This window comes from Chelonia mydas, chromosome 27, assembly GCF_015237465.2.
Source record: "Chelonia mydas isolate rCheMyd1 chromosome 27, rCheMyd1.pri.v2, whole genome shotgun sequence".
Lineage (NCBI taxonomy): Eukaryota > Metazoa > Chordata > Testudines > Cheloniidae > Chelonia > Chelonia mydas.
This window is the reverse complement of record NC_057860.1, coordinates 10,650,947-10,788,807: the sequence shown is the minus strand read 5'-3', so window position 1 is coordinate 10,788,807 and position 137,861 is coordinate 10,650,947. Positions and strand designations below refer to the sequence as shown.

General features: G+C 56.1%; 6 protein-coding genes across 15 annotated transcripts; 2 read left to right on the top strand and 4 right to left on the bottom strand.

Annotated features, from left to right (window-relative positions):
• Nucleotides 1–27,150: 27,150 nt before the first annotated feature.
• Nucleotides 27,151–62,989, top strand: TBX21 (T-box transcription factor 21). The gene is made up of 6 exons (XM_037887118.2): nt 27,151–28,251; nt 57,022–57,176; nt 58,159–58,280; nt 58,998–59,156; nt 59,578–59,639; nt 60,779–62,989. The coding sequence occupies exons 1-6, from the start codon at nt 27,668–27,670 to the stop codon at nt 61,425–61,427; spliced, it is 1,731 nt and encodes a 576-aa protein (XP_037743046.1). The 5' UTR covers nt 27,151–27,667; the 3' UTR covers nt 61,428–62,989.
• A 569-nt stretch (nt 62,990–63,558) lies between these two features.
• On the bottom strand, nt 63,559–87,818 carry OSBPL7 (oxysterol binding protein like 7). 3 transcript variants are annotated; one of them, XR_006287663.1, is made up of 24 exons: nt 87,576–87,818; nt 79,356–79,530; nt 78,660–78,782; nt 77,986–78,039; nt 77,538–77,651; nt 77,236–77,358; nt 76,911–77,037; nt 76,610–76,713; nt 76,011–76,103; nt 75,480–75,609; nt 74,923–75,047; nt 74,160–74,267; nt 73,682–73,813; nt 72,380–72,461; nt 71,504–71,826; nt 70,929–71,066; nt 70,463–70,526; nt 69,937–70,015; nt 69,696–69,840; nt 68,157–68,301; nt 67,295–67,421; nt 66,984–67,106; nt 66,360–66,519; nt 63,559–66,326 (listed from the first exon to the last, which is right to left on the bottom strand). XR_006287663.1 is itself a non-coding variant. In XM_037887091.2 (23 exons), exons 2-23 carry the CDS (start codon nt 79,452–79,454, stop codon nt 66,411–66,413), a joined length of 2,667 nt encoding a protein of 888 aa, XP_037743019.1. In that variant the 5' UTR covers nt 79,455–79,530; nt 87,576–87,817; the 3' UTR covers nt 63,559–66,410. The 3 variants fall into 3 exon arrangements, 2 of the variants coding, with proteins under 2 accessions (XP_037743019.1, XP_037743020.1); XM_037887091.2 differs by having other exon boundaries at nt 63,559–66,519; nt 87,576–87,817; XM_037887092.2 differs by having other exon boundaries at nt 63,559–66,519; nt 71,504–71,823; nt 87,576–87,817.
• Nucleotides 87,819–91,383: 3,565 nt separating this feature from the next.
• MRPL10 (mitochondrial ribosomal protein L10) lies at nt 91,384–99,692 on the bottom strand. 2 transcript variants are annotated; one of them, XM_037887042.2, is made up of 5 exons: nt 99,577–99,692; nt 97,242–97,408; nt 95,946–96,110; nt 94,756–94,900; nt 91,384–94,348 (listed from the first exon to the last, which is right to left on the bottom strand). In XM_037887042.2, exons 1-5 carry the CDS (start codon nt 99,617–99,619, stop codon nt 94,200–94,202), a joined length of 669 nt encoding a protein of 222 aa, XP_037742970.1. In that variant the 5' UTR covers nt 99,620–99,692; the 3' UTR covers nt 91,384–94,199. The 2 variants fall into 2 exon arrangements, with proteins under 2 accessions (XP_037742970.1, XP_037742969.1); XM_037887041.1 differs by having other exon boundaries at nt 91,384–93,567.
• Nucleotides 99,693–100,169: 477 nt separating this feature from the next.
• Nucleotides 100,170–111,614, top strand: LRRC46 (leucine rich repeat containing 46). Its single transcript, XM_007062025.4, has 9 exons — nt 100,170–100,175; nt 100,207–100,264; nt 100,521–100,623; nt 101,102–101,210; nt 102,877–102,923; nt 103,446–103,555; nt 105,164–105,233; nt 106,433–106,605; nt 106,977–111,614. Exons 1-9 carry the CDS (start codon nt 100,170–100,172, stop codon nt 107,351–107,353), a joined length of 1,053 nt encoding a protein of 350 aa, XP_007062087.4. The 3' UTR covers nt 107,354–111,614.
• Nucleotides 107,439–114,106, bottom strand: SCRN2 (secernin 2). Of its 7 annotated transcripts, none has more exons than XM_037887064.2 (10): nt 113,863–114,106; nt 112,937–113,054; nt 112,373–112,551; nt 112,032–112,213; nt 111,533–111,732; nt 110,695–110,910; nt 110,200–110,365; nt 109,337–109,517; nt 108,819–108,988; nt 107,439–108,150 (listed from the first exon to the last, which is right to left on the bottom strand). In XM_037887064.2, exons 3-9 carry the CDS (start codon nt 112,544–112,546, stop codon nt 108,830–108,832), a joined length of 1,278 nt encoding a protein of 425 aa, XP_037742992.1. In that variant the 5' UTR covers nt 112,547–112,551; nt 112,937–113,054; nt 113,863–114,106; the 3' UTR covers nt 107,439–108,150; nt 108,819–108,829. The 7 variants fall into 7 exon arrangements, with proteins under 7 accessions (XP_037742992.1, XP_043392853.1, XP_043392856.1 ...); XM_043536918.1 differs by having other exon boundaries at nt 107,439–108,089; nt 113,863–114,057; XM_043536921.1 differs by having other exon boundaries at nt 108,823–108,988; nt 113,863–114,057.
• A 3,714-nt stretch (nt 114,107–117,820) lies between these two features.
• On the bottom strand, nt 117,821–133,893 carry SP6 (Sp6 transcription factor). The gene is made up of 2 exons (XM_037887146.2): nt 133,673–133,893; nt 117,821–125,911 (listed from the first exon to the last, which is right to left on the bottom strand). Exon 2 carries the CDS (start codon nt 125,872–125,874, stop codon nt 124,762–124,764), a length of 1,113 nt encoding a protein of 370 aa, XP_037743074.1. The 5' UTR covers nt 125,875–125,911; nt 133,673–133,893; the 3' UTR covers nt 117,821–124,761.
• Between the last annotated feature and the right edge of the window lie 3,968 nt (nt 133,894–137,861).

Genomic DNA, 137,861 nt, shown 5'->3' with positions numbered 1-137,861 from the left:
CAAGCTGTGTGAAATCACACAGCTGCCGGCCTAGTAAGAAATCCCCACAGGCTGTCAGCTGAGCCATTGGCCACTCGGTCACCAATGTGAAAATCACAAAGTACTTTGGACCATGGCACAGAAACTGAGGGGGCAGCGTGGTCCAGTGGATAGGATCCTGCTCAAGAGACCTGCGTTCTATTCCTAGCTGTACTGCAGGCTGACTTTGGGCAAGTCATGTCACCACCCTGCCTCAGTTTCCCATCCATTTTACAGTCTGCTCCATTTAAACTCTAGGCTCTTTGCAGCAGGGACGGTCTCTCCCTCTGTGTCTGTGCAGCGCCTGGCACAGTGGGGCCCTGATCTCGGGCTGCTGTTATAATTGTAGACTGGCACACCAGACTGATCCAAATTGTTTAGTTGTAACCACAGTACCTGTCCTTTTCCACCCAAGGATCTCAGAGTGCTTTTGCAAGCAAGACTGAAGCGTCACAAGCCTCCTCTTTGAGGTAGGGAAGCAAAAATGTTCCACGGGTAGATGGGGAAACTGAGGCAGAGAGCGGGGCTGGAAAGTGACGTGCCTGAGGGAGTTGATGGTAGGGCTGGGAATAGAGTTCCAGGATTCCCAGCCTCTTGCTTTAACTCCTCTCCTAAGCCTCCTTCCCCCAGGGTTTTATCCAGCTGGGACTCAGGGAACCTGGAGCTCAGCTCAGCCCTGTGACTGTCCAGGCGGATGCTGTGTGTGGGGCCTTGGGCCCCGATCCTTCCTGGGACGCTGGGAAGGGAAACGCTGATCGCCCCCAGGGGCGAATATCCGGCCTCAAAGAGGGCATCATACAGACCTTTCCTCCCCACTCTGCCTCCCTCCCTCCCTTCTCCCCTCCCATCCATCCTTTCTCTTCCTCTACCATCCCCTCTCAAGCCTTCTCCAATGAGCCCTCTCACTTGGCCTCTCCCTCCCCTCCGCTCCCCTTCTCCAGTCCTTCCTTTCCCACTTCTCCCTTCCTCCACTTGTTCCTTCTCTCTGCACTTTCACCCCCCCTCCCCAAGCTGGGCAGGCACACAGCCAGACGATTGATAGTGTGTGTGTGTGTGGGTGTCACGGACTCACAGATCGTGCCCACTCTTGGCCCCGTGCAGTCCGTGGGGGTGCACCTTTCAGTGAGACAGCCCTTCTCCCTGGGGTCCACTCTCTCTCGGGGTTAAGCCTTTCCACCTCCTGGAGCCGCTCCTCTCTGAGCCTTAGCACACCTGTTTCTCGCCGTGGGCCCCCTCAGGGAGTCCACTTGCTCTGGACCGCCAGGGCCTCCACCTCCCAAAGGGGATGATGCCACCCTGTTCTCTAGACCGGAGTGACTCTCAGCCAGCGTAACACAGGAGGGTTTATTGAGCGTTGAACCCAGCACAGGAAACTCTCAGGACCTCAGGCCTGGCCTCCCCCAGCACAGCACATCCAAGTCTCCCCTGCATCCAGGTGGGCTCTGCCTGCTCCCTTCCTCCAGCCCAGAGCCCCCCTGCTTCCCAGCTGGGCATCTGAGATCACCGGCCCCAAGCCCCGCCTCTGTCCATTGTCTTCTCTCCAGGTAAACAGGGTCTCCTGCCCTCCTCTCCTCTCATTGTCCTCCCACTGGCCAGAACCGGCTGGGGCTCCTGAACTGGTCACCGGGTCACCAGTTGCTGGGGTCTCCATTCTCCAGGCCAGTGGTTGGGGTCCCAAGTTCCCTCACTGGTCCTGTGTAAGAACAAACTCCCTCTCCCATCACCTCGTTAAACCCGTAGCACCTAGGGAAACTGAGTCCCACCCCCTCTGCATGCAAACCATAGGAAAACCAAGAAAATCCCTTATAGGAAACAAGGAAAAAGAAGAAACTCCCCCACTTTGCCACAGGGGGGTCCACCGTAAAGGCTTTGGTGATATGCAGCGGGGTTCAGGGCAGGGTATAGAAATGCTGGCAGAAATCTAGGGGGGGCACGTGGCCCCCCATGCATCACTTCTGTATACGGCCCCCCCCTTCGTTTTGGCGTCTCTCTCTTTACCTCCACTGCCATGCCGTCTGGCAGTCCTTTCTCTCCCTGCCTTCCTCCTTCTCTCTTTCCCCCCCCCCCACCCTCCTCCCACTCCCTGTCACTCCATCTTTCTCTCCCTCTTCCGCCCCTCCCACTCTGGTCCCCAGGCCCCTGGCGGATCAGCAGATGACAGGAGCTCTGACCCTTGCTTTTTGTCAGAAGATGTAACACATGTTGTGTTTACCAGCTTGCCTTGGCGGTCAGCACCCATCACTTCCGCGCCTTTTAATCCTTCTGATGAAGGAGGAACCCTCCTGGCCATCCGCCCAGAGACTTGGCTTTCCAGAGTTACGCTAAGCTGGGCAGACAGGGACTGGAGACACCCCAGGAGCGCTGGGAAGGGGAAAGCTTGTTTTCAGAGAAAATCTGGTTCCCTCTGAAACAAATTGCGTCGTACAGGAATCAGACAGGAGGTCAGGGAGAGGCGGGTTTGGGGGGGGTGGGTGTGAAACGGACTCTTCGCCTCTCTTCCTGCCTCTCCACTGGCCTCCTGCTCCCTCTCCTGCCTGGCTGCTTCTCGGGGCGTCTTAGAGCATGGACGGTGCTGCGCCTTGTGCACGTGTGTCAAAGAGGGCTGGCGATGGGGCGGTGCCAGGGGATTTTAGTGCACCGATGCAGCTGTATAACCGGGCCAGGGCATATCTGCCCCGACCCAGCCCAGTCTAGCTAAGGCCCTAGGATCAGCCGCTCTGTGCTTCGAGGTGCTGTCTCGGCTCCCGAAGGCGGGCTCTGAAGTAGTAGCCACCCTGGGTAGCAGGCCCTGAAGGCAGGATGCATGGCGGGCCAGCGGGGAGGGGGAGCACAGGAATGGGGACTGGACAGGTTTTCCCAGATGTGTAATAGCTTCTGGAAGCCCAGAATGAAATCTGACTAGCCAGGGAGTGTGGGATAAGGGAAGGAAAGACACCGCCCCCCCGCCTCCTTCCAGGGAAGCTGGTTAACTCAGCAGCCTTCCTCCCCCCATCCCCAGAGTTGGAACTGAATGGCGAATTGGTCACACATGCTCTTCATGCCATAACTCAGGGCTGGATCCCTTCCAAGCACGTCACCCCCTCACCCCCTATGCTTAAGAGATGGGGGGGGCACAGCTGGATCCTATCTAATTTCCATTCCTCCCCCCCCCCGACACACACACATACAAACACATGCCCACTGCATTCTAACCCAACCGCAGTCTCTGGCTCATGGAAACACAATGGCTGGGAAACCCTGCAGGGTGGGAAGCATCTTCTGCCACAGAGCGTGCACCACCGTTCCCACTGGTTCTCTCTCTCACACGCCCCTCTGCCCGGTTCCTGCCACGTGCTGCCATAGACGGATAAAACCATTTTTTACACTGGTGCACAAAGTGTGCTAGGGACTCAGTCCAATGTTAACTGTCCCATCTGGATTAACTGCACCAGCTGAAGAACCAGTTGTTGACAACCATCATTGGGGCTCATCAATTTCTTAGCAGACCGGGGACCTAAGTCAGAGACCATCTTCTGTTAGGCAGACCTGTTTTGATGATCCCATCTCTGGTCACTTAAGGCAGGTTCCAATCGGTGTCCCTATCTATTTATTACAGTGTCCTCAGCGCTTTGCAGATACAGGATTTATTTATTCCCCGTCCCCCAACCAACCTCTACAAATCTCCCTGGTGGCCTGTCATAGCTCACTTTCTTGTGCTCGTGATTTTTCACATCTCCGCTTTTGAATTTCATGTCCAGTTTCCCCCCAGTTTAAGTTTTCATGTGGCAAAAAGTGGGGTGTGAACACATGGCTCCCGTTCACACCTGAAAGAACCCGAGACTGGGCATTGCACCCTCACTGGGCATGAAACATTGTACGTACAACCAAACAAGGCATGAAAACGGGACAAACATCAGCCCATTAGGGGTGAAAAAGTGTGGGCCCTCCTGATCAGTGGGGAAGAGATTTCTGATAGTAGATGGTTCTTTACCCTAGCTGCAAAAGGCTTAACGAGGTCAAATGGTTGGAAACTGAAGCTAGACAAATTTTGACTTGAAATAAGGCACAATTTGTTAACAGGGAGGGAAATTAGCCATTGGAACAACTTGCCTACGGACGTGATGAATTCTTCATTGCTTGCGTCAAGTCTGGGAGGCAGAAGTTATGGGCTTGAGGCAGGAGTTTCTGGCCGTATGATGCAGGAAGTCAGAGGAGCTGGTCAGAATGGGCCCTTCAGATCTATGGGTCATGGCTGAACGGACACTGGAGAAACATCTGACGCTGAAGAATGAGAAGCACAAATAGGGGGCAGGAGCGGTCCTGCTTTTGGGGGGTGGTCGTTCCAAAAGCATCCCGAAACCTTGAAAGAGACCTGGGCTGGCTTCCTGAAGCTCTGAAAGCTGCCTGGAAGTGCGCCGGAAGTGCACCAGCAAGAGACTCATTCCTCTGCGGGTTTCAGAGCAGCAGCCGGGTTAGTCTGTATCCGCAGAAAGAACAGGAGGACTTGTGGCACCTTAGAGCCTAACCAATTTATTTGAGCATAAGCTTTCGTGAGCTACAGAATGCATCCGATGAAGTGAGCTGTAGCTCACGAAAGCTTATGCTCAAATAAATTGGTTAGTTTCTAAGGTGCCACAAGTCCTCCTTTTCTTTTTGCATTCCTCTGAGGCTGAGCCAAAAGCCCACAGAAGTGAAGGGAAAGACTTTGGTTAACGTCACCGAGGGCCTGATTCTCCTCTCGCTGGTGCAAATCGGGAGTAGGCCCCGGGAGGCTGATGGAGTTACATCACTGTGAGTGACCAACTGGCCCAGACTTTAACATGTGGCATGTAGCAGTTGGATTGATCCATGCTTGTCTTCCCCTCCTAGCTTCTGGCAGTCAGAGGCTTAGGGTTGCCCTGAGCATGAGGTTGCATTCAAACCATGAGATCAGCTTAAAAATCCAGGCGATTTCAAAAATGGTGGGTTATTTTTATTTGCCTTTTGGATTTTGAGCTTTTAGGAGATCTCATTTCCAAGCTTTTCTCCCCAACCATGAAGGTGAGGAACTTCTTTTATTTAAAGAAAAAAGGGAGGGGGATTCTCATACTCACATGACTCCAGGAGCTGGGACTGTAAGAAAACCGTAAGTGATGCGAGAATCGTGATAACAGTCACAAGAGTTGCTTTTCCCAGTGTCAGGTGGCACTGCCTTGCAGCCACAGAGGAAATAAGGCTCCTAGATTGATTTCCGTGGAAGCTATGGCCCTAGATACCTTTGAAGATCTGGGCCTAAAAGTCTTGTTTCCGCTTGTTAACAACTCCGACTGCACTGCAAAGAAGCTGCAGGGAGTGGCATTGACTATTCAGTAGGAGGCGCTCTTCCATCTGAACCACGTCTGAACCCAATGCCCTTGCCTAGTAACGGAGCTTTTCCATTGTCCTTTTGGAGATGATGCTTTCCAGGTGAGATCTTGGGCCTGGCTATTTGGGGTCATGCGAGATGGCACATTTTGCAAAGATTTCTTCTGCTCTGTGGCCCTGTCCACATTCCACATGGGAGAGCTGCAAGCTGCCTCCCAAAAATCTTCCCTTGCCGTTCCAAGCAGGGCTGGGATTCTTCTTCACTTCCTGTCCTAAACTGCTGTGGCATGTGGCTTGGCACTGTCAAACAGCTGCAGCCCTCGGCGCTTTGATGCTTAAAGTGCCTTAGGAATGCCTAAGCTAGAGGGAGAGCTATAGCCAGTTGGCAAAGCTCTTAGAGATCCTCTGGTATGAAAGGCGCTGTGTGATGACAAGATAATTTAACCTCCCCGTGGCCATCTAGGAACTCATCCTTGTCACTGTGCTGGCAGCTGTGGGGGTAGAATCAGATTCTCGAGCTCCTAGAAGCCAAGATTGTGGCTGCTTCGACTAAAGGAGAATCTCCACTAGCTGCCGGCAGTAGAAGGTCCGACACAGTGAGGTGATTCTGGTTTCATCCAGTAGAGGGCAGCCGTGATGCACAGCCCTTAGCCAGCTGATGGTGCTGGATTCTTTGTAAGATGGGCTCGCTGCAGAACCAGAGAACGGGTCTCGACAAAGGCCAGGGGTGCTCATGCTAGAATCAAGTGGCAGCTTGTGCCCAGCCGAATGCCCACTGTGAGGGGGGATTGATATAGTTGTGGGGGGGGGTGCAAATTGAGAAATCCAGGCCCAGGGGCATTTGCGCGTCGGGGCGGGGGGGGGGGGGGGAATGCATTACAGAGGAACGGTGAGTGCCCTGACACTGGAGTTGGTGGAGCCGAGCCTGGAAGGGGTTAACCCTCTGGAATGCTGCCCCCCCTCACCCCCCCAGGGCTGATCAGTGAGGCTGTTTTTGGATGGCACCAGCTGAAATATGTTAATAGCTTTTCTTCCTGTTCCTCTCCATTTACACTGCAAGCTGTCGCCCTGCCGGGTAACCAGAGCCCGCTTCCTTCCCGAAGATTAAGGAACCCTCTCTGCTCTGCTCATTCCCCTCTCTCACTGGGACACTGACAGGAGCTAAACCCCTGCCCCTAGGGGTGGCCAGGTTAGAGCCAGGGAGTGATCTTCTCAGGGCAGGGTCTTTCCAGGCCCTGTCCTGGCCCAGGGTCCCCTCTGCTGCTGCACCAGTGAGATGGGCCCAGGAAACCCCAGTCTCGCCCGCTTGGGTGAGAGGGCAGGGCTGCTGTGGAATGCACAGGGTTAATTTCAAGGGGTTTAGCCCCGAGTCCCAGGTAGTCCAGTGATTGCAGGGAGCTGAAAGCGTGTGTGTATGTGGGGGAATAGTGCATTGAATGTTGGGGAGACGAGGTGGGCAAGGTAATATCTTTTATGGGACCAATTTCTGTTGGGGTGAGAGCCAAGCGTTCTCTTCTTCAGGGCTGGGAAAGGTCCTCTGAGGGTCACAGCTGGGACCGACCCGGCTCCAACTACACTACCTACAGTAACTGAATACGGGGGTCGCTTTGTTTCTCCGGATACAAGTATCCGCGTGTGCGCGCACAAGGCTGCGTCTGGGCAAAACGTGCGTGTAATGTAGTTGTCACGCAGAGCAAATGACACACTAGCCAGTGACAACTGAAGAGCAGATCGACCGTCCGCAAATCACACTGATCATAAAATGAGCACACAGCCTAGAGTCTCATAGAGAGAAACAGGGCATGTTTATTACTCATAACTATTTGTTTAACCTTTCTTTCATCACCTCCCCATTTATCATAGAGATGTAGGCTGCTGTCCGCACTAAGGAAAGACCGGGTGGGCCGCAGGTACAGACTGTACGGTGTTTTGCTTTGCAGTAGACACCGTATTTGCCCTCTTGGTTTGTTTTTCTCCCCGAGAATCGAAACCCTCCATCCGAACGTTGGAGGAGCTGCAATCAATGTTCCCTCTAATTTTTGACAAGCCGTGTGCGCAAAAAATTGCTTCTGTGCAAATTTTTGTGCTTCTGTGCAAATTATTGTGTGCGCGGTGTTTCGGAGGTTAGGGGGTTAGGATCTGTGTGCGCGCACACATGCGCCCAGCTTAGAGGGAACAGTGGTTGCAATGTGGAGCTGGGTCTGAATGTCCCAACTCTAGCCTAGCTTTAGAATGAGCTAAACGGAACCCATCCGTCCACTGATGTGAACGACCCCCAAAAATCTGGGGGGTGTCTCTCTAAGGCCTGGCTTGGGTTTTGATCCAGTCTAAAGGCGAACTCTCCCTGCATTTGAGTTCCATAGCAGAAGTACAGTGAAAGAGGTTCTTCTGATGCTCCTTCCAGTGCAGATGAAAGCTGCAGGCGCTCGGGGATCACCCCATGAATTGTGGTCCTCATGAGATGAGGGTGACTAATCTCAATTCCAAACCAGCCTGGTCTAGTGAATCATCTCTTCTACTGGATGCTATCACAGGCAGAGCGGCTCAAAATTTTCTCATCAAAGCATTTTTTTGTGTGTGGGGGGGAGAAGGGGGTGAAAAATGGCTTTTTGACTAAACAAGAAAATGTCCAGTGGAGTTTTTTGCTTTTATTGAATTTGTTTGTGGGGCGGCGGGGCGGAAAGGGAGTGGTCATGGGAAAAAATAAACACATTTCCCCCCCCCCCTTTTTTGTCCCCTTCCCCTCTCTGCATTTCTCTGTGTTGTCCATGGAAATGAAAAGAGGAGAAAAGAGGGAAAAAAATGAAAATGGAACCTTTTCCATTGCTTGCTTTTTCTGTTTTTAAAAAAAACCCAAACAAATACAGGGTTTTTGAAATGGCATGAAAACGTTTCATTTTTTCTGAGAGACAAGGTGGGTGAGGTCCTCTCTTGTTTTCGACCAACTTCTGTTGGTGAGAGAGACAAGGTTCAAACTTGCTTCCTTTGATGTTTTTTATGGAGAATACTGTGTTTTTTTTTTAATTCACTTTAGTCGGGGGTCCCTTGGGCTGTGAGCCTGTGAGATTTCCCAAGCTATCATGCCATTAGGTCTCCTAAGCGGTTATCCCATGAGATCTCCCAAGGTAGGAAGGGCCAGACTTTGGAGGGGAGAGCTCTAGGGAAAGCCCGTATGGAATTGGTCACTTGATAGGTGGCATTTTAACCATGGCACTGGAGGTGCCGTCTTTTGGATGTGAATATCCCAGGTTCTTAGCCGATCACACCACTTAAAGATCTCTTGGCGCTTATTAATGCTGGTCGTCTGGCCAGATTTCCAACATAGAATCCTGCCCCCTTGTGCTGGCATTAACCTCGCTTCAAAAAAAGACGTGAGAACCCGTTTATTATTAACCCAGCTGATCACCAAAGCAGGAGATGAATCTAATAGGACAAGGAGCTGGCCGGGGCCTCTTACATCTCACCCCAATGAGAAGGGAGGGTTGGCAGGTAGAGGCTGCCTGGACCAAGGCCAAAGGTCTGATCAGACAGAGGGTTAACCCTCCGAGCTGCTGGGGCCAGCTCTGACCAGAGACCCAGAAAGCGAATGAAGATTCGTACATTTCAGAGCCTTATATCCACGGCCCTTCGTGATCGAATGTGAAGGCTCCTGTCTGAAGGGATGAGAGAGGCCAGGGCCCAGGGCTCGGTGCTCCCGGGGGGGCCAGGCAGGAGGTGGCATTCACAGACACCCAGAGTGAGTCAACATGTCAGCCCCAGAACTGAATAATTTGCCATTTCCTAACGTTATAATTAACTGGCAACTCTTCCCGAGCGGGGTGGAGGGGGAAGTTCTCCGGCAGAACAGCTGCCTGCTTTCAGGATATATCGCGCTGCATCGACAATGCCTCTTCGCAGGCAGAGCTGTGAGTCCACGGGGGACCAGGGCAAGGGAAAATGACTCGAACACACGATACCGGCAGAGCAGAGGCGGGGTGGGATGGGGTGCGGGGGGCGGGGGGGTGACAGCTAATGTCTGATGGTCTCCTCTTCATGCCACCACCACCAACCACACACACTCTCCCTTGGCTTTGCTTCTTAACTAACGCTAAGGGGGCTGCTTGCCAGCTCTGCAGCCCTGGGATGCTCTTCAGGAACAGGGCTTGCACTACCTGAAATAGCCCTTTGCCCCCAGTGAGTTCCATGGCTGCAGGCCACCTCTTTCCCTATACCGCACATGGGGCCCTTTGTACAGCCAGCTCTGCCGTGCAGAGAGATCACCCTTTGCTCCCCCCGGTCAGCCTTACGCCCTCCACTCTCAGCAGCCCAGGGAGAGTCAGGCTTGAATGTCTCTGCGTTGAGACCCATAGCACCGGGGCCAGCTGTGACCGTCATTTTGTTTTAACGTGGATTGTTCGTATTGCAGTAGCACCGAAAGGCCCCCGTCGAGATCAGGGCCCCATTGTGCTAGGCGACCAGTAAGAGGCAGTCCCCTGTCGCAAAGAGCTTACGAGCAAAGTAGGCAAGCCTGACAAAGGGTGGGAGTGGAAACTGAGGCACAGAGGGGGGAAAGTGACTCACCCAAGGTCCAACAGCAGGTCAGTGGAGGAGAAGGATGGCCCAGTGGTTAGGGCTCTACCTAAGTCTTGGGAGACCTGCCTTCAATTCTGTGCTTCAATTCCTGTGTAACCTTGGGCAAGTCACTTAGCCTCTCTATGCCTCAGTTTCCCTCACCTGTAAAATGGGGGTAATGGTGCTGACTCAACAGCTGTATTAACATCTTTGGGTGGAAGCTGCTATGTACTTGCCCAAGCCCAGTGCGTTCTAGCCTGGTAAGTTGCATTCCTGATAGTTAGCCAGCTTGTTCTTTTGGGCAGGGACTGTCGCTAATGAAGGTCAGGGTGGTACCTAGCACAATGGAGATCCCTGGCTCGGGCCTGTGGATGCAATGATCATTCCCTCCAGTAGATGAGCTACTCGGGGTGATGAATCAAAGGCAAGAATGTGCTGGGAGAGGCCCCACTGGGAAGCTTCAAGAAGGAAGAAGGTCGGAAGGAAAAAGCAGCTTGCAAGAGCCTTATATAACTCAGTTTTCAGAGTAACAGCCGTGTTAGTCTGTATTCGTAAAAAGAAAAGGAGTACTTGTGGCACCTTAGAGACTAACCAGTTTATTTGAGCATGAGCTTTCGTGAGCTACAGCTCACTTCATCGGATGCATAGCATATCTTCTGCAGTTTCCACGATATGCTATGCATCCGATGAAGTGAGCTGTAGCTCACGAAAGCTCATGCTCAAATAAACTGGTTAGTCTCTAAGGTGCCACAAGTCCTCCTTTTCTTTTTATATAACTCAGTGTGACTGCGAGGGGTGAGATCCTTGGCTTGGGTCAATCGGCACTTTGGTGGAACCAGGCTGATTTATACCAGCTAGGGACCAGGCCTAGTGACTGCTTGATCTGTGCCCCCCACTCCCCTGCTGCACCCCAAGAGTATGCCAGGGACAACCAAGGCCAGTCCGTGAGTTGTCCCTGGTCTCACTGTCACAATAGCCTTGCAGGATAACTTCCTGTCCGTTCTAGGAGCTCTAAGGTGACCCTGTTGGGCCAGGTGACTTAGCCTCCATGGGTGTGTCCACACTGCAGTTAGACACCTGGGCTGTTTAATTGCGATGTAGATGGTTGGGCTTGGTTTGGAGCCCAGGTTCTAGGACCCTGCCCAGTAGGAGGGCCGCAGAGCTCGGTGCCTTAACGTCTCCATCGCAATTAAACAGACCCTAACTCTCGAGCCTGAGTCAGCGGGCACAAGCCAGCCGCGGGTGTCTAACTGAAATGTAGACACACCCCGAGTGCTCTGACAGTCGTTCCCCTTGCTGAGAAAGGACCAGTGGTGAGATTTCATTGTCATTGACTACTTTGTGCGTCTGTGTCTCCCAACCAATCAGCCACCGTCACCTGAATTGCCACACAGGTGTGTGTCATTGGGCCTCAGAGCTTCAGATCAGCTCTGTGAAGGCAGAGGAGCTGGAAGCCTGGATTTAACAGGTTTCAGAGTAGAAGCCGTGTTAGTCTGTATCTGCGAAAAGAACAGGACAGTCTGTGCTATCCATTTGTAAGGCCTTCCTACACCTCTAAAAGCGTTGCACACTCATGATGTCGTTTGTTGCTTCATACTTTACACAGCACCTCGAGACAATAGGCAAGGGTTTCTTAGGTGCAGGATCCTTTCTCACTTCCTGCCCTAAACTGTTGTGTATTGTTGCTGTGTGCTGTTAAAACAGCTGCTGCCTTCCATCCCAGAGCTGGCTGCATTTCAGTGACATGAGGAAAGTGATTCAGGTCTGTAAAGCTAACAGGTCCATATCCTCAGCTGGTGTAAACTGGCGTAGCGGCCACTGACTTTCCTGGCCCTGATTGACCCCAGCTGCGGATCTGGCCCTATAATTGTGAATGTGTTTATGCACAACCACAATCCTGTTGTGTGCAATGCACGCACAGTGGCTGATAGGGCTCTGTGTTTGGGTGTCTCTGGGCATGGCTGGTGTCCGTTTGTGTGTGTAATGACTGGGCAGTTATTTTCAGCTGGCTCTGTTGGTTCTTTCCCCGGGACCTTGCCAGGTGGCAGGGGCCCAACTCTGCCAGGCTGCAGTTTGCTGTCATGCCTCCCTGACCTTCTACGTCAGGGCTGGCTGCATAGCAAAAGTGAGATGCAAATTTTTCCGATGGGGTATTTTTATTCCTGAGACCTAATTTAGACCTTTTTTATTTTATTTTATTTTATTCTTCTTTTAATAATGAAAAAAGGAACAAAGTGATTTATTAAGAAACAGCCCCACTGGTTTATCCTCTACTTGAATCTCCCAGTCCTGCATATTCCTGCCTCAGACCTGAACCGCGGCCAGACTTCAGGCTGCCCTTCATATCAGGATTCCTTTTGTAAATGGATTTGAATGGGGTTATTGTTAATAACAACAGGATCTGCACAGACCCTCTACTGGTGGAAACCAGCAGTTGTTGGAGTTATGCTGATTTACACCAGTTGCACGTCTGGCCCCAGCTGCCTGCCCATCTAGGCTCGTGCTTGCTCAGTTCTTGAGCTGGTTGAAAAAACACTGATGGGAGACTTTTCCATCGGAGAATGCCATTTTGCTGAAATCAAAAGGTCTTGTAGGAATGTGTCAGTTTCGATGAAATTTTCAACAGGGAAAAGAATCCGTCTGACTTTCTCATTTCAATAATGTCCAGATGTTTAATTTTGACTTTCTCCTTTTGATTTGTGCCATTTTGACTTTTATGCTATATTAAAATATTATTTTAATATTAAATTAGGTGCCATATGATATGTTTAATAGGGTACTTTTCATATTTTACAGTAGAATGTTTCAACAGTATTGAACCAATGTTTTTACCTTAATGAACTTAAAGATTCCAATAGTCCTGAATCAGAAATTCTGGAACTTTCATTCTGCAGGAAATTCCTAGCTTTTGATTTTTTGTTTCCCAATGTGATATAATTTTTTTTTTCAAATTGTTGGAATATCTCACAGAACAGAAATTCCTGTTTCCAGCCAGCTCTGCTCATTTTGCGATGCAAAGAAACTTCTCTCCAGCTGCACTTCACTGGATTTATTTACACTCTTCTCTTGACAGCTATACAGGCCTTGATTCTGGTCTCGCTCACGCTGATGTAAATCAGGAGCATCTCCACTGAACCCATGGGCCAGACCCTATGGTGCTAGGCATTGTACAAACACAGAACAAAAATATGGTCTCTGCCCCAAAGAGCTTACGATCTAAGTATAGGCCAAGAGACGGAGACAGACAGACAGAATCATAGAATATCAGGGTTGGAAGGGACCTCAGGAGGTCATCTAGTCCAACCCCCGGCTCAACGCAGAACCAATCTCCAATTTTTGCCCCCAACCCTAAATGGCCCCCTCAAGGATTGAACTCACAACCCTGGGTTTAGCAGGCCAATGCTCAAACCACTGAGCTATCCCTCCCCCCAAGAGGTGGGGGAGAGCACAAGGAATCATTGAGACAATATTGGTATATGCCTCAGTTTTCCCCATCTGTCAAATGGGGATAATGTTACAATCCTCCTTTGTCAAGCACTTTGAGCTCTGCTTATGAAAAGCGCTACATAAGAGCTGGACATTATTATGCTGATGCTACACAGTGGTCTCATTACACCAGCTGCCTAACCACTGTCAAGTTTTTTGTAGGCAGCACGGCAAAGGAGAGGTTAATAAACGATTGACAGATGTTCTAAGCATGGACGTGGGTTGTGTGTCTTAGAGAAGGTTATCAGCATAGACGGGTTAAAGACGGTTATGCCGCGTGGTAAGAAGCAATCTGTTGGAGTCTCTTAACAATTGATTAGCCGATTATTGACACATCGATAAATCATTTATTAACCCTTTATAGACTGTTTGCAAATGGGACTTCACTGCAAAGCATGTGTGGCCTGAAACTAAAATGTTGGCTGTGTGTTCATCTTTATCGCTGGCATGATATGTATAGGGGACCAGATCCCCAGATCACTGCTCTTGCTAGGAGTTTTGCTTGAATAAAATCTTCAGAAACTGGCATGAATCTCAGCTGGCAGGATTGGGCCCCACGTAGGGTGACCGTACATCCTGTTTTGGCCAGGACAGTCCCCTTTTCTAAGCCCTGTCCTGGCCGTTGCAACATTTTTGGCAAAACTGGGCATTTTCCCCCGTTCGCTCTTGCCAACTGATCGTCTGTTGGCAAGAGCGAACGGGCCAAATGCCCGGTTTTGCCAAAAAAGTGGGGTGGGACCCCTAGCGGGGCGCGGAGGAACACGCGGGGGGAGGGTGCGAGTGGCAACGCCAGCCCTGCGCGGGAGGGAGGGCTCAGCAGAGTGGCTCAGGCTGAACTGGCCCCACACGGGTGGGCGGCAGGGGGTCTTGGCCCGGCCCTGCACGTGGGGGGTAGAGAGGGGCCTCAGGCCAGCCCTGTGTGGGCGGGCGGCAGGGGGGACTCGAGCCGGTCCCATGCTTGCAAGGTAGAAGGGGGCCTCGGGCCAGCCCCATGTGGTGTCCTGTTTTCCCTTTGGGAAACTATGGTCATCCTAGCCCATGGTATCTGCACAGGCTCCTCTAGGCCAGGTTCTCAACTGGCGTCAGTCGGCGTAGCTCCTTCAGAGCAGTTAGGCCACCGCAGAGCAACACGGATTGACACCAGCTGATCCAGAATGAAATAATACAGTTTCTCAACCAGCCGTTGGATGTATAGGGGCGGCTACTAGCTCTTGGCAGGGGGTTGGGAATAGGCTGTCTGCATGAAATTCATCCCTAGGCAAAAGGCTTCTGCACCATTTAAGTCTCATTTCAGCCTTCAAAATAGGGCAGGGGTGAGTCTGACCCCTCCTTCCCCCAAAAACTACACATGCCGATCTGGAAGCCCCGTACTGGGGGTACACCAGCACAGCACCTTCCCCCCGCCAAAGATCTGTACGAATAGTAACTTGCTTCTGCAACTGACAAAGGCGGGTAAGAATTGTTATCCCCAATTTTCCAGTGGGGAAACTGAGGCACGGCTGAATTGAAGTGACTTATCCGGGGACAGTGTCAGGTTCCTGGCTGGCTGATTCCCAGCCCCGGGATCACCTCCAGCTGAAAGGCAGCCAAAGCTGAGTTGAAAGGTGAGCTCTGGTTAACAGGACACCACAGTGCTGTGGAAGGCAGGAAGGATACTGTATCCACAGGCCCAGTGTAAACAGTCCAGGTGGAATGTGGATAAGAACCCACTTCAGAAAACTCATCACTGATCAGGAGATCAGGGCTATAGCGGCTTGCAAGATGGCCGTCCCCAGCCGCTGAGCGCTGACTCAGAACAAACGGAGCTGCCGAGCGGCACCACCTAACACCCTTGGACAGCCCCACCCCGGCTGGGGTCTCCCTCCGCGCTGAACAAGACAGCATAGCCGCAGGGTTCGGCAGCTCTCCTGGCGGGGAGGGTGAAGCTACTTCGCCAATGCGCTTCCTGATCTGGAAGCGTGACAGGGCAAGAGAGAGAGACAGAAAATGCAAAAGTCCCACGACCACAATCATATCCTGCCCGGATCCCTTGGCATGAGCCGTTTCCTCCTGCCCGCTGCACCTCAGAGGGTGCCTGTGTGCCACAGAGCACAGGAAACCGGACGCGCTTGGGACGGGGCAGCTGAGATGCAACATGCCTTTGCTGCTCTCTCACCGTTCCCCAGTTTTGCCGCTGGTTTGCTGGGTGATCGTTGGCAAGTCCTGGCCCCTCTGTGTGCCTCGGTTTCCCCATCTCTACAATAGTGACAATGATACTGACCTCTCTGGTAAAACACTGAGATCCACACTTCCAGAAAAGGGCTCATTTTTGGCCTGAAGCCATCCTGAGACAGAGAATTCCTTCGCCGCCCTAGAAGATCCTCTTTCGGGGCTCTGAAAAGGGGCCAATTCAGTTCTCTTCTCCTCGGGATGTTGATTCCCTAAGTCTGCCAGCTCAGAACAGTGCTTTGTTCCCCTCCGACGCCAATCTGAGCCCTCGAATCGCTGCGTGCAGCCGTGTCTCACGATGGTCGAAGAAGCCTACACTCAGCTGTCTGGTTTTAACAACTCTCGGCAATGACCTGAAATTTCCTCTGGGGGCTTTTATGGGCATCATGAGATCGTAAAAGTCATGCAATAAATCTAAAGCAGAACATCCTCTTCACTCCAGCCAGTTTCACCCTTAACGATCTTGGCTGGTTTTTCTTGGTTGGGACATGCTGGATTTCTTTACTGATTTATTTAAGTTGCTGGTGTGGTGGTGAAATGGGAGGGACAGGTTCCCCTCCCCATCGAATTCATCTCTAATTCTGCCCTTTCCTATGGGACCAAATCCCATTATATTGCAGGCGGGGCTATAATGTTCATTCTTCAGGTCCTGGAGAAGACTGAATACCTAAGATGTCCATGGAGCTGTCGACCTGGTATGGAACGGGGACATCCATTCCATGACTCTGTCCTTAGCATGCATCTTATCTGTCTTGCCGGTCTAGCTACCCTTATTATTATTTTTTACCAATAACATTCGTTTCTGGCCCTTTTCCTTGCAAAGAGCCAACAGAAACCAATGTCCAGGTGTGATTTATTCTTCCCTGCTGGGAATCTGGTCAGAGATGTTAGAGAGGGAAAAGATCCTCTGATTCAGACCTGTCCCCTGGTAGGGGGCAGGAGATATGTGGAGCAATACAGGATTGTTCCCTGTGCTGACTGTTTACCAGGGTCTTGTCCAGTCAAGCTTTAGGCAGCCCAAGTGCTGGGGCATTCCTTACCTTTCATTTATGTTTGTATCAATGAGGTTTGCAGAAAGAAGAATACTGATACAGAGGGGGAGAAATCGCAGAGTTGCAAGCGTAGGTACAGGGTTATGCATATAGCTACAGACTTATACACACATCTGCAGGCTTCTACCCTTAGATCCAGACTTATATATAAATACTGGGCCTTTTACAGACATGCACAGGCTTATACCTGTAGATACAGACAGATCCGGACATATGCAGACACCTACAAGCCTATCAGAACCGTGACATTTTGATGTCTCTCTTTAGGGGCACTAAAAAAGAAAAGGAGTACTTGTGGCACCTTAGAGACTAACCAATTTATTTGAGCATAAGCTTTCGTGAGCTACAGCTCGCTTCAGCACCACTGATTCCAACGGCCCCCGTTTTGGACCGCTCACCCTTCCCTGGACTGTGATGCCACACAGGGCTTTCCAAGACCGCCTGAGTCAGAATGTGGATGCGAGAGGACTTCGAAAAGGCGGCTTTTCAAACGGTAAGCCCCTCTCAACTTTATCTGGAATGAGCCGAGCACCTGCTCTGCTGTAACAAAACCCTGCGAGCCTGGACTGTGTGTTTGTGCTGGCTGGGTGGCTTTGAGCATGGGACGAAGACGTGCCGGAGGACCTGGGATCTGAGCGGATCTTCTGTTCTTTTAGAAGGTGGGTCTGAATCAAACCCTGCACAGTGGAGAGGAATGGATGGTGTCGTGGTTAGGGAACCATTCTTGGGCTCTGGGGTCAATTCCTGGCTGTGCCGCAGGTTCCCTGGGAAACCCTTAACCTCTCTGGGCCTCGTCTATAAAATGGGGATACTTGATTTCCTTTATCTGACTCGTCCATTGAGACGGTAATCTCTTCGGGACAAGGGCTGTCTTGGGACTCCTGCAGCGCTTCGTGCAATTGTGCCATTAGCTGCTTTAAGACAAGGGCTAAGAAGCGGTCCCAGTTTGGATCTGGGTCATCTCTGATTGTGAAAGCCCCACTGAGGAGTAGAGAGGCCCTTAGAGCGTCAGGATCCTCCTGGAATTGCCAGGATTTGTGATACAGCGAGTGTCTAGAGGCTTCAGCTGAGATCAGGCCTGTCTTGCACTAGGTGGCTGTACAAACATGTGGTGGGATGCCTTCTACTGCTATAACTTCCCATGCAGGAGTAGCTAACCTGGTATAAAGCACTTTTTATGCTGGTACAACTGCGTCCACACTAGTGAGGATTGCACCGCTTCAGTTTTAGCCAAAGTGATAAAACGTGTGTGTAGACAAGGCCCTAAAATAACTTGAACTCCAAAGAATGGAGGAAGGAAACAGAGGGGAAGTGATTTGCCCAAGGTCCTACAGCAGGTCAGAGCTAGGAATAACGCCCAGGTCCCCTGGGCCCCAGTGTAGTGCCTTGTCCACTGGCCCGTGCTGCCTGGGTTGACAATGGGAGCAGCAGGGAAGCTGGTGAGCCTGATAATTGTCTGTCTTCCTCTGCTTCCTGGCCAGGAGGGCTGATCTCACAGCAGGAGGGGGCGTGTGCCTGTGAATTTATCCTCGCTGGGGATGGTAAATCAGGAATGAATTAGCACGTGGTGACGTCAGAGGAACACATGCGGCTGCAATTCTTTCTTGTCTCCTTTTAATGAGTTGTTCGGGTGGTTTTTTCCCCCTTTTCTCTTTTAACAAAAGTTTTCCTGACACAAGAATTGGCTGGAAAGTTTTTGGGAAGAACTTTGACGAGAGATTGATTTGTTTCTGGGCCTCCACTGCTTCTGATGTGCAGCATTGCTGTGGGCTGGTAACAAGGCGTCCACCCCAGAGGTGGCCGAAGTGTATAGTTTGTAAAGCAGCTGGGGATCCTCGTGGACACCGTTTTCTCAGGGGGAGTGGGGAGCCACACACGAGGCTTGGATTAAGGTGCATAGGGATGCAATATCTTTGCACCTCAGCGTGTGTTCTTGTGTGTCCTCCCTGGGTGTGTCGCCAGGCTGCAGGTGACACAGAGCATAGGACATCTGGATCCAGGATATTGGATTTCCAGAGCCTCCCCAGTCTGGCTGCCCACATTGTAAAATCCTTGAATAAAACAGCTGTTTAAATGTTCCTAATATCAATTCTTTGCTCTTCTAATTCGTGGGGGATTACAGTGCTGGGAGGAGCTGGCAGGGAGCCGGAAGAGGAGCTAGGGCGATTTTGCATATAGATTTAAACAGGGGGAAGGGAAGCCTTTCTAAACAATTAAACTTCTGAAAAGACTGAAATGGCTGCTAAGCTGCATCTGATGGGGCAATACACAACCCTCTATAGAGACGGCAGCCAGGCCCATCAGTCTGGGCTACTCAGTACCATCACGGAGGGTGTCGCTCCCATCCACCCAGACACATTCCCCCCCAGCCCCCTGGGGCTCCCCGAGCCTTGCACATCCTTAACTCCCCATTTCCTCTGTCTCAAGAGAGGTTGACTCTTGGGAGCTCCCCTGGGCCTGGTCCACACTGGGGGAAGGGAGCTGTGCAGATCCACTGCCTTGTTCCCAGGGTGGTCTCTCCCTGTTCAGCTGATGCAGGGAGATGGTTTGAGTGTCACTTCCCCAACAAATCCAGTGGGCAGCGAAGCGCAGCGCCAGGGGATTTGGGTGCACGGCAGATCTGGGGACATGGCAGGGCGAGGGGATTTTGGGACACAGCAGCTTAGAGAGGGGTGTGTGCATATATTATTTATTTGTATTTCAGTAGTTTCTAGCCCTAGAGGCACGTCTACACTGCAATCAAAGACCCGCGGCAGGGCGGCAGCTGGCTCGGGTCCGCTGACTTAGACTGGCGGGACTAAACATTGCAGTGTAGACATACCCTAGGAGTCCTAGTCACGGACCCAGAGCCCATTGTGCTCGGAGTTGTACAAACACAGAACAAATAGCCCCTGATGCCCGTTGATATGAAGAACTGTCTCTCAGTCACGTCCAGCTTCTGTTGAATAGCACCGCACTCCAATGAAGTCAAGGACACTTGCTTGTGGAGTAGGGGGCAGAGTATGGGATTCAGAATCTGGCCTGATGGAAGCTCAGAGCCTCTGAAAATCAGGCCTCAGATAGCCAGAGATGGGAGCTGCCCCCTGTGGTTATTCCAGTGGATAAACAGGGTTGTTTTTGAGACCACCAGTGATGTGGACGCACATATTAGGAAGAAGGCCAAGGGGAGCAGCCTCCTCTCCCTTTGAGATTCAGGGTGGGAAGGAGAAGTCAGTGCCCATCAAAGGGTTCCCTAATCTCGAATCCTCTGGGCTGGAGGAGTGGAGGGAGAGAAGCACATTGCTCCTTTTGCTCCTTAATCTTCCGCAGTCTGGATGTCGTATGGGACGCTAAGCTGGGTATGATGGGAAGTCCCAGCGGGAATGGGGGTGAAATCTGGTTACGTCAATATAGACAGCATGATTGGAACTGGGGCCTGCAGCACCGAACATGCCAGGCCCTGCCGTTCCAGCTAGAGATCACGGGAAAGGGTATTGTAATTGCTGATGAGGGGACATGACCACACACCGTGGCAGGGGCAGAAGAGACAGTGGGAGAATGTTTCTTGGAAAGATGGATACCCCAGACCAGAGTCTCTCGCTGATGAGTGCTGGATGAAGCAAACCAGCAGTCAGTGCTACTAAACTGGATTCTCTTCTGCCTCCATCGTCTCTCACCCTGGTGTTCTCAAGTGTGCATTGCAGGTGCTCTTCCCAGCTTTCTTCAGTTAGCGTTAGATGCAGGCTCTTATTAGCACTAAGTGCTGACAAGAGCTGGGGAAAAAATTCACACACTTTTTTTCTGGTGAAAAATGCAGATTCTGCAACACTGAAACCTTTCTCGAACACGCGTCAATTTCACCAAATTTTTCATTTAGGGAAAAAAAAAAACTTTTTTAAAAAAAAATTCTGAATCTAAAGGGCCGTTTTCAAACTAAAACATTTTCCTTTGGGGGTTTGAAAGGACTTTTCATTTCAAAATGGACTTTCTTTTTTTTTTTTTTTAATCAGAAACATTTTAAAATCCTCTCAAAGCAATCAAAACGAAATCTGTTTCAGCTTTTCAATTCCCTGGAAATTTGGAAATCTTTCAGTCCAACCCAAAATTCATAGATTCATAGATATCAAGGTCAGAAGGGACCATCATGATCATCTAGTCTGACCTCCTGCACAATGCAGGCCACAGAATCTCACCCACCCACTCCTGTGATAAACCTCTCACCTATGTCTGAGCTATTGAAGTCCTCAAATCATGGTTCAAAGACTTCAAGGGGCAGAGAATCCTCCAGCAAGTGACCCATGCCCCATGCTACAGAGGAAGGCAAAAAAACCCCAGGGCCTCTTCCAGTCTGCCCTGGAGAAAAATTCCTTCCCGACCCCAACTGTGGCGTTCAGTCCAACCCAAAATTCTTTTACCAGAAGCTGGGAATGGGCGACAGGGGATGGATCACTTGATGATCACCTGTTCTGTTCATTCCCTCTAGGGCACCCACCGGGCACTGGCCACTGTCGGAAGACAGGACACTGGGCTAGATGGACCCTTGGTATGACCCAGGAGGGCTGTTCTTCCGTTGTTGACAATTTCAGAATTGCCAGTGAACTGGAAAAGCCATTTGTTGCTCAGACCCGGAGCTGAGAACTTCTGAAAATCTGGCAGTGACTGTGGATGCTCCTTACCGAGCTCTGGCAAATGTGCTGCTGGGGTCCTGATCCAAAGCCCAACAGAGAGACAGCCATTGACTTCAAGCCCTAAGCCTGTGGGCTACTAATTTTCTTGTCTAAACTTTTTGGAGTGGCTGTCGCAATATTTCCACCGCTGATGAAGAGAACAGACTTCCAGCCTGGAGGGGGTTCGCAAGAAGGAGAGCAATTGCTGTTTATGTTATAGTTGGGGAAAGGGAAAAAAACATAGGAGTGACGAATATCTGGTGTTCTGTTTCTATTCAGTGTGATCTCCAAGGTGAGTTAAATTCAGAGTTCTAATGAGAAGAAAGAATGTGACAGGCTGAGATGTGGAAATAAATAGCTTGGTGAGAACCCTCCTGATCAGTGTATTTTTGGGGCTGTTATCCCACAGTCAGATCAGTGATCCCTGGCCATCGTCCCCTGCATACTCTGTTCCCGCTGGGAATGGAAAATATTGACAGACACTTCTCTGGGATAGCTGCCAAGGAAGAAGAGCTCCGTGTAGCTTGAAAGCTTGTCTCTTTCACCAGCCCGATGTTGGTCCACCTTGTCTCGCTAATATTCCGGGTCTCAATATGGCCACAACAATAATGGTCACTGTAGGGAAAGATACAGGGATTTCCTTTACAGGTGGTACAGCTCTGCCACTGGGAAACATTATATTGAAGGAGGACTTGTGACACCTTAGAGACAAATTTATTTGAGCATAAGCTTTCGTGAGCTACAGCTCACTTCATCGGATGCATCCGATGCTCAAATAAATTGGTTAGTCTCTAAGGTGCCACAAGTCCTCCTTTTCTTTTTGCGAATACAGACTAACACGGCTGCTACTCTGAAACCTGTCTTTATATTGAAGGACAGTCTCTTGATTGCAAACTTATTTGGGGTGGACGTGGCCTGGCACGGGGAGGAATGGATAGGGTGGGCATGGTTGGCACTGGGATGAGTGTAGGAGGTGGGCATGGACTGGGGTGAAAGATTTGGAGGGCAGAGGGGGGATGCCCCTGAGGCAGCACTGGATTTTTCAGGTTTCTTGAGCTAAAAAAAAACACCCACCACAGCAGAGAAGAAAACCTGAACATATAAAAGTGTTAAAAGCAACATCCTCTCTGCATGGCCTGCAGCTGCACTTAATGGATCCCAGTACGCGTGGCACATAGCTTGGACGGGCACTCCAGGACCCTCTGCCTGGGAGATAAACAAAAACTAAACATCTTGTTGACCTCAGACATTTCTCCCAGGATGCTCCCCCCCAGCCTCACCCCTCCTTTCATGTCAGCGCAAACTTCCCACCCGAGCACATTCGCTTTAGCCTGAAATGAGTTTGACTTTCTGTCCGGAAGCGGGGGGCTCCTCTGGCTTTCAGCACTTTCTTTGAAGCCCTGTGCCTCTCATTCCCACTGTCATTCAAATGTCCTTCAGTGGAGTCGCTCCTGTGTAAATGAGAACCGAATCAGGCCCACGGATTTGTGGGGAGCTGATTTGTCTGCCCCTGGTGTTAAATCTCACCGTGGTTTTTTTTCAACACTAGCAGAAGTTTGTTTTTTTTCCTTCTACCTTCCAAATGAACATTTTGAAAAGGTGCTGTCAAGGAATTTTAGGCTCGACATTTCAGGCTTGCTGCAGTTACAAACCCTGGATATAAATAGAAAATGCGTCCAGTTCTGATTTTTTATTTTTTGATTCTGAAAATGCTTCAGAGTTTGATTTTTGAAATTTCACTAAGAATGGGGGTGCATGTTTTTTGCTGCTTCACTTGACGCATTTCCCTGCGGTGTCACTGTTATGTTGATGTTAATGTTTAGACCTTTCTGCTAGTGGGGGGTAGGTGTCGTGAGGAATAATAATAATGGATTAATAATTAGCGTCGAGCGGTACATAGCATAACGCTTTACAACTGGAAGGTGAAAGTGATAAAAAAAATTCAAGTGACTAGACGAGGTTCAATATCCAAATTGAGGGAAATGTACAAGTCAAATGGTGGAAAGGAAATTTTATTTGTACAATTATTTCAGTTGCAATATTTGAAAGTACCGAGGGGCTAAAATTTGCTTTTTGATTGTACGAGGTTTATGTTCAAAGTGTCTTTTTAATAGCCCTGTTCTATCTCTCTATCTATCTATCTATCTAACCCCATACGCACCCCAATATCTATCTATCTATCTATCCTTGTATGGCTTTCATCACAGGAGTGATGAAGTGAGCTGTAGCTCATGAAAGCTTATGCTCAAATAAATTGGTTAGTCTCTAAGGTGCCACAAGGCCTCCTTTTCTTTTTGCGGATACAGACTAACACAGCTTCTACTCTGAAACCTATCACAGGAGTACTGGATGCCCTGAACCCTGACTCACCGATTAACCCTTTGTTCCTCAAACCAGCAGTATCAATTAAATCAATGGGACTGTCCCTGTGATTCCACCCACACAAATCTTCCCACCCAGGTAGACCAAGCTCATACCCTTATGCATCCCCTTATTCATACAGGTAGTCCTAGCTCAAGGACTGCAGGATCATGGCCCCAAACCACAGATTTATGGGGGGGAAAAGCAGAAACAAAAATAAAAGAACTGAAAATATTGTAAAACAAAAAGAAAAGGAGGACTTGTGGCACCTTAGCGACTAACAAATTTATTTGAGCATAAGCTTTCGTGAGCTACAGCTCACTTCATCGGATGCATTCCATATTTCTGTAGCTCACGAAAGCTTAGGCTCAAATAAATGTGCTCGTCTTTAAGGTGCCACAAGTCCTCCTGTTCTTTTTGCGGATACAGAGTAACCCGGCTGCTGCTCTGAAATTGTAAAACAAGCAATTCTCCCCCTGCCTATGCTTTTTAAAGCAAGTTCTTTTTCTATCCTGGCATTTTTTACCCCCTCCTTGGAAAAATCCTATTTAAAGATCGTGCAAAGTAACAAAACTTTTATTGGATGCAAATTACCCTGCAACTCTAGAGCATGGTCCCACAAACACTACAAATGTGTTGTCAGTAGCTTTATTCATGCCAATAAGCCCGCTGAAGTCAGTGAAGTGTGTTGATTTACTTGCATGCGTAAAATGGGCCTATTACGCTGACCGATGTTGTCTCATTGTACTCCCTCGTGGGTCTGTATCCACCTGTTGTCTCTTGTCTAATACTTCGATTGTAAGTTCGTCGGAGCAGGGACAATCTTTTTGCTTTGTGTTTGTACAGCGCCTGGCACCACACGGTCCAGATCCATAACTGGGGTTCCTTGGCAGTATGACAAAACAAATATATAATACATGTTTTCAGTGTCTTAAGTTTGGATCCCAGGTCTCTAAAATCCCTGGAAAATCCAACACCCTCCCTCACCTCTTTATCATGACCATCATCTTTATTACAGGGGGTATTACTATTTAATGAGATTTATTTTTGCTGTTCTCTTGATGCAGGGCTTAGATTGAGCTGTTTCATTTGCAAAGGGTGAAACTGACCACGGGTTCAGTTGAACAAGTTGGGACTCTGAATACTGCTCCATCCACATGGCTGAGTTGTCTCCATTGCCCACATCCCCCATTTCCTCTTTCCCCTGGACTCCCCTCAATGATGGTTCCTCCAGGGAACCTGGATTCTCTGACTCCAGTTCCACTGACCATGATAACAGGGCTAGTATTTGGCCATACAACATCCTGGCACCTCTTTGAAGATGCTATCTTCTTCCCCAGAATCTATCTTTCACTTAAAAAAAAAAAAGTCTCAAGCTGTCATAGTTGCAAAGGAAACCTCAGCTGTGACCCATGAGTAACCGCTGCCAAAACATCCATGCAAGCCTGCAGAGAGCCAGGGCCAGTAGCTTGGAGAGAGGCTAACACCCCCATTCATCTCAAGGAGGAGTTAACTGGGGTGATCATTTCAATGTTAGCAGTGTTATCTATTTCGTGGAAAAGGAGAGGGAGGGTCACAGAACAGCCCAATCTGCTGGGTGGGATTTTGAGGTCTCAAGCGGTGATGTTTGGGGATACGCCCCACTCAGGAAGGAACCCTTGGGGGGAGGGAGAGCTCAGTGGTTTGAGCATTGGCCTGCTAAACCCAGGGTAGTGAGTTCAACCCTTGAGGGGGCCATTTAGGGATGGGGGGCAAAAATTGGGGGTTGGTTGTGCTTTGAGCAGGGGGTTGGACTAGGTGAAGCTCCTGAGGTCCCTTCCAACCCTGAGATTCTGTGATTCCATGAACCAAACGCAACAAGCCAAAAGTGCTACCCCATCATATTTCAAACCTCTACGGTGAGCAGTGTCTCATTTTGATGACTTGTGGGTGCAGTTTATTTTTGGGGAGGAGCTTGGAAGACACTTTTCCCCTCCCCCCAGCTCAGCCCCACAGACTGGGTGGTGATTATCCTAGGGGAACAATTGGGTCCTGATCCTGCAATCAGATTCATACAAATGTGGGGTCTGTGAAGCAGCTAGAGCTCGGCACAGGTGCTCTGCACCCTGAAATAAGCAAACAAGGCCCTGATCCGACAAATATTTCTGCAGTTGCTTAACTTTGCGCACAGAGGCGGAGCCACTGACATCAACCTGCCGGCATAAAGTAAAGCGTGGGCGTAAGTGTTTGCAGGGTTGGAGCCATGGGCTGGGATTTCCAAAATGAGGTGCCCAATTCCAATGAGATTTGGGGGCCTACCTCTGTTAGACTGTCTGCACTACAGACAGCATAGCTATGTTAGGCAAGATATCTCACTGGCTGAGCTTGCAAAGGGCTTCCAATCAACAGGAAGGCATTTCTCTGTCCGTCTGTGACATGCTAACTTTTGAATGCTGCAGCCAATCATTTGCAAAATTTCAGAGGATGTTCTAAGCATTAATGGGCAGGAGCTTTTGGGGGTGGGGAGATCGGAAAACCAAAAGAGGGAAAATGGGGGGAGCAAACTGATGATTATAAACGTCTGGGACGTGCCCATCTCACTCTGAAGCAAGTGAAATAACAACGGCTAAACAGCAAGGCCCTGATTACAGAATCAAACCCAAACCTGGTGCAACTGCAGTGGACTGACCCCTTACTAAGTGACAGTCTGACCCTGCAACCATGAGCGTGATTCCTCTGGCTTCGTGGGGACCAGAGGCTGCTCACGACAATCAGCTGCCCTGGGCAAAACTCCACCTCCCCCACAGGCTTAAGGCCGCAGATTGGCCCCAGCCGCCCACTCCTCATGATGGAGGGGTGGACGGGCCAAATTTTAGTGATCGGCCTAGCTGCCCTGCCATGATGGGGGAGGGGGGAGGCAGCTGGGCCAAATCTGCAGCCTTAGGTAGCTGCCTAGTTGATGCCCAAGACAAGGTGGGAGAACCTCACTGACGTCCTGGGACCATCCCAGCTACAACAATGCTGCCTAGGGAGGTGGTGAACCTCCTTCCAAAGCCCTGGCTGGGATGATTTAGTTGGGGATTGGTCCTGCTTTGCGGGGGGCGGGGGGGTTGGACTAGATCACCTCCTGAGGTCCCTTCCAACACCCTGATCGTCTGTGCTACTTCAAGTGAAGCACATGCATCCGTGCTGGCAGGATCGGGGCCCTAAGTTCCCCTTTTATAGACTATCAGGGTCCCCAATCCCCAACTCCCCAGATGGCCCCCCCCAAAGGATTGAACTCAGAACCCTGGGTTTAGCAGGCCAATGCTCAAACCACTGAGCTATCCCTGCCCCCCCCCGGGCTGGGCAGTGTCCTTTTCTCCCCCCCACAACCCCCCATGGGAGGTGCCTGTAGCTTTAAAGAGGGAAGGGAACGAATCTCTGGCACCCCCTCCCCCTCCAAGGGGGGCGTGGCCAGCAGGCAGTAGGAGGCGGAGCCTCGCAGCCCCAGTGGCTCGGCTGCTTTTTATAAGAGGGAGCTTTGAGCGGCTCTCGGAGGCAGAGGATGGGGCAGGTGGAGTGACAGAGCGGGGCAGACCAGGCAGCTCCCAGGAGTGGGGGGAAATCCCCCCCTTCGCGTAGCCCTTGGAAAGAGGGGAGGTGTGAGGGGGGCCCTCCCCCCGCCCCCTGGAAGCGAGCGGGTCCTGCCTGGGATCTTTAGTTAGGAGGATTTTGTGCAAACCGATCTGGGGGCGGGAGGGGGGGGGGGGGTTTCCTTCTGCCTTTGCTCCTGGCGTGTCCGGCCCGGCGATGGAGCCCCGGGGCTGCGTGTGAAGCCGACTCAGCCGCCGCTGAAGTGGGGCTGGGACCTGCGGGGCGAGCGCTGCAAAGATTTTTTTTTTGGAGGGGGGGTCTCTCTTTTTTTTTTTTCCCTCCCCCTCTTTGCACAACCCTGATGAGTTGCTGAGGGAGGGGAGGGGGCTGATCTCCCCCCCCACCCACCCACCCACGCGCACACCTACCTCCCCTGCCAACTCCCACCCCGCCTCGCTTGGCAAGTCGATGGGAGCCCTGGACCCAGCCTCCGGAGCCAGCAGCCCCGCGCTCACCATGCTGAATGGGACCGAGAGCCAAAGTTTTGCCAAGGAGCCGCTGGATCTGCAGGGGCCCAAGGAGCCGGGCGAGCTGAAGATGGGCTTGCAGGAGCGGTTCTACTTCCCCGACGCCCCGGCTCCGGAGGGCTGCCCGCTGAGCCTGCCCTACAGCGCCCCGACGGTCCCCGGGGGCTTCGGGGTGAGCAGCCCGGCCGCCGCCCGGGCGGCCCCCGGCCGCTTCCTGAGCCCGGCCCTGAACAGCTGCGCCGCCTACGGACCCCAGCCGCCGCCCGCCGCCGCCCAGCCGGGCAGCCACGGCTTCGCGCTGCCTCCCGGCGAGCTCTACCCGGGCGGCGGCGAGCTCTACCCGGGCCCGGCGGCGGGGGAAGGCTGCTACCCGGGCGCGGTGCAGCACGTGTTCCCGCGGGGCCCGCTCTACCCGGTGCCGGGCTACCAGCTCTCCGGCAAGGTCCAGGTGGTGCTCAACAACTACCCGCTCTGGGCCAAGTTCCACAAGCACCAGACCGAGATGATCATCACCAAGCAGGGCAGGTGAGGCCGGGGCTGGGCCCCTCCGGACTGTGTGTGTGTGTGGGGGGGGGGGACTGGGCTTGGTACAGACGGAGGGGGGACGGGTACCCCCCTACAAGGGCGGGGGGGGGAGTCTGATGAAGTAGTGGTGGTGGGGAGATTGGGACTCCCCCAAATCTAGTGGGGGGGGGAAGACCTGGAGCCCCCGCATCGCCGCCCCCTAACGCGATCCCATTTCTAGCTCCCCCCCATCCAAGTCCTAAAACTTCCCTGAAGAGAGCCAGAACTCCCCCATCCCCGCCGTGCGCCCCGCGCCGACCTGCCCGAGTGGGACAGCGGGCCAAGGGGGTGTAGGGCGCGGGTCCCGGGGCGGGGGTCTGGCTCGCTGGGGGTCTGCAAAAGACGAGTGCCGGGAGTTGTCTTCGGCGCTGTCGGCTCTTTGACACCGGCCGGGTCGGTAAATCCTTCTGGGTGACGGAAATGCCAAAGCGGTCCGGCGGCCAGGGCGTAAGGCGCCCCCGGCAGGGGCAGCAGCAGGGCCCCCGGGCCGGATCTCAGCCCCTCCGGCGCAAAGCCGGGGTCTTGCGCTGTGTTTGTACAGCGCCGGGCAGGATGGCCTCCTGGGCTCGAAGTCTCATAGCTAGGAGAGGAACGCGAGTAATAAGCGAAGTGCCTGGGGGTTGCTCTGTGTTTTCACTGGTGTAACTGAGACCAAAATCTGGCCCTGACAAGGGTGTGTAGAATTACTTTGATCTTCCACACACAGGGGCTTTCTGTCCCTAATCTCTTGTCTTTCTGCCAGTGAGGGCTCCAAGCCAACTGCTGTCCGCCTGGCCATCTGAGCGGGTCTCCCGCCTCACATCCTGTATTTCTGCTTGGGTGCCCAGCAGGTCTCAGCCGCTGGTGCCCGCTGGACACTCTCGGGCCAGGTACTCTCAGGGTCTTTGGGGGCCTGGTGCCAAGTCTGCCCAAGAGTGGCTGGGCAGGTTCTGAACCTCTGGGCTGTGGCAGGCTCGCTCGGATAGTGTGCCAGCTAGTTCAACAAGCCGAGAGAAACCGTTTGAATCGGTGCCAGGGGGTCCCCAGGCAGTACGTCATGAGGGTCACGGGAATCCAGGGTTTTAGCGGACAGTAAAATCATGTCCTCCTTTCCCGGGCTTGTCAGCTCGAAATGGACCTTTAATGATCACGATGATGACAACCTAGGGCCCAATGCTCTGGTGGCATAACTCCACTGACTTCAGTGGCCTCAGGCTGGCAGGGAATCTGAACCCTGAAATGCCAGGAAGTGGCCTAATGAATGCCCGCCTTTGGCCCAGTCTCCAAGCCCTGGACAAACATCCCACCTCAGCAGCCCCCACCATGTCATAGGCTCCCCCACGCTGCAGACGGGGACGCTTTGCCCCATCTGCCGGCCTCTGAAGCCCAGGGGTAAGAGAGCCTCTGACTTCATGTAATACAGCCCTGCCATGAGTGCAGGGGACGGGACTAGACGGCCTCTGGAGGTCCCTTCCAGTCCTACTGTTCTGATTCAGCGGGTGTAGGGTCTGTAAGGTGTCAGGCTTGTTTCACCTCGGGCTGTCTGTGCTCACAATGCCATCGCAGATCAGTCTGCCTGTGTTACTTCTGCAGGGAAAAGGTGCTACAAAATCAGGGCCTAGTCCTGGAAGGTGTTCAGCGCACTCAGCTTGGGGCCTGGGAGCAGTGTTGCATTTGTTCTTTAAGCGGCAGTCTGCTTCTTAGCAGACAGTCCTATTTCAGTGTCAGTTTAACAGGCGGACACACACGCTGGACCAGATTTCCCCCCCCCCCCCACCCGCCCCCGGCTGGTGTCAATCGGCCGAGCTCCATCGACTACCCTCTGGCTGTGCCGATTTGCACCAGCGGGGGATCTGGCCCCTTCTTTTTAACCTAACCTGCCTCCCTTTTAGGTGCTTTCTCACGTCCTCTGCCGGGGTTAATGCATTTTATAAGATGCTTTATAATAACTTCTTAAAAGCTGGAGCTGCCCCTGCAAATCCGGGCAAAACAGAGCTTTGGAAATGGCTAAAACGCAGACCTGATTTGGTGGATTTGGCTGCTGCTGTAATGGGGCATCTCCTTTCCACCCAGGAGGTCTCTGCACCTATCAGCTTTTTCTTTCTTTCTTTGGCCCAGACAGATGGTGTCACTTTGATGCCGAAACCAACCTGCTTAATGTGTTGAAAGTCTAAACGTGTTAAGGCCGGTTCATTTCCCACGCAGGCTTCCAGGCCTACGATCCTGTGGAGCATGCCCTCTGCGAAGCACTCAGGGCGATTCAGTTACATACCATCACTATCAAGGGAAGGGGAAGGAAAAAAAAGAGAAATACCAACCCGATATATCCAAAAGCACCAGGAGCTAGAAAAACCCTGGCTAGTACTCTCTCAATTCCTTTCTCTGCCTGCAAACCCCAGTGACTCGGCTCCTCTGGAAATTTAAATTCAGATTGGGGGTGGAACATATTTGATAGGTTTTCAGCATCTGAGATTTTTTTTTTCCACTGCTGGGGTCATATAGAAACCTACTAAAATATCATCAGAAGAAATAGCTTCCTCTTTCCCCTGAACCCAGAAGTAAACCCCTTCCAAACGAGTTTTTAACTGCACATTGGATGCATTCACGTAGTTAATTCCACCCCTCTGAGCCTTTCACTAAATCGAGTAAGATGAGTTAAATTAATCTGTTGCTGTGGGGTGTTTAAACAAACGCTGCCCAGAGGTGGCTGCATTCCAAAGGGGCTTAAAATGATTCACATGTAGAGAGGGCCCAGTCCTGCTGCCCTGGCACTAGATTGGAGTCTTGTCATTGACTTCAGTGGGAGCAGGATTGCGGCACCTAGTCTGTGAAGCTGGTTGGTTTTGATAGTGCTTTGAGATCCTTCTTCTGTGACAGTGCTGTGTGAATGTGTAGACCAGGATTTTTGAAAGTGGCTAAAGATTTTGTGTGCCTCACTTGCAACCCCTGAAAGGGGGCTTCATTCTCTCGGAGCCGGGGTTGGCTCCGTGCTGACTGAAAGTCAGGCCCCTTTCATCTGGATACTGCCAAATTGAGATCCACCCAAAACTGGGCTGATTGCAATCTGAATAGCAAAGAATCAGGTTCCACTGGGGTTTTAGAGTGAAGGGAAGCCCATTACCTCCCCAGCGCTGTGAATTTTGGGGAGGAAGAGAGGGATCTGCTGCGTGTTCCATGACGGTCACTCAGCTAGGCTTGAATTTGTGGGGTTGCCCGTGGATCCAACCTGAGTGTCCCACGGGCTGCTCCTTGAAATCAGCTGTTGCCCAAATACAACCATGAAACAAGTCTGGCTGGGCATGGAGTGTGGCTGTCTTTTAATGCAGACTTCTGCCGAGGCAGGTCATGCCCTTACGAGAAAGAGCTACAGTATTCTGGGCTCATGGTCTGACGTTGACTAAGACCTCTGAGTTTAGGGTAACTCCTGGAGGGAGAGGGGGAGTGTGTGTGTGTATATATCTATCTGTGCTCACCCTGAATTGGGGTGCTTAACAGTTAGCTCCTTCCCTTTTGGAAGATGCTTAAATCCTCTCCGAATGGCCCACAGGAACTGTGTGTGTGTGTTGGAAGGTGAAAGCGCTGGAGCAGCTGCTCCCCACTGGCAGCAGGTGCTGTGGGAAATCATTTGGACCCATCTGTCTCTTGCTCACACACACGCTACAGTTCGAGGGGCTGATCTGGCATCTGCTGGAGCCATGGTTTCATTGGACATGGATCAGGCCCAGATGTTTAGATGCCTGTTGAAATCAGTGAGAGTTAGGTGCCTAAATACCTTTGAGGGAACCGGGCCTCTGTCCCAAACCCGGCTCCTTGGAGCGTCGCCACCGTGGGTTGACCCATCGCTGCAGTAATTTTCTTTTCAACAGGCGTCTGGGACAAATCTGGTGCCGGACCCATCCTTCCACAGGGCGTGAGACAGTCCCTGTTACTTCTACAGTGTGCTCTACTCCATGAGAACACGACTGCAATCTGACAGCCAAAGCTGGAGACCCCTTCCTTAGTTTTATTTGCTGTGGGCTTGTCTAACCTGGGAAAACTTGTGTTGACGTAACTGCCTGGAGGCAGGGGCACCAGTGCAGGGCCCCTAATGTGCTGGTGCAAAACTGCGCTCGCACTGGTACAGTTTACCAGGGCGGGTTGCACTGGAGTAAGCACCAACTTGCACGGATGCACGGGCCCGGTGCAAAGTAAATCCAAAGATAGACTGGCCCTGAGGCTAAACTCTCCTTGGAGTCGATGGACCTGATTCACTCCCCGGTGTAAAATGGGGCGCACACGCCACTGAAGTCTGCACTAGGCAAGCCCGGCTATGTTACTCTGCAAAGAGCTTTTCTTTCCCTTGTTGATATTAGCGGGCCGGGGTGGGGGGGGGAGGTGAGCAGCAGCGTCTGGTTTTGATGATCCCTCCCTGACTCTTCTGTCTCTTGCACGGCCGTGGTTATTGTGGCTCTGCGCCCTTTCATCAGCTCAGACTCGGCGGCAGGCTTTTCATTGGGAGACAAGTCAACTCAGGAAATCAGCAGCCCACCCGCCGCCCCTCCACGGCGGGGATTTTTTAACCAAAGGGAGCAAACGGGGCTGGGTTCTGTGGTGTGCTCAGGAGGTAGAAAAGGGGCTGGGGGGCGGGAGGTTGGGGTTCAGCAAACCCATTGACGATCAAACTTGGCTGTTGTGAAGCTGGTCCATTATGAGAGAAGTCCTCCTAGCACTGCGGTGGGGACAGTAGACTCATCCCCATTTTACAGACCGGGAAGTTCGTGCTGTCCCAACCAGACAGGGACTCAGCAGACCTAGGGTTAGAACCCTGGACTATCCCCTTCTAAAGCTCATTCCTTCAGCAGGCAAGGTGGCGGGAGGATGCTTTGCAGAGCGGGAAAATCAGAAAGTCAGCTGGTGCAAATTTTACACCCATTGACTGCTGCCCCCACGGGGAACCACACACACACACACCCTGCCACAAGGCTCTGTGGCTCTGTGTTTGTAAATAAGGCCTCGCATGGGAGTCCCACCTCAGCACCAGGCCACTGATTTCCACACACTTGCACCCGCCCCTCTATCCTAGACCCTTCCACCCAAATCACTAGGACATTCCTGTTAACAGGGCAGATTCAGAGGCAAGGCCTATGCGTGGGTGGCTTAGGTGCTCTTAGATTCCCTTAGACTGACTGACTGATATGCAAGGCAGGCTAGAGGACTCTGACTCCCTCTGGACAGACTTACTCACTTCTGAAGTTGGCCCGAAATATCCTTCCACCAGAGCACCTACAGAATCTTCCACTCGCACCCACTTACCTCCACGTTCCCTGTGTCACTGCTTCACGACTCATCACCACCCCGGATCCTTCCATCTCCTATCCTTAGCAGCGAGCCATGGCCCTCACCCCAGCCCACTCCTCCCACTTCTGTGTCAGAACCACACTCCTGTGGTCTCCACCTTGTGCTTAGCATAGCAGTATGATAGCGTGGTGCAAGGCTAGGGAATGTATGAGCAAGTAACAACGTATTGCAACCTAGACAGAGCCCTTCCCCACCCCCACCCCGCCTTTCAGGAATCATGTTTATTACAGAAGTAACAGCGATAAGCCACCTCCTTTCCTAAGCAAGCACTTTCAAAGTAAACCCAAACTTCCCAGTACAATTTAGCTTGACCTTTACTAAAAGCTATGCATCAGGTCCTCATCTGTATGTCAGGTCTGGCCTACAAATTAGATCAACTCAGCTAAGCCGCTCAGGGAGCTGGGTCTAGGTTGCAATACATTGTTACTTGCTCATACATTCCCTAGCCTTGTACCAAGCTGAGACAATTGAAGTGTCCATGTAGACAGCACTAGATCGATGGAAGAATGCTTCAGTTGACCTAGCTACTGCCTCTCGGGGAGGTGGATTACCCACACCGCTGGGGGAATCCCTCCCATCTCCTGTCGGCATAGGTCGTGTGCCGCTGTGGTGTTTTAAGTGTAGACAAGCCCTCAGAGTAGCCCCATCGCCCCCATGGTGTTGGGCTGTCAATTTTTAAGCAGAATTCCCTACCGAAGTCAAAGCAGGAATGTTCTGCTTAGAGAGACCCCATCAACTCAAACCAGTCCATTTAAATAAAATAATTTAAAAGTGGTTTCAGAGCCTACCCCTACCCTGGAGTCCCCCTACCGTCTCTTACAATCATGTTTTCTTGTGCATAGGTAGAGAGGGAGGGGGAGAGAGAGATTTTCTTTCCCCTGTAGTGTGTAAAGACTCACCAACAATCAGGGGAAATTGACTCTACAGGGGAAAACTATGAAATTGACTATAACAGAGGAAATGGTGAAACTGACAAGACACAGAGGGCTGTCAAATGCACAAAGTAAACAATGTGGAAAAACATATAGAAAAATGTGTTTTGGTTTTTTCCCCCTCTCTCCACTTCCTCTCATTAACCTCATCAACCTTAGGTGTTGCTTGTAACAATATTAGTTTGTTTTTAAATCTGATGTTAGAGAGACAAGGTGAGGGAGGGTAATATCTTTTATTGGACCAACTTCCACTGGTGGAAGAGACACACTTCTCAGCTCCACAGACACACAGCTCTTCTTCCGCTCTACGAATCTTGAAAGCTTGTCCTTCTCACCACCAGAAGTTGGTCTGATCAAAGATACTACCTCACCCACCTTGTCCAAGGATATTAGAGAGCCCACCACGGCGGCAACAACACTTGAAATCAAATGTGACATTTTAAAATTGATGAGGTGACAGCTTGTCTCAATTGAAATCAACGGCAGAACTCTCATTGACAGCAGTAAGGCCAGGATTTCACCCCTTCTGAAAACCAAGCTCTTTGGGGAAGGGACTGTGTGTGTTTGTATAGTGCCTAGCACAATGGAGCACAGATCTGTTTGACACCCCAAGGGCTGTCTAAACACAAAAGCAGTGTAGTTAAATTCATACAAGCCCCCTAGTGTGGATGCAGTTATACCAATAGAAAGGTGCTTTATACCAGTATAACAAGTCCCATATGGGATGCCAGGGGCCGGGGGGGAGGTCAGGGCATGTACTGGTATAACCTGGTCAATTAAAAAAACCAGCCCCGTAACTGACATAGTGGTATCAGTACAAAATCTGTGTAGTGCAGCCCCAAGGCATCACCTCGATGCTGAGACAATATGGCCCTGGCTTCCAAGAGGTGGCCAGTCCTTGCCGGTTGCTTAAGCCAGGGTTTTTTCTATAGATCAGTCCTCAGGCACATGCTAGAATGTAGGGTCTTAAAGCATTCCTCTTTCGATGTTCTACATGATATTTGCCACCAGAGATAAAACGGTCCCCTGCACAGTAACAGATTAAAATTCCAACCACATCAAAGTTCCCACGCGCCCGAAACTTGCTTAAATGTGAAATATATTTATTTATAAACGTTTCGGGGGCCGGTACTGCTGGGCAAGACTCTGAGCTGGCGTAAATTGACGGCGTCCATGCAGCTGTGTCACTTACGCTCAGCGGAAAACCTGGCCCGTTTATGGGAATGTCTCCGTAGTTGCTTGTCGGACAGCGAGGGAAGCGTGGTGAGATCAATGCAAGAACGGCAAAACTAACAACCTGGTGAATGCCTACAGTTATGTTGGGTAGGATAAACGTAGTGTAAGTGCTTTAAATTCTTCATATTTAAGGGCTAATTAAACATTGGCAATAGATAGTTTGAATAATCTGCTCAATTTCTTCTCCACTCTTTCCCCATAGCACCCATCACCATATTAGCAGAGCCCTGCCTAAACTATTGTGTGGGTTTCTTGCATCTTCATTGGCCATTCAGCAGTCAGAGGTGTGATAGCAGCATACGTAGACACACCTGTGTGAGCTTTAATCCAGCTATCTTTGGGAGCGGAGCAGTGCGGGCTGCACAAACTCCCTCGGGACCCTTGGGTGGCTAGTCTGTGCGTCCGTGGCTTCCCTGCTGTTGCTGCCTGAGATTCAAGTGAACTCGGGTGCGGTCATGTTCTGCGATCACGCCTCTGATCGCTATGTAGACTGGGTCTCTGAGCCCGACGAATTGGATCCCGGGTCTGCTCTGCTCTGGTGATGCCTGTTTCTTCCAGTGCTGATTACACCCACCTTTGCCACACTCTGTGTTGTCCTGGTGAGGGCCCTGCATTCAGCAGAGATCTTCAGCTCGGTGCGACTTTAAAGCAGCCGTTCTGCTCAAAAGATTTGTTAGTCTCTAAGGTGCCACAAGTACTCCTGTTCTTTTTGCGGATACAGACTAACACAGCTGCTGCCCTGAAACTTAACTGTAAGCAGGTGCTCAAGTGCTTTGCTGAATTTAGGCCTCCCGGCGTTGTGTCCCTTCAGTCACAAAAGAACCATTTTTGAGTCCTCTCATTCTTATATTAAAATTTTTTCTTTACACTGAACTTCGGGCAACTCCTCTTCCCACAAAGAAGCCATCCCACCCTACCCATGAGAACTGGTGGAACAGAACACGAGCTAGGTCCTGCCTTTGTTTCACAGACAGGTTTTTATTTATTGTATTTGTTTTGTGGAGCCCTCCCTCTGGGGCCTGATGGAGAACTTTTAGGTCAGTGACTTTAAAATGAGTATGAGCCCATCAATCATAAGCTGTAGGAGGCAGGGACCATCTTTTGGGTCTGTGTTTGTACAGCGCCTAGCAGTGGGGGGTCCTGGTCCGTCACTGGGGCTCCTAGTTGCTGCTACAAGACAAATAGTGAATAAGAACAGTGATGTCCTGGCAAGCAGGCATTTAAACTATATCTGCCCCAAAGCTTGGGGCTCTTCAGAGAGGAAGGTTTGGGCTCAGACCTAGCTGGAAAACAAACAAAAATCATAGAATCATAGAATATCAGGGTTGGAAGGGACCCCAGAAGGTCATCTAGTCTAACCCCCTGCTCGAAGCAGGACCAAGTCCCAGTTAAATCATCCCAGCCAGGGCTTTGTCAAGCCTGACCTTAAAAACCTCTAAGGAAGGAGATTCTACCACCTCCCTAGGTAACGCATTCCAGTGTTTCACCACCCTCTTAGTGAAAAACTTTTTCCTAATATCCAATCTAAACCTCCCCCATTGCAACTTGAATGCTCCTTCCGTGGGAGGAAAGAAGCTAAAAGAAAAGGGAAGCCCCAGTGGTGGTAATCTGGATCTCAAAGGCAGTCTCTGATCTGAAGAGGGGATGGGCCCCTGCTCCCAGAAGGCTCAGCCCCCTACCAGGTGTAGCTTGAGAGCCTCAAAGGCCTTGCGTGAACATGGGGGGTGAGGACATAGCTCCGGCCCAGGACCCGTGGGCTGCTCTGATTAAGCAGAAATAGCATGGCTGGCTGGTGTCCCCAGCATGATGGATGATTTTCTTTCTCAGTAGCAGACTGGTATGGGGGGAGGGAACCACGTGGCCTGAAGGCCAGCTCCCCAGTGGGTGAGGTGTAAATAAGCCTTGCTCTGAAGTCAGTGGATTTACACCAGCTGAGGATCTGGCCCTTAGCATGTTCGTTCTCACATGGATGAGATCTAAGGAGGAGACTGTGCCTTATCACCTGGCTGAGCCTCCCTCCTGCCCCCAGAATTCCCACTGAAGTTGGGGTGAGATTGGGATCCACAAGGAGAGAAAGGCCACGTTCCAAACTCCCCCTCTCGTGCTCTATGAGCCGGCCTGTCCGTCCTTTTGACTTGTCAGGACATTCCCATGAGCTGGATCCAGGGGGGCTTTTCTCGGAGGTGTCCGCTGCACGACCGTCTCTGCCTCTTCCCCGAGGCGCGTCCACATGGGGTCCCTCCTGCAAACTAACCCGCCCCCGCCTCCCAGCAAGGCGGCAGGTGGGCTGAGCTGTGACTTAGATGCCAGAAGATGCTCAGTTCTCAGGGCCAGTTAATTTTTTTTTCCCCCTGACCCCGCTCCGATCCCCTTAGGGAAAAGCAGACGACGCTGAGAACGGGGGGCCGGTCCCCGCACGCTCACAGCTCCTGCTGATGCTAATGCAACATTACAGCGCGGTGGGACTTTTATCTCCAGCGCACACGCTCCTTCCCTAACCCCCTCATTCTCCCCCCCCGCCCAATGCCAATCCAAATGCCAATCCATTCTCCCCCCCGCCCCGCCAATCCAAATCGGCGCCGGGTGTCACATCCCCAAACCCAGCCCCGAAATGCTGCCAAAAATTGAAACCTGGTCCAGTCCCTTTAACCCACTCCGGTTCATTCTGTCTTGGGGAGTCTATTGTTGTCTGGGCCAGATCCCCAGCTGGTGTAAATTGGCCTAGCTCTGTGGAAATCAATGGAGCTGCTTTGATTTACCCCAGCCGAGCATCTGGCTCGTAATGGTTGTAGCGTCCAGAGGCCTCAGCTGAGATCAGGGCTGGATGGTGTTTGTAGGACGATAGCCTCCGGGGGGGTGGGAGGTGGCAGAGCCCCCACGGAGGCTCAGAGCCCCATTTTGCCAGGTGCGTCACCAACACAGAACAAAAAGATGGTCCAAGAGACAGCGGCTGGATGCGGATGGGGGGGTCCAAGGGAACAATGGGCCGGGACCGGCACCAGCTGCCTCGCCGTTTTTTTGTAGGATCAAGGCAAAGGAGAGAGTTGAGGGAATTGCAGGAGAACAAGATTCCACTTCATCAGCAGAGTGAAGGCCACCAGGAAGATGGCCAAGGAGGTGGGATTGGGGATGTTTAGAGGGGCCGTGTGGGAGCGAGCCCAGAGGGGCTTGTTGAAAATGTAACCAGTGGGGCTGGCACCCCCTGCGGGGAGCTGACAAGAATTCAAACGCGAGCAATTTGCCTTCACTTTCAAGTGCTGGAGAAAGGGGGAGCCAGGGGAGAGATCCAGAGAGAGCGGTGGGGTGCTCGATGATGCTCTTAGCAGCAGCAGTCTGAACGGGGCGGCACAGGGCAAGACTGCATTGGTCAGGGCCACGAGATGATGAGAGTTTTAGCTGCACGGATGGAGAGGCCAGGCCGTGGCTTCTCCTGTCGGCGTTGTCAATTCACCTCCCTGAGGGCTGGGGGAGAAGCCCTCCCATCAACCCAGCGCTGTCTACATGGGGGATTAGGTCTGTATAACTGCTTCGCTCGGGGTGTGGATTTTTCACACCCCTGATTGATGTGGTTATCTGGTGTAGACCAGGGCGGGTGCACACTACCACTTATGGCTCTGTAACTTATGCTGCTCAGGGGTGCATGAATAAGCCATCCCCTTGTGCAACGTAAGTTGCATGGGTGTGAACAGCACTGTGCCGGCAGGAGAGCGTCTCCCGACGACACAGCTGCTGCCTCTCGTGGAGGCTGGTTTTATGCTGCCGGCGGGAGAGCTCTGTAGCACTTCCAGTGTAGACTAGCCCTTAGAGAGGTTCTGCCGAAAGAATTGGCAAGATTTAGACCTAGCCTGGATGGGAGGGTCTGGAAAGAGGGCCGTGTTTTGGGGCCTGGCTGGCAGGGAGAAAATGGGGAGATCCTATGAAGCGGGAGAAGTGGAGGGGTAGGACAGGGGGACGGTTTGAGGAGGGAGTCCAAACAGCTGGGATTGGGGGCATGGGAGTCGGCCGGGTTGGAGAGGCAGGGTTGCTTGGTAGGGAGAGGGCAGAACTGAAGGAGGAGAGGATGGCATCGCAGTGGAGGAAGGTCCACATGGTCACGGAGTTTCTGCCAGAGGCACCAGGGCAGGAGTGGAGGAAGCAGGTGGTGGGGTTTGGCCAGGGCTGAGGGCTGCCAGGGCTGGGGTCTTGCATGGAGAGAGAGAAGTCAAGGGTGGAGGGACAAGGAGCCGGGAGGGAATCAACCCCAACTCTCAGAATGGCAGTGGACATCGCTGCATTGAAGGGCCAGAGTCTGATCTCAGCGACGCCGGCCTAAATCCAGAGTCAGTGGATAAGTGAGGGGGTGAAAAATTTAGTCTTTTAAAGTCAGTGGCGCTGCTCCGGATCTTGGAGGGAGGAGATTGGGACTCTGCATCCACTGAAGACGGGGGGGCCACATCGGATTTCCACTGGGGCAGCGGCAGTCTGGGCGACCCTAAAAATCTCAATCAACATAGCCATGGCCCTCGGGTGTGAAAAATTCACACCCCTGAGGGCTCAGCTGACCTAGCCTCTGGTGTAGATGTGGCTGGGCTGAGGGAGGGATGCTTCCGTCGACCAGGCGACCACCGTTGCGGGAGGTGGAGTTCCTACAGCCCCGTAGGGTGGGACTGTGCTCTGGGGTAATTGCCGCATACATGCAGCGGAGACCAGTCCTGAGCTGGGAATCCGTTTCCAGGGGGGTCGGGGCCAAGCGGCCACAAAGGAAGGAAGGTTCCTGCTCAGATGAGCTGAGGTGGAGACAGAGCTGATGAAGGAAGAGGTTCAGAAGCAAGGTGAAAGGCACGTTTAATGAGGGGTGAATGGCTCCCAGGCCCCCTCCCCCTGCCAGTGTGCTCTGGGATCTGGTTTGGCCTGATCTTCCGACACCTCTGGGATTAAAAGCCTTGTGACCAGGGCCTGCCCTCGTGGGGTGAGAAAAGTCTGCGGATTCAGGGAGTTGGATCCTAGCTCCCCAGACTGGGGTGCAGATGGGGAGGGGCAGACGACTGTGTTTTGGAAGGAAGAGGCACCCGTGCCAGGGATGGGAGGGGGTGGGTGAAGGCTGGGCAGAAGGTCCAAGAACAGGAGAGGGGTTTCTCCAGAGGCGTCTCTGAGCAGAAAGGTTTCAGGAGCCGGATCAGAATCGCCCCATGGCAGGTGAGGGGAAGAGACCCCTCCCGCAAATGGAGCCAGGCCAGCAGGAAGCGTAATGACAAGGTGCGTGTTTAATGTGAAGCACGTGCTGCATTGAATTGGGGCCTGGCGGTGCCGTGAGATCGGAATTGGGCCACAGAGGCAGTTGGAGCTGGGGCGAGATCCGATCCCCTCCCAGCGTCTCTGTGAGAAGTTCTCATCTCTCCAGAGATTTCCTTTAGGTCTTCTTCTTTCTCCAGGCCAGTCCTCACTGATGCAGTCCATCCATTGCCATAGGGACCGGGCGCAAATAAATAGGAACTGCTCTCAACAGGGGCTGTGAGGGGACACTGTTCGGTTGCATCCCTCAAGTGCACCCACTAGGGGTCAGGCTTCTCCACACCCCTGCGGCCATGCTGCGGGAAAACAAGGGAATTCTCTCTGGGTGGCGCCCTGGTGAGGACACGGGGTATTTTACCCTCCTGCACCCCTGGAAGGTTTTTCAGCAGCTGGGATCAACCCCCTCGATCGAAAAGCCCGAGTCTCTGTTGTCCGACTTAGGCCACCAGCCGTTTGCAGGTGCCTCCTGGACCACCATGGGGTTCAGCCCCGCTCTATGGGGCAGAGAGCGACGTGCTTGGTTGGGTTACATTCGTATGCAGCAAACAAGGGCCCGGCACCTGTATTCTAGTGTAACAAACAGGAGGTCAGGTAGGATTTCACAGGCAAGGCCGCGCTGCGTCCTATGGCCATGTGGAGCGTCCTGGCAGATCCGCCAGTGTTCTGAGCTGAAGGAGAATCTCCCTTGCTAGGAGAGAGCCTATAATGCAGATGAGACGTTCTCACGCCAGCCAGACGTGTCCACACCCGGGGCGGTCGTGCCTAGAGACGCCAAAGAGGCCTCCTTGTGCTCAGCGCTAAAAGAGCATGGAGCATAAATAGACGAGAGGGGAAATAAAGCCTCAAAATAATGGTTTGCCCAAGCCTTGTTGCCAGGGAGGGGATTAGAACCCACATCTGCAGAGTCGCCAGGTAACGCTTTAGCCACTAGATCAGGGGTGGGCAAACTTTTTGGCCGGAGGGCCACATTGGGGTTGCAAAACTGTATGGAGGGCCGGGTAGGGAAGGCTGTGCCTCCCCAAATAGGCTGGCCCCCGCCCCCTATATGCCCCCTCCCACTTCCTGCCCCCCTCAGAACTCCTGACCCATCCAACCCCCCTGCTCCTTGTCCCCTGACCGCCCCTCCTGAGACCCCCCCCGTTCCTAAATGCCCCTCCCGGGACCACCCCCCATCCAACCCCCCCCCCCACTCCTTGTCCCCTTACTACCCCAACCCCTATCCACACCCCTGCCCCCTGACAGCCCCCCCCGAGCCCCTGACCCATCCAATCCCCCCCGCTCCCTGTTCCCTGACTGCCCCCGCTCCCAGAACCTCGGCCCCATTCAACCACCCCTGTTCCCTGACCATCCCCCTGGGACCTCCTGCCCCTTATCTTATTGGAAAGCCTGGGAGGTGGGCAGGCGCAAGCCACGCGCGGCGGCATAGCTGAGGGGAAGGGGGACAGCGGGGGAGGGGCTGGGGGCTAGCCTCCCCAGCCGGGAGCTCAAGGGCTGGGCAGGGCGGTCCTGCGGTCCGGATGTGGCCCGCGGGCCGTAGTTCGCCCACCTCTGCACTAGCTCATTGTGTTACATGCAGGGCAGGGCCACGTGGCTTTCAGTAATGTTTAGATTTAACTTCAGCAATTGCTTCCTGTTGATTTCGGTAGCTCATCACAGCCCGGTCCCCAAGGGCTGGTATTGGAGTCGTGCCCGGAGGCAGGACGGCTGTCACCTAAGAATCCGACTTTGCGCTAGGCAGGCGAAGAACTCAGAGTCTCGCACCATCAGGCAACCGCCGTGTCTCCTGCTGAGTCAATGCATGTGTGGGGGGTGGCCTGATCCTCCGTGTCCCCTGCTGACACAGTGCACAGGGATGGGGCAGTCCAGCAGTCTAGATGCAGCCACATGCAGGAGGAGACATTTAAATAGGAAAGGCCTAGGTTAAAATAGCCACCCTGACTCACTACGGCGATACTCCAGATTTACCCTACCTCTATCGATTTCAGTAGGGAGTGTGGGGCAGGTTCCCCCTGGCCCTCCATTTACACCAGCGGAAAGCGGATAGAAAACGCTATCAAACAGGGGCCAAGTTCTCAGTGGGTGTAAATCGCTGTGGCTTCTTTGAAACCAGCGGAGCTGCGTTCGTTTCCACCAGATGAGAGTCTGGACCATTGAGTTTAAAAATCAGAGACCGAGTTTCTGCTTTCAAGCGCACACGTTTGCATAAGGCCCCAGCCAACCCTGTGGGGAGAAAACCTGCCTCTAACATCTCCCACAATGTCACCAGACCAGTGGATTATTTTTAACTAGCACTTAAAAAAAAAAAAGGTCTAAAACCACCTAAAATCTCCCCTCTGCTCTGCTCCAGAATCTAAAAACTGCCCATCTGGCCGTAGGAACAAACATTTCTTCAAGCTCTGTGGCACTTCGCTTCCTATCTGAAACCGCTGTGCAGCATTATTGGGTGCTATTATGGCCTGTTGAACTGTTTCCATTGGCTTTGGATCAAACCCTTACACAGCTGCTGAGCTCCCCCCCCAGAGGTGGTTGCATTCCAGTGGTGGGTAAGGGGAATCTTTTTCTATCAGTCTGTAAAGGGCTCAGGGATCCGTGCTGGATGCTGTGGCATCGACTATGGATTGACTCCAGTTTGGGCTGCCCAATTTGAGAACATTCTTGTGTTGCTTTTAGAGACCCCCCCCCGATTTCTCCCCTTTAATCCCAACCAGCCTTGGACACATTTGGATCCTGCCCTGGGATTGGATTTTATCACTCATGCCCACAATGCGTTCTTACTTTACTACCAATAAATCCATCAGGGCCAAACCTCCCACTGAAACCAGTGAAGCGTGTGCGTGTGGGGAGGTTACCAGCGATATCAGCAGGCCCCGTAATGCGTAGCAATGAGCAGATACCAGACAGATCCTGCCAGGGCTTCTTAAACTCCAAGGGAGCCAGGAACTCAGCTGGGATAACTCAGTGGGACTCCAGGGCTGTGTTGGTGTCCCTTACAAGGGGGGAAACAGGTGGTCTGGTCTGAACAGAATCTATGCCCTTGTAAACTCCCTGCCACAGCACTCCAGCTCCTCCCCCCCCTCCCCGAGCTGTTACTGACCAAGCCAGGCTGAGGACGGCCGCTCAGACTGTGGCTCGGCCGGGAGACGTGTGCTACATTTGAACCCTCAGCCAGAGGGTGGGTCCTGGCGCCGTACTGGTTTGGCGAGAGCTTTGCAGATGTTCTCTGCCTGGCACAGCTCTGCGTGTGTATCCCCTGCCTCCACCGGTGTTCCATGTGATCCCCTCCGGGTGGTCACCCTGCTGAAGTCTCTGTGAAGGGAAGAAGAAACTTTTGTTTGTGGACATGCTCATGTGGTCTAGTGGTGAGAGCCGGGGGGACTCACAACGTGGGACTCCTGGCTTCTATTCCTTGGGCTGGGGGGCTGGTGGTCACAGACAGGCTGGAGGGCGGATTCTATTTCCGGCTGTGGTCGGCGTGCAGAGGCCTGAGGCAGGACTCCTGGGTTCTATCCCCAGCTCTTTCTCTGTGATCTTGGGGCCAAGACCCCACGCTTCGGTTTCTCCATCTTTAAATGGGGATGGCCCACCTCCTGGGGGGAGTTTGTGAGCTTTCATACAATTGGTCTTTGCCAAGTGCTTTAAGATCCTCCAATGAAAAATAAGGGGAAGGGGTGGAAACCTGCTGAAATCAGTGTGTTCAGGAAATTCCACACAGTTGTTTAAAAGAACACGACCTTTAAGAACGGCTTGGTCACACCAATCCGTGTGCCTTTTGATTGGCCAGCCAGCGCTCTGTAGCTGGGGACAATCCCCGATGTGGCTTCACCGGCGGTATCTGGGTTAGGAGAAGCACGCTGAACGATCGAGCCAAGAGGGCTGGTTCTCTGTTCCGCCGCCGTGATGTGGCGCTGAATCCGGCCCGGCGTCTTGGTTCGCTGTAAATCAGCAAAGCCCCTCTGCCATCAGGAGCGCTAGGTCAATGGACACTAGCTGAGGATCTGGCCGGAAGCGGGTTTTCCTTAGAGGTGGGTGAAAATTTTCAGCTGAAAATCTCGGGGCCAAAACGCACGAGCGAGAACCGTTCGCAGGTTGCGTCAGTTTCACCAAATTGTTCGGCAGCGGGTGTGTGGGGGGGGTCTCAACATTTTGATTTTTCCGGTTTGACGTTGCCTTTATTTTCTTTTCAAATTCAAAAATATTTAAGAATGCTCAAAACCGAAACCTTTGGGGTCAAACAGACCGTTTCGTTTGGCCCCAAATCATTTTCTTTGTTTAACCTGTCAAAACTGCCAGTGAACCCAGAGCATCAGTTTTCTTTGGTCTGGCTGTAATTTTAAGGCCCCTTGTTCCCCAGGGTGCCTCCCCTTTCCAGCTGATTGTGTGGGCCTGCGTGTGCATCGTCGGTCGGTGCCAATAGGAGGTGGTAGTTTGTGTGTGTGTGTGTGTGGTCTGTTACGCTCCGTTTGCTGCCGCCCCGATGTGCGATTGAAAAAGCAAAAGAGAAGCTCAGTGGAAAAACAACCAAACCTTCAGCCCCAGGAGGAAGTTTGAAACGCTGCAGGGCCCACGGGGAGCGACTCCCTGACACCGCATTACCGCAGTCGGCGTGGGGTGGAATGAGTGAGGAGGGTTGTACTTGGGGGTGTGGTCATGGGGAGCGATTCCACATGCCCATGGAAACAGCCTGTAACCGGGACACATTTCTGCTGGCCCCAGTGGGCTAGAGTCAACCATGACCTAAGCAACGGGGGAAGCAACTGTGATCTCACACCAATTCTCACGCGGAGGGGCCTGATGCTCTGTGCACTCCCACTGGCATTCATCCAGAGTAAAGCCAGTGAGGTCAGCTGAGTTACACCAGTGTGAACCTGGGGTAAGTGGGAGGAGAATTGAGCCCTGTAACCCACTGACTATAAGAACAGAAGAATGGCCACGCTGGGTCAGACCAATGGTCCATCTAGCCTACTGTCCTGTATTCTGACAAGTGGCTGGTGCCAGACGCTTCAGAGGAAACAAACAGAACAGAGCAATGATCGAGTGATCCATCCCTGTCGTCCAGTCCCAGCTTCTGGCAGTCAGAGGTTTAGGGACACCCAGAGCATGGGGCTGCGTCCCTGATCATCCTGGCTAATCGCCATTAATGGACCTGTCCTCCAGGAACTTATCTAACTCTTTTTTTTTTTTTTTGAACCCGTTATTGTCTTGGCCTTCACCACATCCCCTGGCAATGAGTTCCACAGGTTGACTGTGCGTTGTGTGAAGAAATACTTCCCTATGTTTGTGTTAAACCTGCTGCCTATTAATTTCATTGGGTGACCCCTGGTTCTTGTGTTATGTGAAGGGGTAAATAACACTTCCCTATTCCCTTTCTCCAGCCCAGTCATGATTTTATAGATCTCTATCATCTCCCCCCTTAGTCGTCCCTTTTCAAAGCTGAACGGTCTCAGTGGTTTTAGTCTGTCCTCATACGGAAGCTGTTCCATCCCCCTCGTCATTTTTGTTGCCCACCTTTGTACTTTTTCCAATTCTAACACATCTTTTGTGAGATGGGGTGACCAGAACTGCACGCAGTACAAGGTGTGGGTGTACCATTAATTTATATAGTGGCATCATGATATTTTCTGTCTGATTTCTCTATCCCTTTCCTAATGGTTCCTAACATTCTGTTCACTTTTTGGACTGCTGCTGCTCATTGAGCAGATGTTTTCAGAGAACGATCCACAGTGACTCCAAGATTTCTTTCTTGAATGGTAACAACTAATTTAGACCCCATCATTTTGCATGCATAGTTGGAATTATGTTTTCAATGTGCATTACCTTGTGTTTATCAACACTGAATTTCATTTACCATTTTGTTGCCCAGCCACCCAGTTTTGTGAGGTCCTGTTGTAACTCTTTGCAGTCAGCTTTCGACTTAGCTGTCTTGAGTACTTTTGTATCATCTGAAATTTTGCCATCTCATTCCTTACCCCTTTTTCCAGACCACTTATGAATGTGTTGAACAGCACTAGTCCCAGTACAGATCCTGGGCGGACCCTGCTATTTACCTCTCTCCACTGTGAAACCTGTTTGTTCCTGCTCTCTGTTTCCTATCTTTTAACGGGTTACTGATCTATGAGAGGACCTTCCCTCTTATCCCATGACTGCCTATTTTGCTTAAGAGCCTTTGCTGAGGGACCTTGTCAAAAGCTTTCTGAAAGTCCAAGTACACTATATCCACTGGATCACCCTTGTCCACATGTTTATTGATACCCTCAAAGAATTCTAATAGATTGGTGAGGTATGTTTTCCCTTCCGTAACATATCATGTTTATCTATATGTCTGATCATTCTGTTCTTTACCATAGTTTCCATCAATTTGCCTGGTACTGAAGTCAGGCTTACTAGCCTGTAATTGCCAGGATTTCCTCTGGAGCCTTTTTAAAAAATTGACATTATATTTGCTAAACACTAGTCATCTGGTACAGAGGTTGATTTAAGCGATAAGTTACATACCACAGTTCGTAGTTCTGCAGTTTCATATTTGAGTTCCTTCAGAACTCTTGGATGAATGCCATCTAGTCCTGGTGACTTATTACCATTTAATTTATCAATTTGTTCCAAAACCTCCTCTATTGACACCTCATTCTGGAACCGTTTCTCAGATTCGTTGAGCAAAAAGAATGTCTCTGGTGTGGGAATTTCCCTCACATCCTCTGCAGTGAAGACCAATGCAAAAAGTTCATATAATTTCTCCGGAACAGTCTTGTCTTACTTGAGTGATCCTGTAGGACCTCAATCAACCAGTGGACCCCATTGATTGTTTGGCAGGTGTCCTGCTTTTGATATACTTTAAAACTAAGAGCAGAATTTTTGTGTGTCTCTTTTGCTAGTTGCTCTTCAAATTCTTTTCTGGCCTGCCTAATTATATTTTTACACTTGACTTGCCAGAGTATGTTCTTTTCTGTTTTCCTCAATAGGATTTGACTTCCAATTTTTAAAACGTGTCTTTTTATCTCTAAGCATCTCTTTAACTCTGTTTACCGTGGTGGCATATTTTTGGTCCCTTTCCTGATTATTATTATTATTATTTTATTATTTATTTGGGGCATATATAGTTTGAGCATCTCTTATGGTGTTTTTAAAAAAGTTTCCATGCAGTTTGCAGGCATTTCACCCTTGTGACTGTTCCTTGCAATTTCTGCTTAACTGAGCTCCTCATTTTTCTGTAGTTCCCCTTTTTGAAGTTAAATGCTGCTGTGGTGATTTTCTCTGGTACTTCCCCTCTCCCCAAGGATGTTAAATTTAATTACATTATGGTCGCTATTACTGAGCAGTTCAGCTATAGTCACCTCTTGGACCAGTTAGGACTAAATCAAGAATTGTCTCTCCCCTTGTGGGTGCAAGGACTAGCTACTCCAAGGAGCAGCCATTAATGGTGTCTAGAGATTTTTATCTCTGCATCTCCTCCTGAGATGACATGTTCCCAGTCAATAAGCGGATAGTTGAAATCCCCCATCATTATTGGGGTTTCTGGTTTTGTAGCCTCTCTAATCTCCCAGAGCATTTCACAGTCACTATCACCATCCTGGTCAGGTGGTCAGTGGTGTATCCCTACTGCTATATTCATATTATTCGAGCATGGAATTTACATCCATAGCGATTCTATGATGCAGTTTGATTCATTTAAGATTTTTGCTATCTTTGACTCTGTTTTCTTTCACATAAAGTGCCACTCTTCTACCAGCATGACCTACTTTGTCATTCCTACACATTTTGTACCCTGGTATTACCCATTGATTATCATCACTCCACCAAGTTTCTGTGGATGCCTATTCTATCAATCTCCTATTTAATACCAGGCACTCAAGTTCACCCATCTTTAGTATTTAAACTTCTTGCATTTGTAGACAAGCACTTATCAAAATTGTCAATATTTAGTTGTCTGCCTTCTCGTGATGAATGGGACACTTTTGCGTGACTGTTTCTCTTCAGCTTCTACCTGTACTTTATTAACTTCTATCATTACAGTATTATGATTTATTTGTATTAAAGTAACGCCTAGAAACTCCAGGCAAGATCAGGACCCCATCGCACTAGGCCCTGTACGAATACAAAGTGGAGTTACTCCTTATTTTTACAGATCCAGACGAACACGGCTAACCCTCTGATACTTACTGCTTACTGCATGCATCCGATGAAGTGAGCTGTAGCTCACGAAAGCTTATGCTCAAATAAATTTATTAGACTCTAAGGTACCACAAGTCCTCCTGTTCTTTCTGCGGATACAGACTAACACAGCTGCTACTCTGAAACCTGTCATTACTCCTTACTGACACCCATGCAACCAAGATCAGGCCCCCTGTGTATAGGGGCTGGGAAACTGGTGTAAGTTTCAAAGCGGTGTAGCTCGCACTGATTGGACATCCGTTGACTGTGCAACATAAGAGCAATGAACCGGTTTGCCTGTAATCTAACGGGTCAGATCCCTGGCTGGTGCAGACCCGTGCCTGTGAGAGTCAGACGTCGAAATGATCACGGAGCCAGGAATGCTGATGTCTCCCGTCAAAGCTCAGCTGGGGTTCGTTGGCGTCGCTCCATTGAAGGAGGATCCGGCCCTTCATTTCTAACTCGCTGGAAGCCTGGGCTCTGCAAACAAGAGGTCTGGCTCCTAGCTGGTCCAGTCCAAAGAGCTCCCCTGTCTGTCCCCACCCCCCTGCCAAGGCTCTTACCCTCGCATGTGAAAGCCAAACAGAGATGATGATCTCCGTCCCAAATGGACTGGGGACGATACGGGGGACCCAGCCCATCCATCAGGGGCTGATACTAATGTGATTGGAGAGGCAGCGGAGATGCCCAACGGGGATCATAGCGATCTGGCAGAGGGGGGCAAGAAATTCTCCCCCCTCACCCCCCCAAATGAGGGCAGCATTGGCCTTGCAAAAGCCCCAAGTCTGCTGTAGCCCAGTGGTTAGCACATAGGGACTGGGCGGGCAGGATGCCTGGGTTCTACTCCCAGCTTTGCATAGCCAGGCCTCCTTGCCTCAGTTTCCCCATAGGTAAAATGATACCCACCTCCTGGGGCAGGGCTTTGTGAGGCTTCATTAATGGGTTTCAGGAGCCTTAATGGGAGGGTGCATAATTAAAGGGCTTGATTTCCCCACCATTACCCCACCCTTGGGTGCTCAGATACTATGTAGGGGGAGGTTGTATAAACTTCCAGAGGCACTTAAATGCCCTAGGACCCAAAAGCCTGGGACACAGAGAGAGAGGGCCTAACTCTAAGCACTGGATTAAAACTGGGGGCCTGATTCCCCTCCCCCTGCTGTCAATCAAGAGTGACGGAGCACAAAGATGCTGGCGTGAAAATCCACTCCGGGGGGGCTTTCTCTGAGGCAGGGGTCTCCCCGCTGCTGCGAGCTGTTTGGCCACTGACATGCTCCACTCCAGAAGTGGCTTCATTTCAGTGCAGAGGTGCTGCTTTCGGCTCCACGTCGGATTCAACTCAGGGCCTGCTCCGGCTTCCATTGGACGTGACCAGTTTAATGGCACCAAGACCAGGCCTGAGACGCCCCAGCCCCACCTGCCCCATAAGCATATGGGGCAATACCTTGCTGACGCAGCCATGGAAACGGCACCCTCAGGCTCCTCTGTGCCACCACAAATCAGCAGGATCGGGAGGCAGAAGCCACACACGGTGAGGGCTTGTTCCCTCGGCATGAAGATCATGTCTCTGATACAATTATTCGGGGGAGATCCTGGCGCCCTGGGAGCAGAGACCTTCCTGGAGAGCAGCAAAGCGCTCACACTCCCCAGGTTCAGCGGAGCCTCGGGGCAAGCGTTTGGGAAATTCGTTTGCCTAATCGAGCAAGGAAAGCTGGCAGGAAACCGGCATAGCCTCCCAACGCCTCGCTGAGCTCCTGCGAATGGATTCCCAGCTGCGGGGAGCTCCATTGAACTCTGCTCAGGATCCAGCCTGCTCGGGTCTGTGAAAGTTGGGGGCGCCAAAGATCTTAAGACCCGAGACAGCCGCTCAGCTGAGCGGCTATCCCTCCCCGCCTGCACCTACCCCAGCCCCCCACCGCCCTGGTCTGCAGCAAGTCACCATGGCAAGGAGCCGGCACCACGCGGTATAAATATCCCCGTGCAGGAAGGGTGCCACCAACCCAGCCCTCTTCTCGCTCTCCGATACCTCAGAGCTGAAATAAAACCTAAGCTCCCGTGGAGAAGGAACCTCCCGCTGCGTGGAGCAGACTCAGATGCCAGAGGAGAATGGATGTGTCGCGGGAGATGCCTGGCTGAAAGCGGGGCAGCGGGTCTGGTTTGGTGCAGTTCTGGATTGGAGCCATTTGCAACCTTCCGGCTCAGATCAGGGGTGGGCATTTGAACAGCCCCAGATTTTCAGGATGCTTTGGATCCAGGGTTTTAGTTCGAGCCCGTGAAGATCTTGGCTGCAGAAGGGTTGGCAGGGGAGAGGGAACATGGTCTGGACCCAGATGAGGAGCATTACAGATGCCCACATGCTGTGGGCAGGGGGGCTGTACCAACTTCCTCCTCCCCTTTGCAGATGCTCCACCACCCTGACCTCCTGCTATCCCAGCCCTGGGCTCCCCATACCCCCAGCTCTGAGCCTTGGTGCCAACCCACAGCTGGGCTTGGGCACAGGCTGGGGGCATGAGGCAGGCTGGGGGCAGGTTAGACATTGGGCATGGGGCAGGCTGTGGTATGGGGCAAGGGGCGTGGGGCAGGCTAGGGGCACGGGGCAGATTAGACATGGGAGGGCACAAGGCATGGGGCAGGCTGGGTGCTCAGAGGCGCCCCCCATTAGTCAGTAGTACAGAAGAGGAGACCTGGGATGAGGGTCTCCCGGAGGTAACCAAGGGTGAAAGCAGGCAGAAGAAGTGACCTCTGAAAGTTATTTGCTTCCCATGACTCCCTGGGACACCCCAGGGCCGCTCTTTGAGCAGTGGGGAGGAGAATTTCCATGCAGAAGGAGGGGAGGGTCCTGGCCCCCCGCCAGGTCCGGTCTGGCCCTAGGAGCCCGGCCTGGGCTGGGCTTTCCAAAGTCGTTTCTGAGAAGCGGGGCCTGGCTCCCGCCAGGTCGCCCCCGGCCCTGAGATCACTCCGCCCTGGGCCCTGCTTTATCAGAAACGCCGGCGCTTCAAGGAAACCCGGAGCTCGACGGCTCAAAGCCCCTCCTGGTTCCGCCCGGCATCCCCCTCCCACGCCGGGGTGGGGGCCGCGCCGCGATGACTTGGCCTGTCGGCTTTGAGCATCATGTGCTGTGGCAAGCTTGGGGAGGGGAGGGGAGGAAGGAAGGAAGTGAGAAAGACCGAGAGAAGCAGAGGAAAGAGAGAGAGAGAAAGGAAGAGAAGAGCAGCGGCGGGAGGGGGAGGAAAAGGGGAACGCAGAGAGGGAGCGAGGTCCCTGAAATGATGGGGAGAAAGCCGGGCTCGGCAGGTGGAATGGAGCCTGCGGGGCAGGGGGGAGCTGCCCTGGCCACCCCATGCGAACGGAGCGGTACCAGCGGGTACCTCCGCCCCCACCTCAGGGCTCCCACTGAATCCACATTGCGCCCCCCCCCCCATCCCCTGACTCCCTGCCCCCCCAGCTCTCAGCTCTCAGCCAGGATTTGGGGAGCCCGGCCCTGGGTCCCAAAGCGCCCCCTGGCCCCGCACGTGGCCTCCGGCAGAGCGCATCGGGGGTGAATATTTCAAGGGGGCTGTTAATGTTTCAAGAGCCGTTCCCCACGGGGGGCACGCGTCTGCCTGAGTGCGGCTCAGCGGGTGTGTCTTTGTGTGCGGCAGATTACCTGGGACTGTGGCGGTGACCGGTTGTGCGCGTCCGTGAGTGTGCCCAGGGGACGGTGCGCGTGTGAATCTGCGTGCGCGCACAGTCGGGGCGTTGTGTGAGTGTCACAGGTGTGCGTATGCGTGGACGTGTATATGTGCGTGCCAGATTGTGCATACACCCTCCAGAGAACCTCTCGGTGTGTGTCACTGTGTCGTGAATGGGTTACAAGTGTGCGTGTTTGATTGTATGGGAGGGGGTCAGAGCGTGTGTGTGTTTGTGTGCATACCAGAGGGTGTCTGCGGGGCTGGCCCCAGGATAGTAGCGAGACGAGGTGGGTGAGGGGGTATCTTTACTGGGCCAGCTTCTCTTGGTGAGAGAGACGAGCTTTCGGGCTCCCCAGCAGTCCTCTAAAAGCTGTTCCCTCCCCCCCCTTGTCTGTCTTACACAACAGAGGTGCAGCTGAGTGTGTCACTCTCCTGTGGGGGGGCGGGGGGGGCCTGTCTGTCCATGCACACCACGGGTGCACCGCGTCTGCGTGGGGCCCCAAGACCCAGCAGGCTGGGCTGCGGGGAGCTGCCGTGAGGCCCAGCGTCCTTGCCAGCCTGGGCTCCGGTGATGTCTGCTTCACCCTGTCCCTGGAGCCTGGCGCCTTGCGAGCCATCAGGTCAGCCAGTTCAGCGCGGGCAGGCATTCAGCCCAGGGCTGTGGCCAGGACCCTACTGGCTCCCTGCTCTTGGCCCATCTTTTATTCACTAGCTAGTGAAATATTCACACGCTCTCCTCTCTGCTGTCTCCTATGCCGTCCCCTCCACGTTCGGGACTGGGGGCACGGGGGGGGTGTTGTATTTGATTGACGGATCATGGGAGCTCTGGTGAGAGAACCTGGGCCAGCCTTGCCCCAGCCAGGCCTTCTCTGGGCAGCCCAGTCTGTCACCCATTTAAACCAGCGAGGGAGGAGATTTTACACTGGTGTAACTGACAACAGCTTGCGTCCCGTAGTCCTCAGCTCCTGGCTTCACCAGGAATATGAGCAGGACTGGAGGGGGATTAAATTCTGCTCTTATTCTTATTATGATTAGTGCTATATTGTGGTAGCACATAGGAACTATGGACCGTGACGCCAGGTACGAACAGAATAGAATAATGGTCCCTGGCCCCAAGAGCTTACTTCGCTCCCCCTTACAGAAGCGGACTCACTCCTGAGTCCTCCCAGGGGGATTCAGATCAGAATCCCAGGCGTGGCAGCTCGGGCATTTTTGCTCTGGCAATTTGCTCCTGATTTTGGTTGTTCTGAAAGCCCCAGCTCCAGGAGTCTAGTGATGATGTGAGACTCTTGGCTTCCATTTAAAACAAAAGAACAGTAAGTTTCCAGCCATTGTGGTGGCAGAGAGAGGCTTGAAGTCGTAAAGCCCCCCCCACTCCCCTAGGCTCCAAATCCAGAAGGCAAATAGAAAGAGCATCTATTTTTTAAAAAAATTAATTTCAAGATTTTTAAGCGATTGTGGGAGAAGGGGGGCTGCTCGATGACTTTTGAATGGTTGGCATTGACAAGGCTGGGCTCGGGTCAGAAGGGCTGCATTGCTGCTCCATATTTACATCAGCATGACTGGGCCTGATTCGGGGCCTGCCTACCCTGGTGCTAATCCGGCGTGAGTCAGTGTGTAAATCCAGGGTGAACCCGAGAGGGGCCTGGCACTAACATGCATCTTTAACTCGCCGCTGTCCAGCTAACTCCGGATGCGCACCCGTGTAAATCTGGCATAAATGCAACGCTCCAGCTATACACCAGGGTGGGTGACAGCAGGATCTGGGCGTGCATCATAAATTACCAATAATTAATCCACCACGGATTTGGACGGCGCTATCCCAGTGTACACCCGCTGAGGATCAGGCCTCTAAAACCCGCTTGGCTCCGTTCTGGGAGCCTGGCCAGTTTCGTTTTCTTCCTCCTGTCAGTGTCGTCCCTCGGCTGCCTCTGCGGTTCCCACCCTGCACTGAACACGCTGAAAGTGCCAAACAAAACCTCTTTTCGTTGAAATGTGTTTGAAGCGTGAGTTGGGGGGGGAGAGGGGGGTTAGAAAGCACAAAGTCACTGGGCAGCCCTAAAAGGGGCTGCAAAACAGTACAACCTTTGCAGAGGGCTGTTGTGTTTCCTCTCTGGTCCTGGCTGCCGCCGTTGGGATAACGAGCCTGAGCCACGTGTCGTCCCTCTGAAGCACCTGGCACCGGCCGCTGTGGGAAGACAGGACACTGGGCTAGATGGACCCTTGCTCTGACCCAGTCGGGCTGTTCCTACGTCCGCCTGGAGCGAACCTGCAGCCTTGAGGACCAAAGCAGCCCCTGCTGCTTGAGAGGACTTGGGTCTCAGCAGGGAACAGCAGCCTGTTGCAGTCCCTACAGCCGGCCACTAGAGGGAGCCATGCTCACACTGCCTAAAGGCGTGCTTTACATTGTGGTCATGTCTCCCTCTTGTGGCCAGCCCCGGTGTTTACAACCACCCGCTCCCTAACCCCTGGCTTAAACAGCAGAGGCCGGTATTGTTTGAGGCTCCTGAGTTCGATCCTTGCTGGCGGCTGTTAGGCGTGCGTGGATGTGGTTTGTTGCATTGGTCCCCCCAGATCCTACCAGGCCAGGGCCCTCCGTGCAGTGGGGAGACAGGGTCCCCTATTTCCCAGCTGCCTTTCTCGGACCCCTCTTCTTGCTCTGATGAAGGGGGAGGCCACTAACGAGAGGGGTTGAAATAGGGATTTGAAATTGACGTGTGAGCCCCACCCGATCCTGCCTCTTTCCTCTTCCCCCTTCCCGGCTGTCCTCTGCCATTGCTCTCCGTTCCCCTTTTCGCTCCCTGCCTTCCTCTCTCCTGCTCCTCCGCCCTTCCCTGGCCTGGCGATGGGGCTGAGAATAGAAACGGTGTCACTTTCTGAACTGGAGAAGTGAGGAGGAGGGGCAGAGGGAAGGGGGGACCGGGGCATGGGACGCAGAACCGAGCTGCCACCTGTCGCAGTCCGCTGACAAGTCGCTGGGTTCTCAACAGGGCCAAGTGGCTAATCTGCCCTGATAGGGGGCAAGGGACTGGGGGGGGGCTGGGATCAGAACCAGCTGGCTGGGCTGCCTTCGGAACCAGAATGGGAAGAGCTGGGAAATAATCCAGCTCAGTGCTCGGGGGCGGGGCGGGCGGGTTGCTTCCACCCCTCGCCCCCCACCCCATTGTCTCCCTTCCCGTCTCTGTTCTCTACTGCTTCTTCCCCCTGCTTTCTATAGCCACCCCCAGCTTCCCCTCTCTCCTCCAGTCCCCCCATTTCCCTCAATCCCTCCCTGTGCCCAGCTCTCCGAGGCAGGGAACGCATCTTTGCATGTGCACACGTGGGTCCCGATCCTGACTGGTCTCTGCTGCAATACCAGGAATGGTTAATGGCCATCAGCTCCTCTTCTCCCTCAGGCTCTCCTGCAATCTCTGCCCCCAGCCCTCTCCCGATTTCTCTGGTTTGATACCCCCGGGGGCCTCCCCAGTGCTCAGGAATTAATGGGGCATTCCAGCTGCCTGGGCAGGGAAACCAGCTGGGCGTTGGCCTTGTCTAGGGGCATGTAGTTACAGGGTAACCTAATGGGGCTGGCCGAGGGGTAACCAAGGCGCCTGCTCCATGCTGAGCTGGGAATTGGGAGGCCTGGATTCTACTCCCAGCTCTGCCACTGACCTGGGGCTGGTCACATCTCACTGTGCCTCAGTTTCCCCTCCCACCCTGTATGTGTCTTGTCTAATCAGACTGTGACTTCTGTGGGGTGGGGACTGCCTCGCTGTGTCTTTGTACAGTGCCTGGCACAACGGGGCCCTAGTCTCTGTTGGGGCCTCTCAGTGCTACCATAATAAATAATAGCATGAGGACAATCCAGGCCACCACACGCCAATCCCCCGTGTTGCCATCACATTCCTCCAGCCCATATCCCACGGATACATCCTCAGGGCAGCTCCATCCTGCTTCGGGCTGGGATCCCACCTGGGTCCTTGATCACGTCCACGAGCCAGCTCCCTCCTTGGGGTACCTTTCCCCGCCGCGTGGCCAGACTCCACGGGATTTCAATGGCAGAAGGATGCTCTGCCCTGGGGAAGTGTGTGTGTGTGGGGGGGGGTCTTGCTGTGTGATTTGGGGACCCAGGGGGTGTCCTCTCCAGTGTAACATGCTGGGTTGTGTTTGTGTCCCCTCTCCAGGCGGATGTTCCCGTTTCTTAGCTTCAACCTCTCCGGGCTGGACCCCGTGGCTCACTACAGGGTCTGCGTGGACATCGTCCTGGTGGATCAGCATCACTGGAGGTACCAAGGCGGGAAGTGGGTCCAGTGCGGCAAGGCCGAGGGGAACATGCCAGGTAGGAAGGAGAGATCCAGGCCAGTTATCTCGTTCATGGGGCTGAGGAACCAGGGCGTTGGGTACAGGGGAGTGGTCGGGGCTTGCCGCTGTCTCTAGGGTTCTCCTGCACCCTCCCCTGCAGCGCCCCCTGCTGGGAGAGCCAGGCGCCCGCCCCAGCCACTGCTCTTGCACCCTCACCTACAGCGCCTCCTGCTGGGAGAGGCTGGGACTGGGTAGCCAGGAGCTTCGCACCATTCCCAAGAGTGGCGCCTGCTATCGAAGCTGTGTTGGGGGGCAGAAGGGGGGGGGGCTCGCTGTGACCTGGCAGCTGGCTCCTGATTCAGGGTGGTTCCTGATTGGGGGGTGGGGGTTAAGATTTCAAGCAGCGATGGCCAGCGTCTCAGGTCTGCCTTTTCCCTCTGGGGGGGCAGAGCTGGATCCGTATTTCCCCGAACGGGACTGGGGAGCCAGGGTCTGCAATTCGCCCCAACCCCAAACTCCCCTGGCGCTGCAGGGTCCAGGACCAGCCCACCAGCCGATCTCTCCCCGTTGCTGGATCCCGGAGCAGCAGGGAGCCCCTCCCCTTCCTTTCTTGTCCCCACCCCATCCCTCCAGCACCGGCTGCCCCCCTCCCTCCCCTCCTCTCCGCTCCCCTCCCCAGCTCTCGCGGCATTCCCAGGAGCCAGAGCGCCCTCTTGTGGGCAGTCGGGACAGTGCAGTGGCTCCCTGGCCGCAACAGCACCCCAAATAACCGATGTGTTATTTTGCCTCTCTGCCCCCTGCCTACCCAGCCGGCACTTCCCGGCCCGGGCTGGATGAGGGGGACTCGCCCCCCGTAGCTGGGTGGAGAAGATGGTCCCAAGTGCTGCTCCAAGCCCTGAGCAGGATGCACCCTGCCAGGACGGGGGGCGGGGGGGGCTGGCCCAGAGGCTGTGGGTGCAGGGAGCGGCTGGTGGGCCCGTGGCAACAGCCCGGCACTCAGCAGGGGGCTCTTCTGGCAGGTAACCGGCTGTATCTCCACCCCGACTCGCCCAACACCGGGGCCCACTGGATGCGCCAGGAGGTCTCGTTTGGAAAACTCAAGCTCACCAATAACAAGGGGGCGTCCAATAACATCACACAGGTAACCACCCCCCCATGGCACGGGCCAGACGCCCGTCCCTGTCACCCAGGCAGTGTCCCCCGTTGTGGGGCACAGGCCAGACGCCCCCCATCCTTCTCACCCGGGTAACGTTCCCCATCGCGGGGCACAGGCCAGACGCCCCCCATCCTTCTCACCCGGGTAACGTTCCCCATCGCGGGGCACAGGCCAGACGCCCGTCCCCATCACCCATGTACCCACCCCGCCCTCCTACAGCGTACTACACAGAGACCCGCCAGCCTATCTGCATTGTTCCTGGCAGGAGCGCTCCCCTCCAGCTTCTGGACCCTCCAGACACTACCTACTCCCCACCATCCACGTCTCTGTGGCGTGGGGCTCACTCCCAGGACCCCTGGTGCTTTCTCTGTTCCGTTCTTTCTGTCGCCTTCCTTCCAGCTGAAGGAGCTGCCTTTTGCCCAATAGTTAGCCTGTGGAACTGCCTGCCACATGATATCGATCTAAAGCTATGAATCCCACGGACATTCCCTCACTGGCTTATCCCCAGGGCCATGGTACCCTCAGTCAGGATAAGCCTGCCATAGTCTCCCCCATAGATTGACCTGCAGATCAGTGGGGATCACCCTACCACGGGTTGTCCCAATGTGCCCCCCCTCCCAGCTGCAGAGCACCCCTTACGGGCGCCGCGCCCCCTGCTCCAAGCGCCTCTCCCGTGACACTCCCGTGCCCTGCTCTCTGCAGATGATCGTGCTGCAGTCCCTGCACAAGTACCAACCGCGGCTGCACGTGACGGAGGTGAAGGAGGGGGAAGGGGACGAGGCCTACCCTTCCAGCAACACCCAGACCTTCATCTTCCCGGAGACGCAGTTCATCGCCGTCACGGCCTACCAGAACGCCGACGTGAGTACGGGGCCCCCGCGCCTCCCTGGGCCACGGCAACCCCTTGGACACCCCGGGGCAGCCACTAGGGGGTGCTGTGCCAAGGAGAGGGGTAGGTCTGAGGCGCCCACGGTGCGCTTGGGTGGGGACTGGAGCGTCACGTCCGCACCCCATGGCCCGGCTCCTGCCTCGTGCTGGGAAGAGCAGAGGGCGGGTGTCTGGGAAAAGGTGGATCAGGGCCCGTGGTGGGAGCAATGGGGCGAGGAGTGTCATAGGGTTGGGGGAACAGATGGGGGAGCACTAGGAAGATGGGGACTGCCCTGGATCCTGGCTTCTTCCCCCCCCCCGACTCTCCCTCCTTCCCCTCTGCCCCCCCCAGCCCCATGCCGCCCCACTCACGCAGTGCGACTGTGTACCCAGACTCTCTCCTGTGTTGTCCTAGATCACTCAGCTGAAAATCGACCACAACCCCTTCGCCAAGGGCTTCCGGGACAACTTCGACTCGTGAGTATCCCCCCATCCCACCCCCCACTGGCTCGCTCCCCATCGTCCCGCCAGGCCGGCCCAGCCAGGAGGCGACGGTGCCTTGATGCACCGTCATCAATGGGTCACTGCCAGGCGTCTCCGAGGCCCCCGTTTGCCTGGCTCCCCCAGTGCTCAGAGGGCATTGGCGGGGAGGGCAGGGAGGGGGTCACTAAGGGGTAGCAAACATTGGGTGGATGGGGGTGGGGAAGCCGCAGGACCCCTTAACATGCCTCCCCCAAGCAGCAGGAGGGCGGGTCGCTCACCTGTGTTCCCGCTAAGGTGCGCACCTGCACGGCTACACAAGGGCCGCGTGTGCAGGTGAGCGGGGAGAATGGAGGATGGGGGCAGCGGGGTGAGGTGATGGGGGGGCTTGGAGGAGCTTGGGGCATGTGGGACTGCGGCGGGGACGGGAGAGACGCCTCTCCCCCAGCCCCGGAGCTACGGAGGGGAGAGAGGGGTGTGTGTGTGTGAGACACACACACACACACACACACACACACGGTCTTTCACACTCACCTCCCAACGCACGTGTTTTTGTTGTTCCTTCTTGGGACTTCCTGCAATGCACATACGTTCTCTGTAATTTTATTCTTTCAAAGTGCAACGTTCGTGTTTTGACTGGTCTGTGCCCTTCATAATTTTTATTCCTCTCTTTCACTGAACTTTGATTCTTTGAGTAGTGAGTTCTAAAATGCCTAACGTGTCCTGGCCGGAGTAATTATCCCTCCGGGAACTTTTTCAACAGAGAGATTCTGTCTGGGTGTTTTTGTTTCTCGGGGTGGTGCCCATCCCCGCAGGACCACGACAGTGGTGCACGGAAGGACATTTATTCCGCGCGTGGGTGGAAAAAGTGAGAGGGACCGTTGTCGCTCGCCCGCCGAGGCCGGGTGTCTCTGCTGAGTTTGCCAGCCTGGAGGAAGGGATGGCGACGGGCAGGGATACCCGGCCCGGAGCGGGGCTGAGACCCCCCCCAAACTCAGCTCAGTTACCGGAGCGCCGCTGAAGCCAGCCAGGGCCGGAGTCCAACCTGAGGCACCAGGGGCCCCCCACCATGCCAGCCGTCCAGCTCCCTCTCCACCCCCTGCCTGACCCCTCCCTTGTGTTTATCCCCCCCCCAGGATGTACACGACGGCAGAGGGCGACCGCGTGACCCCGTCCCCGCCCGACCCCACCAGTTGCCAGCAGCTCCTGCCCGGCAGCCGCTTCCCGTCCTTCCTGCACGAGCAGTACCCGCTGCCCCAGAGCCGCTACTACAATGGGGAGCCCCTGCAGCCCAAGGAGCCGCCCCGCTGGTACTTCGCCTCCCAGCAGCCCCCCGCCGCCCCCCTGGATTACGGCGCCTACGACGGCGCCTACAGCGGGAACAAGTACATGCCCTTCGGCGTGAAGGCCTTCCCCCTGCCGGCCTCGCCCCACGCCCCGCTGCCCTTCTACCAGGAGCCCCACCCCTTCGGCTCGCCGCCCGCCGCCTGGCAGCCGCCCGCCAAGCCCAGCCCCGGGGCGCTGGGCTGGTTCCGGCCCGTGCGGGACGCCAGGCCCCCGCCCGGCGGCGAGGAGAAGGGGAAGGACGCGGAGGGCTGGGCCGAGCCGGCCTCGGTCAAGTCGGTGGACTCCTCGGACTCGGGCCTGTTCGAGGCGGAGTGCAAGCGGCGCCGGGTGTCGCCCTACGCCTCCAGCGCCGAGAGCTCGCCCCCCGCCCGCAACGGGGACCTGTACGACAAGGAGGGGGGCGCCGACCCCGGCTACTACGGCTTCTACGGCAACTGAGGGGGGGCGGGGAGGGAGCGTTTTCCTGGTGCTGGGGGGCTAGAGGTCCCCCACCCCGCCCCCCCAAATCATATCGGGTGTCCCCAGGGAAAGGGTGCGAGGGGGGCGGTCGCTGCAGACAGGCGCAGCAGAGGAGGTGAAGGTGGGGGGGGGGTGAAGCTTCTCTTAACCCCCCCACAGTTGCACAGTTGGCGGGGGGGGACAGGGGCAGGGGGTGAGCGTGTGCCCAAACCCGGTGTGTGTGCCAGGCTGGGCCCCGGCTGGCCCGCGTTCGTGCATCGGCACGTGCGCAAACGCCCTCGTGAACGCCTCGGTGCTCACACCCATGTGCATTTACACACAGACCCATGCCCCAGTCATGCACGCGGGCACCCCCCCCATACCCCTGCAGCCTTCCTCCCCGCCCCACCCCTGCTGGTACACCGTTAATGCGGTTACCCTGCAGCCAGCCAGGAGACCAGCCGAGGCTGCAGCTCTGGCCTGACCCTGTGTATCACTGATGAGCACCTGTCTTGCCATCCCCAGGCCCTGATGGGCTGGGCACAGGGGCACATTTCCCCCCCCCTCGCCCCCCTGCTGCCCTCCGGCGGCGAGCCCCTCCCTCCGTTGCACCAGGCACCTTCCGCCCCCCACCCTGCCAAGCGTGTCGAGGGTTCGAGCACCACAGCGGCCTCGTCCGTGCCCATCGCAGCCCCCTGCAGGAAGGAGCCGAACCACGCGGGTGGCCAAGGCTGCGCTCCCCCACCCCCCCGCCCCCCCTGGGCTCTGTGGTGTCGGTTTTGGGGAGGGAGGCTGGGGAGTGAGTCCTGCACCAACCTTACCCCAGCCACTGGCGGTGACCCCGGGCTGTCCCCTGCCCTCAGCTCAGGGGAGCAGCGAAAGCAAAGTGGGGGCCCTGCCTGACGGGCCCTGGAGCCTGGCAGGCTCTGCCCCCCGTTTCCCCCCCGCCCCCAGATTTGTCAGACTGCCCTTAACGTAAGAGCCCCCTCCCTGTCTGCCCCGGGTCTTTGTGTCTTTGCCTCATCTCTGGGGCCGCTAGGTTCCCCCAGCTCATGGGGCAGAGCAGACAGGGCCCCACGGGCGCCGCGACCCAGCCGTGCTGGGGGGGGGGGCAGGCCTTCAGTGCCCCTGGCAATGCAGCCAGCTGGATGAGGCACCCAGGGGCGCTCCCAGCTGAGGGGTGCGGGGCATCCCCACCACACACACACACACCCACCTGCTGAGACCCCCCTGAGCCCTGCTGGGGGCGACTCACTCCCCCCCCCCCAGCACCAACCTGGCATCATGGGCCTGTCCCACTGCTGCCATGCACTGTGGGGAGCGGGGGGGGGGTGTTGTGTTGCCTTTCACCCCCCCCCCCACCCCAATCCCTGTCCCGTCCCTTGGCTGTGGCCAGCCCCTGTGCTCATGGGTTTGGGTTTGTGGCATCCACAAAAGTCCTGGACTTATGTCTCTGCCCATCAGGCCCGCTGCTGGGGTCCTGACCGTGGTGCTCCTTGGGCGGGGGCCTGCCAGGGGCAGTTCTGGGGACTGTCTGAGTGGCTCCATGGCGGGCGGGGGGGGTAGTTGGTGGGTAAAGGTGCCCCATTCAAATAAAGCGTCATGGCCTCGAGCAGGTTAGCCAGGTCAGAAAGCAGGGCGCCAGCCCAGGTTGTGCAGCTCCGAGCGCCGCCGGCTCCCCCACCCCTCTCCACCCACGCTGTGGGGCCTGCAGGGGGCGGATAGGTGCCGCACCCCCACCTTACCCCGCGTGGCCAACTACAGCCTTGCTGTGCAAAGCCATGGGGGGCACCAGCCAGAAATATTCATACATCTTGCAGCAGTTCAGAGCATGGGGGGGGGGAGGGCAGAATGATGCTCCCTCCACGCGGCTCGTCCCCGTGTCCAGCGCACATGTGCAGCCAGGCAATTCCCCCAGCCGCTGGGCTCTGCCAGGCACGAACGAGCCCCCCCCCCCTTTGCACCCCAGCGCCTGGCGGGGGATTGGGGGGGGGGGGGGGGAAGCTCTGCTCTCCAGCGTGCAACCAGCAGCAATCCTGTCCCATGAAACCCTCCACCACTCGGCTACGCACCTAACGATTCGGGGGGGATTTAGGTACATCTTAAATGTTATTTTTCTTCCCCCCCCCCCCCCCCCCCCCCCCCCCCCCCCGGTTGGGGCATGCCCCTGGACGGGCACTATTTGAAGCCTCTAGCCTGGGCACACTGGAGGTGGATTTATTCAGCCAGACAATCAGAGGAAGGTGCCAGCCTGTTAGAAGCGGGCACAGCCTGCCGCTCCGGGCTGCCCCCCATTGCGGGCATGGGCCAGCACCAGCCCTGCCTTGCTTGCCTAACCTGTTTACACTCTGCCAAGCGTGGGTGGCGAAATGTGCGGGTCTGTGCTGGGGGGGAAGCGGGCGGGGGGGGGGTGTGGTGTGGTAGGGGGGTGGTTTGTTTGTTTTTTAAGAAAAAAATCTTTACTTTTGAACATATTTATTGAAACATGTACAGGTTCTCCGTGGGTTTTTTTTTGGCTTAAGAATTTCTTTAAATAAACTGTAAAGCTGTGGCTACCGCACACTCTGTGTGTGTGTGTGTGTGTGTGTGTGTGTGTGTGCGTGTGTGTGCGTGCGCACGCAGCAGGGACACAGACACACCTTGCACTCAGGAGGGGGCCCGTGTACAGAGGCCGGGGGGTGCACCTGGCTGGATGGGACCAGGTGCCACGCCAGCCGTAAGTCTGCTGAGTACTTGACTGCATACAGAGGCTCTGTGTGCGTGTGTGCATGCACACGCGTGTGCATGTAGTTCACCGTGCAGCTGATGTGCAGGGAGCATGTGAGAGAGCGACACACACAGCCATCTCTGTGTGTGTGTGTGCAAGGGGGGGGGGTGCAACTGCCTGGCTGGCTGTGACCATGTGCAACCCCAGCCGTGCTTGAGATGGGCACATGGATGCCTAGGGATGCACTGAGCAGGCTGGGGGGGGGTGTGGGGGTGGGTGTGTGTGTCAATGCCTGAGCACCTGTGGGTGGGGCTGGCTGTTCAGGGCCTGCGGGTGCAAGCGTGCGATGCGCCGGTGAGCGAGAGCCGGCGGGCGGTGACTCGAGGGATGTGACGGCAGGATGGGGAGAGAGCCCAGCGCTTTGGGGGCACCTAGCCAGGCAGGGAGCCTGCACCCCCTCCCAGGACAGATGGGCTCCATTGCGGTTGCAGGCAGCCACCTTCGGGGGTGGCCACACCCCACACAGCACCAAGCTGGTCATCAGGCCTGGCCCCATACTCGGGGTTGCAGCAGCTCGCCGCTCCCCAAGCCCTTGTGCTCATTCACTGACGGGGGGCCGTGCAACACGCCATCCCCTGCTGGGCATGCACCAGGAGCCCGACCTGGCTCCAGCACCTTCCAGATGGGGCTTTCCAAGCACGTTACACCAGTGAATTAGCTCTAGCCAGCCTGGTGAGGAAACTGAGGCAGAGACAAGTGACTTGCATCCAGAGGCAAAATGGGGAACAGAACCCAGGAGACCTCACTTTGACAACCACCCCCGCCCACAACTAACCCCTGGCCCCCACTCTCCTCGCACAGCTGGGACCAGAACCCAGGAGTCCGGGCTGTCGGCTCTAACCCCTAGGCCACATGACTGAATGAAGCCTCCTGCCCCAGATAAGGAGTGTCTGAAACCACTGTGGTGCAGGAAGGAAAGAAGCCCATGGGTGGGCTGGAGGGGACCTGGTTTGCAGAGAGGAAGACCCTCCCCCAACAGGTTGGGAGGGGGGAGAGAGGAAAGGTGGGGGAGTGATGGTGAAGGAGACACTGCATTCAGGCTCTTCGGGATCCTTTATTAGAGGCGTGGAAGGTTTGATCCAACAAAAGGCCAAACCCAGCGCGACCGGGCCTGGAGGGAGGGGGCGGGGTCTGCCCGCCTGCAGGCCGACCCCAAGCCACGCGGGGGATCCCTGCCCCCCATGCTGGCGGGTGAGGGTGTAGGAAGGTGGCGCTCCACGGTGCCCCCTGCGGGTAACTGACCGGAGCGCTCCAGCCCAGGACCGCCTCCCCGCAAGCATTGGTGCCCACGGGGTGCTTTCTGACCCTGCATCCCCTGGCCCCCCAAAAAAGGGAGAGAAAAGGGCTGGCTCAGGCCCTGAGCAGATTTGGGGGCCCCAAGGGGAACAACTCCCAGCTCCCCTGAGGCGAACACGCCATCCCCGGAATAGAGGGGGCTCCGAGGGCTCTACAGACAGTCAGTCATTAACACCCGCATCCCGCCTCGCTCCCAGCTGGGGACACCCCTCACCCATCCGTACAGGCCCTGGGCGAGCCAGGAACTGAACCCGGGAGTCCTGGCTCCCAAAGCTCCTCTGCTCTAACCACTAGACTCCACTCCCATCCTGGAGCTGGGAATGGAACCCAGGAGTCCTGAGGCCAACCATTAGGTAACACAGCCAGCTCAGTTCCTCTCAGGGATTCTCCCATCTCCCGTGCAGACCCTCCCATCTGCCGCTGTTCACCCCGCCCCGGGGCTGAGCTGGGATCCCAATTCAGGCCCCTCTGTGTACAGGTTTGTTTAAATTAATACAAAGAATTTGAAAAATAAAAGCTTCCCCCCCCCCGCCCCCACATTGTGGTGCCCCCCGTGGGGAGGGAAGGCAGAACTAAGTGCATCGGGTTGGCACCCCCCACGGTCCATGAGGTGCCGGCGGGGTGCGGGCTGTCCGGCCAGCAGACAGCAGCGACGGGGCTGGGCTGGGAGCTGGGCGGACCCGGGAAGGGCCAGGACACCTTTCACACGCGGCACCTTCACCCTGTCCACTGGGGGGCACTGCCGAGGCACCCGGGCGAATGTCCCAGCGGACCCCAGAGGGGGCAGCCGGGATCCAGTGCCCTGCCCTCCTTGTACTTGTCCAGCGCGGGGGGGGCCCAGCCCCTGCCCACTAATCCATCTGTGCTTGGGAGGCAGGGGCACAGAGCGCTGGGCAGGGTGGCCCCCGGGACGCCCGCAGCTACCACAGCACGGCTCTGTCCAGGCTGGCGTAGCCGGGCTCCGTCCGCAGCTTCCAGTAGGTGTCGTTGCTGGCCCAGGACTCCTTGCCGCCGGGGTCCGTCTGCCGCCTGCCGAGGAGAGGGGAGGGGGAAGGACATGGTCAGGCGCAGGGGGTCCTGGCCGTGCCGGGGCAGGACTCAGCCCCCCGGGGGGCGCCCCAGAGAGCCGGGCAGACAACGGCGGACCGGGCCTTGCGACTAACCTGGGCCCAGCGTCTGGGCCCAGCGTCCAGGCCCGAACCCCAACTCGCTCCCCGCTCCCCCCCCCCCCACAAATATCCCAAAATATCCCAGGGGCTCCCCCCATTTCTAAGTCCCAAGGCCCCTCCCAGACCGGAGCCCCCTCTCCTGCTCCAGTTTCCTGCGACCACAGTGTGGCTTTGGCATGAGCCAGGACCCAGGGGTGGGGGGGTCCCACAACACCCCTGAGCGGCGCCCAGCCCCCTGGGGACCCGCACGCGGGCCCTGGGGTCCCCTCCTCCGAGCGGGGCAGGGAGGTGGCTCGCAGGCGCGGCCGGGCAGGGAGCCGGTACCTGAAGAAGCGGGCCTGGTGGGAGATGCTGTTCTCCTCCATCACCCTGCGCCGGTCTCTCTGCAGCTGCTCGATCCGGCGCTTCTGGGACTCTGCCGCCTGCACGTTGCCCTCCTCCAGGTACCTGTGTGTGGGCGGGGGAATCACAGCTGCAATGAGCTGTGGGGTCTCAGCTGCACCCCCTCTACCACGTCCCCCCTCCCCTAGGAGATGCGCAAGGACTCAGCCAGCCCGAGCCTGCGAGACCCCACCGGATCAGAAGATGGGGCTGCCTTAGGGAGGGGGGGGGGACCCCGCCCCCGGCGCACTCACCGCTGGTCGGGGCGCAGCCGCGTGTCCGTGGAGGGCAGGAAGCGTTTGAGCTCCGGCGTCAGCTCGTTCAGCTCCAGGGCGAACTGCGTGAAGCCGTAGTTCTTCTCGTGCTCTCGGGGCATGGGGTCTGCGCGGGGGATGATACAGAGCCAGCCTCTGAGCACCCCTCCCACTCCAACCCCCCACCCTCGGAGAGCACCCCTCCCCCGGCCGAGGACAGGCCGGGGCATGAGGCTGGGAGCCGGGATGCTTCCCTCACAGCCCAGACTGGGGTTCCTGCCTGGGCCCCCAAACCTCATGTGCAACGAGGGTAATGGGGTGCAGGGCTATTGCCCACAAGTTCCCTGGGAGATGCTGTCCCTGCAGGGGCCAGCACACCCCCCCCCGTCCCCCAAAGGAGGCCAAAGCTATAGGTGTGATGTCCCAATCCCCTAGAGAAGGCCGATCCCAAAGGGGTGGGGGGCGACTCTCCCTGCAGGGGACGATTTCCCAGTCCCCTATGGAGGGCTGATCCCTATGGGATGGGAAGGTTTGTCCTTGCAGGGGGTGGTTTCCCAGTCCCCTATGGAGGGCCAGACCCTATGGGATGGGAGGTCTGTCGCTGCAGGGGGCGGTTATCCAGTCCCCTATGGAGGGCCGGACCCTATGGGATGGGAGGTCTGTCCCTGCAGGGGGCGGTTATCCAGTCCCCTATGGAGGGCCGATCCCTATGGGATGGGAGGTCTGTCGCTGCAGGGGGCGGTTATCCAGTCCCCTATGGAGGGATGGCCCCTATGGGATGGGAGGTCTGTCCCTGCAGGGGGCGGTTATCCCGTCCCCTATAGAAGGCCGATCCCTCGAGGAAGAAGCCCCCGGTTCTTACTGGGTTTCCAGAGGCACTGGCCAGCCGGGGGCGCGCCGCGGTACAGCCCCTCGTGCCACTTGCCGAAGAGCCGGTGGATCACCTGCCCCCCGCGGCTCAGGACCACTCCCTGCACCTCGTTGACGCTGGAGCCCCAGTAGCGGGCCTGCCGGAGGAGGGGAGGGGTTAGGGGGAGAGAGACACGGGGGGGAGAGAAGGGGGAGAAGGGAGGAGGGGAAGAAATGCCAGGCGGGGGGAAAGGAGGAGTGAACGGGGGGCGGGGGGGGGGAGAAGGAAACGGGGAGGCTGGGAGCAAAGAGAAGATGGGGCAGAAGCTAAAAGGGGGTGAGTGGGAGAGGGAAGGTGGGTCTGACCCACCCCTAAAGGTGTGGGGGCCGAGGAAGGCTGTGGGGCCCAGCCCTGCTCTATGGGGTGGGAGGTATGGGGGCCGAGGGAGGCTGTGGGGCCCGGCCCCGCTCTGTGGGGTGGGAGGTTGGAGGGAAGGCAGGGGGCCGAGGGAGGATGTGGGGCCTGGCCCCGCTCTGTGGGGTGGGAGGCTGGAGGGAAGGCAGGGGGCCGAAGGAGGCTGTGGGGGCTCAGGGAGACGTGGGGCCCGGCCCCGCTCTATGGGGCAGGAGGCTGGAAGCAAGGCAGGGGGCCGAGGGAGGATGTGGGGGCCGAGGGAGGATGTGGGGCTCAGCCCCGCTCTGTGGAGCGGGAGGCTGGAGGGAAGGCCGGGGGCCGAGGGGGGCTGTGGGGGCCAAGGGAGGATGTGGGGGCCGAGGGGAGGATGTGGGGCCCGGCCCTGCTCTGTGGAGCGGGAGACTGGAGGCAAGGCAGGGAGCCGAGGGGGGCTGTGGAGGCGGAGGGAGGATGTGGGACTCAGCCCCACTCTATGGGGCGGGAGGCTGGAGGCAAGGCAGGGGGCCAAGGGGGCAGAGGGGGCTGAAGGAGAATGTGGGGGCCGAGGAAGGATGTGGGGCCCAGCCCTGCTCTGTGGAGCGGGAGGCTGGAGGGAAGGCCGGAGGCTATGGGAGGATGTGGGGGTCGAGGGAGGATGTGGGGCCCAGCCCCGCTCTATGGGGCAGGAGGCTGGAGGCAAGGCAGGGGGCCGAGGGGGGCTGTGGGGGCCGAGGGAGGATGTGGGGCCCGGCCCCGCTCTATGAGGTGGGAGGCTGGAGGGAAGGCAGGGGGCTGAGAAAGGATGTGGGGGCAGAGGGAGGACATGGGGCCCGGCCCCGCTCTGTGGAGCAGGAGGCTGAAGGGAAGGCCGGGGGCCAAGGGGCCCGGCCCCGCTCTATGCGGTGGGAGGCTGGAGGCAAGGCAGGGGGCCGAGGGGGGCTGTGGGGGGCCGAGGGAGGATGTGGGGCCCGGCCCTGCTCTATGAGGTGGGAGGCTGGAGGCAAGGCAGGGGGCTGAGAAAGGATGTGGGGGCAGAGGGAGGACATGGGGCCCAGCCCCGCTCTGTGGAGCAGGAGGCTGGAGGGAAGACCGGGGACCGAGGAGCCCGGCCCCGCTCTATGGGGCGGGGGGCTGGGGGCCGAGGGGCCGGCCCCCCACCTTGCCGAAGGTGATCTTGCAGTGGCAGGTGCTGTCCCTGGTGTTGCGGATCAGGACCTCGCCGTAGTGCTCGATCCAGCGCTGGCCGCTCAGGATGTTGTGGATACAGGACGTCACCTTGTTCCACTCGAAGTGGTCCCCGAACCTTGGCCAGCGAGAGAGACAGTTACTGGGCGCTGGGGGGCAGGGGCCCGGCACCATGGGGGTGGGCAGGGGCTCGCCAGCCCCGGGAGTCACTCACCTGGGCAGCTTGACATTGACGGTCCCCACGGGGATGATCTCCAGGGACTTGCCCCAGAATTTATTTTTCCACTTCATGTCTGGAGGGAGCAGAGAGAGATGGGCGCGCGCTCAGGGCGGTGCTGACCCAAACCCGCGCTCCTGAGCACAGAGGAGCACTCCTCCCACCTGGCTCTGACCACCCCCAGCCCCTAGTCCCGCGTCCCTATGCGCAGAGGGCAGGGAATCCCGCTGCCAGGGCGGTTCTGATCCAGCCCCTGGTCCCGACCCAGCCCCTGGTCCCGCGTCCCTGAGCACAGAGGGCAGGGAATCCCGCTGCCGGGGCGGTTCTGACCCAGCCCCTGGTCCCGACCCAGCCCCTGGTCCCGAGTCCCTGAGCACAGAGGGCAGGGAATCCCGCTACCGGGGCGGTTCTGATCCAGCCCTTGGCCCCGACCCAGCCCCTGGTCCTGTGTCCCTGAGCACAGAGGGCAGGGAATCCCGCTACCGGGGCGGTTCTGACCCAGCCCTGATCCCCTGGTTCTCACCTTGCCAGAAGATGAAGTTGTCTGACTCTGCGTGACAGGCGGAGATGGGCGGGTGGTGGCAAACCTGCAGGCAGTGGGGAGAGAAAGGAAGAGCCATGCCTCACCCAGGCCAGCGTCACGCATCTGTGTCCTCTGTCTGGAGAGCTGAGGCTGGGGGAAGCTGCAATCCCCCCACCTGCTGCACGAGAGCTTTCTCTCCTCTGCAGCCCCCACCCCACCCCCCATCTCCGTTCTCAGCTACGGACACCTCTCCTCTGTGCCCTGGGTGTTCTTCTTGGGGGAGAGAGACAAAATAACGCCTGGCGAATCCCCACCAGCTGCGAGCAGTACGGTGCTCATGACATATGCAGCAGGCAGTTTGGATTCCGCCTAGGAGGCGGCAGGGGGGTCACATCCACTGTCAGTTTGTTACAGTGGCTGACTCCTTGTGTCCCGCCCGCCCCAGCCTGGCCAGCCGGCTTAGTACCTGCTCGCTGATGAAGCGGAAGCCTTTGTCCGGCCGAACGCACTCATACGTCTCACCCAGGACGGGGTTAAAGGGTTTGCTGCCCGCACGGTAATAGGTGGAGGCGTAGGCAGAGACAGCAAAGGCAGCGACGCAGACCTAGTGGGGGAAGAGAGTCACTGGGGCCTGGTCCATATCTGGCCGTAACACCCATGCTCCAGGGCAGGTGGTGCTGTGGGCAGGGCTAAGAGGGTGGAGGGGCAGCTACAGGGAGAAACGTGTTCCACTCATGTAATGGAGGTGGGACCATGCGGAAAGGACTATGAATGGGTGGAACTCCCTGCTGCAGGGCGAACGGATTAGACATTTCTAGGAATGAGGACAAATGGCTGCGGAAGGAGCTGCCCAGGCCTTCGACCCTCATGCTTCAGGGCCTGAGCCGGAGGGGTCAGGAAGGAACGTGGCCAGCCGGCCAGCCCAGGAACCCCCCGCAGCAACGGGCTAGGCCGAAGAAGGGCCCCTCCGAGAACTGGTCTGTTCCGGTGAGAGCGGGGCAGAGGGCTTGGGGGGAGGATCAGAGGCGGGGGGGGCCGTACCAGGCGCTCGCAGGGGTCGGCGCAGCGGCTGGCGGCGTCCAGCAGGCCGCTGTACTCCAGCTCCTCGCAGAGCCGCTGCAGGGTGTTGAGCGGCTCGTTGAGCTGCACCGGCATGGACACCTTGGACAGGTCCTTGCCCACGTTGTTGCGCAGGATGTTCCACAGGCTGATGTCGCCGGCGGGGACGCTGGGGGCCGGCAGGCAGCTCCGGCGCGGGAGCCGCGCGGGCACCAGCACGGGCAGGGGCGGGGGAGCCGGCAGCGCCCCCCCGCCCGTCTCGGACGCGCAGGGGGCCGGCCCGCCGTCCGCCCCGCCTCGGCCTGCTGGGGGCGGGTGGGGGCAGTCAACTGGGTCCTCCCCCCAGCCATCGGCCCCCCTCCCCGCAGCCATCACCCCCCCCCCCCGAGCCTGTCCCCTTCCCCGCCCCCCAGCCACCACCCCCAGCTTCTCCCCCTACCCATCGGCCCCCCTAGCCCGGCCCCCTCCTTGCAGCCATGCGCCCCCCAGCCCGTCCCCCTCCTTCAGCTGTTGCCCCCCAGCTTCTCCCCCTCCCCCAAACCTTCCCCCAGCCAACAACCCCCAACCCTCCCCCAGCCATCAGCCCCCCCCAGCTTGTCCCCCTCCCCACAGCCATCACTCCCTAACCTCCCCCCAGCCATCAGCCCCCAAGCCTGTCCCCCTCCCCCTAGCCATCACCCCCTAACCTCCCCCCAGCCATCAGCCCCCCAGCCATCGGTCCCCAACCTCTCCCCCTCCCCCCAGCCATCACCCCAACCTCCCCGCAGCCACCAGCCCCCCCAACATCTCCCCCTCCTCAATGCCCTCCACATCATCCAGCACCTCTCCCAACCCCTGGTGATCCCCCCCCGCCAATACCTCTCTGGAGGCGCCCGTCCCCCCCAGCCTCATCGGAGAGGCTGTTGGTGGCCTCGCTGAGGCAGGACTCGTCGTCCGAGGCCTGGAGGGGCAGAAAGGTCAGAGGCCGGGTTGGCAACGATGGGACTGGAACTGGCGCAGGGCGCCGGGAGCTGGGGAGCCGGGGGGAGGGGGGGGGGGCGTGGGGAGGCCGAGGGCTGCATGGATGGGAGGGAGGGTTAAAGCACAAACACCCCCGCTCCCCCTAGAGCCGGTGGGGCAAAATCCCCCACCCTCGGAGCCAGCTGGGGAGCAGCCCCCAGGCTCTGGAGAATTGGGGGGGGGGGAGAGGGCCGTGTACTGGCCCCCAGGTGCATTTGGCTGCTACCCCACTCCAAATTTGGGAGCCTGGTTCAACCTAAGCTCCTGGGAGCCAGAATCCCCCTGCCCCAAAGCACAGACAGGGCAGGAGGGGGCTGTCTAGACTCCGGGCCCTGCGCCCCCCCACTAGACGCAGGCAGGGAGGTGGCTAGAATCTAGGAAGCGGGGTCATCTGGGAGCTGGGGGTTCAGTCGCGGAAGACCCAAGATCGGGGTGGGGGTTTCAGGGGGGTAGCGGAGAGGGGGTTCCAAGGGGGAGAAGTGGGGGGTGGGGGAGAGGCAGAGAGCGGGAGCTGGAGGGTGGTTTCTACGGATAATGGTTCTAATGCACCAAGGTCGCGTCTACACGAGACACAAATAAAAGCTCATGAGGATGATTTGGGGGGCTGGGGGGGAAGGGGCTTCTCGGCCAGCGGCTGGGCCAGGGCGGAGAGGAGGACGGAAGAGAGAGAACAGAGAGAGGCCAAATGAGTGCGACAAAACCCAAACCCAGCCAAGGAAAGGAAAGCAGCAAACAAAGCCGGCCCAGGGCTTTTGCATGGGATGGCTTCCTCTAGCCCCACCCACTTTTCTTAGTCCCTCCCCCTTCTCTTAGCCCCGCCCCCAGGGTCCTTCGGGATGTCTAAACTTTGTGACCCTGACGGCCACGCCGGCACCTTGTGTGTGCGCGCGTGTGTGTGGACATGTGTCCTTGTGTGGCTGTTGTGAGGAGACACCTATGCACATGTGGGGACAGCTGTGTGTGCCCACGTACAGGACCACCGCGGTCAGCCGGCCCCCACGTCAGCGTTGGTGTGTCGACCCCGCTGAGACCCCTGGAGCTACTGACAGGACCCCCCGAGGGAACTGATAAGACGCCTGACGCAGCCCGGGCAGCAGGGCCCTGGGATCAGGTGCAGGACAGCCCTGCAGCGGGGATCCCCCCCCCAGCCCGGCCCCTCACCTCGTTCTCGGAGGAGCTGGCGGACAGGAAGACCTCGCAGGCGTCGAAGAACTCGGTGTGCGAGTCGGAGAGCGAGACGATGCTGCGGTTGGACAGCTGCTGCTCCCGCCCCTTGGCCAGGTGGGCCCCAGGCTGCGAGGGGGCAGAAGGGGACGGTCACCGTAACCCTTCGCTGACAGCGCACGGGCTATGCCAGGTGGCACCTGGGGGGCCTCGGTCCCCCATGGCAGGGGCAGGTTTGACCCCCCCCCCAGGGAACCAGGAGCAGCAGGACTGGCTAGAAGGGGCAGCGCTGGACCCAGGCCCGACTGGGAGAGACACCCCACCCGCCCCCCAGGGGACTGGACAGCCATCTGCAGGTCGATTCGGTGCTGCATGCCTCCATCGATGGCCCCCAGCAGCGACCCACAGGCACGCCCCCCCCCCCCCCCCGCCCCTTGTTCACTCCCCTCCCTCCCCGTCCCCGAGGGCGCCTGACCTCGTCTGGGTGGAGCGAGGTGAACGAGTCCAGCGTGGCGTCGGAGGAGATGGAGAGGGAGTGGAAACGCTGCAGATACTCCACATGGTCCGGGTTCTGCGAGGGAGCCTGGGCCGGGAGGAGACAAGGGAACGCTGAGGGGGGGGCCGCTCCCGGGAGCATGTCCCTTCCTTCCTCCCTCCCACCCCCACATTCGCGATGGCCTGGCCCAGCACCCCCTCCAGGGCACCTCCTGCACGCCCTGGGGCGCGGGGCCACCTGGCACCTGCCGGGCTCTGCTGATCACGGGTGGCACAGTGTAGCCTTCCCCCCCAGGGCCGCCCTGCTGACGCTCCATAACCAGAGAGCCACCCAACGGTCCATACTTCCAGTCGCTACAGCCCCGTGCAGGATTCGAACCCAGGACCCAGAGCTTCTCCGTCTCGTTAGCTAGCGGGACCTCCATGCTGGCGGGTGCCTGGGGGAGGTGGAGCGGGAGCGCAGGATCTCCCCCCCCGGGGGACTCCCGCTCCGGTCTGGAGCCCGGCAAACTGCAGCCGAACTGGGACGATGACCGCCAGCGCCAGGGTCTTTGTCTCCCTATAGCAGCTGCAGTGGGCAAGGCGAGGCGGCTGCTTCCCCGGGCCTCGTCCGTCAGCTCAAGCAGAGCGACCGGGTTCAGTTCCCCGCTCATGACCCATCCAGGTGGCCGGGACGCCGGCAGCCCGCGGGCAAAGCTGGGATCGGCCCGCGGCTCCCTGGCCAGGCGCACCTGGGGCCTTACCCCAGCCACGGCTGCGTTCCTGGCGCTGCCCGCCCGGCGTTGCAAATCCAGCGCCCGCCGCATCTCCTGGAGGCGATTCCTCTCCACGGTCAGCACGGCCAGCACGCTGCTGAGGGACCCGTGCACTAGAGACAGGGGCAGGGGGGACAAGGTCAGGCTGTCCCCCACATTCACCTGGTGCTGAGCTTTCATAGAATCATAGAATCTCAGGGTTGGAAGGGACCTCAGGAGGTCATCTAGTCCAACCCCCTGCTCAAAGCAGGACCAATCCCCAATTTTTGCCCCAGATCCCTAAATGGCCCCCTCAAGGATTGAACTCACAACCCTGGGTTTAGCAGGCCAGTGCTCAAACCACTGAGCTATCCCCGTGGAGGGAGCTTTGTCTCCCCCCAGTGGCTGGACCAGGTAAAGCGCTTTGCGCATCTCCCCAGACGGCGGCGATCCCACGGGGGGCGGGGTCCTTTCGCTCAAAGCAAAGCAGCTTGTGCCCTCAGAGCAGCAGGCCCCATGTCCTGTCCCCACGGCTGACCCTGCCCCCCACTCCCAACCCATCCCACCTTTCTGGGCCAGGATCCAGAAGCTCCGCGGCAGCTGGCTGTACTCCGGGGGGAGGCTGAAGGCTGGCTGGCTCTGGCTTGACTCCAGGTAGCGCGAGAGGTTGGGGACGGAGCCGTGCAGGCGGCCCACCTGTGGGGGCGCGGAGCGGGGGAGGGAAGGGTTAGATCCCCACGGAGCACCCCCTTTCATACGTCAGCCTGATTTCTGACCCCCCGCAAGGGGCTTCGTGCCGTTCTCAGAGACGCCCCCCCCCAACACTCCAGCCCCTAGGCCGCGCTTCTGCGGGGAATCTGGCTTGCGTGGGGATCTCCCTGGAAGCCCTGACTCTGCTCTGCATGGGATCTGGGCTCTCGAGGCCACACCTTGGGGGTCTCATGCTGTGGCCTCCTCCAGCCCCCTCATTCGCCAGGGGCCTCCCTCTCCTATGGTCAGCTCCAGCCTCCCTCTACCCTTCGAACCCAGCACGGCATGGGTCTGGGGAAAGTCGAATCAGCAAGGCCCTCCCCCCCACAAAGCACAGCCCCGCTCACCCTGCCGATGGTGTCGTCTTTGGCAAAGCTCTGGGTGCACCAGATCCTGGTGGTTCGCTTCCCCTTTTTGGGTCTCTCTGCAGCTGCTGAGGTCTGTAACCAAGAGAGAGCGTGAGACCCCCCTGGCAAGAGGGGAAGGAACCATGGATGGGGGGGGCCGAGGGGCAGACTCAGGTGACAGGGCTGTGATGCCATAGCCAGTGGCACGCAGGGATCGCTCGCTGAGTGTGAAATGCAGCCACCTCTAGGGTGAAGCACGGGGCCCAATTAACAACCACGCTGCACCTGGCTAGTGAATCGGCATCCCCACTGCCCTGCCCCACCCGCTGCCAACAGCCCATGGGAAGCTCAGATTCATGCCACCTATGTGGATGGCTTTGCACCTAGGACCCTGCGTAGAGCCCATCACCATGGATTCAGGGCACGATCCCTCCCCTGGGCTCCCCTTTGTGATCTGGGGTCTTCTCCGCTCTCAGCAATACGGACACTGATCTCAGCACTGCCCCTGGCTGCCCTGCAGGGTATCCCTAGAGAGCCAGCACCGCCCTACAGGAAGGATCCATCCCCCCTATTCCAGCCCTCACACCACCCCCAGTCACCTGGCTGTTGGAGATGAGGGGCGCGGACGGGATGCGGTGCAGGGTCTCCAGGGTCTGGAGCATCTTGTTCAGCTCCTGCAGCTTCCCCTGGCACTCGGAGAGCTCTGAGATGGGCGGGCAGATGGGGGCCGGGTACAGAGAGAAGCAGGGAAGCAGCCACAGTGAACAAGAGCAAGTGGGTGCCACACTCCCCACCCCCATCGCTCGGGGAGGGGGACGGGGCACCTAAAGGGCCCTTCAGGTCGGGTGCCACAGCCCCCCGAATTCCACACCCCAGCCCCAGCCTTCCCACCCCTCTCACCTGCCGAGCACTGATCCAGCCCCTCGCTGTCCTTCAGCCAGGCGTTCACCTTGTCCCGGGGGCTGCTCAGCGCGGACAGGGCTGGGGCGCCATCCAACGGCAGGACGCGGTTCCAGGAGCCATAGCCCTGGGGGAGACAGGGGTAGGGGTTAAGGGAGCCCCCAGGGGAAGACTCTGTCCATAGGGGGAGGGCGAGGCCCGGACGCCTGGGTTCCATCTCCCAAAGGGGCAGAGTCTCCCATGACCACCCCACCCTCACACGCACCCCGCAGATGGGAGCCCCCAGTCCCATCCCATGTTCCCAAAGCAGATGGGCAGCGCTCACCTGGGCGGGGGGCAGGACTCGCCCGGCCGGGGCCCCCGTGGGCGCAGGGCACTTGGGCTTCTCCGCCCGGCGGTGGGAACACAGCTTGTCCACCCAGCTGTCAAAGAGCTCTTGGGATTTGATCTGCAGGAGGGGGAGATCCCAGAGAGTTGGGGGGGGGGGGCAGATGGGACGGTGTGACCCACCCCCCGTAGACATCCCCACTCCACAGCCCCGGCCTCCCACCACCCACTCCCGCTCTCCCCATCCCGTCTCCTCCCTCCCCCACCCGCTCTCCCCGTGCCCAGGCCGAGCTCCGGGACCTTGAGGTGGTAAATGTTCTCCTCCGTGTCCAGGTCCACGCGCTGCGCTTTCCTGTTGATGGACATGACGGACAGACAGACGTCGATGGAGCCGTGCAGCTTGCCCTTGAGGACCTGGAAGGGGCGGGGTTGCAGGCCCAGGTCAGCTGGGGCGCGAGCGGGCACCGGGCAGTGCCCGGGCACGTGGGATTCCACCCCTGCGTCTCAGTGTGCCGCCCCGCCCACCTCACCCCACCTGGATCGGGGGAAGAAAGGTCCCCAGTGAGAGACCCCTTCCTAACCAGTCCCACTTGGGGCAGGGGGATGGTGGTGAAATGGGGGTGCGATCCATAGGGTCCTTGCAAGCCGTCTCCAGCACCCGTCCCCCAGGCAGACTGATCCTGGCCCCCGGCCAGCCCCGTGATTGCCCAGAGGCCAGGACAGGCACCCAGCCCTGTGCCATACTCACATCCTGGCGCGTTGTGGCGTATTTCAGGATCCCCTCCTCCAGCACGAAGTATCTCTGTGGGAGGAAGAGGAGAAGGAAACAAGGCTGAAGGAGGGAGGAGAGGGCGGGGACGCCGGGGGCAGAGGGCAGCCTGATCTGCCCCCAGGAGCCCTGCTCACGCGCTGGATTCAAGGCACCTAGAGGATGCAAAACACCTTCCAAATGACATCCAGGAATCGCTTCTGGAGTGGAGTGCAGGACACAGTTAACAGCCACACTGCCCACGGATGGCTCACAGAGCCGCGAAATGCAGCCAGGCCTGGGCTGGAAGCTATTTAACAACGTGTGGCAGTTTAGGACAGGAAGTGAAGGAGGACCGTGAAGCTGCAGAGGGAAATCCCCTGGAGGCAGAACGTAACCACCCTATCTGGGAGCTGACCAAGGAAACCAGGGTCAACAAACGCCCCAGCGTTAGCCAGATACCCCCCATCCCTGGGCTCTGTAATGATGCAGGCAGGGCCTTGCTGGGGCATTCGATCAGCACCGGCGTGGGGAAGAGCGCCTCCTGCTGGGGCAATGCCCCGAGTTTCCTTTCGCAGTCCCCCAGCTGCACTGCAAGGAGACAGTGATGTGACAGCGGGGTGCCGGGTTGTGGAAGGGGGGTGGTTTTCTATCCCCCCCCTTCGCCTTCTCACCTTGTGCCAGCCCTTCAGGGGCCACTTCCTCTTCTTCAGCAGGTAGCCCTCGTGCCGCTCCAGCTCCTGGCCGGGCCCGATCCTGCCCCGGGGCTCGTCCACCACCTCCCAGCACTCGGAGCCCTGCAGCACACGGGTGGGGGGTCTGATTGGGAACGGACAGGCCACAACACTGCCCACCTCCGGGCGCCGAGGGAGGTAACAAGTTTTATAGCAACCCCTGCGCTGCTCCCTTAGTGCCCCGGGACGCATGTTCCTTGGCGTGATGGACCATGATCTCTCTCTATCTCGCACACACACCGCCCAGGGCTGTGGGGGCACCAGCGCCGTTCGGCACTAGGAAACGGCCGTGCCGTACTGCGGGTGGGGACAGCAGGGGGCTGGGTTCCCCGTCGGACCTCTTCCCAGTCCCTGCCTTTGCTCCAGCTTAACGCAACACGGGCCCAGGAGAACATCCCTGGCTCCCAAGTCACTGATGGGTGGCGTCAGACCCCTGGTGCAAACAGGCCTCCTCTCTGGCTGGCCCCGCTTTTTGGGGGCCGGGCAGCCGGTTCTGGGGCGAGGTCTCCAGCCCTCCTCTTGCCCGTCCCCCCTGCCAGGGATCTCTGGAGAGGAGGCTCCCCGGCCTAGTCCTGGTCCCGGGGGCAGGGGAGGGTCTGGTGGGAGCATTGGCGAGAGGGAGGGGAGATGCCGGACCTGGTGGGCGCTGCTGTGCTTGGAAGACACGATGCTGTTGGACCTGGACGGCGCCGGTGCCCTCCGGGGGGAGGCCGGCTCCTTCTCGTGGCTGCCCATGGCTGGGGGCTCCCTCTCATCAACAGGACGGCCCTCGGTGTCAGGCCAACACCTTCATCGCCAGCTCGGAGCCCTCCTGCGGGGAGAGAAACCAAACCCCGGCTTGTTACGGCCTGGGAGCGGTGGCGCCGCGGCGACATTGTGACCCGCTTCCTGGAGCTGCCGCTCCCATGAGAATGACAGGCAGGTTCCGAGGGGGGGGCAGACATCTCGATCCCGACCTGCAGCCCCCCTGCTATTCCAGCCCTCGAACCCCGCCCAGCTCTACCGATGCACCTCGCTCCCAGCCCGCAGCCCCCTTCTGTTCCGGTCCAGTTCTGGAATTTGGCCTGGACGCTGGAGCGAACACCCTGGCACTTACAAGAAAGGCCACGGGATCTCTAACACCTCCACGGACAAGGGGCTATTTGCAAATTTCTCATCCCGCTCGCACAGGGCTCCTCAGAGTGGACGCTAAACCAGATGCAGGATCTCGCCTTCAGAGTTTAGCCAGTCAGGGGCAGACCCCGGCGCCTTCCCTTCTGCCTCAGTCTCATCTTGCTAAGAAGTGGGAACTCTGGACCTCTGGCCAGGGAAGCACGTACCCCACTGTACACAGACCTTTACCTCGCACATCCCGCATGAACAACGATCGCCCCTACAGCCCCCCCAGGACTTTTATTTTGCAAGCAGGAGCCTTACCAAGGCTGGCTTTGGGCTAAAAGCCAGCTTATTCCCATGGAGACCACCAGATCCAGACAGTACTGTGTGGCCAAGCCAGCTCTGATCCGCTCAGCTCAGGGGTACGTGCAGTGTCACCTGACTGCATTCGTGGGGCCAGATCCCCAGCTGGGGTAAATCAAAACAGTGCCACAGAGGCAGATTTACAGCCGCTGAGGATCCGGCCCTTTGGCTTTTCTTTTTTGCTCAGAAATGCAAGCAAGAGCTCCGGGGGGCTTCGCTCTCCGTTGGAACGTCGGATCACAGGAGCTGGACACAGAAGAGACCCTTTCGGTCCCGGCAGGCTTGTTCCTGACAACACATTTTCCTGCGCCTCTGTCCTGTCTAGCTTTAAGGGTCCCTGGGGACAAAGCTTCTCCCACTTCCCTTGGCAGACTTTTCCACAGCCCTAAGAGATCTCACCGCGATACAGAAGGCTCTTGAGAAGCTGCATCTGCTTGGCACACCGTCTGTAAGCTGCAGCATAGCAAAGGAGCACCAGGGCTAGGGGTAGCTGCCTCAGGGAGATGCCGTTAGCTTATGGAAGTGTCTCCATGGTAGGAGGCATGGAGCAGAAGGCTCTTCTAACTAGCGGAGACCACTGTGGAGAATACCCGGCAGGCCCCGGGGTGCACAAAGCTCTGCAAATACCCTGGTGCAAAGGAAAGAGAGCCAGAATAGTGAGAGGCCAGTAGGGATCCATCCGGAACTCTTTAATGACCTGAAAATCAAAAAGGGAATCCCACAAAGAGTAGGATCAGCTTCTACCCTCTCCTCTTTAGTAGGATCTACTGCCTAGTGGGATGTGGACACATTGCTAAGGATGAATATAAACGAATGGCCCAGGTGCAAAGGCACAAGGTGAGTTACACTTAGCTAGAAGCATAAAAGAGGTTCTATAAATACATTAGGAGCAAGAGAAAGACAAAGGAAAGTGAAGGTCCTCTCCTTAGCAGGGAAGGGAAGCTAATAATGGATGTTGACATCAAGAAGGCGGAGGTGTTTAATACCTATTTTGCTTCAGTCTTCACTACAAAGATTAATTCTGACCAGATGCTTAACACAATTAACATTAACAAGGGGGAAGAAACTGAAGCCAGAAGAAGGAAAGAATGGGTTAAAGAACATTTAGGCAGGTTAGATGTATTCAAGTCAGCAGGGCCTGATGAAATTCACACCACGCTACTTAAGGAACTAGCTGAATCAAGCTTGGAAATGTGAGAAAATATCTTTGCAAACTCGAGGAGGACAGGTCAGGTGCCAGAGGATTAGCGAGGGCAAACACAGGACCTATCCTGAAAAGGGGTAATAAAGAGGACCTGGGGAATTATTGACCCATCAGTCCAACTTGATACTGGAGCAAACAAGTCAGTTTGTAAGCATCTTGAGGATCACAGGGTAATAAGGACTAGCCAGCATGGATTTGACAAGAACAAATCATGCCAAACCAATCTAATTTCCTTCTTTCACAAGGTTACTGGCCTAGGCATGGGCGAAACAGTAGAAGTGATCTAGCCTGGTTTTAATAGGGCTTTTGACACAGTCCCATAGCACATTCTCATAAGCAAACTAGGTGCCCTCACCCACTGCTGGGGGTGCTAGGCAGGCAAACTCCAATCCCAGGCCCTAGGCATTGGCCAGACTGGGGAGAAACGTGGATTCTATCATCCCCCGTCCCGACCTGCCCGTGGCAGGAGGGACTCTGCACTGCTTGCAAAGCATCCACTTGTCCCAGCTCATCCACAGCCCGTCAGGAGTCGTCAGCTGGTAGAGGGCCCAAGGATCACGTAACAATATATGGCCACCTTGGAGAGCCAGGATTTGAACCCTGGATGTCCCTTTGCACTAGCCCACCATTGGGAGAGCAGTCGCAGGTTCCTTCCACCCCAGCAGTGGGCCCGGCCACTAGAGGGCGAACTCTCTCCCACACACACACACTTCAGGGCTGAACAGGAGAGGGGCTTGTGCACACGATGGGCGAGCCCGGGGAGCAAGCAGAAGACGAGAGGGGTTTGCGGGCGAGCGGGAGAGGACGCCCCAGTGAGGGTCCGATCTGGGCATTGTCTCTCTCCCCTCCCACCCCCCTTTTCAGGCCGGGAGCTTTCGTCTCCTCTGCCTCTCCCCTCCCCACGAGGCAGGACACAAGTGTCTAGAGCAGCGATACTCAGACCTCAGGGGTTCAGGAGCCAAATTAACATTACCCAAAAGAGCCACGGCCGTGGGAATTCATGGCTTCATTTCCTACTTCGATACATAATTCTCACAGCAAGATAGACTGACCAGGTGGTCTACAATGGGTTAACAACAGAGGAAAAGCATCTGGATTGGTTAAGAGCCTGCCTCTGAAGGAGGATCAGAGGTGGCCGGTGACCCTGTCTTCGCTGCCCGGCTGGCGTGTCCCGCTGACTTGCTCAGGGTCAGACTGGTTGCCAGATTTGGAGTTTGTACGGGATTTCCCACCCCCCCAGCCCGAGTAGATTGGCAGGGACCTCATGGGGTGGATTCTCCTTCCTCTGCAGCACGGGACACCGGGCTCCTGCTGGGATCACCTGGGCATATCACACCTGATCAACTCCCTGCCACGGCAGGGGCCTTGGGCACAGCCGGCACGAACCCTGCGACCAACCCTGCAGAGGCCCCGCAGTCTCTGCCGAGGCAGGTTAGTCTCCTGAGGATTGAAATGCTTTCGTCGAGCTGAAGTCTCTGGATTTAACACAGGAGGAACATTAATGGCCTGTAGCTATACGGCGGGCCAGAGTAGGGGATGGAATAGCCCCTTCTGGCCGTATGAAATGACAGGGTGCGATGCCGCGCACGAGCATACAGGTCCGTAGGAACGGCCACGCCGGGTCACACCAACGGGCCATCGAGCCCACTTCCGACAGTGGCCAATGCCAGGTGCTTCAGAGGGAGCACACAGAACAGGGCGATTATCGAGTGATCTATCCCCTGTCGTCCAGTCCCAGCTTCTGGCAGTCAGAGGCTATGGGACACCCAGAGCATGGGGTTGCGTCCCCTATCCATCTTGGCTAATGGCCACTGATGGACCTGTCCTCCATGAACAGATCTCATTCTTTTTGGAGCCCCGTTCTAGTTTTGGCCTTCACAACATCCCCTGGCAGTGAGTTCCACAGGTTGACTGTCCATCCATCACTGACATCCCCCGTTCCCCATGTCTCTGCCTCCTCACCCCTCATCCTCAGAAGAGGACGGCAGGTGTCTCCACTCACCGGAGAGCTAGGAATCTCCCATCTGCTACTCCCCATCACCCTCCTGCTCCCCAGGAAGCCATGACCCAGGGCCCCTGGCAGCTGGCAGGATCCCTGCTAACAACCCCGGGGGAGGCCAAGGGGGGACCTGGGGAGGAAGCAGGTGTGGTGACATTGAGGGAACATGGTGGGGGAGGGGAATCTTAGCACCTGGCCCTCCCTGTCCTTCCCCTTTGCACCCTCCCTTGGCAAACAAAACTTTGTATTTCTGCAGAGGGGGGTTGCGTGGGTGGGAGTTCTACACCTTGCCTGTCCCTGATGCTATGACAACAGGGTCATTCACAAGCCTCAGGAAAGTTTAACTCTTTCGGCACTGGGCCTTTCCCAGCTTCCCCATCAGCTCATAGGCCTCTGTGTTTATACCGTTTGCACGCAGAGATCTGGGGAATATACTATAGATGGGGGGGAGGGGGAAGGGGAACTGAGGCACAGAGCGGGGAAGCGACCTGCCCAAGATCACACAGCAAGTGGGCGGTGGGGGAGTTAGAAACAGAATCCAGGGTCCTGAGTCTTGTCCCCCAGCATGAGCCACTACACACAGTACGTCCTTCCCAGAGCTGAAACAGAACCCAGGTGTCCTGACTCCCAGCTCTACAGCCGCCCCTCCCAAAGTCGGGAAAGGAACCCAGGAGTCCTAACTCAAAGTCCCCTGCTACGACCCCTGCAGCGCGCGCTGCCCCCGAGGAAAGCTGAAGACAGTGTTCCAAATCCCCCCAGAATAAGCCCACAACGGGGAGTAGGAAGGAAACAAAGGCAGCAAATGTGTGCCCTGGACCACACTGTGGGTGCCACAAACGCCCCCTTGGGAAGGATGGGGACGGGGACTTGCTGGATGGACTGAACAGGTCCCTCCAACACTTCTGAGGACCTAGGGCCAAACTCTCCACCCACCCTGGGATCCTGCCTCCTCCAGCAGCTCCAAGCCCAGGCCAGGGCCTCTCAGCCATCTCTCCAGGACACTGCGTTCTGCCCCCTCTGATCATCCCTGACACCCACATCAGCCGACTCCCTCCACCTCCCAGCCCCGGGAAGCACCAGCTGGAATGCCAGGCACAGCCCAGCCCCCCACGATTGCCTGCTGCCCCCTCCGCCCCACACAGAGAGCTGCCATGGCCCCAGACCTCCACCCCTCCTCGCCATCTCTCCTGGCCCACCACTCTTCACTCCTCCACCCTGCTCCCTTCCCACAACCTCCTCTCGCCACTTTCAGTTCGATACTGGGAAGCAGCCTGAGACATGGGTCAGGGTCTGTTTGCATGATAGCAGCACCTGCACATAATAAGAGGCAGTCCCTGCCCCACAGAGCTCACTGGCTGAATAGACAAGGGTGGGAGGGGAAACTGAGGCACGGAGCAGGGCTGTGACTTCCCCAGGGTCCCACAGCAAGTCAGTGGCAGAGCTGGGAACAGAGCCCAGCAGTCCCTGACTCCCACTGAAGTCAACAGCTGAGTCTCCTAACCAGAGGGTATGGGCATCAGGGGGGCCAACACCTACCTTCCCCCCCCCCACACCCCAAAATATCTCCTGACAACATTCACATTTTCTCCAGCTTTTATACCAACTGAAATCTCAATCACCCAGACCCAGCACACACTGATCACAAACCCAGATGCAACTCAAACTGGAGGGAAACTGACATTTTCCGAGCAAATTTCTGTTCACTAAATTACTTTTTTAATGTGATCTACCACGTGAAACATAAAAAGGAGAGTAAATACATATATAGCACAGCGACTGGCTCAGCACGGTCCTGGTCCCTGACTAGGGCTCTTTGGTGCTTTGAAAATGCAAATAATAATTATATATACAAACACCCACCCATGGTCTACATTCAGATGACAGGCTAAAAAGTACAGAAGTTTCAGGCAGTGAGTCTAATGGTTAGAGCAGGAGACTGGGACCCAAGACTCCTGGGTGCCAGTCCTGGCTCTGGGAAGCAGTGGGGTCTAGTGCTTAGAGCAGGGGGCCCAAGGAACTCCTGGGTTCTAATCCCAACTCTGGAAGGAGAGTGTGTTTAGTGATTAGAGCAGGGGTGTCTTGGAACCAGGACTATTAGGTGCTACTCCCAGCTTTGCCACTAACCCACTGTCTCACCCCAGGCAAGTCGCTCCCATTCCCCCGTGCCTCAGTTTCCCCCATCTGAAATGGGGATAACGATACTGACCCACCTCAGATGGGATTTTGAGTCTTAACTCCCCAACACACACGAAGCACTTTGAGATCCCCGAGTAGAAAATGCTGGAGAAGGGCCCAGCGTCACTCCTACTCCGGGTGGAGAAAAACCCGCTAAGAGTTATTTTGGCTTCTCTTCCAACGACAAGTGCAACTTCCCCTCGACAGCTAATTACCTGGGAGCTGCCAGGCAGCTGGGTTCAGAGTGCAAACTCTATCCTCCCAACTACCCTGCCCATTCTGCTTCTTCAGCATTTCCTGCACGTGGCCGGCGGTGACTCAGTACCGATGCAGGCAGCTCATGAGGGCAGATCCCCTTCTTTACCCTCCTACCTTGGGTGACCTACTGATAATCTGTGAATGAAGCTCTAGAGACTGGCACAGCGACGGTGTGCGAAGCTAGCACCCCAGCGATAGCCTTAAGGCCTGTCCAGCCATGCTGCCACCTGATCTGACAGCCACCCCCAAACTCCAGCCTGAACCCCACTGCCCTCCCCCATTGAAGATGTGCCCCATTGATTTTACTGCCTCTCGGTTTATGGGGGAGCGGTTACCACAGGCCACAAAGCCCGGAGTGCCTGGCTCCGTACAGGCAGAGGGAAGGGGTGTTGGAGTCAGGAAACAGGTGCTGTGTTGGGGGTGTGCAAAGATGAGGGGAGGAGGTGGAAAGGGTTTAAGGGCAGCGGGGGCATGGAAAGGTCCCTTTGGAGTTGCAAAACGAGGCTGAACCTGAAAACGCGAGACTAGACCTAGGGCTTTGGTTCCGGGACTAGGCACAGACCAGGTTTGCCAAGTGGGTGCTGAAGGCCCGGATTGCGAGTGCCGAGTGCTGGCCCCGAGCTGCTCTGAAAATCTGCCCCCCCCCCACTGCCTTGCCGTTCCAATCTATCATCCCCTCAGGGCCAGGACCGTCTCTTAGCCTGGGTTTGGACAGTGCCCGGCACTGGGTGCTGCTGTCGCACAAACGGCCACAAGGCACGTGTGAATGAACCAGAGGAGGCGTGCTCCACGGGGAGGCCCCATCTCCCTCCGCTCACTGCAAATTTCCGCCATGCCTGCCGCCTCAATCTGCGTACCCACTCGGGTGTCACTCACCGCCGCTGCTAAAAATACCCGAGATGCCTACGGTGCTTTTCACCCCAGAGGGCTTTGCCAATGCGCCCAAAGGAAGCGTCTGAGCGTCGCGTCACCCAGGCCCTCTGAAATGCAGTCGCTTCTGGGGTGGAACGCAGCGGCTGCTCTACAGCCACGCTGAGCCCCAGGTTTAGGACAGGAAGGGAAGGAGACGGCTGTACCCGAGTGAAACTGGGGGAGGAATTTAAGGAGGCAGAATGCAATCACAGTTACACTTGGGCTGGACAGCAGGGCAACAGCCCGGCCCAATCAAACAGCTAAGAATTGTCCCTTTGCATTTTCAAAACACTGTCTAATCCTCCTTTAGGGCACTTCAGCCAGTGTCGCTACCCCAGTTTACAGATGGGGGAAACTGAGGCAGGAGGGGGGGAAAAAGTGACTTTCCCACGGCCATTCAGCAAGTAAGTGGCAGAACCAGGAACAGAACCCGAGGCGTCCTGGCTGCCGGTCCCCCGCGCTAACCCCGAAGCCGGCCCTGCCTTCCCGGAGCTGAGAATAGAACCCAGGCGTCCTGGCTGCCGGTCCCCGGCTGCCCTCACCGGGGACAGCGCCCAGCACACCGGCGTCCCTGCTCCGGGACGGGGGCGGCCAGGCGCTACCACCCCCGCAACTTGCCTATTGCACCCCCAGAGCCGGGAGCAGACCCCCCCAGAGCCCCTCCCTGGAGCGGCCAGGAGGTGGGACGGACAGACAGACAGACAGACAGACAGGACCCCCCCGCCCGTGCCCAGCCCCTCAGCCCCCCACCCCCGAGCCCGGGCAGCTGCTGAACCCCAGCCGGGGGGGGGCGGATCCCAGCCCTCCCCCGCCCAGGCCCGGAGCCAGGGGGGCGCGGCCGGCCCCTTACCTAGACGTGCGGGGCCATCCCCAGCCCCGCAGCGGCCCCGCCGCCGGCGCCCGGCCGCATCCCTGCCCCGCGCCGCCGCGGCTGGCGGCAGGAAGCCGGAACACGGAAGAAAGCGGCCGCGGGTCCCTCGCCCCTAATCCCCGATGGCTCCTGCCGCGGCTCGGCTCGGCTCTGCCCCCCTGCTCCGTGGAGGACTCGGGAGAGAGGCGTTGGACCGGAACGGGCTCGGTCCAGACCTCGCCCGGTCCAGCCTCCCCAGGCAGGGTCCTGTTCGCCGAGCGGGCGCTGCCCGGGCCGGCCGGGGAGGTCTCTCGGGCTGAGCGCCCCTGCCGGAGCGGGGACGGCCGCAGAGGCTCCGCCACAACCGGCCCAAACCCGCCCCTGGGGCAACGTGGCGTCAAGGGGGAACCCACCCCAACCCTGTCCCCTCTGGGCCAGGACCCGCTCACCAGGGCGGACCCCCACACCCCGCCCTCTGGGCAGTACCAGCCCAACAGGCTGGACCCAAAACCAGGGTGTCACCTGGGGTAGCAACTGGTTTCAGAGGGGCAGCTGTGTTAGTCTGTATCAGCAAAAACAAAGAGGCGTCCTTGTGGCACCTGAGAGAGGAACACATTTATTTGGGCATCTGGTGGAGTGGGTTTTAGCCCACGATAGCTTATGCCCAAATAAATGCCTTCGTCTCTAAGGAGCCACAAGGGATGAACAGAACGGCTTGTCGGTTGCTCCATATTGATTGGCAGGACAAGATCAGCAAAGAGGATCCTTGTGGCTGACCCCACCAACCACCTCCATCAACGCTGGTTCGGTCTGAGTGGCTGTCTTGATAGAGACGTGTTATTAGCATGCAAGAACAAAGGGCATTTGCCCAGGACGGCCCCTGCAGGGCCGGTGACCACATGGGCACCACAAGCTTCAGTGGCCTAAGATCGCCAGCAAGAGACATAGCCACAGAAGAGTTGGCCAGATCATGTGAAGGACCTCGCTAGAGCTGAGCTGGGCTGGCACTCTATCTGCACAGAGGCTGCGTCCCTTTTGGACTTGTCATGCTGGTCACCCTCATCATGGTTTCAGATTGTCCCACGATTAACATAGCCTCCTAACACCCCAGTGGGGTAGGAATTGGGAAGGATAACTAACACACACACACACACACTCAAACCTCTGCCAATTTTACACAGTGGGAATTGAGGCTCAGCTGTCAAGTGACTTCCCAAGGCCACTGAAAACTATGGCAGAGACAGGAATCGACTTCCACTTTAGTGCTTTAACCACATAGTCCTCCACCCTCTTTCTTCTCCCACTGGCACAATAGCTCCAGAGTCAAGTCTTGCACGCTGACAATGCTCAGCTGTTTAACTCTCGGGACTCCTGGCTGGAGAGCCCCCGGCTGACTTCAAAGACGGCCGATAATTTCAAGTTTTGGGCCAAAAAATCAAACTGACAGAGGTTGGCCAAAAACCAAAATGTTTCTATTTTGAAATGGTGCTGCAGTGCCTCATGGGAGTTGTAGTTTGGGTGCCTCGTATTCCCATTCACTTCTATAGGCTGGATCTCCCATGATGCATCACTATCTCCCCTGTTGGGAGTGCATCATGGGAGGTGCAATCCAGCCAGGAAGCTCAACTGACAGAGAATGGGAGTGTGAGGCACTTAAACTACAACTCCCATGAGGCATGGCGGCAGCATTTCGTAATTTAAATATTTTGGATTTTGCCCAAAATATTTCGGATTTCAAACTTGTGCCAAAAACCAAACTTTTCCATGGGAAGAAAAAAACGCTTTTTATGTAGCTGAAACCCCAATTTTCTGCCAAAAAGCTCGGAAAATGTTCATCCTTATCTCGACTGCTACAGCAGCACAAAGTAAAGTGGAGAGAAGATTGGTTCCTCCAGGGAGACAGGACCCAAACCCCTTGCATCTCGGAGATCAGAGTTAATATCGTCAGCTATCTCTGGAAGGGAGTAGGAAAGCACAGCAGGGACACAGCTGCGAGTGTAGAGATACAGCGTCCAAGAAGCCACCGGAAGGAACTAAATTGCAGGGGCATCAAGGAGGATGGAGAATGAGGAATGTTGCTGATCCAATGGCTAAAACCAACCCCTGCTTCCAGCAGCTCTCTCTGGTCACCTGTTTTCATCAAAATAAGCATAAAATGACTTTTTTTTTTTTTTTTTTAAAACACAAAACCTTCTTTTAAAAACAAAACCTTCCCCTCCCCTCCCACCCCACCTACCTCAGTGCAGTTTTCAGAGCTGTTATCACGCAGGTATTGCGGAGGGAGAAATCCAGTCAATTTGCAATGGGAGCACCAGCAGAAAACGCCACGTGCCAAGCCCAATGGCGGAAGAATTTCCGCTTCGGTGCCTTGTGACAAGTATTTTCTCTCTCTCCCCCACACACAGTTGTAGCAGTGGGGCACCCATTGAACAATCTGAAAATGCAGTGCCACTGTTGATGTTTACCGATCACGTGCCATCCAGCAGGGTCTTTCACGGCTGTATCAGATCAGCGGGAGAGGGGGTGGGAAATGGTCTACAGTCAACCAAAAGGGTCATTAGCAGCACACACTGTTCTTTCCTGGCTGCCAAGCAGAGCAAAGGCATGAAGTAGACATTCGCCCACCTTGAGAAGGGGACCGGGCTGCCTCGTGAGTTCACTGTGCTTGGGACAGAGCTGTCACGGCCAGCCCCCTTTGATCTCCTGACCCTAGCAGCCAAGGTCGCCAGGGGCAATCAGGCTCCCTATTGCTAATTAGGAGAGCACCACACTTGCTTGGACTTGGGTCCTGTATCCGGGAACAAGAGCCGTGAGTAGCGAAGGGATCGGCCCTCCCAGACTCCTATAGCAATGCCGAGGCTCAGGGATATCAAGTGATTTATGCTACAAGCGATAAAGGGAGCGAGCCTGAAGCAGCCTGGGAGACGCAGAGGTCTACAGGCCCCAGGGAGCATATCCAGGTACCCCTGTGAGAAGATGCAGCAGCTCCCTCTCAGGCAAAAGGATGGCCGTGCGGTTGTCAGGCAGGAAGTGGAGGCAGAGAGCTGGGTTCTGTTTCAGGCTCTGCCACATCCTGTTACCCTGAGCTAAGTATAACTCTGACATCAGTGTTGGTGGGAAGCAGAAAGACACAACACTCCACACACACAGGCCACTGCTGAGTAGAAATCCCCCGTGTCTGGGAACAGGCCACGTCCCAGCTGTGCCTCTGTTTCCCCAGCAGACAACAATCTCCTGCCATCTTTCATATTGGTAAAGGGGCTTGAGATCCTTGGATGGAAGGTGCTGGAGAAGTCCAAAGACTACTACCCTCCTTCACTCACTAAAGCAAAGACTGAACCCATTTACTGTACAGATTGCTAGAGGCACTGGTGCATGTAATTGCCGAGATCACCACCTGACATCCAGAGAGTTTAGTGCATCTCGGAGTGCAGGAGAAGCTCAGGTTAACACAAGACTTTGCTCTTTAATCTCCCAGGAGACCTGTGAGATGCTCTGCCACCCAGGCTTCATCTGCCAGGAGAAGGATTCCCTGTGCCTGGAGACTCAGCAGAGGCTGACTGAGTTGGTAAAGAAACTGGACCTCCTCCTCCCTCCCTGCCTGTGCTGGGCTGGGCTGAGGATCAGGGAGGTCTCTGTGCTCTGCCTAAAGAAGGCTTCAGGCCAGCGCCCTGTGGCACCAACACCAAGTGGGTCATACTGCAGCTGGAAGGGAAGCCAGCAAAGGAGTCAAAGGGAGGGGAAGGGGAACAGGTTTGTAAAAATCCTAAGAGCAAAGCCTCAGACAAAGACTCCTGCAGCCCGGACATTCTAGAAAACAGTGTTTATTAATGAGTCCTCCCATTTCACTCCCACAGCCAGGCTGGGGCCAGGCCTCGATGCTTTGCAAAGCTCAGTTCAAAGCACAGACGAAGGAGCTGTCCACAGGTGCCTGTTAACACTCAAGCCGGAACCCGCTTTCAGAGTTTTTCCATCTTTGGAGGCGGCAGGCAGTATTGTCACTGCTACTGCCTGGCTCCAGTCCATGCAAGTTTGCGGCCAAAGCTATCAGGGGAAAAAAAAAAAAAAAAAAAAAATCGGGGGCCTACGCCAATAACAATTTAACTGGCGGCGTCGACAATGTTAGGACAAAGCAGCAGGCCTGTCGATTTATGCCATCCGCAGCCCTGCTTCAGCGAGGCACAAGTCCACTCACGTCAGTGGTGTTAGTCCCATTTACATCAGGGCTAAAATCTGCCTCCACATCTTCAATTCCCCATTGCTACCCAGACCCTGCAAACAGCAGCGAAGAGGACAGATTGGCTGCCACTTGACTACACTATGAACGCTATTTTGCTAACGTCCCACTGGCACGTGGGGCAGGGTGCCTGCCATTGCTCTTAGGAAGGCACTGGGCTGTAGCACTTCTGTGCCGGACTGAAGCACAGATGAGAGACAAGCAGGAGGTTCACCCCGGGGGAGGACAGGCAGGGGCGGCCCATCTGAGAAAAATAAGCAGGATAGTCAAGCTCTCTACCGTTGGGCCCCATCTGAAAGAACAGAGCTATTAGCTAAAGCTGAGCACCTTTCCTTTCCCTTTTTTTCCTCCTCGGTAAAATGTTTCCAACACAAAAAAGATTGGTCTTAAAATATCTGCAGGATATAATTGAAGACTCCAAAATCTTTCACAGTTTAACAAGAACAGATGCCCCGTTCCTCCCCCGAGAAATTCTGTTTTACAAAAAAATAAATAAAAGCCATTTTCTGTCCGCAAAGATGTCTCCATAGAAAGTGTCCATCCTGCTCTAGGGTTAACCACGAAGGGGACGTCGACACAGCAGCTGGGAGATATAATACCCTGCTGGGGCAGACGTACGTGCACTAGCTCTGCTCAAGCTAGCACCTAAAAATAGCAGTGTGGCCACAGCCGCACGGACTAGCCACTTGAGTACAACCAAGGGGGTTGGGTGAGACTATACACAGGCGGCTAGCTCGAGCCACGGCGGACCCAGTGCTATATTTAGGGGGGAGCTTAAGCAGAGCTAACGTGTGTAATTCCCAGTGCGGGCAGATGTACACTTTCCAGCTGCCATGAAGGCATATCCCTCCGTTCTGTGTCCCGAGCATAGCCTGCTGTTTCAGTGTCTTCTTCACTTCCTGTCTTAAAACTGTAGAGGAGTGTTACTGTGTGTTGTTAAACAGTTGGTGCCTTCCACCCTAGAGGTGGCTGCCTTTCTGTTCCCCTAATTGAGAGAGGGACTCTGAATTTCCCTGTATGCTTTCTGGCCCCCCAGAGCAAGTGATTCTCACAGCTGAATTGGTGGTGGTTGGAAAGCATGCACTACTTCAAACAGTGTCCGCTCCACTCCCCACATCACAGAACAATCCTTCCCACTGAGGAAGACTCGGGATGATCCAGCAGTGGCATTACCAACTGACGAGAGGGGGCGTTACAGAAAGTGGAGGGAGGAATAGCTTCGCATGTCCACGCTGAGAAACGGGGGGACTGGACCCACCTTGCAGACTCCACCCCCAAACAGTAGCACATTACATTAGCACCAGTCTGACAGGTTAGTCCTCTAGGATCTTTTTCCTGCTAATTCTGTTGTTGGCTTAGACAGGCAATTGGCCTCTCCCACTAATCCCCACCCACCTGAGATGAAACTGACAGGAACACGCTCCCTGCTATAAGCCTCTATGTACAGGATGTGGTTAATACACAGGGTGCCAGGGACCTGGCATCAAAGGCCCACAGAACTCTGGGCAGGCCCCAAATCAGCCTGGCCTTCCCCTGCCTTCCCATCAGTCTCCCCATCTCCACCACTTTGCTCTTTGATGTACTGGTCCAGCAAAGCCGTGAGGTGCACAGGGCTGTGACGCAGGAGAGCACATGTCTGGGATGCCAAGAGAGAAAGAGTGCCCACCACTTGCCCCTGGATGATTTCCATAGCGGGCAGCTTGGAGTAGTTTACGACCCCCTGGTTGCTTAGGATGGTGTTGTCAATACAGGCACCTGAAAGACAAGAGAGGAGCAGACACGGCTGAGTGCAAGATACTGGCTACAATGCAAAAGCTGGAAAGAGAGCCAGGGATCTCTTATTTTCCATGGGTGTGTTATGAAGGTGCTTGGTTATGGGAGTTTAATGCTGGTCACAGCTGCTGGATTTACAACCCTGGAGACCGTGTTGCCTTCTTTGCAGAGGGGGAAGGGAAAAGGTGATATGATTTGCTCGAAGTCTGGCAGCAAATCAGTGACAAAGTCAGGAAAAGAACCGGGGAGTTCCTGGCTCCTAGCCCTGTGCTCAGTTCAGTAGACAGGACCTAGAAAGCAGGTAGCAGCAGTGCGAGCTTCCCTGCCAAAGTGACTCAGACCTGACTTGAAGGGGGTCACTTCAAGGGGAGCGTGATCCTGGTCTCCAACTCTGCCAACAAAGGCGGGAGGGGGCATGCTAATGTGATGTAGCACCTGCACTCAGACCAATTCATCCCCCTAGCAGTCATGCGGTGGTCAGGGCTTTGGATCGCTCCCATCCTGGACTGAATTTCAACCAGTGACCTAAAGAGCTCCCGCCTCTTCAGCCGTCCAGTAAACCGCCCCACATGCCCAGTTAAACATATTTCAGTGTCGCTGTTTGCAAGCCTGGTTCAAAGTTGTTCTCTTGTGCAGCGACGTCTTTGTACAGTCACGGGTCCATGAGACCCAAGGAGCAATTCCCTCCAGCCTTCTGCCATCAGGGAGCTGCACCAGCCGGGCTGCCACTGGACTGAGTTAACACAAACTCCTCTTGCACCTGCTGGGGACAGAGGGCAAAGCAGCTGTGCCAAAGATACCCAGGCCAACCACCTAGAGACAGAAACTTTCCCCTTGCAGATGCATCGAGAGGTCATGTGGGCCACTGGACAGGGCACTGAACTACCAGGCGGGACACAGGTTCTATTGCCAGCCCTGGCAGTAGTAGTTTACTCAGACCGATGTCATGGTTTTCCCTCGGTCTGTTTACTCCACCCACCCTTTCTCTTTTGATCATAAACTCTTTGAGGCAGGGGCTGCCTCTTACTAAGTGTATGTACAGCACCTGCCGCAAAAGGGCCCTAACATCAGTTAGCACCTTGAGACACCCCTGTAATATAAATAACAGTATCTGATGCTCTCCAAGGAGGTTGATCCAACAGATTGGCCTGATTGAGGGAGACTCCTTACCTAGGAGGCTTATCTGTGGCACGTTCTTCAGGATTCGCAACATTTCCTTCGCCTTGATTTCTGGGCTCACTAACATGAGACTGCAGCCCACAAAGAGAGGAAGGAGGTTCTTGTATTTGGATACTGAAAGGTATGGTCTCACGATCTGAAAGAGGGAGGCAAACAGTATGTGAGGTAATAAGGAGAGAGAGATCTCAGTTAATTTTTCACAAAAAGGCTGAAGCCATCTTCAAAGCACCACAGGGACATTCGTTTCAGGAGCTCCGTATTCAAATTAAGCCCTTTATCTGCCCAGATGAGAACAGACCTGGGCCCTCTTCAAGATCTGAGACCAGCAGATTCCAGACACCCATTAACCAGAATTTTCGGCTCAAAACCACCTTGAAATTGGATTCATTTAGACCAAGTGGCCAGCACCATCAGTTCCCCAGTAGCCAGATGTTTTTCTGACATTCCCTCTGCAGTGCTCATAGTCACATGGCATGGCAGTGTGTTTAACACGCTTGGTGTTCCAGAAAGAGGCAGAGGAGGGAAAGCTTACATCCTCCAGTAAATGAATGAAGAGATCGTGTGCTGACAGCTGCTTAGAAGCCTCACCTAGCGCTGAAATGCAGAAGACTATTTAGTGGGAAAGGCCAGAATGAGCATGTTACACTTGTGTGCAGTGCACTGCACTTGAAAACAACTGCATTCAGGAGCAGGAGGGAACCAGTCCGAAGCCCTCCATGGTTTGGGACCCAGCTGCCTCAGATCTCCCCACTCCCTAGGAAACATCAAGAGAGCCAAGCTAGATGTTGAGCTGTGGGCAAGGCATTCTGGTGCAAGGTCCCGGTGGAACACGCTCCTTCTCATGGTGTGCCAGAGCACACCGATCGTCAGGACAATGCAAGGTTCATCTTTTTTTGGCCAACCATTTGTTTGCCCTAGAAGCCAACCTCCACTATCTTAGCCCATCTGGTGCTTTGATGTAGACGCCACTTAACTCCAGATGAGGGTCTTTTTTTAAATACACGTAACAAATCCAGAAAACACAACAAAGGGCCCACAATAACCTCCAGTCCCCCCTTTTTTCGGCAGTCTAGGGGCACAGTCACGCACTGGCTTTGCCACAAGCCCTTAAGAACTAAACCTCGCTCCAATAGGAGCAGCCTGCTGCGTTGGATTTAGCTGCCAGGCAGCTCCAGCTGTACCTCATTAGGGAAGAACTTGACATGGATGTTGTGCTTCCTGAGGCGGTGTTTCATGAGCAGCATTTCCTCGCTGGGCATAAAGTTGTGCTGACACACAGCGATCATTTTACTGTCCCGGAACGTCTCCGTCACTTGCCGGCGTAACAGCTTTGCATAGCCATTCTCCTGGGAGAGGGAGAGCCGTATTTTTTACCCACAACTGTCAAAGCCTAGATCTGGGGGAAACCGGGGGGCCACCCCGAAGCCTGCGCAGAGAGAGCCGTTAAGCAGAAGAACTCTGCCTTTAGAGAGGTCCAGTCATCCAAGAACCTCAAAGTGCTTCGCAGATGTGGGCACCATCCCCAGTTTACAAACGGGAGAACTGAGAGACAGAGATTCAGTGACTGCCCCATGGTCATACACAGAGCGAGTGGCAGGGCCAGGAATACAACCAAGGAATCCTGACTCCCTGTTCCCCATTTTAGCTACTAGCCCATAGTACCATGTGAACTAGGGGTCTGATCCTGCACCCACTGACATCAACAGGCCGTTAACTTAGCGAGGAGCTGGATTGGGTCCTTCACAAACGAAGAGCCAAGACGGGAAAGAGCAGAATGCAAAGGTTGAAGAGGCCAGCTCCAGAGAGACAGCATGGGCATAAGGCCTGATCTGAGAGATGCCAAACATCTCCAGCTCATACATGCTTCAGCAGGCGTGATTGGGATACCCACCACCACTGATGAATCAGGCATGCAGCGAGCGGAAGGGCCGATCAGACCTTAAAGCCGAAGGGATGTAGAAATGCTGAGAAATATGGGAGATAGAGGCTTTGAGGGAGACCTATCACTCAAGAGGCTGGTAGAAAAAACAACAACAGAGCAACAAAAGGAAAGTCCAGACCCAACAGCAGCAAGGACAAGAAAGGGAAATCCAACTATAACATGAGAAGGTTTCCTAGAGCCACGAATCCCCAGCACCCGTAAGGGTGTGTCTATCCTGCATCTGGAAGCGAGCCTCCCAGCCCGGGGCCAGAGATTTGGACTAGCAGGGCTCAAACTAGGATGCTAAAAGGCTACGTAGGCTGGGGCTTGGGGTCTCAAGCCTGGGGGCACTGGGGGCTTGAGACGCAACGTCAAAGCATCATCTACGCCGCTACTTTTAGCACGCCCGGGTGGGCCCCAACGACCAAGCATCTCAACCCGGGCCGAGAGACTTGCTCCCAGGCGCAGGGTAGACACAGGCTAAATCTACAAGGTTTCTGTGCAAGACCAGAGCTGCTCGCAGTACAAGTGCTTCAGTCCCATGCTCAGCGCTTACCTCCTTGATTGCTCTGATGTAGGGAGTGACGCACTTCTCTGGGATGGCTGGTTTGGGGGCGATGTATTCCGTCACCGCCATCAGTTTCTGCCGCTCAAAGTGCATTGCTTTCCAGTGACGAGTGACTGACTTGGCATGGCGGACGATCTGCAGGGTGGGCAGCCAGCCTGGTGCAGGAAAGAAAAAAGAACGATGTACTTCATAGAATCATAGAATATCAGGGTTGGAAGGGACCTCAGGAGGTCATCTAGTCCAGCCCCCTGCTCAAAGCAGGACCAATCCCCAACTAAATCATCCCAGCCAGGGCTTTGTCAAGCCTGACCTTAAAAACTTCTAAGGAAGGAGATTCCACCACCTCCCTAGGCAACGCATTCCAGTGTTTCACCACCCTCCTAGTGAAAAAGTTTTTCCTAATACCCAACCTATACCTCCCGCACTGCAACTTGAGACCATTACTCCTTGTTCTGTCATCTGCTACCACCGAGAACAGTCTAGATCCATCCTCTTTGGAACCCCCTTTCAGGTAGTTGAAAGCAGCTATCAAATCCCCCCTCATTCTTCTCTTCTGCAGACTAAACAATCCTAGTTCCCTCAGCCTCTCCTCATAAGTCATGTGTTCCAGTCCCCTAATCATTTTTGTTGCCCTCCGCTGAACTCTTTCCAATTTTTCCACATCCTTCTTGTAGTGTGGGGCCCAAAACTGGACACAGTACTCCAGATGAGGCCTCACCAATGTCGAATAAGGGGAACGATCACGTCCCTCGATCTGCTGGCAATGCCCCTACTTATACATCCCAAAATGCCATTGGCCTTCTTGGCAACAAGGGCACACTGTTGACTCATATCCAGCTTCTCGTCCACTGTAACCCCTAGGTCCTTTTCTGCCGAAATTCTGCCGTAGTTAAATGCGCCTCAGCTCCTGGGCCTTTGATCCCAATTTGGACTGTGACCTGGGATGTTTAACAGGACCCCCATAAGGGATAAATTCAGCCTGGCCCTGCCACTACAGACTGCAGAGGCGTTTCAGTAACTGACCAGCCCAAGATGCACAGTTCTGACCCAGATCTGAAATTTGGGGGCAGGGGAGTGCGCAGGGGTCATATGAGGTTTGGAAGATCAGGACCCACTGCAGCAATAACTGTAAAATGCCAAGTTTGGATTTACAGGGGGGAGGAAAGGAGGAGGGGAGCGGGCAAAGAGATCAGCTCAGACTCATCTCTATCCCAGACCCAGCAACTCATCAGGTGCAGGCTCTCCCCGGATCTATAAGGCTGTAACTGCATGGGGGCTACTGGGATACAGGGAGTCCCCCATGGGTGGGGACAGCCACTGGAGCTTGCGGGGAGGGAGTTGTCAGAGGAGTGAGGGGAGTTACTAGGGCAATGCTAGGGATGGGGGTTCAGAAAGATAGAGGTGATCTGGGGGTCTCGGGTGGTGTCAGAAGGGTGAGGAGCAATGCTGGGGGGGATCCAGAGAGAAGGGGGAATCTCTTGGGGGGGGGGGGGGGGAGGAGCTGTTCAGCAGGGTGTGGGGGGGCAATACTAGGGATAGGGCTTCAGAGAGGTGGGGTGATGCTGGGGGTCTCTGTGGGTGTCAAGGGGTGGGGATCTCTGGGGGGTTCAGAGGGGAGGGGGGCCCTACTGTGGGGTCTCTGGGGGCATCAGGGGTGGGGGATCTCTGGGGGGAGGTTCAGAGGGGCCCTGCTGGGGGTGTCAGGGTGGGAGATCTCTGGGGGGGGTTCAGAGGGGAGGGGGGCCCTCCTAGGGGGTCTCTGGGGGTGTCAGGGGTGGGGGATCTCTGGGGAGTTCAGAGGGGAAGGGGGCCTTGCTGAGAGTCTTCAGGGGTGGAGGAATCTCTGGAGGGGTTCAGATGGGGAAGGGGAGCCCTGCTGTGGGGTCTCTGGGGGTGTCAGGGTGGGAGAAATTCTGGGAGGGTTCAGAGGGGGGAGGGGGGCCCTGCTGGGGGCTTCTGGGGGTGTCAGGGGTGGGGGATCTCTGAGGGGTTCAGAGGGGGAGGGGGGCCCTGCTGGGGGTCTCCGGGGGTGGGGGAATCTCTGGGGGGTTCAGAGGGGGGAGGGGGGTCTCTGGGGGTGTCGGATCTCTGAGGGGTTCAGAGGGGGAGGGGGGCCCTGCTGGGGGTCTCCGGGGGTGGGGGAATCTCTGGGGGGTTCAGAGGGGGGAGGGGGGTCTCTGGGGGTGTCGGGGGTGGGGGATCTCTGGGGGAGGGTTCAGAAGGGGGGGACCCTCCTGGGACAGGGGCTGTCAGAGGGGTGGGCGGGTCTCTGTGGCCGGGGGCAGTTGCTGGGGTCGGCGGGCCCGGGGGGGAGGGTCCTTACCCGTCCTGCAGGGCCCCCGGCAGCACAAAGCCGCGGCCGCCATCTTAGCCAGGAAGAGGCCGAGGGGGGTTGTGGGAAGCTGGAGGACCGCCCCCAGCGGGGCTGGGCGGAGGGAGTTCAAGGGGCCGGGCGCGCGAGGCTGCCAGCGCCCCCCAGGCCGGCAGGGGGAGCCCGCCCGCCCCCGGGAGCCCCCGGAAGCGCCTGTCTCCTAGCAACGGGCACGCGCTGCGCGTATCCCCCGCCGCCTGCCCGGCCCTTCCCGGGGAGCCCCCAACTCTGCCCCCGCGGCCCAGGCTCTGCCCCCCCAGCCCCCTCCCGGGGATCCCCCCCCGGCCCCGGCTCTGCCCCCCCCGCCCCTTCCCGGGGATCCCCCCTCGGCCCAGGCTCTGCCCCCCCCGCCCCTTCCCGGGGATCCCCCCTCGGCCCAGGCTCTGCCCCCCCCCTCGCCCCTTCCCGGGGTTCCCCCCTCGGCCCAGGCTCTGCCCCCCCGGCCCCTTCCTGGTGGCTCCTGTCTTGGGCCCTGTCCCCACAGCCCGGCCGTCACAGAGCGGCAGAGTGACCCTGAGCAGCGCCTCCCCCCCATCCCCATTGCTATGACTGTGGCCTGCTGAGGTGGGGACTGGGGTACAGGGGCCACGTGTCCCCTCCCTCTTCAGGCTGGCGAACCCACCAGAGGCCAGGCCCAGGGGTGAGTGGCCCGTGCAATGGGATCTCCCTCTGCAGCAGAGCACCGTTGCCCTGGAGGGGCTGTGGGTGAGAGGAGGTTGCATGCAGGGGTGCAGATGGGGGGTATCCCCCCCGCCATATATAGCACGGTCAGGAGTTTTTCACCGTGTTTAACCAAGGGCTGCTCCCAATGCAGTCCAAGGCCAAACTCCAATTGACATTGCTGAGAGCAGGATCAGGGGCCCCAAGGAAATGTGGATCCCTGTGTTTGCTTCCAGACCTTCAGCAGAGCCCGGCAGGGGAAGGGAGGAGCATCACCAACTCTCTCATCGCCCGGAGGAACCTGTCCTGCCCCGCAGAAAAAGAGACCCCAGAGAGCATGTGAGTGTCTGATCGCTGCTGAAATGGGATGTGAGGGATCAAAGAAAGGGAATCCCTTGAAATGAGGGATGGGTGGGCACCCTAGAACCTAGCAGATGGGAAGGGAGGTGGAATGATACTCCCTAGCTTTTACATAGCACTTTTCATCAGTAGGTTGCAAAGGATTTTTCAAAGGATGTCAGCATTATTATCCCCATTTTACAGATGGGGAAACGGAGGCACGGAGGTAGTGACTTGAGACACACAGTAATGGGAGATCACCCTAATTACTAAGCGCATCCTGTTGCTTTGCTCCTGCCGCGACCCAGCAGGTTAAAATAAAGTTGTAGCTTTATTACAGGGAACTGAACATTGCTCTCCCAGCAGTCTGCGATCCTTCATTGTGAAGGGGCTCTCGGAAGGATCGCCTTTGCTCTTGGAGTCCAGCAACACCCGCAATTTGGCGACACAGAATTGTTCTGAACGCCTTTCTCCATAGATCCAAGGCCTTGGCGTCTCTGCTCACCATCCGCTTGGACAGGGAGAACATTTGCGCTATCAGCAACCTGCAGGGTCTGAGAGAGGTCCGCAGTCTCTACCTGCAACAGGTAAAGCACTTAGCATGCTCTTAAACCTGATCTGTCTCTCAGGCTGGGAGATAACACGCCCTGGAGATCAGCTCTGGTTTTTCACAGCAGCCAAACTCTCTTTGCAAATCACAGTAAATTCCACTGTAAACAAGAACATAGTTTGGCTTTGAAATAAGATCAGACTCTTTCCTTTGGCAAGCAATTGCTCGAGAATGCTGTGTGTTGGGGAGGGACACCCCGAGGGTGAGAAACAGAGACAATGGCAGGTGTGTTAGGCCCAGATTTTATTTTTTTAAATATGTACTATTAATAGAAAAGTTTATGAAATATTAAAAAAAAAATCACTGAACGCGGTTTTGTGTTTTGATTTAAACATTTCCCTATAGCAATGGCCACCTAATCATCACAGCCTTGTGTCAGGGCTTGAAAGCCAGAAGTGAATATATCCAGACAGACACAATTAACAAAAGTCACAATGACTAGGGGCCTTCCACTCTGAGAGACAAGTGATCACAAAAAATAAACAAATGACTTAAAACCAAGGAAAAGCAAATCTGATCTTAAATTCCTGATTCTTCTTCCATAGTTTAGATCATCAAAAGCAAAAGAATTAAACCACCTAAGTTACACCGATAATAAGAACATTTCAGGTTTTAAAAATCTTACAGTCTTTGACCTTTAAAAGAGTTCTCTTTGGATTAATAAATAACAGAGTGGTGCTCTGCCTTCAGCCATCTGGCAAATCTTGCTAAGGTCATGTACATGTACAGGCCCCATGCCTGCAGTGGGATCCCTGCGTGCTGCCCCGTTACAGAGCCCATTGATTTTGGGGTCCATTTGTGCAGCTCTGATTGCAGGATTGGGGTCTTGGGACTGGTTTGCACTGGTAATTTACATCGCTATAGCTTCGTCTCTCAGAGGTGTGAGAAATCAACCCCTTGTGAGATGTAGCTATGCCAACCTAATCCCTGATGTAGACAGTGCTAGGTCGATGGAAGAATTCTTCTATCAACCTAGCTTCTTCTCAGGGAGGTGGAGTGTGGCAGTATCTACACTGAAACACTACAACGATCAGCTGCTGTGCTGCTGTGGCCGTTTAGGTGTAGACATACCCTTAGACTCTGATCCTGCAAATCTGCACCTGAAACTCTTACACGTGTCTTATGGAACTCAGCTGAGCTACCTCCCTGAGGAAAGCCGCACATGTTCGTAAAGGCTTGCAGGAGCTGAGTGATCCCTATGGAAAGGTTCCTTGTTTGGGAAGCTGGGCAAATCTAAGCTGATTAACACTCGGCCACCCCACGTGTGTGTTTCACGCCTTATCGTCCTGACTGGAGAGTCTGCTCCCATGGTCTGATTTTTGGCAAGTTATTCTTTCCTTTCTATTCCCCCCACCCCTGACCCTTATAAATCTGAGATCCTTTTGGAACTGTTCCCTGTGGAACAGCCAGCGCAGGACTAAGACTTGGGGAGTTCTGCGTTATAATCTCGGCCTTGCCCCTTATTTGTTTTGTGACCTTGGACAAGTCTCTCGCTACCTCAGTTTCCCTCATCTATAAAACAATACTTGCCCAGCTAACTGCCCGGGGAGCCCCGAGGGCTAGTTAATATTTGTTCGGCACTGTGAACACGTGAAGTGCCATTGTTCGTCTTCATTTAGTCAAGAAATCCTTTCATTTTTCAGAACCAAATTGAGACCATTGAGAATCTCAGCTGCCTTCCCAACCTCCGGTAAGTAGGGTTCTTAATGACATGATTAGCTGTACAGAGAGCGTGTGTAAACGCAGTTTTAGTGGGGGGTGAATTTCCCAAACGCAGGCACGGCAATCAGACGAAAACACTGGCTTTTCCTCAGGGAGGAGTGAGGACGGGGTGTAGTTAGTGACATCAGCAGCCTCATGGCAGTTTAATCCTAAGAACTTGGCCCCGGTTCTGTGGCACACAGGACTTTGCCCTTTGGTTTTAAATTTTCAGGCATGCATCCCAACTAAATGCTTCTGCTTTAGAGACATGACTGTGTCTGCCCTTTGACCTCCTTTCATTCCCACCGAAGGCAATGGCGGTTTTGCCATTGACTTCAGCGGGAACTGGAGCAGGTCCTTTGAGATCAGTACAAGCTCCATCTCGCTTCACACAAGAGCACAATGCAGGTTTGATAGATATAGTCCCCGCTGCGGAAGTCCCCAGCCTCTGTGATTCCCCTTGGCATTCACTGACACAGCTTCTTCCACCCCCACTCCTCCCGCCCTGCAGGTTCCTCTCGCTGGCTGGAAACCGCATCCGTGCAGTGGAGAACCTCCAAGACCTCCAGGACCTGCAGTTCCTGGACCTGTCGCAGAACCGGATTGAGACACTGGACCCTGGTAGGAGCGGTGCAGGCAGCAGCCTCCGTTGGACAGGCTCAGATGCACGCAGTTGGCTGCTCTTCCGTGCCTCCTCCTGCTTATTCCTCATTGCTCTTAACACGCTTTGAGGGTGGACCCCTCGTGGAATGTTGCCGTTATTGATAACTGGGCACGTCCCTACCCTTGTCCAGCCAAGGATACCAAAGCAGGAATAAACTACGACTCTCACCCTGTGTGCTGGAATGGTCAGATCCTATCACCATGTACAAGGCACTGAAAGCCACTTGCTTGAGGTCACACAGTCAGACCGTGGCAGATCTAGGTATCGGACCCAGGAGTGCTGATTACTGCTGCCCTGCTCTAACCACTAATGCACTCTCCCTCCCAGACTTGGGAATAGGATCCAGGAGTTCTGCTTACCAGTGCCCTACGCTAACCAACAGATTACTGTCCTTCCCTGACTTGAGAATAGGACCCAGGAGTTCTGGTCTCAAGTGCTCTGCTTTAATCACCAGACCACACTCCCATTTCTTTCCCTAATGAGCCTCTTTTCCGTTTGACAAATATTTGCCTCCTCTGCAAGAGCAGCAGCCGTTCTCTTGCCTTCGGTTAACTCCCTATTTTGTGCACCACACATGGCAACAACACGAGCAGTGATACCGCACCGACGTGGGAATAGCACATGCCGCACATGTGTCTCCTGCCAAAAGAGCAGCTTCTTTAAAAAGCAAGAAGTGTGTGTTCGAGGGAAGGAATTCTTTATGCTGTTGTGAATCCAGCTAACATGCCACATCACGTTCCAACAGTCCTATGACATCGTCTAATCTTGGCCGGGTTTCTAAGCTACAGCCCAATAGGCCGTCACATTTTCCCATGAACTCCAGGGCCTCGTTTACATTTTGTGTCCTGTTAAAGCTCTGACTCAGCAGAGAACCAAAGCATGTGTTTTTCAGTCCCATTGACTTCAACGAACCTGAGCACGTACTTTGCTGAATCAGAGCGAGCTTAAAGTTTCTTTTCAGTTTCATTTGGGCAGGAAGCGGATAAGAGACGGCCATGGCTGGTAGTGTGTCTGTCTAACTCTTAGGCACAGTAGCCATTTCCCATGTGCTCCGCTTTTCAAAAACACAGCTACACGCAGATTAATGACAAATCCATTGGGGTGTTCCCAGGGAAAAGTGTGGAATGAAACACTCTCTCTCCTCTCCGCTCTCCTACAATGTATCTCTTCCGTCCAAAGCAGGCCTCTAGTAATATGCACCGATGTGGGAAAAGCACGTGCAGATTGGCCTCTAGTTTGTGGCAGGGAGAACTGAGCAAGGGAACCTGGGTTTTTAAAGCTTAACAATGTAGTAGCAGGATATTGGGAATCAGGACTCCTGGGTTCTATCACACAATGGCTGTGTGATTTTTGAGAAAGTCACCGCTGTGCCCCAGTTTCCCCCGTGGTGAAAGGGGATTGATACTCCCCTACCTCCAAGGGGTATTGTGAGGCTTCAGAGAGCTCCAGAGCAGAGAGGGGTGGAGGGTTTCATTGGACCTGCAACCTAACAGCTCATCCGCTTACTTAGCAGCCAGAGCTCAGATTTGCTACCTCACCTTCTTTCTTCCCTTTGGTCTGTGCAGATGAGCTGCCCTGGAGCCTCCGCATCCTGAACTTTTCAGGAAACAGATGCACCAGCCAAAATGGCTACAGGTGAGAGCGAGTGTGCGAAATCTCCCCTCCTTTGAGTCTCATGGGCGAGAACTAAAGCCCAGCTCCTCAAAGATAACCCCAGTGGGAGTTAGGCACCTAAATACCTTTGAGGATCTGGACCCAAGCACCTAATCCTGCTTCTCTTATACAACTGTCTCCAGTGCAAGCTGGGGATTGCTAAACAGGGTCAGGCTAGCTGTATACCTTCAACGGGAGACCCTCTAAGGATACACTTTAAGCATCGCAAGGAGTGGGGTTATTTAGATAGGCCCAGATCCACTAAGCTATTTAGGCTCCAAACTGCCACTGAAATCAGTGGAAGTCTGGAGCCTAAATACCTTGGAGCATGTGGGCCACAGTGCCCCGAGTTGAGGGCAAGACTGTGCCCCCAAAGGGCTCCCCCTATACCGAGATGCAGGGGCAAGGGAGATAGTGAACAAGCCCAGGGATTGAGTAGTGACAGTTGGCGAGCGGCTCCTCCCTTCCATGAGTTGTTTTCTGTTGGCTTATTGTTGTGTGATTTTTGTGTTTCTATCAAAATGCAAATAGTCTCTTCCTGCCCTGGGCTCTGAGGTCGTTTGACCCTTGCCTCACCCTGCCCGGCATTTATATTTACAGCCCCAGGTTATGCTTGTCTGAGTTAACCCTCCTCTCTTTTGTTTGGTTTGCGCCACCTGCACTCGTCTGCTGCTCTGCCTTCCAGCAAGTTGAGATCTTTAAAGGCTTCCCCGCACCCAGTGGTGGCCAGCTGGTGAGGCGTGCCCCCTATAGCAGCTCCCATGTCAGAGCTGGGGGTGGCACATTATTTCCCTTGTGAGTTCTAACCCAGTGCCTCATGGTGGTGCTGGAGGGGGTGCGGGGGGCTATATCTCCATCTTACCCTCTCCAGGTCACTAAACACCCCATGGCATATTTTGCAGGAGCCCAGGATGTTAAACGGGTGTCCTCCCTAAATGCCAACTTGAGTCATTCCCTTTGGCCTCCCTAAATTCTTCCCCCATCTGCAATTTCAACTGGATAGCAGAATTGTCACTTTCTGCCCAAACCTGTTATATGGAGTTATCCCTGTTCGCTGCTGTGTTCCACCCCAGAGGTAGCTGCATTGCAGCAACGCTTCGCATGAGCCAGTGTGTGGGTGTGGTCAAAGCACTGTGGGATCCTCGGGGATGGAAGGCACAATATTGTTTTGGCCTTTCCAGAGAGTTGTTGCTCGGGGCCTTGCCCCATCTCATGAAGTTGGACACCCAGCTTATCCCCAGCTGGAGGGACGCTGACCCAGCGGAGGAGGAAGAGGAGGGAGCTTCTGATGACAGTGACTCTGAGGAAGATGATGATGTCCCTGAGCTGACTGGTCCTTTCTGTGCAGACAAAGGTGATCAAGCTGCTGCTGTCAGCCATGACTGGATTCTGCTCTTGGTACACATGGGTAAATCCAGATGAAGTCACCTGCCCCTGGATTTGCACGGGCATGACAACAGGGTTGGGCTGTGTGCATGAATATCGGTGCTGGTGAAAGGGGCTGATCTGACAGTCCTCATCTTCCAAAGATGGGGAAAACGCCTCCGCTCTGCAGCACTTTGCAGGATCCTAGCTGAGGGCTAGACACACCATGGTCCCCTGTCACCAGCAGGGGCACGCTGTGCCGTAACATACAGGAGCCAGTTTAATGAGCTTGCCCCACGTGCTGGTCTGCTGGCTGCAGAGGGGGATTTGTTCTAACTTTTCCCCCTCTCCCCTGCGCAGAGTTCTTTATGGGTCTCCACCAGGAGCTGGCTGGCCGCTCCCAGAGGAGGCGGCAGGAGGCGCTGAGCGAACACCAGGCCCGGCTGGAGGAGCTCACAGAGCGCCAGAGACTGATGCAGCTGCCAGGACATCTGTGCCCAGGAAGCCAGGAGGGCCGCCTGGCACCTAGCCCAGCGGAGGAGGGAGCTGCAGGAGGGAGATCGCCAGCCCCTGGGCTGCTTGAGCCGCACCCCAAACCCAAGTCAGGAGGCTCTACGAGGTCTGGCACCCCGCACACTGGCGGGCAGAGCAAGCACGGGAGCAGGGCCCGCCTCAAGCCCCTGAAAGGGGAAGCTTCCACCACGGTTAAAACTGCAGCCAGAGCAACAAAGAAATGACTGATGCCCAGCCAGCCCCCGCTGCAAAGGCGCACGGGGGACTGACTGCGCCGGCCCCGACAAAACAGCACAGTGGCATTTGCGATTGAAACGTAAAACCTCTTTATTCCGCCTCAGTCTGTCTGCCTGTGGGCTTCTGTCCTGCGCTCCCTGGCGGGGGTGGGGTTAGCCCTGCACGGCATCCCAGCTCTGTACGGGCCAGGTAGGTGGGGATCATCCCCCTGCTACGGAAGGGGAAAGTGACCCGAACGAGGTCCCTAGGTGAGTCTGAGAGAACCCAGCTGTCCTGTGCTCTAACCATTAGGCAGTGTTTCCTCTTAGGAAGAAGCAAGGTGGGCCCTGGTAACCCAGCCACCAAATTCAGCTTCATCTAGCTAGCTGAGGCTCTCCCCTTCCCAGTCCCACGGAGTCTGGCTCAGGACAGCTGGCCTGTTCAAGCTACTGAAGCTCCGGACTCTTCATGGGAGTGACAACTCATGCAAATTGAAAGGAGTGGCAGGCGCCCATTCCAGGGGAGGGCTGTCCACAGCTACAGGCTGGGAAATGCCAGGCGGAGAGTCCAGAAAGGGCACCATGCCAGAGCAATAATCCCGGTGGTGCAAAGCCACTTCCAGTCCAGTTAACGCAGCCGGAGAGAATGGCAGCGATCAGATGTGAGGTTAAGAATCAGGATTGGAGCAGACGGGGCAGCAGCAGCAGGAATTAAGGTTCTCCTGTTCCTTTGAAATGCTCCATGCTGAAAGGAAAGCAGGGGAGGGAAGCAAGCAACCTCCAGACAGGGTAGGCCAGGCAAGGCTCTGAAACAAACCAAGAGGAAGGGTGTCCTTTCACCAACAGCCGGGGGTGGCCACAAGGTGGACCATGGCTCAGCCACACCTATTCTCCTTTTTATGATGGTGGAGCATAAGACGACCCCAAGTCCCAGAATGCAATGCTCTGCCTTGCTTTGAGCAACCCAGTTCTGTTGCATGGTGGACCCTGTAGTCTCTACTGGCCATATATCTCTGTTAAGGATGAAGGAGCTTCAGGTTCCCAAGAGGAGGCCATCGAGATCCCAGTGACTGATCAATGTAACCCCTCTGTGACGTGCTTCCCCGATCCCATAAATAAATGGAGCTGTTCCAGGCTGACACTCTCCCAGCCCATGGCACACAGACCCTGCCCTTAGGGACAGGTATTAGACCACAACGTTGTGCCTTTCACGTGGATACTGGGCCATGGGGCAATGCCACACTGTTTCCCATGAGCCTTTGCTCCATTTCAGTCCAGGCCACAGCCCAGAGCGGCTCTGTCTAGGACAGGGATGTTAATGAGCACAGAGGCAAGGGGGGAGCCAGTGCAGACAATACCCCAAAATGGACCTGCAGTCAGGGTCCCCCCACTAGAGCCCAGAGGGGTGCAGCCCACAAACTATGAACTCTGCAGCATCTTTCTCCTTCCCCTACCCACCCACCCTGAAACCCACCTGCCTCGGGCTTATTTGTAGAACTTGATTTCCGTGTCCACACAGTCAAACAAGAGGTCAGCCAGCTCCTCCGGGTCAAGAGTGATCCCGCCGGCCAGGATTTCCTTCATGGCCTCCAGGCCCTGCCTCTCCAGATCCTGCATGGTTTGCTGGAGCTTCTGGCCTTGCTCCTGGTGGACAGGGTCAGTGGAGAAGAGAGAGGTGTAAGAGACACATACAGCCTAAGCCACTGCTCATGGGGATGGTGTAGATCCTGAGTGAGACCAGAGTCTAATTCCATCCACTCCACCGCCCAGAAACACCCCGCTGATCTCAGACAGCCCAACCCCAGTCCTCCCACTGTACTGCTGGGAGCTCTGCAGCCCAACTGGCTCCCAAGAGAGAACCCTAGAGCCCCCGGGAAAGCTCCCAGGGCTGGGGTGATGGGCAGTTAGCGCCAGGCGAGGCCATCAGGAGCCTCGCTCAGCATTTGAGAGGGAAGCAGAACCCCAGGGTACGAGCCCAGGGCACTCAGTTACCTGGCTAGTCTCCATGAGACCCAGTGCTGCCTGATGTGCCTGGTAGAGCTCATGTCTCCGATCAACTCTGCTCTGGAATCGAGGGACCTTCTGGACGGGGTCCTTGTCACCAAAGCTCGGAGACATTGCCTTTAGGACTGGTGTCACGTTGGCGACGAAGATGAAGGGCTTGAATACGGACCTGCCCGGGCAGGAGACGGGAGCAGAGAGTGTTAGGGGTGTCTCTGCAGCCCCACAACATCCTTGCTGAGACGTTCCCCGGCAAAGTGGGTTTCGGCCAGAGGTTGCCAGGGATCTGCCTCCTGAGCAGCTCATGCCCGCAGGGGAAGCGAACAGCAGGACGGTAGCACTGCCAGGGTTGAGCCAAAAGTCTGCTCTGCAGCTGAGCTGGGGGCACCCCGGGGCAATGGGGCCGGATGCTATTAGGGTAGCGTAGATGACTCGGCTGGGACGCTGTCGGGTTCCCCATTTAAGTCTCGATCCCTGAGCTCCCAGTGACTTCCCATGCGCTGAGCACTCTCAGGGTGGAGCCCTGGCTTCTCACTGAAACAATCCCAGGTCAGTCTCCGCCCGGGATCCCCCTCAGACATCTGCAACGGGCACTCAGCAGATGGTTTCGTTGCTGCCGGGCAAAGGGCTAAACAGGACGGAAAGGGCTCCTGGTTCAAAGGCTCTCATGACGTTAATGTGCAAACAGAGGGCCCAATCCTGCCCCAGGCCAAGCATCCTCGGGGAAGTTGCTGGTGGTTGAGGACCCTCAGCACCTTAGACACAACGGGTCTGTTTAATTTTCACACACTGTCTTCTCCCAGCCTCCTCCGACAGCCCGGAGCCAGGGCCCCTTGGGCAGCACTGGTACTAACCTGGAGGGGTCGGGCGTGGCTGTGAAGAAATGCACGCAGGGCAAGGCGGGGTCCTGGGGGAGGATGGACACCATGCTCCCCGTGGTGCGGAAGCCCTCCGAGTCCACGCAGATCCCACTGGCCTTGTCCCGCAGGATGTCCATGATGGTCTCCACCGTGATGCGGCCTAGCAACACCAGGGGGGAAGAGATAGAAGATCAATGGGCAAGTAACCACTGGGTGGGGGACTGGTTCATGCTTCCCATCGACCAGCAGCAGGTCAGGTCACCATATTTGTGGCCAATGAGATGAGACCAAGTGGTTGCTGGATGACCCAGAGTCTGGATGACCCAGGACCCTGCCTCTCCTGATTGTTAGGTGCTTCCGCTGCCAACCAACTGCTCCCATCCCATTGGCCAGGGAGACACTGAGCACCAGGAGACTGGCTTCGATCCTTCCCGTGGATGGTACCGGGATGAGGCACCACGTTGGCACAGCCCCACCCGCCGCACCCACCTGCATGCCGCTGCAGCAGCTCCTTGCCAGCGCAGAACCGGGCCTTGGCCGCCTCCATCCGCACGGGCTGGTGGGTCAGAGAGAAGACCTTGCTGAAGCTGAACTCCCCGTCCCCGCTCCACCAGCCCTGGCTCTGGGCGTGGCGCCTCAGCCCCGCGTGCTCGGCGGTGATATCCGTGCCGATGCTCAGCTGGTTGGAGATATTCCGGGTCCCTTCTGCAACAAGATGTGGCTTTGGTGAAGAGGGACTGTACTGGCGGGATAGTAGCCATGAGGGCTCCCAGCCCGGGGCCCTTCCCAAGACCTGATACCTCTATCCACCCATCAGCACAGGCAGGAGTAGGGCAAGCGTCCAGGAAACCGCCCGACCCAGAGAGACACCTCTTGGGGCGTGAGAATAAAACAAGAGTCACGTCGCCGCCGTGGCCCGCTCAATCCTTGGCCTTTTTGCTGGCATCACAAACAAGGGGGCTGGGGGTGGCTGTGAGGCGAACTGGGTTGAGACCCACCAAACTCATCGCACAGGCCGCCAAAGCAGCAGCAGATGGGAACAAAGTTTGGTAACCAGCAGCCTCAGCCGGACTAGGACTGGTCGGCAAGAGGTGAAAGGCCCCACATTTATCTGAGCTGTCCAGGCCTCTACACCCCAGATCGTCTCCCAGTGGAACTTTTCTTCCATCCATCCCTGTGCAGACGCTATCCCTGCTGAGGCTGGACCAGCAGCTCCCGCACAGCACCTCCTGCTGGGATAAGCTGGGACTGCAGGAACAGAGCTCCCTGACGCCCCACTTCCAGTATATTCAGGACTTCTGCCTCCCCGGGTATTCACACTGCTCACCTCGGATCCTCTGGGCTGCCCAGTACCGGCCGGCTGTCTCCAGCACCCAGGCTTCGCTCCGGTCCGCCAGCAGGAAGGTGTTGTGATAAACGAAAGGGGTCGACTCCTCCTTGCAGCTGCCGCCCTGGCCGTAGCGCTCCAGCAAAGCCGTGATGGCCTGCAGGGCTTCGTGAGCCGAGCTGCCCCGCTCCAAACCCAGCCTGCGGCAAACAGAGCAGCTTTGAAGAGGGGGTTTGGGCGGGGGAGCCATGGATCTGCGCTCTGCCCCTCTCCAGGCACAAGCCCAGAGGATCGCCCCAGCACATCCAGAGAACTGCGGGGGTGTGAGAGGGAGGCAAACAAGCGTGGGCAGCAGGCAGCTGCCCCAGGACTGAGCCGGGCAGCTCAAAATATCAGATCACAGCCCAACAGAGGGGGTTGGACTCAACACGTCCAGCTGATCAGGGGGACGGCGACACGACATAGCACCCGTCTCCCACGCCCGCCAGGCAACTCTCACCTGACCAAGTCCATGCCCAGCAGGGCCTCCTCCTCCCCAACAGGCTCCTTGGTCCACACCCCTTCATTCCCAATGCAGACGCCGTGCTCATTGGCTCCCATCTCAGCGCCCCACAGCCAGGCGGGGCGGCTCAGGATCACCGCATGGGTCCTCTCTGCCTGCTCGACCTCTATGTACGTACACTAGAAGCAGGGCAGGGGCAAGAAAGCACAGATGACTGGGTTGTGGACCTTCAAGAAAGGGGACTCCCTCTCCTTAATACAGGGGCTCAGATCCCTGTCTTTTCCACCCAAAACTGGGTCCCAAGCTCTGCCCCCCGCTCTGGCTCATGGTCCTCTCACCTTGAGCTTTGCCCCCCTGGCATAGGTTGCAGCAGGGAGATAGACGACTTCCTGGACCTCATCTCTAGGCCGGTCTGAATTTTTGCCAAAGATCACGGCCCGGGAGGCGGTGGCGGGAGGGAGGGCGACGAAGCAGTCGCAGGAGGAGGGCACAGGGCGGTTCTGCTCGGCCATCCTAGCTAGGAAAAGGAAGAGACAAGGTGAGTCGGGGTCACCCCGTCTCAGCCATTTCTCAAGTGGGTCTCCCTGCCCCGCGCTGGAGCAGGCCAGCAGCTGGGAGCCATCAGTACCTGTCACAGAGGAGTCCCAGGGCATCCCCCTACCCTGTTCACCCACCCAGCCGCCTCGCACTGATTCCAAAGCCGCCCGCTGCGGCCGGCAATTACGCCGTGATGCGCTGGCCCAGGGCGGGTGAGCGCCCGTGAACAGGCCAGCCGCGCTCAGGGCGGCTGGGGACTTCTCCTGCCCCGGATGACGTCATGTCCCCATGAGCTGGGTCACCCCCCTCCAGCCCCGCGGGTGCTACAACATCCGACTGTAGACACCCCCAGCTGCAGAACTGACTCGCAACTGGACACCGAGTCCGGCCAACACCCCCCTCCGGGACCTTGGGCCCGCGGGACCTGTGGTCAGAGGAGCTGAACCCAGCGGAGAGGCCTGGGCAGCTTATTCCTCCACAGCTCTGGAAAGGAAACACCGGCTGAGGATTAGAAGGAAGGTTCGGGGTCCCTGCTGCAGACGTGAGGGAGGCACAAAACATCCCAGCTCCCAGTGACGGGGGGCCCAGGAGCTCAGCCCAACAGGCCTGCGGACGAGCGAGCTTGTCCCCCGCTCAGCTGCGAAAGGGGATTTGATCCCCTGCGTGGAGCTACCCCCATCACAGCCCTGCTGCCCCCCGGCCACCCTTTGCCAACAGGGGCTGGAGGGGAGAGGCCCTCAGGCAGACTGGCTGAATCCAGGCCAGCCGGGACCAAAAAACAAAGGCTATTTTGACTGGGATTAAAGACATTTGAGATTAAACTGTCAGAGCAGAGATGCACTAGGGGCCACCCCCCTCCACCCAGACCCAAGCCCAGGGAGAGCAGGGCCCACTGGCCACAGCATGCCCATGGCTCAGCCGTATCTCCCTCTCTGCAGCCCTCCCCCCCCTGCTTCTTTTCTCTCTTACTCCCGACCCCCAGCCCCGAATTGCACGGGCCTAGGGGTCGCCCCGCACCTCCCCCCAACATTGCACCTCCTCCCAGGCCTAGAGGTCTCCCCCATGCCCGCATTGCACGGGCCTGGAGGGGGGGGTCTCCTGCACCCCCTCCCCCACATTGCACGGGCCTGGGGGGGTTCTCCCCGCACCCCCTCCCCCATGCCCGCATTGCACGGGCCTGTGGGGGTCTCCCCGCACCCCCTCCCCCATGCCCGCATTGCACGGGCCTGGGGGGGGTCTCCCCGCACCCCCTCCCCTACATTGCACGGGCCTGGGAGGGGGGTCTCCGCACCTGTCCAGCCTGCCTCCGCTCCGGGCTCTGCGCCCCCGGCCGCCAGGACCTTCCGCGGCTCGGAGCTGGCAGCGGCGGCGCCCTGTGGCCGGAGGCTGCTAAGGCAGGAGCGGGGCGGAGCTGGGCTGAGCACCGGCCCGGGGAGCTGGGGGAGCAGCGCCGTTTCCTGCCTTCCGCGTGCGGGACTTGAACCAGGGACACACCAGGAGTCACCCCGGGCTGGGCCGGCCCGGAGCTGGAGCTAACCGCACCGCTAGGAGGCGCCCTTGCACCCGAGCCAGCCCTGCTCCTCCTGGACCGGATCAGCCGCTCCCGCCGCTCCGGAGGAACCCAGGCTACGGACTGGCTGGGATTCCCCTAACACCCCACCCCCATGGACTGAATATGGGGTCCCCTAGCTAACACCCCCTTTGGGAAATGAATGGGGTCCCCTAGCTAACACCTTCATGGACTGAATGGGGGTCCCCCAGCTAATATCCCCGATTAGGACTGAATGGAGTCCCGTAGCTAATACCCTCATGGACTGAATGGGGGTCCCCAGCTAACAGGGCAGGGATGGTCCCTCTTAGCTTAAATCTATTTTCCAACCAACTCCTCCTTTTGCCTTTGCGAGGTCAGGGCAGTTGCACCTGCCAGAGAGACCTGTTTTCTCTTACTCCCTTGTGTCATTCGCTTTTCCTGTCTCACCCCTTTCGCTCCCCCGCACACCTCTCCGGGGTCGGTCGCACGCGTCATGCATGCCCCAGATCACTGCATGCAAGTTACACTCGCTTGTCACGCCCGCCTCCTAGCCAGCTGACACCTGCTTCGTAACACACACCCTGGGTGAAATCCCTCCCAGGTCCGCTTGGAGACCGGATGGGAACGGCGCCCTCCTACAGCAGGCCTGACCGGGGCCCAGGGAAGGCGGGAAAGTGGCCAGAGGATGACAAACAAGAGGGCGAGGAGAGAGGGTGGAGAAAGTGAGAGAGACACTCCCCGGAGAGTTGGAGTCACTCGCTCCTTGGCCGACTCCCTGCACGTGCTCCTGTTGCTTCATCCCAGGGTCCCCGGCTCGCGGACCGGTTCTGCCAGGCTCGGGTTCCCTCCGGCATCAGCTCCGCGTCCTAGGCCGGAAACACCAGCCAGGGCTGCAGCGGGAGACAAGTCTGCTCCCTGATTGCTGGCCCCCTTTGAGGTCAATGCAGCAGGCCTAGCCCCACGCAGGGCCCAACTGTGGGATCACCGAGTGGTTCTGTCTTGGGGAAGGGGTGTGTGGGGGAGAGATGGCGCAATCTCTGCTCAGGTCTCCTCCAGACCCATCTTGTGGGTAATGAGGGGAAGGGGGGCTGCAATCTACAGTTCAGGGACAGGGCCCCAGGCTCCCACCTCCCCACTCTCTGGGGGTCACAACAAGTTGGTCAGTCCTGATTCATCCAAAGCATCTTTAATGTTGCAATGGGCCGATAGAGAGATGTAGGAGTCAGCCAAATCTGCCCTGGGGGTCCATGACCTGCCAGGTCAAAGGGCATCTGGGGGTGGGTGACCTGCTTCCTGCTACCCCTCTGCCCAATCTTATGGGGACTAGGGGCACTCTGGGAGTCACCCAGGCTTTGGCTGGGCTGCGGCTGCTGGGGTTGGCGAGGCCAGCTGTCCTGGCCGGAGCCCCCATCTGAAAAGTCGAGGGGAAGAAGACTCAGCAGTAGAAAGAGTGGGATCTAGCAAGGAAATTCCTGAGCCATGCCCAGACAGGCCGTTCCAGGCGCAGACGCCCCCTTCCTCCTTCCCGCTCGCATTTGGAAATCTTCGGCTAGGAGGGGGAAAAAATGGTTCCAAAATTACGTTGTACAATAGCTTCTGTCTCTGGCTGCGCGTGGAACTGTCTCTCTTGGAGCGGACGTAAAGCAAAGGACTTCACTAATCGTTGTCATTTTTACAGGAGGTGGGGCATTGTAACCCCATTGTCCTTGCCAAATTACACCCAGGGTAATTACATTCTACCTCTTTAAATTCTCCCCTGCTATTTCAATTGGTTATTGCAGTATGGTGTTGCTGTGCGCTGTTAAACCAGCTGCAGCATTCCACCCCAGAAGTGGCTGCATTTCAGTGGCGGGTAAATCGAGCCCTGTGTCTAAAGCACATTGAGATCCTTCAGGATGAAAATCAAGATGGTTACTAGGGCTCAGCAAGAATAATATTTATTCCAGGCTGGCAAAACCATCACCAAAATTTGCCAGCCCATGCACAAAATTGTCTTGGCCCGAGGGTGCCAAAAGTGGGACTGGTCACTAAAGGGACTTTGTGTGGCTGTCAGACAGGACTTGCCCAAGGTAAACTGAACTTTGCGAGGCTGACTTATTCTTCTAGAGACACGATGATTATCATTGATAGGAGGCCCCAATCCAGCTTATTGAGAGAAAAGGTCGTTCAGGGCTATGGGACCAGGAGACCTTGGTTCAGTACTGGGCTCTGATACAGAATGGCCCAGCCACTTAGGCCCATCTCCTCAAAGGTATGTTAGGATCTTCAATACCTTTGAGGATCTGAGACTTACTCGTTCTGTGCCTAAGTTTCCTGCCTGTGAAATGGGGATAATAAAGCTTCTCACTTCTTGTCTATGTGGATTGTAAACTCTTTGGGGCAAGAACTGTCTCTACTACGTGTTCGTACAGTGCCTAGCACCATGGGGCCTTGAGCTCAGTTGGGGCCACTAGGTGTTACTGTAATACAACTACTAAGATGACTGGGGTCCCATTGTGTGCGGTGCTGTACAAACCTATAGGGAAAAAACAGTCTCAACTTACTGTCTGAGGGAGGCAGAAACAGGAAGGGCAGGTGCCAGGGATAGAACATACCAAGAAGTGGTCACGGGTTTGACTGGGACTCCTTGGATGTATCTGAAAGCGAGTCTCTTACCATCAGCTAGGGCTAAAACCTAGTTGGTGGATGATTTTTTTTAACAGGGTTTTAGGAAACAGCCAAGGCAAACTGACCAGGTTGCTCTCGGCCAAAGTAAGGTGTAAAAGGGATAGGGCACAGAACCTGGGCTCTGTTCCCAGCTCTGCCACTGACTGCTGTATGACCTTGGGCTAGTCCCTTCCTTTGTGCCTCAGTTTCCCTCCCCCCCTTCCTCTGTCTGCTCTCTAGGGCAGAGACTGCATCTATGTGACGGCACAGGACCCAGCGCAGCGGGATCCCAATTTTGGTTAGTGCCTGGGGATGCTAAGGTAACATGGATAAGAACATCAGACAAAGGGCCGTAAGGCCTAGAAGCTGACCCACATGAATGGGAGCCCATCAAAGCCAATCAGCCTGCAGGGAGTAGCTTGAGTCAATTTGCCAGGCGTGGCTGATGGCAGCGAAGGAGTATTTCAGTGGCTGACATTTGGATGTGAAGCGTCCCCTTTCATCATGCTTGTCCCAGGCTATGAAGCCAGACCTGTTTGGCAATGGTGAGCAATCCCTCCTACCGCTGCCAGATGACAAACCGTGTGGAATAGCTGTGGGGAAAGGCTGAATGCTCATCTGACATGTCCCTTCTTGAAAGGGGATGAAGGGCGAGGGTGGGGCAGCCTGTGGCTACTACTGGGTGCGGACAGCACCCGGAGACAGCAGGGCGGTTGGAGAAGACCCCCTGGCTTAGTGGCCCCAGTCCTGCTCCTCTGACAGCAGGCCCAAAGGATATGCAATAGAAGGGCTCCCCTTTTCCCCTCCTCCTGGAGCGTGTTGGCATTGTCACTAGTTTTGCAGATCCACACAGGAAGGCGCACTGAAGTCAATGATGTTCCTTGGGAGGAGCAGGGGGGACAAACCCACATGGCTCACAGCCTAAAAATACAATACAGGTGAGGGGATCAGAACAATAGTTACTTGGGGGCAAGCGGTATTCGAGTGCTTGGAGCCCCGTCTTTGTTACAGGCGCTTTAAGCGGGACACGGCCAGTGTATCAAACTCAGCAGAGATAGAGACCACAGCTCAGCACGTGGAAAACACACAACTTTATTATGGTATGTCATAAACATTCAGCTAAGGGTAGCATAAAATCCCTCCTTTACCTGTAAAGGGTTAAGAAGCTCAAATAACCTGGTTGGCACCTGACCAAAAGGACCAATAAGGGGAGAAGATACTTTCAAATCTGTGGGGGGGAAGGTTTTTGCTTTGTCTCTTTGTGTGGGCTCTCTTGGAACCAGAGAGGGACCAGGGGCAGGAAAAACCATCTCTTAAAACCCTGCCTGAAATAAGATCTAGGATTACAAAAATTGTAAGTAAAGCAAGGAAAGGCATTCGATTATCTTTTGTTTTAGCTTGTGAATTTTCCCTGTGCTAAGAGGGAGGTTTATCCCTGTTTCTTGTAACTTTAAAGTTTTGAATCGGATTACCCTGTAAAGTTACCTTCCATCCTGATTTTACAGAGGTGCTTCTTTTACCTTTTTCCCCTCTATAATAAAGTTCTGTTTAAGAATCTGGTTTACTTATTTGGTTGGTATATTATTCTCAAGCCTCCCCAGGAAAGAGGGTGAAGGGACTTGGGGAATATTATAGGGAACCAGGGACTCCAAGGGGTCCTTTTCCTGAATCTTTGTCTAACTCACTTAGTGCTGGCAGCAGTACCCATCCAAGGACAAGGAAGGATTTGTGCCTTGGGGAAGTTTTTAACCTAAGCTGGTAGAAATAAACTTGGGGGGGGTCTTTCATGTGGGTCCCGACATCTGTCCCCTGGAGTTCAGAGTGGGGAGGGAACCCTGACATGGTACAAAACACAAACCCACAAGCCATCACCCCAGGTTGATTCATAGCAGCGAAGGATCCTACATGGTTACCTCTGTGGGGCTCCTACGGTAGCAGCTTGGGGCTTGGGGGGGGGGGGGGGGGGGACGACGACAGGAAAGCAGCCCAGTACCCAGGGTCACTAGCAGCCAACTGCTCCCCTAGCCAAACTGACCATGGGGGGGCTGGGCAGCAGCCCCTCCTGTCTCCCATGCCCCACATCAGACATTGGAAGTCAGCAAAACCTTCCTGCCACTTCCCAGGAGCAGGTACATGGCAGCGGAGTGTCATTTGTTGGCAATTCCATCCTTGTATCCTACGTGTGGACCACCACATGGGAATGAACCAATGAGCCAGCTGGTCTGGTGTTTCATCTCCTCCCACACAGGACCTGGCGAATGGCCTATCTAGCCCAGGGGCCCCACCTCCCCGATCAGACCAATGGAACCAGCTAGTACAGCATCCCCATCTTTCGACCACATCACATCTAGCCAATAGCTCATCTATCCCAGTATCCCTGCCACACCGGATCTCCTAGCCAACTCCATCCGCAACAGCCCATCTACCCGTGTCTCCCTGCCTCGCTGATCAGACCAATGGACCCATCCAATAAGAAAGGGGTAGTCAATTCTCTTTTGTCAAGGTCCAAATTTCTTGGTCAAGGTCTAGTCAAGGTCCAGACTCCAGAGACAATAACCAAACAAAACAACAGTAATGATAACGATAAGTAAATAACAGGGGTCCATTCAAAAAGCATCTGGACGGAGGCTAGATTTGACCTGCGGTCCACCTATTGACTATCCCTGCAATACGGTATCCCCACCTCATTACCACTTCAGATCTAACTAGTGGCCCATCTAGCCCGGTATCCCCACTCCCTGAATCAAGCCAAATAGTCTCTGTAGCCTGGTATCTCCTGGATCAAAGAAACACGCTCATCTAGTTTGGTATCCCCTGGATCAAACCAACATGCTCACCCAGCGGTTCAGATCAGCAGGCCCATCTATTCTGCTACCCCGCCTCCAGCTGTGTCTGCTGTCAGATGCTCCTGTGCTGTATCTACCTACGTGATACTCTTCCCCCGGGGAGCGGAAATTCCCCCACGACCACCCAGCTGGGGATCAGCTTATGCCCTGACGCCCAAGGTTCAATGGCACCACCCCAGCTGGCTTGGTATTTCAGGCCTGTATGTTCCTCACCTGGGCAGCCCCCTTGCAGGGAGACAGTGGGCTAGGAGACGCTTGGACTAGCCAATTTTGGAGCACAGCACCGGCAAGCCCCTCCTGAAATCCCCACCATGCAGCAGGCTGGGCTGGCTGTGGCAGGCCGGGACCTAGTGAGCCGTCTCTCCCCACTCAGTTTTACAGCCTTCATTGCCCCATAAATCAAAGGCCTGATGGAAGCGGCTGGGTTCTGAGCCATCCTAGCTGCAGGGAAGGAGGTGGCGGGGTGGCTGCCTAAATCCCCTACTTCCACTGGTTTCCCTTCCAAACTGTTCAGCCGCCCTGGGACAGCAGAAGGCCGGCATGGACCTATCCTATACGTGGTTCTTTGGATCCAGGAACCAATTCAGATCTCTGCTTTAAAAAGTGGGATCGCCCCCAGCCACTCCAATGCCTTCACCAGCAGAAACTAGGCAGGAGCAATTCTATTAGGGGAACAGCGATTTTGCCCAATATCGATGGAGGGGGGAGGCCAGATGTGACGAGCTGAGCCCAGATGCCAAGGAATCCACCCCAACTCCCAAAGACCCTCGTGTTCTCAGGACCTGTTTGTGGGGCGCAGGAGGGAGAGATCAGACAGCACTGCTTCAGAGCTCCCAGGGGATGCCCCACATCAGCTCCAGGATGGAAACCTGTAGCCATAAGCATGTTTAAACTGTGGTCACTGCTAACAAAGTGGTCAGGTCACCCAGCCCAACTCTCATCAGCTTCACTGGAAGATGGATCAAGCCCAGAGGATTTGTCTACACTGGGACAGTCAGGAAAACTAATCTGAATTAACTTTTAAAGTGGATTAGTTCAACTGCATTAAACCTCTGTGTGGATGGCCTTATTCAGAATTAATTTGATTGAGCTTCATTCACGTTTAACTGATGCACTTTAAATTCACACCTTTCGTTAATCCGAATTAACTACCTTCCTGAATGTCCTTTTATAGAAGCAAAGTTTGGATCTACATACAGACTTGCTCAAAGTTCAGCAGGGCTCTGGTTTACCAGAGATGGACCAAACTAGAATCATTGATGCAAACCCTACTTCTCCCAGCTCCAACTCCTGATACTGGGGGTAGGACACACAGTCTGGATCTAAACCCACATTGGTTTTGCTGCATAAATAACCAACCTAATTTGCCTAATTATTAGCAAGAATCTAGCACAGTCTCCTTGTTACCAGCATGGACAGGGATAGACTCTAATTAAGGTTAGAAGGTTTTGGATTTTCAGTGGTGAAGACAACTAGTTGTCAATTTCTTCCTCCATCTAGAAAGTGATTTAAAAAAAAAAAATCTCCACTGAAATTTACAAGGAGGGAAATTTAAATACATCAGGAGCCAGCTGTATCTCTGAAGTTAAACCAGGGATAAACCAGGCCTGTTTTTTTTTCCCCACACAGGGAGGCAGCTGTCCATCTTTTCCGCTCCCTGTTCTATCTGTCCGTCAATTAATATGAGGGTTTTTATTTGTGGCGGATGAATCTTGATTTCTACACTTGTGACATTTGGTCTGAATTTGTTTGGTGTCCCAGTTGTTTTTGTTGTCCGTTTCCTGAGAGGGTAAAAATGCAAATGGAGAAGAATCTGAAAAATCGGAATTATCCTTTGGAAGAGACGGTGGGTGCACTGGGACTCCGACTAAGCCAGCCACATGGACGGACGTCAGAGAGGGAAAAGGTCCTTGACACCAGTCAAGGAAACGGTGCTAGAGAATGGAGGTCCAATCCTGCAGCCTTTACTCACGAGTCGTTCCAACAAGACTCAAACTTGAAACATATTTAGGTTCTTTGCCCTCAGCTACCCATGAGAGGTCTCAGAATTCCTCAGCCCTTTAACAAAACCTGTCTGCAGCAAGCACAGTTCAGATCCCAGCCCAGATAGGACCAGAGACGAGCAACTGGCTTTTGAGACCAGTACTGGGGACAGCCAGCCAGCCAACTGGCCCACCAAAGATGCACATTAAATGAGCTTAGTCTCTAAGCTTCCATCCTCCCCAACTGGAAAAGCCTGGTTTCACCTTATTAATAATAATATTAATAAAATAATAATAATTAATAAAACAGTCTAAAATAAAGAGCTCGGCTCATACCCGGAGATGGGCCTGAACTTCCTCCAAACTCCAAACACTCTGGAAGTTAGAAGCTTCTTGGTCTCCAAACTCCACTCTGAATCTGGCAAATTACCCCACGTTTTAATAATGGGCCGAACCATGATATCAGCTGCGAAAAATCCCCAGGCCAGATTCTTGGCTGGCGTCACTCAGTGCACTCAATGGAGGGGAGCTGCAAGACGCCAGCTGAGGATCTGGCCCCCAGAATTTTGGATCTAGAGGTAGCCGTAGCTTAAAACCTCTCCCCCAATCTCCCGACAGAAGCCCAACCCTCCACTCCCCACAGTTACATTTGCACTGGCAGAAGAGCCCGTCTTACTTGCTCGAGGGTTCTGCCGACATTTAGGAAAACAATTAGATGAAACAACTACTTCATTTAAAAAAAAAAGGGGGGGGGTAGGATCAAGAGAGAGAGAGAAAAAAAGTTTCCTTCGGGATAAACTGGTTTAAAAATCAACAGTTTAACGAAAAAGCAAGGGGGAGGGGGATTTCTAGGGATGTTTCCCCAACCCATCAGCTTCCACAGCCCAATTGGTAATCTAGGCATTCAATAAACATAGCTGGAGTACAGAGCATGGGATCAGGCTCAGAGCTGCCTGGATTCAGCTTCCAGGGCAAAACAAGACCCACCCAGCCCGGCTGCCCAGGGAGAGGGTGGTTTGACGCTCCCGTCCCTCCCTGCCTGGCCCGATTGGGCCATAGGATCGGAATCTGGCTGCTGCTGGCTCCACTGGCTTTCCAAGGCAAGGTTCACCCCCCGGGGGAAGAGCGGGTGACGGACGGATGGGAGAGGGGTGGGCGTGGGAAAGGAGCAGCTGCACACGTTGGGCAATCGTACAAAGGCCGGCACGTTGCACAACTCGCCCAGCAGCCTCGGCGCAGCCCCCCCCGAGGCTTCCCCCCGCCGCAGAGCACCACTCCCCACGCCCGGGTGGCTCATCGCGGGGTTTCTCCCTCGCACACCCCAGTCCCCGTGAGGCCAGTGGGTTCCCACCCTGAGAAGGATCTCTTCCCTGCGGCTCAGCCCCCATCCCTGGGTATTGCCCTTGACTGGACTCACCCACCCCAACCCGGGGAAGATTGTCCTCCGAGTCCTCCCCGCGCAGCCAAAAAGCAGGAGGGGATAGAGGTCACGTGGCAGAGCCGGGAACCCCCTGGGGCAGACTCACGAGGGCCTGAACGTCCAGGGCCTCCACTGCTTGGGGTGACGCGGGGTGGGAACCCCTGTCCCTTTGGAGGATCATAAGACTGGCTGCAGGGACCGAAAGCTGGGAGCGGGGCCGTAATGGCTAAACATGGGACCTTCTGATGGAAGGCGGCGAGACAGGAGAGGCTGAGCTACCATGGGGGTGGGAGGGATTCACCCCCACACCTAGAGCCAAGCAAGCACAATGCCTCCGACGCTGATGGGTTCCCACCTGGGGCCACCTCGTCCCCTAAACTCCATCAGCTGGGCAGCTCAATTGAACCCCGCTCAGGGGCCTGCCACCTGGGTCTACAACACAGCAGCTGCTCAGCCTCCCATGAACACCCAGGGGGCAGCTCCACCTCCCCCCACCCCCACCCTGGGGTAGCGCTGGGCAGGGACAAACCACGCCGGGTCAGTAAAGACCCATGGCTCTGCCCCGCTGCAGCTTCATGGCTGGGATTCTAAGGGCCGATCCCAGCTCCTACGTGTCCTGGGTAACGGTGGGGGTCTGTTCCTCTGCTGGGGGGGAATGGGGGGCAAAGGGGGTGTATGGGAGGAGGAAGAGCAGTGAACCCCTCTGCTCCCCCTCTCCAGGGGGTTCCCTTTGGGGTGAGCTGTTTGGAAACTAGCCTTTCCCAACCCGCCGTCCCCTTTTGGCCCCAGACGTGTCTGGACAGGTGCAGCCGAGAGGGAAGGGCCCTCGCTGCTCCGGGTCCCGCTTGATCTTCCTTCCAAACAGCCTCCCTCCTGCCAGAAGTCGTAGCAGCACAAACCAGGGGGAGGGCGGGAGGATCCCCGAGCAAGCGGGGAAGCTTCCGCCGCCCAGATGAGCGAAACCCCCCCAGGGCAGGAGCCGGCTTCTGGGAGCTTCCCAGGCAGGGCGTCAGGGAGCAAAGGGGATCGGGCCAGGAGGGTCATTTTGCAGGGTGGAGTGCAGAGTCTGCAGCGGGGTGGGGCTGGAAGAGGAGTTGGGGGGGGGGAAAAAGAGGGGAGAAAATGCTCGGGCGGGGGAGGGGAGGAGGTGATTGGGTGGGGGAGGGGAAAGGCAGTGGATGGGGGAGTCTGCGGGGGGTGGGGGGGACCTAAAACCACCCTCGGTTACAGTGTCTTGCCTGCCTCCTGTACCAGCTGAGCCCGGAGCCCAGCTCTCCAATTCGGATTTTGCTGCTCAGAGGGAAGGGTCTGGACCCAGGGCTGGGGGCCAGGCCCCAGCCTACCCCAGAGACATCCCTCCCCCCACCACTTTGCATGGGGGAGCCCCCTCCTCCTGCCCCCTACCCCCACCCCCTCGGCACAATGCCTCAACTCAGATCCTTCAAAAGAGAAAAAAAAAAAAAAAAAAAAAAAAGGTCCCAGCCCTTAACCCCTTAATGTCCTCCCTCTTGCGGTTCGGAGACCAGCCCCCGGGCCGGACCCTCCCAGCCCCCCGTGGGAGGAGAGGCCCCGTGCCCCACGCACCGAGATTGCATACTTCCCTCCTACAGAATAAATAGCTTCTTGCTCAGAGCACACCGCCACGTACGCCCCGGGGCCACGGCCCAAAGCGCGGCCCCGCCAAGGGAGACCCGGCGTCAGGGAGGGAGCGTCCATCTTGCGGTGACGGAGAGAGGAGGGGGCGTCTCGGCGGGGGGAGAGAGGCTCAGTTGGGCTGGGTCACGGGGCTGGAGCTGCCGGCCTCGGGCTCCCTCTTGCCTTTCCCCGGCAGGTCTGCCCCGCCTTTGCCCTCCCCCTCCGCTCCCTCTTTGGCCCCCTCGTGCGTCTTCACGTGCTTGCTGAGGTGGTCGCTCCTCACGAAGACCCGGCTGCACACGGGGCAGGTGAATTTCTTGGTCCCCGTGTGGGTCTGGAGATGCCGCTGCAGCTCGTCGGAGCGGGTGAAGCGCTTGCCGCAGAAGAGCCAGTTGCAGACGAAGGGCCGGTCCCCGCTGTGCCAGCGCAGGTGGGCTTTCAGGTGGGAGGTCTTGGCGTAGGCCTTGCCGCAGCCGGGGATGTGGCAGTTATGCAGATGCTTCTTCTTGGCCCCGTCCGGGCAGGGCCCCACCCTCTCGGCCTCCTGGCAGTTCGGGCAGCGGCAGGCCGCCTGCCCGGCGCTCCGGGGCACCGAGCGCCTCGAGCTCTTTGCCCTGGCGGTACCGTCCACAGCCTGCTCGAGAACGTGCGGCTCCGGAGGCGAGGCGAGCAGCTTCGGCCCTTCCTGGCCCATCAGGTGCTGGGCCGAGGGCAGGAGGTGGTGTGGCGGGCCACAGAGCTGGTGCTCAGCGGAGCCATACCCCCCCAGCACCGGCTGGAGTCCGCCCGCGGGGCCAGGGGCTTGGAGGCCGCCTTGACCCGGCGACAGCTCCATCCAGCTGGATCCGGCATGGAGGTCCCACCAGGGATTCACGCCGCCCTCCTCGGCGGCGTTGCCGGGGTGCGAGGGCCTGAACCAGGGCTCGTAGGGGTGGGCCATTTCGGGAGGCGGCTGCAGGAGCTTGGAGTACGCGCCAGGGGCCAGCAGGCTGTCACCATCCAGGTCTAGCCTCGAAGAGCCATGCAGATCGTAGCCGGGGGCGGCCGCAAACTCCACCCCGGGGCCCACCAAGGGCAGGTGCTGGAGCTCCGTGGACTGGAGAGGGGAGGGGAAGTCGCCGCCCACCTCGGAGCTGGCGTGGGGCTGGTAGGGCTGCAGGGGCTGCAGGTCCAAGTGCGGGGAGGCGACGCGCGGCGTCTCCGAGCGCTGATTGGCAAGAGTGCCGCAGACGGCCGTGAGCATTGCCGGACTCCAGAGCGGGGCCGCAGCTCCGGCAGACCTGGAGCAGGAGAGAGAGAGGGAAAGGAAGGGGTCTGAGACAGGAGTCACGCTCATTCCCCTCCCACGCAATTAACCCTTTGCTGCTTTCCCTAGGAACTGGCCCTAGTTTCCCTTAAACTGTGGAGCTAGAGATGGGTCTGGGCCAGGTCATTATTTCACCAGGGACTGGGATCCTGCTGAGCCCCTCTCTGCACCTAGCTCGGCACAGGACGCCAAATGCATCCCAAATGTAACCCCACTGATTTCAGTGGATTTGCATCCAGGATGAATCTGGCCCAGAGACTGCTCCTTTTTCATATGGCTGCGCCACCACCCGCCCAGAAACCTGACAGAGGACACCAGGACAACCACAAGACCTTGGTTTTACATATTATTTGTATTCCCATAGCCCCTAGGAGCTCCGGACTGTGTGGCGCTAGGCGCTGTACAAACACAGACCATAAAAGATGGTTCTTATCCCAAGGAGCTTACAGCCTAAGGCACTTGTCTAGGGAGTTTTTCCAATCAGTAGATCTCAAAGGTCTGTATCATTATCCCCATTTTACAGATGGGGAAACTGAGGCATAGAGAAGGGTAGTGACTTACTGAAGGCCAGTGGCAGAGCTAGGAATAGAACCCAGATCTCCGAGTCCCCATCCCTTGCCCCCGACCCTAGCCCTAAGGGCTGATGCCCTCCAGCTGGGAGGCGGTCTAGTTGGGTCATTGAATCAGGGAAGGAGAGGTGGACAGGACAGAACATGAGCTTTTCACCCTCATCATCCTGTTGGAGTCAGTGGAAAAGCTCAGGTTGATTTCAACGGGCTCTGGCTGTGAAACACACGGCAGGTGGCGCTAAGGATCCGGAAGCGCCAGACACCCTGGAGGATAGATCGGATGCTGCTCCCTATCCCCTTACAGCTCCCCTCGGTCCACAGAGCCCCCGAGCTGCCCAGCCCCGTATGGTCCTGAACAGCATCTCAGCTCTGCATCTTCCCCTAGCGGCTCTGTGCGCTGTCCAGATGGCCAGGATGTTTTTGAAGGTATTTTAGAGGCTCCTAAAAAAGGAGGGGGGGGGGTTGCAGATTTAAGTATAGTTTAGTCTCTGTTTCTAAAAGGCCCTCGGAGACAGGCCCCTCTAATAGGCAGCTTCTGGAAGGTGGATTACAGTAATTACTGTCTGATTGTCTGCGCTGCTGGATGAAAGAGGCTCCGGCTGCATTCTGGAGCACCTCTGAGCTGGGCCTGGGGTGGCAGGGGTGTGGGGACACCGGATGGGATATTTATAGCCTTGTTCGCATGGCTCCGTAGAGGGCCCCGGAACAGGCCTGCGGCACTGCTCGGCTCGTTGGGCCCATCCCCGCGGGAGTGGCGCTTAAGAACACAGGAGCTGGTCGGTCAGGTCTGGACCATCCCTAGGAGTTGGCCCATCGAGGTATCCTGCCTGGGGCAGCGGCCAATCCAAAGCAAGCCAAACCTTGCCCCCATCCCCACCCTGCATAAGGCGGCTGGCAAGTCGTGCAGTGCCGTGCACAAGGAAAAGCAGAGGGGATTCCTCACTGACCCTTGTGACTAGCCCTGAAACTGCAAGCGCCGGCCAGCGAGGCTCCATCGCTCAGGATACAAATGCTGGGGTCTCCCCAGGCAGACGAGGCCCCCGCCCTCTTATGGAGGAGGGCCGAGTCCCTGACTGAAGTATAAACAATCGCCAGGTGGCCCATTGACCCTACTGGATGGATATCAGAATTGCTCAGCCGTGTGCCATAGACCCAATACTGCCATGGGTCTTCGTAGCTCAAGTGGTCCTGGCTCTGTCTTTTGAAGCTTCTGAGCGCTGCCCCAGCTGACGGGTTGTGATGTGCAGCAAATGGACAATGGGAAAGTGCTAAGGGGACTGGGATGATGCCGGGTTAGCAGTAGATGTAAAGAGGGAGCTCAGCTGTCCCACAGAACAGAACATCACTGCATTGCATCACTCACAAGGAGGCCACCAGAATGTAGGTTACCCTTTGCTGCAGAATATACAGGGCTGTGACTTTAATCTTGGGGCATGGCCTCCTCCCTTTCCCTTCCGTATAGCTAATCCCAGGGAGGGAGGGACGGACACCGGCTCCTTCTAGGGGACAGTTCCACTGGGTTGGTCCAACCTGGAGCTCAGCTGTTCTCCAGCACCAACCTAACTCCATGCAGCCGGATTGCAGCATAGCGATATTGGCATGAGCGCTGCATCAAGCCCATGGGCATTTCACAGGTCTCAGCTCTCTCTCTCACATACTTATCTGGCCACTGTACGAGCGGAGCATTTCACAGTCAAACACATTTATCCCGAGAACACCCCTGCGAGGGGCAATTGCAGGACAGAGAGATTTAGTGACTTGCCTGCACAGGAAGCCTGCCCCAGAGCAGAGAAGTGAACCAGGGTCTCCCAATGCCCTAACCATTGGGCCATCCATCCTCTCACATGAGGCAGGCCAGTGGCCTTTGCTCTGGCACCAGCGGTCCTTCAGCGCTCAACAGCCGTGGGCCGTCCGACTGCTGGTCAGGAGAGATCTGTGCGGTGGTTTAGAACCCTTCACCAGAGGCCGCTGCTTGTCACCACTCCCAAACCACTCAACTCCGCTCCCCTCACCCAACACCCCGCTCCCCCCCCCCCCCGAGTTCCCTCTCCCTTCCCCACTGCACTAGCAGACTGGGGGCTGCAGCAGTGATGCAGAAGGCAGCCTGGGGTCCATCTGGGCAACAGTGCCAAGGTAACAAGCAGGAGCCTGGGGTCCTGACGGTGGCACTGGGGAGTTAAGGGGTCAGTTTAACACCCCATGGGCAGATCTCTGGGCAGCCAGTGCCCTGAAATTCATCAGGGTCTGGAAAGTCAACTAGGAATCGAGAGGATTGTTAAATTGTGGCCAGTGCCCCCACAGCACCATTCGCTGCCCCGGGGCAGCCACTGCAACAAAGTAGTGATCCCAGGCAGCTGGGACACAGAGCCTACAGCTCCCACTGCCTCAGATGATAGGGGGGCAGGAGTCCTGTCCTCCCTGTAACCACGTCAGCACCCCTTTCAGCAGCTCGCTCAGGGCCTATCTGACTGTCCCGGGGCTGGAGGCACCAGCCAGCCCTGCCGGGCACCACAGCAGCCGAGATCAGGGTTCAGGGCCTGCATTGGGTCCCACGGGATCCCCATTTGTTTCTCAGGATCCCAGCCAGTGACTCACCCTGCCGAGCTGCGGAAACCCCATTGGGGCGAGGCGCCCCACCCCAGTGTCGAAATCCACCTGTCAGGACTAGCTCCCCACCCCCAAGTTTCCACCAGGAGCAGTACCCAGCCTCTTCCTTGGGGCACAGCCCTCGCTTTGCTTTAATTGTCTCCTGCCCCCAGGAGTCTTGCTTGGCCTTTGTACCCTGTACCCCATCTCTCTCCCCCGCTTGGCAGCTCTCCATTCGTCCTGCCCACATGCACACTCCCAGGCCCCCCCATAACCTTCCTCATCTTCCTGCTAATGACCATTCGCTGGAGAGCCAATCCAGAGAGCCCAGCACCGCACAGGAGAATCCTCTCTGCAGAGTTGCTTCCTCACCCTCAGGCCATGGGATGCTGGAAAATCCTGACTCCATTTGGACAGAACCAAGGGAAACCAAAAGGTCCATTCACCTTACTCTCTCCCCTTCTCGGCCTAACACACTGCTCTCCCCACTTCCCCCTACCCTGCCCTGCCCTGCATTGTTGCGGACAAATACATGCTGATTTGCACATAAGATGACATGGAGGGGTAGGGGTGGGGGGTGAGAGAATAGGGCAAAGACAGCCCTGACAGCAGGAAAGCATGGAGAAAAATCCACAGACACACCAAGAGAAGGTGTCCTGGAAAGAGGATGTGTGCGCCAGCCCCAGGTGTAAAGAGATCAAGAACGGTGCAGCTCCAGAAATGGTCGCTACCAGCATCCTGAACTTTCCCCATAACACCAGCACAGCTGATGGGAGTTTTCTATCCCCTTTCTCATGCATTGTCCCCCACAGATCCTCTCACCGAAAGGACCCGCAGTAGTGTTAATAGGGACACCCAAACTCAATTAAAAACAAAACAAAACCACACCATGGGAAAGCTTCCCTCCTGGCCCGTTGTTATAAGTAATGCCCCGGGGGGCGGGGGGGGGGGAAATGTGCTTATGTGAGAGTTGGCCAAAACACTAGGGACTGAACCAGCGACGTCCCGAGCTAGAAGCAGGATCTACTAGAGCCAGAACTAAAGAGACAGGCCTCTCTAGCTAGGGGCTGAAATAGTTGGACAGTGTCTGGGGATTGGCACAGAGAAGGATTTGTAGCACTCACTCCCTGGCGGGGGACACTCAGGGCCATCCGAGCAGATGGATGTGACAGAGATCAGAGGAGAAGATACATTGCTCTGGTTTTTCCCTTGTTTGTTTACAGCCTCTTTAACTTTGTGTCCAGTCAGTTTCATGGCTTCCCCCGGCTAGTCAATTTCCCCTCTTAGTTTGTGTGGGTCTCTCTCATCCCAACAGGAGAGGGGGAGAGCAATTATTGTACAGACAGCCAGATGGGGACAGGCCCAAAGCCTGAAGTTATTTTTGTTTCAGCTTCAGAAACTGACTAGAGTTCACACTGAGGGTGCCTGGCTGAGCAAATAGGTTCCTGGTATAGTTGGACTCAGGACACCAAATCCAATTCTCTGCCCACCCACAAACTCTAGGGTTCAGAAGCGAGTCCAATTCTCCATCAGCCTTAACCCGAAGAACATTCTTTCCCCCATGTTTTGGCGAGGAGGTGGAGCTGGGCGTGGAATGCCCTCCCAGAGGGCATTGCTCCAATGCCATCTTTAGCTCCTTACCCAAAGGCTCCATGATGCTGACCATGCTAGGGCTCTGGACCAGGTTTGAAACACACTTACAGCATAGGGTGACTGTATGTCCACACCCAACAAAAATCACAACCCCACCCCTCCGACCAGGTCGCGTGAGAGGGTGGGGCCCCAGCACATGATCCTCGCTGGCAGAGTGGCTTAAAGAGTAACTCTTCCCACCCCACTCCTCCAGTCCAGCATGGACAGGGAAACTGCACTAAAGCCCTGCTAACTACAGCCAGGCCCAGAAGCTGCCGTCAGCATGCTTGAGGCCAGACAGGGCCCTACAGAACAGGGTTTAGCTTGCTTGGGTGAAGCTGATCTCCTGGAATAAGGCTCCATGGACTTTCCACCACCAGGGATGGGGAGGCAACAATGCTTAGAAAAAGCAAAGGCAGGGGGAGGGAACCAACCAAGGAGCCTGCTGGGAAGGGGCCCAGGATGCCGATATGATCTAGGCTGGCTTCCACAGAACTGAGCAGGTCCCGCTGCTGATGGGGAGGGGTGTGTAAAGGGTTAACACCATGCTGGGGGTAAATCAGGAGAGAAAGAAGATCCTGCCCTGGCACTGAACATTTCAACCACCGAGTTGCCCTAAGCACCATCCTGAGTGGTGCTGAGGGCCCTCAGGTCTCTCGGACATCAGTAGCCACTTGAAGGCATGTGGGGTCTCTCAGGAGAAGGCCTGCAAACAACTGCTGGACTCCCTTGCCAAGGCTACTTAACCCCACAGCGGGCCAGCAGCTGGGGGCAGGAACAGATGTGGTGCCCTCTCCACTCGGAGTCACAGGCCAGGGTCCCTTCCCCTGTGGCATAAACAGATTTGGCCAAGCAGCCCCTCGGAGGGCTCAGTGCCCAGCCCTGCAGGACCCACCCCGGCCTCCCTCCCTGGTAAAACGTGCAATTCAATGGCTCTTTCTTGCGGGACTCAGACAGGCTCCGACACCCCTCCCCCTCCCCACTAAGTCGCATACATGCGCACAGCCTCCACAAACGCGGCTTCCCAGATCCCTGGGGATGGCTCCTGCCGGGATCCAGAGCTATCACCAACAGGCCAAGCCCTGCCAGCACTGGGCTCCGGTTAACGCCAAAGGGTAGCAGTGTCTGGGGGAGAACTGAACACAGGGGCCATCAAAGCCAGGTGGAACGCCGCACGGTAAAACTGCTTAAGAAGCCCTGAAAGGGCCCGATCTCACTTAGGACCCGGCTAGGACTCTGTGTGGCCAATTTCAGCATAAGGGGGTTTGGGGGACACAGGGAGCGGTCTAATCGCCATGCCAAGGACCCAGCGCAGACATAAGGCAAAGCAAGGACTCTTCCTGTACCAGCTCTCTCTAGGATGGTGGATGTCACACCTGGGGGCAATTTGTCACCTCAGTGACACACACACAGAGGCGGAATAATCCCCCTGATTTCCCGGGAGTCATTCCGGATTGACACCAGTGTGACTACGGGGAAATCAGACCGTCCTTCCAGTTCTACCCTTGGTTAACAAAGCAGAGCCCCCACCCTCCTGGCCAGGTCACTAACACATGGCCTCTGATCCTGGCTTTGCGTCCCCAGTGTGCGGTACAGACTAATCAGTGGGGCAGGGAGGGGACCAGGCTTCTTACCCCAGGAGTGTTAGAAACATTTTCCCCCATCCCCAGTCAGGACAAAACGTTGAAATCTTGACACTTTTTGTGGACACACGGGACAGGTCAGTCATTTTGAAAAGTTTGGTTTCAGTTTCAGCTTTATAAAGATGACTTTAACTTAGCACATATATTTGAAATAAAATCGCTCTTTGAGCCAAAGCCAGGAGCGGGTTCATTCAGAAAACGCCACCATTTCCAAAAATTAGACCTCCAAATCGGTTTTCAACACAGGAAATTCATCAAAACCAGCCAGTTCTGGTGAGCACTTTGGGGTTTGACAGGTCAACAGTTTCCAGAAGAAAAAAGAGTGTGGACAAATTCCTGACCAGCTCTGCTAATAAACCCCTCAAGCCTCCTCCGCTGCACCCCCTGAGGAAAGTCTAAGAAGCAGGAACACCATTTTACAAGTGGGGAAACTGAGGCACAGAGCAGCGCCTCGCCTAGGCTGGGACTGGAACTGGGCAACCCTTGGCTGCCCGTCCTGAGCGCAGAGCACTTCGCACGAGGCGAGAAACCAACAACAAGCTGCAGGTGACCGGCTTTGAAGATGGGGGTGGCAGGGAGCCAAGACCATCTCCCCTTCCATCGATCCAGGCCAGGGGTCCGATCCAGCCCTCACTGAAGTCAACCACAATCTTCAGTGCGTGTGTGGGGCAGGGGAGGGTGGTAGGGGGGGCTGGATTGGGCCCAATCCTGCCAGCTCAGACCGGAGGCTGGATTGAGTTAATATCAGCCAGCCCCAGCCCGCAGCCGCCTCTGCGGGACACCCTGAGCCCCAGCAATGCCCCCTTAGCTTCCAGAGAGGAGAGGAGAGGCCCTCGGAGGCCCTACCTGGCCTGGGGGAGCTTGTCCCACTCCAGATCCCCCCCGGAGCGATTCACTCTCCAGCAAACCCCAAGTTGCACCCCGGCTCCCCGTGCATTGCGGGGTTTGCCCTGGCGTAGCTACGGCCGTGTGTGGGGCGGGGGCTCACCCGGGGGCCCCGCGCCCCTTCTCCCACCCCCGCAGGAGCGAGCCGGGCCAGCTGGCCGGGGAAGCAGCAGCTCCCGGGGCCGGGGCTTCAGCAGCAGGTGCCCCACGACGGGAGACAGAAGGAGCCGGTCCCGAGGCCTCTGCCCACCCGGCTCCCGGGGGCGCTGAGCGCCCCTGGACCACACCTGCTGGGGGGCCGGGATCGGTCCCCCCCAGGGGCCGCTGCCCCCCCAAGCGCCAGCGCCGCTGCACCCCCGCCCACCCGCGTTAGCATCCGTGGGGAGCGCGCCCCGGGGCCGACCCACGAAGCCCAGCTACCTGCGGGTTCAGCGGGGCCCGGGGGTGCCGCGATCTCCCCGCGGAGCCGTCCTCATCGGGGCGCCCGGCCCGTCCGTTCGCCCGCCCCTCGGGCAGAGCCCCTCGGCCGCTGGCCGCTGCCGGTCCCCGCAGCCCGTGCGGAGCGAGCGAGCGCAGGTGAGCGGAGCGAACCCGCCCTGACTCACCGCCGCGCTCAGCTCGGCTCCGCTTCCCTCCCGGCCCGGCTCCGCCCACCTACCTGCCCCGGCGGCTTTTAACCCTTCCCGGCAGGGCCGGCGCCGCTGACACCCGGCTCCGGCCGGCCGGCAGCCCACACGCGGGGCGGTCACAGGGGAGAGACCGGCCCCAGCGCTGGGCTCGCTCCAGGGGCCGGATCGCGGGCAGGGCGAGGAACACGTGCTTTGGCCACCCGCCCCAGCCGGACCCACCGGGACCCGCCGGCTCTGGGGCGCTTGGGGTGGTAACTAGAGTCAGGCCTGATTCTTAGCGCCTCTGGAGGGGTGGCCACTGGATGCCCGGGCCGGTCTATCGCCTCCCTGTCTAGTAGAGAGCCAGTGCTTCGTAGCAGGGACCCAGCCCTTTCTGCTGGCAGGGCAGCCTGCTCAGCACACCTGTAAAAAGAGAGCCAGGGAAGGGAGGGAGGGATGGAGGTGGGTACATGGGGATGGATAGATAGATGGGCATGGGGCTAGAGAGGTGTGGGTGCCTGGGGACAGATAGATGGATGGATGGAGGCAAAGAAGAGGGACCAGTGTAAAGGATAGATAGATAGATAGATAGATAGATAGATAGATAGATAGATAGATAGATAGATAGATAGATAGATAGATGGGGTGTATGGGGATAGATAGATAGATAGATAGATTAGATGGGGTGTATGGGGATAGATAGATAGATAGGTAGATAGATAGATAGATGATGATAATTTGATAGATGTGGGTGCGTGGGGACAGACAGCTAGATAGGTGTGCAGGGGGCCAGATAGATAAATGAGTACATGAGAATAGATGAGGCAAACAGAGAGAGCTCAAGGAGAAGAGGTAGCTCGGGGAGATCAGACGGCTAGATTAGACCCATGGTGCACGCCTGACAGCTACTGTCATTCCTGGCGGATTCTGGAGAAAGCCCCAAAGCGAAACACGGCTGACCCCATTCCAAACCCTGCTCCGGGTCACCCGGAGGTCACGGGAGGGCACTGCGAACTGGAGAGACCTCTTCCCTCTCTGAACTTTGTTGATTGAGTTTGTGGACCCAGAGGGACGTTGCCATTTGAATCCAAGGGCGCACACCCTGTCCTTTCACCTGCCCTCCTCCCCTCTCCCGCAGAACCCACTGGCGGTAGATGCAATGCAAAGAGCTGCTGCCCTTGATTGGGATACATCTCACCAAGGGGGCCGTATTGACTGTTTGTGGGTCATAGCACTGAGAGGCACCTGCAAATCAGGCGTCCTGATTTAGGAGGGACAAGTCTCTGTGGTCAGGAATATTGGCCATTCCCTACCCCGCCCCTCCAAAGACCATTCCTGGGCCCTGATCAAAGCTCACGGAGGTCAGCCGGGGTCTTTCCATTGACTTCCATGAGTGCTTGTCAAACACTCACGGGGCTCCAGGCAGGGGTAAGTGGGTGAAGTTGTCTGGCCTGTGCTATACACGAGATCAGACTCAATGACCTAATGGTCCCTTCTGGCCTGAAACTCTGTGAATCTGTCAGACCGGGCCCACCGGCTGGTGCACGTCAATAGAATGAACAGCCATGTCCCTGCTTTCCTCTCCGAACGTCCCTGTTTAAGGATGGCGAGCACTGGCAGCTGGGCTGGAAAAGACCTCTTTGATCACCGGGATCATCCACTTCGGGAGGAAGAGCACTAGAGGGCAGAGAGCAGACTGTAACCAGACTATAACAGGGTTCAAAAAAGAACAAGATAAGTTCCTGGAGGACAGGTCCATCAATGGCTATTCGCCAGGATGGGCAGGGATGGTGTCCCTAGCCTCTGTTTGCCAGAAGATGACAGGGGATGGATCACTTGATGATCACCTGGTCTGTTCATTCCCTCTGGGGCACCTGGCACTGGCCATTGTCCGCAGACAGGACACTGGGCTAGATGGACCTTTGGTCTGACCCACTGTGGCCGTTCTTATGTTATTATGACTTCCTATTAATGGAGGGTCGACTTGACTCCTCCAGCCTACCTCCGAGCTGCCCAGAGCATCCTGTCTTTATGGAATACAAAAAGTGCGTGTCTCTCATTAGACCAATAGACTGGGAAGGCTTTGTAGCAGGGACCATCACCATGGCCTTCTGTTTGTACTCTGAAGTGCCGAGCACACTGAGACAGATAGCACCGATTCATCTTTAATATTTCTGCTGAGTAGCATCTAAAAGCTCAATCTAGATCAGGGGTGGGCAAACTTTTTGGCCCGAGGGCCACATCAGGGTTGCAAAATTGTATGGAGGGCCAGGTAGAGAAGGCTGTGCCCCCCAAACAGCCTGGCCCTGCCCCCATTTGCCTCCTCCCACTTCCCGTCCCTAACCACTCCCCAGGACCCCACCCCCTATCCAACCCCCCCATCCCCTGTCCCCTGACAGCCCCTCCCCCTAACCACCCCCCAACCCCCGACAGGCCCCCCGGGACTTCCACGCCTATCCAACCCTCCCTGTTCTCCAACCCCTGCTGGCCTCCCTGCAGAACCCCCAACCCATCCAACGCCCCTGCTCCTTGTCCCCTGACCACCCCCTCCTGGGACCCCCCCACCGCTAACCATCCCCCGGAACCCCACCCCCTATTCAACCTGCCAGCTCCCTGTCCCCTGACTGCCCCGCCCCCATCCACCCCCACCCCCCAACAGGCTCCCCAGGACTCCCATGCCTATCCAACCCTCCCTGTTCTCCATCCCTTGACGGCCTCCCCGCAGAACCCCCAACCCATCCAACGCCCCTGCTCCTTGTCCCCTGACCACCCCCTCCTGGGACCCCCCCGCCCCTTATCCAACTCCCCTGCTCCCCACTCCCTTACCATGCTGCTCAGATCGCTGGCGGTGTGGCGAACTGAGGCTGCGAGGGGAGGGGGGACAGCAGGGGAGGGGCCAGGGGCTAGCCTCCCCAGCTGGGAGCTCAAGGGCCAGGCAGGACAGTCCCGCTGGCTGGATGTGGCCCACGGGCCATAGTTTGCCCACCTCTGGTCTAGATAACACTTAGTTCTGCCATGAGTGCAGGGGACCAGACTAGATGACTTCTCGAGGTGCCTTCCAGTCTCTCTCTCTCTCTCTCTCTCTCTCTCTCTCTCTCTCTCACACACACACACACACACACACACACACACACACACACACAGAGCCAGGCCTGTAGAGAGAAATTTGGGGCCCCACTACATCCAGTTTTCTGGGGCCCCATGCTCTCCCATTTCACTTTATTTACACAGACGCTACAGATTTGGAGGTGGGGGAGCTCTGAGCTCAGGGCCCCAGTACAATTGTCCCCCCTTATTCCCTCCTTTCGTCAGCCCTGCACACAGCCCCTGCCCCAAAGATCTTGCAGTCTAATAAATCCTAAACTCCAGCATCAATAACTCTTGATGTTCTGGAAATCCCCCTGCTGCGGGGATAAGCTCTGGTGTGGATCTGTAGCTAGGAATCAAGCCCTTTGATGCATCCCAGAAGCACCAGACCTTGGTGTTCTCCTCCCATGTACGTAACCCAGCGCTGGCTTCTAACATGAAAAAGATGGTTCCAAGGGAACCCCATGGGAAGATGAAAGGCTGTCGATTCCTGTGAACTGGTGACAGATCTGCAGCCAGGAGGCCCACCGCTCTGTGGAACCCCCTGAGATGTGTCAGTAATGGGAAAGGACAGGCAGCGGCTGACTGTCCCCATCCAAAGCCAGGCAAGGCTCAGGCTGGCACTCGGACCTGGCCCAGGGGTCACTCTGTTCCTGCACGGAGGGGAATTTCAGGATTAACCCTTTCACTGTGCTGTTCCTGAGGCTGAAAATGGGGAATTTGTTTACCATACCTCGCTAGGGGCTATGCCCCTCTAGATGTATGGCCCACTGGGCTGGGATTCAGGACTCCTGGGTTCTCTTCCCAGCTCTGCCAGTGGACAATCATGGGCAAGTCACTCTCTCCCCCTCCCAGCCCTTGTCTATTTGGACCCTTTGGGTCAATGAATGTCTCCTACTAGCACAACTGGCTCC

Coding starts and splice junctions, on each gene's coding strand:
- TBX21 (XM_037887118.2), top strand. CDS start 27,668: ATGGGAGCCCTGGACCCAGCCTCCGGAGCCAGCAGCCCCGCGCTCACC. Junction 57,177..58,158: donor GGCCGAGGGGAACATGCCAG/GTAGGAAGGAGA, acceptor CTCTTCTGGCAG/GTAACCGGCTGTATCTCCAC. Junction 58,281..58,997: donor CGTCCAATAACATCACACAG/GTAACCACCCCC, acceptor TGCTCTCTGCAG/ATGATCGTGCTGCAGTCCCT.
- OSBPL7 (XM_037887091.2), bottom strand. CDS start 79,454: ATGGGCAGCCACGAGAAGGAGCCGGCCTCCCCCCGGAGGGCACCGGCG. Junction 76,104..76,609: donor CCCTCATCTCCAACAGCCAG/GTGACTGGGGGT, acceptor TCTTGGTTACAG/ACCTCAGCAGCTGCAGAGAG. Junction 68,302..69,695: donor GCAAGATCACCTTCGGCAAG/GTGGGGGGCCGG, acceptor CTCCTCCGGCAG/GCCCGCTACTGGGGCTCCAG.
- MRPL10 (XM_037887041.1), bottom strand. CDS start 99,619: ATGGCGGCCGCGGCTTTGTGCTGCCGGGGGCCCTGCAGGACGG. Junction 94,901..95,945: donor TCAAGTTCTTCCCTAATGAG/GTACAGCTGGAG, acceptor TCCCTCTTTCAG/ATCGTGAGACCATACCTTTC. Junction 93,568..94,755: donor GCCACAGATAAGCCTCCTAG/GTAAGGAGTCTC, acceptor CTTGTCTTTCAG/GTGCCTGTATTGACAACACC.
- LRRC46 (XM_007062025.4), top strand. Junction 100,265..100,520: donor ACCAGAGGCCAGGCCCAGGG/GTGAGTGGCCCG, acceptor GTTTGCTTCCAG/ACCTTCAGCAGAGCCCGGCA. Junction 103,556..105,163: donor GATTGAGACACTGGACCCTG/GTAGGAGCGGTG, acceptor TGGTCTGTGCAG/ATGAGCTGCCCTGGAGCCTC.
- SCRN2 (XM_037887064.2), bottom strand. CDS start 112,546: ATGGCCGAGCAGAACCGCCCTGTGCCCTCCTCCTGCGACTGCTTCGTC. Junction 112,214..112,372: donor CCAGGGGGGCAAAGCTCAAG/GTGAGAGGACCA, acceptor CCCTGCTTCTAG/TGTACGTACATAGAGGTCGA. Junction 108,989..109,336: donor GTCTCATGGAGACTAGCCAG/GTAACTGAGTGC, acceptor CCTGTCCACCAG/GAGCAAGGCCAGAAGCTCCA.
- SP6 (XM_037887146.2), bottom strand. CDS start 125,874: ATGCTCACGGCCGTCTGCGGCACTCTTGCCAATCAGCGCTCGGAGACG.